Source organism: Phalacrocorax aristotelis, chromosome 9 (genome assembly GCF_949628215.1).
Source record: "Phalacrocorax aristotelis chromosome 9, bGulAri2.1, whole genome shotgun sequence".
In the NCBI taxonomy this organism is placed as follows: domain Eukaryota; kingdom Metazoa; phylum Chordata; class Aves; order Suliformes; family Phalacrocoracidae; genus Phalacrocorax; species Phalacrocorax aristotelis.
In genome coordinates, this window is record NC_134284.1 from 13392110 (window position 1) to 13514005 (window position 121896).

The 121896-nt window shown below is 47.3% G+C and overlaps 4 protein-coding genes across 27 annotated transcripts; 2 read left to right on the plus strand and 2 right to left on the minus strand.

The window, feature by feature from the left end:
* Window positions 1–26037: 26037 nt before the first annotated feature.
* Window positions 26038–37999, plus strand: CIPC (CLOCK interacting pacemaker). Of its 24 annotated transcripts, none has more exons than XM_075103576.1 (6): window positions 26038–26130; window positions 27497–28410; window positions 28536–29202; window positions 30122–30291; window positions 32449–32514; window positions 33569–37999. In XM_075103576.1, exons 3-6 carry the CDS (start codon window positions 29136–29138, stop codon window positions 34442–34444), a joined length of 1179 nt encoding a protein of 392 aa, XP_074959677.1. In that variant the 5' UTR covers window positions 26038–26130; window positions 27497–28410; window positions 28536–29135; the 3' UTR covers window positions 34445–37999. The 24 variants fall into 24 exon arrangements, with proteins under 24 accessions (XP_074959677.1, XP_074959683.1, XP_074959692.1 ...); XM_075103582.1 differs by having other exon boundaries at window positions 27497–27580; window positions 29028–29202; XM_075103574.1 differs by having other exon boundaries at window positions 26045–26130; window positions 27490–28410.
* Window positions 38000–52983: 14984 nt separating this feature from the next.
* Window positions 52984–58212, minus strand: ZDHHC22 (zDHHC palmitoyltransferase 22). Its single transcript, XM_075103596.1, has 2 exons — window positions 57595–58212; window positions 52984–53326 (listed from the first exon to the last, which is right to left on the minus strand). The coding sequence occupies exons 1-2, from the start codon at window positions 58154–58156 to the stop codon at window positions 53061–53063; spliced, it is 828 nt and encodes a 275-aa protein (XP_074959697.1). The 5' UTR covers window positions 58157–58212; the 3' UTR covers window positions 52984–53060.
* An 18754-nt stretch (window positions 58213–76966) lies between these two features.
* TMEM63C (transmembrane protein 63C) lies at window positions 76967–109154 on the plus strand. The gene is made up of 24 exons (XM_075103598.1): window positions 76967–77023; window positions 94326–94439; window positions 94712–94932; window positions 95313–95392; window positions 96514–96601; window positions 98823–98860; window positions 99287–99429; window positions 99736–99787; window positions 100227–100335; window positions 100760–100833; window positions 100939–101019; window positions 101150–101270; window positions 101389–101522; window positions 101748–101870; window positions 102997–103150; window positions 103666–103772; window positions 104605–104691; window positions 105216–105281; window positions 105401–105563; window positions 105780–105885; window positions 106093–106260; window positions 106558–106673; window positions 106832–106903; window positions 106985–109154. The coding sequence occupies exons 3-24, from the start codon at window positions 94735–94737 to the stop codon at window positions 107195–107197; spliced, it is 2493 nt and encodes an 830-aa protein (XP_074959699.1). The 5' UTR covers window positions 76967–77023; window positions 94326–94439; window positions 94712–94734; the 3' UTR covers window positions 107198–109154.
* Window positions 109155–111403: 2249 nt separating this feature from the next.
* On the minus strand, window positions 111404–118177 carry NGB (neuroglobin). Its single transcript, XM_075103612.1, has 4 exons — window positions 117945–118177; window positions 116483–116594; window positions 114818–114937; window positions 111404–113678 (listed from the first exon to the last, which is right to left on the minus strand). The coding sequence occupies exons 1-4, from the start codon at window positions 118049–118051 to the stop codon at window positions 113532–113534; spliced, it is 486 nt and encodes a 161-aa protein (XP_074959713.1). The 5' UTR covers window positions 118052–118177; the 3' UTR covers window positions 111404–113531.
* Between the last annotated feature and the right edge of the window lie 3719 nt (window positions 118178–121896).

Consider the following 121896-nt stretch of genomic DNA (forward strand, 5'->3'; position numbering starts at 1 on the left):
TGCCAAGCATTTAATGATAGCCTAAGGACTAATGAAGATCTGAAGGATAGCAACTTGAAAGGCAATGGTCACAGCCCACCAAGAACATGATGTACTTTCTTGTCTTACTGAGATATAGATGGAAATGATTCAAAGGCCTAAAGACCCAAATCCATCCTGAACGTTGAAAGGATGGATTACTGTCCTCTAATAAAGCATGTAGAATTTCCTTCTACTGAGGTATTTGTCCAAAGCAGAGATTCAAATCCAGTATGGGGGTGTGTGTGTGTCTGTGTTGGAAAAAGAATGTAGAAATTGAAACTCTTCCTCCTGGCAGTGTCTTCTATGATTCACATTTTCGCTGTGGCCAAGTAATACCCTTCAAGGGTTTTTCATTAGCAGAATACCAGGAGCAGAAGGGGACAAGACCTATAGGTTTTGGTTCTGTTTCTAGTCAGAATCACCACCCTTTTCAGCCTTTCAAACCAAAAGACCCAAAGAAAATGCAAGACAAAGAATCATCATAAGAAGAGAAACAAAAACATCTCTCTGCCTTTAGATGTCTCAGTCATATTCATAAATTATATTCAACTTCGGCTTTAACTTTGGATTTCAGGGGAAATTTTGTTGTCTTTTTGAAGGGGGCAGAAGAGGGAGAACAGCAAGAGGTGTGTTGTTTTTTGTGTTCTCCTTTGACTAGGACTGGCAGGCTCTTGTGGTCTTTGCAGGTAGCCAGTTCCTAAAAGAGGACTGCTAACTGCTGTCACTTATAGAACTGAAAAGACTTCCTGCAAAAGCAGTTTGATTCAAGCCTTGAAAACTGGCTGTGAAGTCTGTGGCTTTCGGCTCTTCCAAAACCTTGTCTGCCTTGAGCTGAAGAGATCTGAGTGAGTCCGGTTTCTCAGATAAACAGAAGAGGAATTCTCATTTCTCTATTTAGGTTCCTGTACTAGCCCAATCCCTGAGATATGAATCAGTAATGTCTCCTGAGAAAAACTATCATGCTTAAAGACCGCCAGCAGCACAAAATATCAAAGGAACCTGGAGGAGATGTTTGGACACCTCCTTAGCCTTCCTTGAACAATTCCAGATACTTCTGAACCCAAGAGTCAGCCATGAACCACAGTGAGTCTGTGTCTGGCCATACTACTCAATAACTGGCAGCTACAAGTATTGAGAGAGCCAAATAATAAACCTTTCCTCCAAACATGTTCAATTATTTGAACACTGTCTCTAGGGGCCGATGACACTTCTCTCAGTTTTAGACTTGCAATCTTGCGGCCAAAACCACAACAAGACAGGGTAGGATGCAAGAAATAAATCAAATGCCACCCTTTTCTGGAAATTATTTTTCTGCAGCTATTTGGCAACATTTTTAGGTTTGTGGACCGGAAGGTTGTCAGACTGAACAACTCAAGAGACAGGGAAAGGAACAAGTTTCATCATCGGAATTGTTACACATTCCTGCCCCTCTTCTCCCACCCAGTTTAATATCTATTCTCTCTCTCTCAGGGCTTTTTAAAAATTGTCTCTGAAAAAGCTATATGAATAGTTGGGTGAGGAGGCAGCTCTGGCTATCTATACCACCACATTTAGATGAATCTTTAATGTCTGGAATATGAACTTAAGATTCCTATTAACATTTTCTTCCCCAAAGTAGTGGTGTGCCCAGCTCTCCCACAAATTCTTTTCTGGTCTTTCCTATCTTCCTTATGTTTGCTTTTCTGTCTAATGGAGTTTTGATGCAGGCAGCCACAACAATCCTCAATTTGTACAATGTTTCGTGAGCCAGTGACCAGAAAGCAGTGCCTTAAACAAATCAAAACTAGAGAAGTTTTTAAGTGTCTAAGAGGAATGCTGGACCTGCCACATCCCAGAAGTCATTCTGTATGCTATGACACAAATGAAAGTTACACTTACCCTCTGTGGTATTTTTTCTTTCCCACATATCTCCCTTTTTTTAATTTCTAAAGCAAATCAATGAACCAACCAACCCAGAACTGGCACCCAGCACCAGCAGTTCAATGCCACCTAGCTAATTCTCTCTACTCCTCCACTTTTTTTTTTTAATAGCAGGGACACTTAATAGCACCTTTTAAGGCTTTGTATGGAACAATCAAATTTAAGTTTACAAACCTGGTGGACAAAATAAAGATCTTGCTTATCTTCTTTTTTTCCCCACGTCAAAAAACTTTCCCCCCTTTTTCAGTGTCTAAGGAAAAATAAAAAGGTTTTAAGTGATCACTTGCAAGGGGAGTATACTTGAATATAAGTGCACTTACAAGGCATGCCACAAGCCACCCTGAAAACTTCTGAAAAAGTATTCCCCAGAAAGAGGGTGGTGCCTGAATTTCTGTACACTGACAGATATAGAAACAATGTTTCTTGCCAGAGGGGTGGGTGATTGATGACTAGAACCTTAGCCGGTGCTAGAGAATGCCTGCAAGAACATCAAAGTCAGAAGGCGAACTCTAGAGCTATCTAAACTATCAGCAATGGCTTCAAAGGTATTCTCTTTCTTAAACATTATTTTTATTAAGTGGATTTTCAAAAGAATAATATGAAACCAACTCCTTGACTCTGAGAGGTTTATGACAGCAAGATGGGGTCTATAGAGTTCAGAAATTCGGTGACATAAAGCTGTCTTTGAACTTTGACTTCCCTTACACAAAAGCCTCATTTTCCTGGACTCTCATTTAGTCCAGCGAAAATGCTTCCTAAGGACCTTGAGGCATCAGTAACTGTTTGATTATTTGACATTTCCTTCATAAGCACCTCCAAAGATGACAACTGATGTCCAGGCAAGCTTAAGCAGCACATTGCTATAGATGAATGATCCAGTCAGCCTAGATGCAAGAAGCCTTCATCCTTGAGATAGCATTGAAAGCTGTTGACTAAAGAGATCCATTTACTGTTGGAGCACCTTCTCTTCCTTTCTTTGCTCATATCGCAGGAGTTGCTGTCCTTCACTTCATCTGACAAACTAAATTTTTACCCACTGGAACTCACTTAACAGTTCTGTGTCAGGGATAACACACATAAACCCCTTCCTGGTTCACTCTGCATCTAAATTCTCCCACTGTGTGAAAACAGGAAAGTAGCTCCTACATGCTGCTTGAGCTAACAGCTGTGACTTGTTAGACTACTAGAAAGAAGAGATGAAAACTCTCCTTTTAGTAGGGGAGGCTATAAAATAAGAAAGCAGGGGTAGAAGGGAGAAGGAGGTACATTCCTCCCATGGAAGAGAGGAAGAAAGTAAAAAAAGCCTACAAGCCAAAGAAGCTACCATGGTTTCCCTACAGCTTTTTTCTAGCCTTGTTTTATAAGAATCCCTCCTTTAAAAGATTAAATTAAAAGAAGCCATATTGGCCACACCTACATAATCTTTTAGGAGATGGTCTAGTTTTTTAGGTTTTACTGGAAAGGCTTGAAAGGTTAAGTTCTCAGGTTAAGAACTGTGTCCCTCTCGGACCCCTTAGGGAAAAGCTTTCAACACCATACCCCATAACTGCATGTTTCTCAATGGCATAAAGGCAATTTCCATGCCCTGGGATGACAAACACTGGGACTGGATCTGCCATATTGGGCAAGGTCCAAGGAGCCTAAAAATGTCCCAAATTTGATAACCTGACAAAAAAAACCCTCTTTAATCTCTTTAAAATAAATTTTGTGATTTAAGATGTTTAAAAATAACTTAAAATTTCACAAATTTCTTTCTTAAATAAGAAAGATATTTGTTCTGAATACCAATCTCTAGTGCAGCTACTTGAAAATAAAGTCCCTGATAAATTCATTGGTTTAACTGCACTTGGTTTGTAAATTCAATACCCTTCCCAGCAGCTTTTATAAATAGGTACAACATCTACCTCTATGCAAATATTTAAAACATCATTGTAACTTATTTCAGATTTTTAAAAGTAGACTGAATATTTAATTGGCAGTTCAGCTACTTCAAGAACTCTGCAAAAGATTAAAAATGGATAGTAAGCAATATTTTTTTTTCATTAGAATCTCTTACATGTCTTTTTAAAATACCTTGCATTTGGGCTGCATTTTTTCTTTTCTGTAGGTAAAAATATTCATTTGTCTTGAATTACCATGTGAACTACTTCACTAAATGCTTTCCTTTACTATTTGTCTGTTGTGGGGTTTTACCGTTACAATCCTTTTTAAGGTAGGGAATACTTTTATTCTTTATCTCATATTTCATAGTAAAGAAGCATAAATACCAGTCATAATAATAACAACATAAGATGATAAATGTTAATGTCTCAGCACAATGTGTCTTAGAAACTGCTCTCTGCAAGACAGCATGATGATGATTATAAATTTAAATGCGTCCAGACTCTCAAAGGCAGAAAAGCACAAAACAGTACTACACAGCAGTTCAGGGAGTGATGAAGTATATCACGTCCAGTTCAAACTTTAGAGGGAACGTAGTCAGTCAGCTGGAAACTAATCACAAAGCTGTAGTTAGCACCTCAATTCTTGAGAAAGACACCACCCATCTTTAATAAAATCAACCAACAAAGAACTCGGGTTTATACTTCATCAATGCAATGGTACTTTCTGAATCATCATTCTAGCATCAATATCATGCATCAGTTCAATCTGGGAACACAGAACGGAGGACAATACAGGCAACCAACAGGGACCACAAGAACATGCACACTTTCCATCTTCCAGAAGTCACTCCCCACTACCTTTCAATAATACAAAGGTAATCTCATTACTCAAAACCTACAGTATCAAGGAAATCTGAATGCCTTAGGCCCTTATGATGACAAGGGGGTTGTTAGGTGAAATGAACTCCAGTGACCCTAAAGAGAATGACTTTACAAACTACATGGAAAGGTACCCTCCACCCCCACCCCACAGCCCCAAGAAGATCCTTGCCAACTTGATCAGTAAAAAAAATCTTTTTCTGACCTTAAATCAGTGCACCAAATCTGAAATCCCATCAAAGTTGTGCCAAATCTCATCAGAGAAAGATGAGAGAGTAAAAAACATTCCAAAAGTGAAATTACACTACCAAAAACGAGAGAAGACAAAAAGAAACTTTTTCTTCTCCTCTTCGGACAGTGACTGAAAACTCTGAAGCATGTGATACATTAATTAAATGCAACAATTAAATAAAAAGATTACTACTGAAAGCTCCTGATCCAGCAAGAGATGAAGTACCTCATCTAATGAGCGGGTCTTAGTTGGCCCAGTCTTCTGTCCTTGCACATATGAGCCATAGAAAGCCTTGGATCCCTACCAAAACATGTCATTGAAAACACAGTCAGTTTGCTTTCATGGACATGCCTAGTATCTACAGGACAAAAACCATGCCAGCACTTAGCCTTTCCTTTTATCTGTGCCATTGTATCTCATTACCGACTCCCTGGCTTCACTCTCTTCCACTTACTAGTTTTACAGTAAACGAAACACGTGGCACCAAATGCTTCCTGACACAACTGTACCTGGAAAGCAAATCTTCCTTTAGTGGTCTTATGAGAATGACAGCAAACCAAATGCAGAAAGCCTCATTTCACAAGGTTTACTTTCCAACTTCATGACCAACCCTAGTCTGCCTTAATTTATCAAGCTTCACCTTGTAAGCCATTCAGATTTCTTGCACCCATTACTCTGTCTGGAAAACAGTTGGAGAAGTTCATCTCTCTGATGGCTAGAGAACTTCTTTTAACTTCCTGTCTAAATGTTTTATTGATTAATTCGTATCCATTTGCTCTTATCTTTTAACTTTAATTGTTCTTCTCCCTATTTGCTATTTACCCTGGAATGTATTTCTAGAAAGTAATCATATCCTCTCTGAATCTTCATCTAGGTCAGCCTAACCAAGCCATGTTCTTTTAATCTCCTCTCAAAAGACTTTTTTACCCTTCCATTAATGGTCCTTGGAGACCTCTTCTGTGTTTATTCCAGTTTAAATTCACCTTTTTTCCAGTACAGATGGTCAGACTGATACCCGTAATCCACGAGATCTTAACAGTATTTTGTCCTAATCATATCAATATTTTCCAATACCCTCAGAAAATGTGTTTTTGACATTTACAGTGGTCTTCTTCATGGCTGAAAAATACTATCAGTATGTTTATCTTAATAAACACAGAGGTCTAACTTTCCGCATCACTGCTGACTAATGAGCCTCCAGCTCACAGCACAAGGTCCCTAAATGCATGACTTTGCAGTATTAAATATTTTCTCATTGTGATAATTCCTATTGACAGTCATCTCATTCTTCCTGTCTTATAGGCAGATTCTCCTTAATATTAGTAATAGCCCTAAACTCTGTTATCTGCAAATTTCACGAGCACAAACTGGGTTTTGCCCTAAGGTCGCTAATGTGATATATTAAACAGAATAGGTACCAAGATGAATCTTTGAAAAATACCATAAACTGCCCATATTTTTATCACCTCTCTTTCAAAATACCTCACTACAAGTCTTTAGCCAGTTTCTAATTCCAATTCTGTCCTCTCCTGCTTAAATAATGATTTCCATGAACACTGTCAAATGTTTTGCTTAAATCCAGATGTATTAGGTCCATTGCATTGCCATTTTTAAAGAAATCCCTTACTTTATCAAAGAAAGATGAGGTTTGTCTTACACAATCTACTTTTGATAAAACCATCTCACATTTTACCCCATTCTCCATTTACCTCTGTTTACATGATCTTGATCACTCCTTCCTTTCAAACTTTTTCTAAGACCTTGCACAACATCAAGGTCAAAACAACGATCTTGTAGCTTTTCCCTCTCTTTTTAAAAACAAATAATTTTTGATACTTGACAATCTCATGGTACCATCCCAGAATTGAAAGATTAATTGAAAATCTTTGCTAGCAGAGTTGCAATTTCATGTGCCAGTTCTTTCTGGCACATAATATAAGTTTCCTGTTTTCTCAGTGTAAGAAGTCTATACTTTGTGTATTGTTCCACACTGGCGAAAGCAATTTCTATTACCCTATCATTATTTCCATTGGGTATACTATCCTTGTCCTCTGAATGTCATTGTCCTTATTCTCCATCTAATTCTCAAATTATGAAGACCACACTTCTTCCTTATAAAACCTCTTCTCATATTTAAATACAGTAGGTCACCAAAATAACAGAAGTACATGTCTTATATTAGTGCTATGGTTAATGTGATACAAGAAATGGACTACATGGTACAAAACAGTATGGAGGAAACTCCATGAACATTGTTTGGCTCAGTGATATTTAAAGAATATCACTGAAATCAAGAAAAGATTCACAACAAGGTATAATTCCCACTGGTACCTCCTACTACAGGCACCAAGGTTGTTGCAGGTTTTCCCTTCAGTGTGAAGAAAAAGCTATTACATTGATTTCATTCCTTATGACATGAAAGGAGGATAAGAAGAAAGGTGCTGCAGAGGGAAATGAAGAACAGCTAAGTTCTATGCAATGAAATTGTATCAAACAAAAAAGGGCATACTTCGTAAAATGCAAGTTTATAGTCTGTAAATAGAAGAACATACAGATTCAATGGCTTGCTATATTTGCTTCTTATTATTCTGTAGTGCTTTCTTTCTATTATTCCTATTCCATGTGAGAAGCCCATTTAAGTTCTTCCTGAGGTAGCATATGGCAGAAAAAGCCATCCCTATGCAGCTGAGAACAAGGAGCAATCACTAAAATTAAGTTCTTATTCTCATTTTATTCAGAGTTATGACATTTCCTCTATCTGCCTTTTCAGCTCACAGAAATATGAAATAAAATAGAGTTCTCACAGTTCTTCAATCATAGTTTTCAATCATCCCTGACACTGGAGAACCATGTAAAAAAATTACAGAAATGCCATCTCTTTCTTTTCATTCCAGGATCTCTACACTCCTATCAAGCTCTGCTCGGCCAGCCTAGTATGCTTGGACAAACAAGGTAACTGATCAACCTGGCAATTAGTTAAACATAATAGCCTTTAAGATTTGTCCCAGTCTAATCTATGACAGGACAAAGTAAATGAAGAATTGGGTCTAAATAATTCTTTTGAAAGCAGAAACAATCCCTAAAACAGATACTTTTCTTCCACAATAATTTTAAAGCACTCTACAGCCTTCTCAGAGAGATCTGCCTTTAACATACTCTTTTCCTATTTGGCTGCCATGGCCTCTTTCTCATTCCTCTTCGATCTCACTGATCCCATTAAAGGATCACAGATGTTGCAGAGACAAGCATTCACAAGCTGGTAAACGCCAGCAGGACTTTTATTCATGCATATTCATTAGAATAAGTTTATAATTGCATGATCACATAATATTTCCACAGTACTATTCCACTGCTCTACCCAGACAGTGCCTTTTACCCTCTTTTGTACCTTATCCATTTTCTACATGACTTCCAACATCTAAGAACATGTAATTGGACTATTTCATAATGCACAGATAAAATAGTTTGGAGTCAAGTTTGCCCAGGAAGCCTACACTCTGCTATTCCATTTTCTGAATTCATTTAGAACTTTAAAATTCTTTTGAGATATTTTTGTAAGTAAAAGGCAATTTTCCTATAAATTCATAGGTCAGAAAAGACTTTAAAATCCTTTAGTTGGATCTCTGGCATATCACAGTCTATTAAATTTTACTCTGTACTAAGGCTTCTAACTTATTTTTCACTAATGCACGTAAAAAACAGTCCTGTTTTGATTTGAAGGTTATTAATATTTCTTTAGAGAAACTTTCAAACCTTCATCTTAGGAGATGAAGAATCTCCATCTTCCTCTCTAGCTTATTCCATCAGTGCTAAAAAATTTTAGTTTTGTTTCTAATGTGCTATTGTACTATGCCTATCTCCCCTAAAATGATAAGGCTTTTAGAATGTGCAATTTTCTCCACAGGAAAGTATTTATACATTGTCATCAAATAACTTCTGAATATTTTCTCTCTCTCTCTCTTTTTTTTTTTTTAAATGAACTAAACAGACCAGGATCTTCAGTTTTTGAACTACAAAGCAACTCTCCAGAATTATTTCTGTGGCTCTGTATCCCCTCAAAGTGCTCACTGTTCTTTTTAAAATGCAAGCCTCAGAAACTTATTCAAGATTCCAGTGCCAATTCCATATCCAAAATTCAAATGACCTCTCAAGTGGTCCACTTCCTATTCAAATAACCTGTTTTTGCCAAATCATTACAGTGCAGACACATGTTGAGTCATTCGTCCTCTGTGACCTTGAAATCTTTTCAGAATCACTGTTTTCCAGGAAACTGTTTTCCTCTTCCTATAGACCAACAGACAACTTGTTTTCTGTCCCTAAATACATGATCTTGCTTTTGGCAGTGTTAAAATATAATGTTCTTTGAATGGGCATAACTTAATCTAACATTCCAAGTGGTCCTATAAGACTGCCCTGGCTTCATTCAGTATTTACTATTTCTCCGAATTTTGTATTATCCACAAGCCTTACAAAATACATTTAGTAGAATTTATTTTTTTTAAATAATGGGGAAAATACTAAATAGCATTAGACTTCCACAGCCTACCGATAGCATTAGTATCAATCCCTGTGCAAGGGAAGCTCCATTCATGGTTACTCCCTATTGACAACTAATTTTTTGCGTTCCAAGTTCTTCAGCCAGAGCACCATATGCCCTGTTGACACTGTAGAGGGTTCATTCTTGAATTAGAATGGGGTTTTTCAGTACCAATTCAACTGCCTTATAAGGATATGTATGTATTTCTTCTATAAATTAGTAAACATATAAATGTCATACAGACTTCTTTGATTTTCTGTAAATCTACTTTGACTGGCATTCACTATATTTCCGTTCTTTATTTCTTTTTTTTAAATAAACCCTTAATAACTTTCCATTGAATTGGCATGGATTGATGTCAGGCTAACAGATATATAATTACTTGGGTCAGTCTGCTTACTTTCTAGAATGTTAGCACAACCTTATTACTCTTCCAGTTCCATGGAATAAATAATTAATTAAGGGTGAATGCAACTTCCATCACATGGACCTATGTTGATCTCTATAATAGTAGGGGTCTAATCTTTAAATTCATAGCACACACCACTGTCAGAATCAGACTGCACTAACAAAATCACCAGTAATAATGGTAAACCGCAATATAGGTCAGAGGGTAGAGGGTAGGGGTAGAGGGGAGGCACTTTGCTAGTAGACTTCAGAAATATTTTATGATAGCAAAAGAACACTGAGATTCAGATTTAATTATATGTTCTGTTACTTCAAGAATTTCTTTTCCTCCCTTTTTGTTTACCCATCCTAGCGTGTGCTGTTCTTCTCATGTCTTGATAGATATTGTACCCCTATCTGAGCCATGACTATCCTTTTCTACTCATTCCTTTGTATGCCACATAGCTTGCTTTCTCTCTCCTCCACGCCCACTTTTAGCAAGAAACAGCAGCTTTAAGATGCAAGGAAAAAGGTCTTACCGCTTTCCTCTCTGGTGGCATGGAACTCCAGAAGAACGATGCCTGGAAAAGTCATGGTCCATGCTACTCTTTGCAGAGATATTTTGGAAATGGACCATTTTTACTCCCTTTAGAAAGGAGACCCATCAGGGGGAAAGAAGATCAGTAGAGACAGAGAATGCTCAGTGGATTTGGCTGCCAGACTCTGACAAGCCATTCTGGAATATTTAAAAACAGTGGTTTTCAGAGATTTACAATCCAACCAAATTAATCTGAATCACCATAGAGGCATACTAAGCTTGCTGAACAGAACTGTATATATTTGGCAAAACTGACATCTTTCAGAATTTTAGTATCTATCCACCCTGATTCTACTCCCAAATTTTACTAGTCTGACATAAGTTGCGACATAACTTCTTCCCATATATGTCGCGTACAAAGCCTGTAGGTGTTAAAAGGAAGAAAAGGTGTAGAGCCCACCTACCACATTTCTGCTATTTTGTAATTTAGACCAAAATACAGCCAATCATATTAAAAAGCCAATACAACCAATCATATTAAGAATCAGTGATGCTGGCTAAATAACATTCTAATTATAAAAAACCCAATAACAATCAAAGAACATCTTTTCTCCCTGTGTGGTTCTAGCTGTTAATTAGACATGCCATTTTTTTCACTGTGACCATGACACCAGTACACTTGTATGTCCATAAACTTTCTATTCCTCAAAACACAATGTAATAGCTTTTGTAAATGCAGCATCTCTGTAAAACAAAACCAGTAGAGTCTGCTGTGTTTTGACCACAGCTCACTTTCGGCCCAACACAAATTTGAAAGCCTCTGCTATTTCTGATAAAAGTATAGAGACTTTTAAGATCTGACTTCCTTTGGCAAAAAGGTGACATAATACTGCTTGGATGGTGTAAAATGGATTTACAGGTGTGTTTAGGTCACTTTATGCAATGCAAGCCATCATCTCACTCTAAATGAAAATCAGGTCAACAATTTTCCACAGAGTTCTTCCGAACGCTGTTGGGAAAGTGCAGCACCAATCCTCTTCTTTTAATCAAGCAAACATGAGACCAATGGTTGCAGGCCATATGATGGTGTCAGATGCTACATTATTTCTCAACTATATTTTCAATGTATATTGAACACCTACCATACAAATGTTTAAAGTGATTTTTAATGTACATAGCTTTATTCTCTTTATTTCCATCATTAGAACAAATGAAAAGATCCCTTTTATGCTTTTTTTTTTAACTAGTAGGCAACATCTATGCCAACCTGGACACAATATTCTTTGCTTTTCTTCTCAGACACAAGATTGATAGCATTAAGTAGGAACTAATTATTCTCAATGGATACTTGTATCCATTATTGGATCATTTCTCATGTGCAATGAACCACCTGCTTTAACGTCAAAGTTGATTCTTTTAGTTGTTTCTTTAATTTTTTTCTTCTGTCTCTTCACTTGCAGTAGCTAATATGAAACCACAAATTTAAATCTGTCTGAATGAATAGTATTCAGGGCAAAGTGCTTCAATCACTTTTAAATTGCTCATTTTGTGCTACACTGAAGGTGATGTTTTTAGAAGAAGAGAAGGTTGCAACTCTCTATCAAGTTCGAGCCTTTGCCTTCATTTCTTTCTTTTCTTCCTTTTTTTTTTTTAAGGTGCAGTTGCCAATTGATCTGTCATATTGTGGTTTTCAAAGATGAACTGAGAATGCTCTGAAAGGAGGTTGCTGTTGAAGAGCTGCTGGAAGACCCAGAGTAGGGAATTACATTTTCATTGTGGCTAACTTTCAATGACAGTGGAGATGGCTCACTTGGAAAATCATCAAACCCATGTTTTCTCTTCCACTTCAACAGACAAAGTTTCATTCATTTGATGTGGAGACTCTGAAGAAACTAATTTTCTTTTTGAAATAAGTGTGAATTATTTTTATCTTGTGATTTAACAACTCTTGACAATGCTTACATTTCACTTCAGAAGAATTAGCTGGTTTTGTAGCTTCAGTCTTTCCAATAATTTTTTTCCACTAAGTCTTTTAGTATTCCCTTTCTCAACCCAGGTTAATATACACGGAAGTTTAGCAATAACTACTTCTAAATTACCTATTTGTTGTATTAATAAAAAGCTTTCCCATTTACTAAAATTACCTTAAAAATAACGACTTCTTGAATTTAACACTGTAAAAAATGAAAATAAGATGTGCTAATCATGTTCTCCAATGATTTCTCTTGCATTAATTTCTAGCATATCAAATCCATCCTTGATTACATGATACTCTCACCTATTTTCTCCTTCACAATATCTAACGTTTAGCTCTGTCCCTGTTCTCCTGTGACTAAGAATATCACACATTCTCTGTAAGGCTTCCAGTTCTGTAACTATGCTAATGCTTACTACAAAGAAAAAGTATTTTATAGTTTTATAATATACACTTAACAAAAATTTCATGTACAAAAAGAGAGACAGGAATAAAAGTGAAACAAGACCTAACTTTTAGAAAAGTATATTATTTGGGAGTTTCTTTTCTAGAAAAGAATCCTGATTTTTTCAAGTTGCTGGAGGTCTGGAATTAGTTTTCTATTAAACAGTTCAACATACGCTGTGCTGTGACTTACCACCATGTTACTAGGCTGTAAGAATAATGCTCCAACTTCTCATTTTGTAAGGCTCTGTGATCTCCTTTGATGAGAAGATGCTTTACACAGAAACTGCAATTTTTACCTGAACTATGTATCTGAACTTCAGATATGACAAGTTTGTTAGGTGGAGCCAAAAATTTCTTACTAAATTAGAAGCCAATTTGAAGCTCCCAATGCAGTATTTTAAAAAGCTTGTGGAGAAAAAACATGGGAAAAGGAAAAATGAAGATGGATTACTGCTGATGGTGACTTACAGTGAAAACATGCAAGTTATTATTGGTTTAAATATCTACTACATATAAATCTGATGGTTTCTGCCCTAACTCAACATGGTACGTAACAGTTACAGAGAAAAATCCTCCCAACATTTGTATTATACAAATTGCAATACCTATTTCTTCTTTACAAAATTTTATTGCAGTGAATATTGGTGAAAAGTGCTTGGTTGCCATCACTGTTGTCTGAAGTGTTTGACATATACACAAGACTGGGGCAGCCAAGGTTGATGAAGGACAAACTTCTGACAAAAGATGCCACTGGAAAGGACCACCAAAGCTCATCCCATCTATCTACTGTCCTAATGCTGGACAGAAATATCAGTAACATTTCTGAGCACAGGTAGTCTGAACATAAAGAACTACAGTAATATAGATTTGACACCAGTTCTTCACAACATATGACAGTGCTTCATGATTCCTATTTATTCCTCCCAGTATCTAACCTGAATTTCTATAGCTGCATTTTCAACCTCTTATTTCTTGTCCTATCCATGCTGAAAATGGAGAAAAATTATTCCCTTTCTTTCTGGGATAGCCCAGAAGATGTATCTGAAGACACATTTCACCTCAGATTTTTTCCTTTAGACCAAACACCACCAGCTCTTTAAATGTTACTCATAAATCATAATCACTCTCATTGCTCTCTTGTAGACTCACTCCAGTTAGCCCACCACCTTTGTGAAGTGTAGTGCTAAACACTAACTACAATAATCTAGGTAAGACCATACTGATGGTGAGTACCATAATTTCCTATATCTTACAGGCTACATTTCTGGTTTTGCATACAAGGGAGACCTACTCTATCTCCCAGATAATTTTCTAAAGGACTAGCCAGTTATTTCCTATTCCAAGCTGTTAAAGCTGCTTAATTCCACCTAAATATTCTATGATTCTATGATTCTCATTTCTCCATATTGAACTGCATCCAATTTTCCAGACTGCTTCTCCAACTGGCCAAGACCACTTTGAATTTGAATTCTGTCCTCCAACTTGCTGTGGTCAGCGTACTGCCATCTGTAAGCATAATAAACATACTCTGTCTTCCACCCCCAAGCCACTACTGAAAATACCAAATAGTAGGAGACACAGGAGAGATGTTTGTTCAACCCAGTTGATACATCAATCCAATCTGACAGTGGTGATTACTTTTGCTATTTTGCTACTATTACTATTGTTAACTATTGTCTGAGTATGCTTTCTGAATAATTCTGCACTAATCTTACCATCATGGTGTTCATATCAGGTTTTCCTGCTTTGCTTATAAAAATGTGGTGTATATCTATGACATGTAAAGATGGTCAGAAACCCCACTGAAGTTATGATACACACACCTATTATTGCTCTTCTGTTCACAGCCCTCTTAGACCAAAGCAGAAGCAAAACAGATTGGATTGACATGGGCTGCTCTCAACAGATCAGTTCTGTCTGTTAGCCATTTCTTCATTGACTTCCAGATGTTTACACATAACTCATTTGATTATTTATTCATTATTTGTTCTACTATTTTTTTTTATGAACTGATGTTAAATTGACTGATGTAAAATTCCCTGGCTCCTTCCTTTTTACTCTTTAAGCACTACGTTTGTCCTTTTTCAATCTCCTAGAGCCTTAGCAAGCATCTCCAGTTTATCAGAGAAGCCTGCTGACAGCTTTAAATAGTTTTGGCCAGTGCTCTAAATAAGCTAGGGTCCATTTTATTAGGCTGTAAGATCATGCTCCTTTGCTTTTCATAATAATTGTATTAGCCACATGATTATAAGTAGACTTCTTTAGTGAATACTGAAACAAAAAAAGGCATTAAATGTTTTGGTCTAAGACATCTTAGATGACTAGTTTTCTCTCTCCACTGAGTATTGAATAGTTTCTCAGTCTTTCTCTTATTCCTTACAGAATTCAAGTAGAAACTCAATAGTCATAAACTGTAATGTTCTTTATAAAAATGTATTTTTAAGCTGGTCACTTATAAAAGGTTTCTTGTTCCTCTTAATTATAACTTCTTCTGTGCCTTGTTCTTTTTGATTTCTGTCCCCACACACTTATGCATTCCTTTATACTAATCCTAGTAATCTCACATAATTTTCATTTCCTGTATGACTCTTTCCCGTGTTTGAGGTCAATGTATATGATTTAACCAGATGACTTCTTGCTATATACTTGCTATTCTTTCCTTGCATTGGGATCATTAAATCCTGAATAGCATGTTTCTCATCAGGAAGTGCTTAATTCCTTTATTCCCTTAAAATTCTCTTCCATGACATGTGATCTTCCAGTATCCTGAGTTTGTTGAAGTCTGCTTTCTTGAAATCCTCTTTTTCTATTTTGCTGTTCTCCCTCCATTCCTTCAAAAGAATCATGGATACTTTCATTTCATGTTCACAGAAGTTCTCTTCCACTCTCATGTTCTCATCCACATCCTATTTAGCACAAGGCTGCTGTAGACTGTATTCTAGCCTCTCTAGTTGCTTCCTCTACTTTCTGTACCAAGGTTGTCACAAAAGAAGTATATATTTTGGTCTCTTTCTGTCAGCTGTTACATTTCTTTCCAGCTGAAGTCCACGTAAGCTTTTTTGCCTGTTTTTATGAAGTTCTATGCCTTAGAGGATTTGGCTAGTTTCTCAAAGAAAACAAAACCACCCCAAAAGAGTGCCACCCCCACAAAAGAGCCCAAACTGAACACAAGCCTTATGCAGCAGATATTTCTGGCTTGGGATTTCAACAGAAATCTCCCTAATCTCATAACAGGTGTATGTGTCCTCTTTCTGGACAAGCCACCATGTGTGCCCTTATACTCATATTTTAGTCATATGAGCCATTCTATGCCATTCGTGTTGGAGTTTTGTATCAAGACTTCCAGCTTTTCTGTTCCTCTTCATATACTTGATTTCTATTTTTGAAGAGACATTTCTAGATGTGAAAGGACAGCAGATAATTTGGGCTTCATATTGCCTGCTTAGCCTCCCATCAAGGGAGAAATTTAACACCCATTCTTATGGAACTGTTCATATTCATATTTTACAATGAAAACACAAAACTCTTCCCGATGTGCATTCACCACTAGAGTTTTTTTCTGGTCACCCTCAGTATGCGATGTGGTTTTTGCTGCTATATACCATGAGAGGAAGGAATGGCACCTATAGTCCAGATTTAGTAGCATTTGCTATTTACAGAAGATAAACAGGAGGAATATTTTGCCTTAAAGCCAGAAAACGAGTTAGAAATCTCAAGTTATTTTCTTACTCTGCTACTTATGTGGGTATTGGGTTTACCAAGAGGAACATGTACTTTTCATGTGCTTTAAATAAAGTACAGCTATAATCCTAGTGAAAACATGAGATTATAGCATGAATCCACATTAACTGCTTGAAGTAAAGGTTAAAACCTCTTTTTTTCTGGTGATGACACCACCCTGGTGTGTGAACTTTGGCAACTCATTTATATGTCCTTTAATTTTTGGTTCCCCAGCTGTAAACTGACTATGACAATAATTATCTTATTCATAAGTCAGGAGTTTGTCTTAAAGAGTATTTATAAACCCATAAGATCCCCAGATGATAAGTGCTACAGAAAGCAAAGGTTTATTATTAATATTGCCCACTTGGAGTGATGCTTGTATCATAGTGATAACTTTATCCCTAAAACCACTAGAATAAGATTTAAAAGCTTACAGAAAATGCTGAAATGAGGCAAATTTTCTCTCATCTCTGTAAAGCATCTTGCTGCACTGAGAGCTCCAGCACACATCTGTCATCTGGAGGCCAAGCAGGCCTTCCACGATTCCAGGAAATCAATTCCAAAGATTGTACATTGTCAGTTGCTTGTGCACTGGAGGCCATCCAGGCAGCAGATTAAATTGTATGAGAAAATTGTAGCAGGCTCTAGACTGCACGTAATGGAGACCCCCAATGACCTTTCTGAGGACTTGGGAAACATGCATTGAAATTACCAACAGGCCCTTTTGTAGCACCAAAACTGCATACTGAACTTCTCTTACTCATCACACAGGGTCATTCACAACTGAGCTATTTCTGAAAATGTAATCACCATCTTTTCTTCTAGTAGAAAATGTACAGGGATACCAGAGCTCCATTACTTATATTGAAAAAAAAAAAAAAAAAAAAAAAGGTTGGTATTTGTGAAAGCCTCAGTCTTTAGCAGTATTTAATGGGGCTACTGTTCTTGAATCTTTCACCCCTGAGAGATTTCAGCAGAATACCCAAAACACTGGCCAAGATGATGGCTGATGCAGAAGGCTGGTTTAGATGTGTAACAATTTCAGTTTTGTGGTTTTATTCAGACTCTGTTGACTACCCCCTGGTTTTTGGTTTCATTGTTTCTAGAGTACCCTTGACACGGCCAGGCTTCAAACTGCTAATGTGACCCTTTCAGTGCTGCTCACTTGGGGGTTCAGGCTATAGCCAGTAACTCTCCTTGTCATGAACAGGAACGCTACGTGTAGACAAAGAACATAATCCCTTCTGAAAATAAAGTTTTGCTATACTAACGGAGGATGAGCTACATGAAATCTGTTTATTACTTCTGATCAACAGTTTCAGAAACTGAGGAGTTACACCCCTGACCTCTACTTTCCCTCTTATCAGTGGCAAGGTAGGCTGGTCATTTTATCTCATTCCTTAATATTATACCTACTCTTTAGGAAAGCTGCATGGCTTAACATTATTTGCCCCCCATTTTTAAAAATTTAAATCTATTAGAAAAGATTTACAGGGCTTTTTAAGCTGGTGGAATGAGTACATTTGTTGGTTTGGAGGGGGGTTGTAGCTTTTTGAATAGCCCCCTTACATTTGCTATGACAGATAAACATGTTTTTTCCTTTGCTAAAAGATCATATGGTGTCATATCCCAAGATGCCCATAACTTAGGGTTTTGTATTTATCTCCAAAGCGGCTCCTAGGGCATCAGACTGAGTTCTTAGTCTGACAGTAAGGCTCTACAACCTCTATAGGCACATGATCAGAGAGGGAAATGATGAACAGGAACAGCCTTTACCATTCTCATGGCCTTTTTCACTCTGCCACAGACTTCCTATATGACCGTGACCAACTTTTTAAATTTCCTAATTCCCCATGTGCTATTCTGGGGTAATAAATCCCCATGCCAGAAGCATCTGAGAATAAATTTATTGCTAAATATCTTTTATGCTAAGATTTCTAAGCAATATACTCTCTCAAAGAAAATTATGTTTCTGCTAAAGGAGCAATTGCTCTACTGACTATAAACCAACCTTTTTTATATTTTTAACTTTGCTTTATCAGAGATCTTAGTCTGATCCACCTGTAAGTTGTACCTTCTGCATTCATTTACACACCAGTATTTTTCTGCCACTTATATTTGATATTTTCACATGCATTTTGATCCGCCATAGATTACTACTTTTAGTGATAGGCACTGTAGAATTAGACCTCCTATGTTCTGGGGACAAAGGTATGGAGCAGCAATCCTTGCACACACACAGAAAGAAAACCTATGGCTGAATGAATGAAGAAGAGAATGAAAGGCATATGAACATGAAGAGGAGACTTTCAAAGACTGATTTAGCCACAGGCCTTTTCATGTCAAATATCTGGTGCATCCAAGCTGTAAAAAGTAAAGCAGGAATTTCTAGGATCAGTTTCACCCCTTTGACTCATCCCCTTCCTTTGCCCATTTGCTCTCGACAGGTCCAAAATGTGCAACAGGAAACCAAGCAAAAACAATACAAGAAAAACACGTTTTAATTTTAGCCGCACAGCTGCCTCTGGGTTCTTTAAATACACTCCCCTCTAAGTGCTTCCATACACCAAGCTATCCAAGTGCTCTAGACAGGCTGAGTCTCAACTGCAAACTCATTCCACAACTAATCTCTCTCTGGCATTCTTACAGCAATGAAACCAAGCTGGTCAAATGCCCAGTTGGGGCAAACTGGGTCCCTGTCAAAGTGCCCTCTGTTACATGGCTTGAAGTGATGAGCTACAGCCTCCCAAGTTCTTTGGGCAGCGACAAGTTTTCAGGTAGGCATTAAAAACGACCTCTTTTTCCTTAACCTCTCCCTCTGCACATTAATACACAGTGTAAGAAACCAAAAATATCTTTTGAAGTCGTGCCTGTGAGTGACACTGTGCCCTAGTATAATGTGACGGGTGACCTATTCTCCTTGTGCCAGGCTGCATGTAGTCTTGCTCTCTGGAAAACTATCTGGGGAACTTAAGGACTACCAGGATAAAAATGGGAAATCTAAAAGCTCAGTCACATACTCAGTTCTTCGTCTTGGGTTGTTTTTTCCCTTTGGCTTTTGAAGGTGAAATACAAACCACTTCTGAATTCCAAAGGTTTTTTACCGCCATCATGTGGAGAATTTCCTAAAAAACTGGAAAACCGTGTTCCCTGACTGGATATGAATTTTTCTGCTCTTGGCAAAACTGAAAAAATCTAATTCAGTCTTACATCTACACAGGGCTAGTCCTGGAGCCACAAATGCCGCAAACATCTGCTAAATATTGTACCATCCTTAGTATATTTTGCTTTTGCCCTACTGAAGCAGTGTATTTGTTGGCAGAACAGAGCTGGTCAGGAGTGTGACAGCCTGGGTACGCCTGCCAGTTCTGATATCTCATTACAGGTTTCTTTCTCTGGTCTGCAGGAACACACATTTAGTATCAATGCTATTTCTTTCCATGCAGAAATGATACAAAGGAAAACAATATTACTGCAGGGTACCACAAATCCAATTATATAAATTATCTTAGGATCAGAAATATACGTTTTTCAAGCATTACTCTTTCCACTATGCAATCCTCTATTTTATCTGACCACCATAACAATAGCACTTGAGAAATTTCATAAAAATATTAAAACTCTTCCAGAAGGTTGGAAATGTAGAGAGCTATACTCATTTTAATAAAAGCAGGAGAGCATTTCTACCTTCCAGGAAATTCTAAGATTTCAAATGTTTTGACCAAAACCAATAACTATATTTCAATTAAAAAAAAGGCAAAATGGAACATTACCAAATTTTATTTCTTTTTTTATTTCTTTTTTGTTTTGTATTATACTGATTAACATTGTATTTACTACTGTAAAAGTAAAAATAAAATATTTAGGTAATTTTTCAGTGAACGTTTAAGCAATATTGGCACATTTTCCTTAAAGGTTTTACTTTTGTTAAGTCAATACAATCTATAAGTCAGTTACTGTCAGAACATTTCCAAGAAGCTCTGTTTATTTTCCCGAAGGCATGCAAACAAGTGGCCACATTTTCAAGACTGTTGAGGGCCCAGTAGCTCCTCCTGAATTCAGCACAACAGAAGTCAGCCCTGCATGTGGGTTAGGAATCCAACTGGTATCTTCTGTCCATTCTGTTATCTCACTTGAAATGATTACTGGTTTTTAGTTTATCCCTGACCAGAGGCTTGCAAACATAGTAATTATGGACCTCAGCAAGGCTGAAAAATGACTCAAGAACGAAAGCATGTTCTAGATGATTCCAACATCTTCCTATACAACAAGACCTCTTTAGAAAAGCTGCTACACTTGCTAAGTTTAGAAAGTTGGTCTGAAGATCTGTGAAGTACCATCATGAAGGCACTGCCTTCTTCTAGTCTTACACAGATCTGTTCAGATTTGGCCACACTATACATAGGCCACTGGAAAAATTAGCACTCAGCAGCTTTTTCTTGATCTGCTCCTATAAGCTCTCACAATTCCTGTAGCCTTGGACACAAACCGTTCCATGTTTCACTGTAGTAGTCTGTGCAGTGTAGATTTCTAAGTTAAAGGTAAAATGGATCCCGCTACTGTCCCCTAGCAGAGGGGAACATACCTTGCCCTGTGAACCATAAGCCAGTCCTATATTTGTCTTCCAAATGGCTCTAGTAATTCTGAATGTTTCACAATCATATTATTAAGCAAAGCCTCAACCACTACTAAGCAAACCCATGCACAACAGATTAATTCAGACATCTAACATAACAGGCCTACAGGGAAAGCAACTAAGTCACAGTGGCATCTGAGCTTCTCGGAAAGCCTATGTCCAGCCTATATCCTTGGCTCACCTATCTGCACTATAAGGCACAGCACATGGCTCTATCAATGTTACCACATCATATGATCTCTCTACTGACTAGTTCGTAGAAAATTTAATTCTTCTATGTGCAACTAATATGGCTAGTCTTTAATCCTCTGTAGCAGAGGTCTGTACTGAAGGTTCAAGGTTCAAATTCTATTCTGCATGAGGTGCATTCATTATCCTTGCACATAAAGTAATGAATTCTTGCCTTTTCATTTACTTGTAAAATTACAGGAAATAGCAGGCCAAAATTCATATCAAAATAATACTCTCAAGTATAGTCATGTCAAATATAGTTCCCATCAATTAGGAAAATACAGACCTGAGATCACCAGTGCAGCCTTAATTCTGCTACATTATGTATTTATGTTATCAGTTTATCTTTAATTACCTACGACACCTTAGGTTGCTTCAACCAAACAAGGTGTTCACTCGACTGGGTAAATGGTACTGGGAATAAATCACGTAGAGAATTAGGCTGTTGTTTGTAGTATCCCTATCTCATATCTGTTACCCTTGGTATATAAATAAAATTGTTTTAGAGCAAGATTTGGGACTACTTATTGTAATTTTATGTAAATCAGATAAAGTCCTTTGCATCCTGAAAGAAAAAAGTCCACAGGTGGTCCTTGATTGGACAAGCTTGACCTTCCCTATAATTCAGAGACACACGACACCCAGTGGTTATTAGGAATAACACAGGAATGCAGAAGCCACGTAGAATGTGAAGATACTACCATTCTCAGGTACACAAAATTAAGATGCAACTAGAAAAATGAAGACACTGGACAAGTTACAATTCATATTAAGGAGTCAGGAGAGATGGCTTTAACAGACTCAACACTTATGACACAAAACCTCCTAAAGCAACCACCAACATCTGAAATACAAAACCAAATAATTTTTGATCTCCAGGAAAACATGACATCTATCCTACTTTGAAGCAAACAGTAGCTCTTTCATAACAGTGTAAATCCTGTAGATTTCTCCATCAGAAAAGAACAATATCATGATGAGATTTCCCTGACAGCATTGCACCGATCAAGTAAAGCCTTCCTTCTACACCCTGTAGCTTTCCACACACTGGAGGCTATACTAAAGACAGACAGAGAAGACAGCAACTGCGTGGGGGAAGTGAGGGAGTACAAAAGGGCTTGCTGCCCTCCAAAGTACCCTGGATTGCTGAAATGGTCTGATGCTGCACAGACTAAAAGCAGTCACTGGGGCTGCTCTTTTGCATAGTTTCTCCAAATCCTCAGTTGGCCCAAGAGTCTAGGAGTTGCAAAGGGGGTATTAAACCCACTTTTGTTCTCCTTCAACATAATATAGTATGGAAGAGTGTAAAGAGCTTAAAGGTGCTTTATTCTTGATATGCCATATCTGCTTATCATCTGTTATTGTTTAATTATCGTCATTCTGCCTTCCCTTATTTGGAGACATTTATGGTGTAGATGAAGTTGCAGATGGATACAAGAATCTGAAAGATGTGTACCTTGAAAAGGAAACACAGCTAGATAAAGTTGAAATGTAGAAGATAAACAAGCAATAGCTAAAATACCTTCATTAGAGAAAAATCTTATTAACTCAACTGTTGGGTGAAATTTGAAGACCTGCAATAGACTTCAGGTCAGAGCAGGTGATCACACAAAATCTCTTTCATGCTCTGATATTTGTTAAATAAGATGTTAATTATTAAGAAAACCCACATGTGGAATGTCTTTTCAAACAGATTTGGAGTTCTAATATTGTTTTAATGTCCAACAACATAACTAAAAAATATAAAAGGAACCACATTTGAGATTTAGTGCCCCTCTGCTGAAAGGTGAAGAAAATACTTTATCCACATATATTCATTCTTTCATTAAGACCAAGGAAAACTTAGAGGCATCATTTGAACAATTTTCTTCTATTAATGTCTTAAAATTATAGAAATAAATAATAGAATTAACAAAGATATCTGTATGAAAATATCATAGAAGTTAGACCTTGGTTCAATAAAGTGAGATGTATATAGCTATTTATTTGCACACTAACCTAATGCAATACAGTACCTACTAAATTGTATTTTGTCTGTGATAACCACAGAAATCAGTGAGTATATGAAGAAAAAAGATGGAGTACACAGTGTTTTCAGACAAACACCTAATCTCTCCTATTCAATGGATTATGAAACCACATTCTTCTTCTGACCTGGCTATGCTTTACTTCCGAATTTTGCCAAATATTTCCTTCTACTGCTGTGTTAGGACAGAAGATTCTTTGTTCCATAAGCATTTATGAAGTCCATGCATCAACACCTTTATTAATTGTTCAGTAACCACACATGACCTATTATTTAATGGACTCATTGGATAAATACTTGCTTTTGTCCCTCTTAAGCCATGAAAGATGATTTCTGCAACTTTTCCTGGAAGAAGGGATTCAACACTTTTTTTTATTTTAATAAAAATGTTGGAACACCTAAACTAAGTAAACATGCAGTCATACTTCACCCATCTTCCTTTCACTCTTCTCCTGTTGTATAACTAAAATAAACAGGGAAGTGAAGAAAAAGCTATTACTCATTTGCCAAAATGCTCACCTTGAGGATAAACAAACCACAATACAACATACCAAAAAAGGAAAACATCCTGTTGCTGCTAACAGTAATCACTGAAAGCACACAGTAAATGAGACTTTGTATCAATGAAGAATCAAATTAAAGAAAAAGAGAAAGGACAGTGACAAAAACATCATTAAAACCACAAAAAAGGCATATTTTGGAACAAGAATAATTCAGGGGATAATGCTCAATATAAACCTAAGGTTTAATTCAACTGAATTTGGGAAGAATTCAGGTGATAAGATTTAATTTATTTAAAACAGAGGTTTATCTTGACTATCGAAGAAAACTTCTCTATTAAGAGTACAGTATTTCAGTTCTCCTACCTGCTGCCCCTTGGATGAAGGCCTGGTATCACACAGTCCAAATCTGTCCTGAATCACCTGAACCGAACAGCAGGTTGGTTGTCCCAAATACAGATTGCTCACTCTCTGATGAGCTGTTTTCAGTGAGCACCTACACGGACTCAGTATCCTGAGAAATGTGGTCTCTGTGGATATCAGTAAGGGTTGTTTCTGGGGATAAGGAAACCAGGACCATGCCTGAGCAAATATCATGATGCAACAGCATTCTTAGCATGCTTTTCGTCAGAACCCAAACCTCCTAAACAGTAAGAGATCCAAATCCACTGTTGAGAGATCACACATCTCACAGTACTGTTTAGATGTAACTCAGAGCCAACCCTGGTTATTTCAATACTCAAAAACACATCCTAGGAATATGTGTCACTAACATTCTCTCATAGAACTTCAGATCTGTAGGACTTGAATCCATTCTGTGTCACATTTTGGAAACGACAGAGTCATTTGACATAATCCTGGACATTTTTGTTTTGCATTTGACAGGTTATTTATGAGACTACACTGAAATTAAAGGTCCTTCTCTTTTCCATTCAGGAATTTATTATATCATGTTGATCTTTTTAATCAGCATGTTTCAGGTTCCTTAAAAAGACCACGATAACAATGACAGTATTTCTTCCATCCGTTTCCGTTCAGGGAATTCATTGTCTTTGCTCAGCTCTTCCACACAGCCTATTCAGTTTTCTCTAATGAAATGGCTTTCATGTCCAAACGCAAAATACTCTGACAGATTTCTAGGTGCTGGTAGTGTTCATGCAGTCCTCAGAACAAGAATAGCTATTCCAGTTGTATTAATTGACCTAGAGGATTCACTTCCTCCTAATTTGCCTTTGGTTTATAGGCAGTTTGTGGACGGCAAATCCACACATTTCTTTCACTATCTCATGTTTACCAACCACGTAGAAAAATAAGGGTCCCCTCTACTCTTCTTTTGCTTGTGACAGCTCCTCTTTTTGCCACGTTTTCCCTCTTTTGAGGGTTTAAAGCTTTTGGACCTCTTTGGTGCTGCTTTCCTCATTTTGTAACTGGCTGTCAGTGTTTATATCTTTGCTGTCATCTCTCATTCTTGGAGCAAGAGAGGTTCTAGAAAAGTCTAAACTCCTGCGTAGAGATGAACTGTACTTTTTTGCACAATATTTGGGTAAGCCCAGCAGCATCCTGAACGCCTGGCTCTGATCACCCCAATTCCCTCAGGCGGCCAGGCCAGGCAATAAACAGCTTCAAGCCTTCACACACTTGCCTGGCCACGTAGCACAAGGCCAAAAGGACGTACCCATACCATTTTTCAGTGACGATGCCCCCTTCTGCCACGTCTCTGACAGTCGTGGTGGGACGGAGTCTGGAAAGGTCTTATAAAACCAAGATGCTGGCAGGCCCTTCTCCCTGACAGACCCCGTGTGTGCCTATGGCCGCTCGTGCATCTCCAGCTGCCTGCTCCCCTCTCATGCCAATCCCGCCCGCCCCCGAGGGCCGTGGTACGGACTCCCATATTGATCCTGCCCCTGCTGCTCCCCAGAGACCACTGCCCTCCCCCCTCCGTCCCCCGTGAGGCGCGCAGGCCGGGGGAACCCCGCCCCCGCCCCGCCAAGCGCGAGGACGGACAGCAGTCGCCGCACGCGCGGCGCACGCGCGCTGCAACGAGCCCGCCGCAACCAGCCCACCGGCAGCACCGGTGTGCGCATGTGCGCCAAAGGGGGCAAGGCGGGCCCAGGGCATGGGGAGGTCCGCACGCTACTGTGGGCTGTCGCGCATGCGCGCCCGGCGGGCTGGGAGCCGTGGCGGCCCGCGCCCAGGTGAGGGGCGGCCCGGCCCAGCTCGGCGGCGGCCGCCGCCGCGAAAGACAGGTGGCAGCTGTGGGGCTTTGGGGAGTCCCGGCCGTCGCCGGGCCTCGCCTCGCCTCGCCTCGGCCCGGCCCGGCCTACGCGGGGGCCTCTCATCAGGCTAGGCCCGCTGCGGGGGCACCCCGCCCGGGCGGGCCCTGCGCTGCTCTGCTGCGGGCTTCCCGCCGCTCGGGCCTGGGCTCTGGGCTAAGCGCCGGTAGGGCGCCCGGGTGAGGCCAGCTCCCGCCGGTGCGGCGGCAGGGAGGGAGGCAGGGAGGGAGGGAGGGCCGGCCCTGGGCTGACCCGGCGCTTCCCGCCGGTGCGCGGCGGAGCACCTGCCTGCTGGGCCGGGCGGGTCCTGGCCCGCGGGTGGGCAGGAAGGGTCCCGCCTCCGCGACTCGAGAGAGTGGCGCTTCTGGTTTTCTTCGGTTACGGTTTTGTGGTTGTTGTTACTGGCTTGTTTTTTTTCCATAAGGGAAGAGAAGATGTGCCAGCCCTTCCCAAAGCTTCCCTTGATGCAAGGCTAGTGGATGGCGTGTCTCCTGTTTCTAGCTCTGCTTTTTTGGAGATTAGCATCAATATGTATCACTTTCTTAAAAAATGGGAAGGGCTAGGGTATGAAAGCGTGGATTGGGACTTAAACCTCACTTTCCATTCCAGGGATAGTATCTAGGTTGCTCTTATATATTTATGTTTGCTCCATACCTGTTTGCAGATTGGCAGGTGTGACTGAAGTTGGAAAGTAAAAATGATGCAAGTAGCTACTGGAGAAATTCTCTTCTGCTGACGATTATTCTGTCTTTCTTGTAGTTATGCAGACAGTCACCCTACCATCTCAGCGCTGTTATCTAACATGCAAATTTAAATCCCGGAGGTGCCAAGGCTCAAGATCTTGGAGCAGATTTCTAACACCCAGTTGTCAGGACCTTAAGAAGAAACTTTTATTTCAGGGTGTTTTATTCCAGAATATCTGCTGCAATGTCATTTAAAGTAGCTTGCACTGGATACTGCTATTAATGGACTGCTGGCCTGACTATGATGCAGACTCCCGAGTTCCTGTATGTGTAACTTAAATATACCACTCTAACATGAGACACAACTTCAAAGAGTTGCTTTATAGGAAAATGATTTCTACAAATAATATTAGATGTAATTTCTGCATTTCATTCTGTCATTTTTCTGTTAGCTAAACTCTCAGCTACCATCTTTAAGAGAAGGAGAAACTTTGCTCTGTCATAGAGTCTGTCTGCCCTCAGGAAGCAGCTGAAGGTTTTGACAAATATGTAGTATGGGAGGCCATGATGTAACTATAAATTTTTCTCATTTTCATAGCTTTTAGTTTCAGCCTTCCAGTGTTCTCATTCTGGGTGTGGGAAGAAGAGGGCATTTCTAAGGCCATGTCTCCCCTAGGAGTGCATTGCAGGTATAGTATGCATTGTGCTTTTAGCAGTATGGATTTCTTTGGCCGCGGCATGTTGTCTGATCACTTACTTTACTTCTTTTCTCTGATGACTTACTTTACTCTTGAGAGTGAAACAGACTGTATTAACAAAACCACAGCTTTGCAGATTCAGCTGTGTTTGTTTTGTGGGCTTCGCCCAGCACAGCTGACTTGTTTTGGGATTCAGTGTCTGGGATAGCTAAAGTTTTGTAAGATAAACATGGCCTGAGTAACTTTTAATTCTTGAAAAAAATGCTGTTTATGAATAGCCTTTAGCTTTTAGTTTGTCTTGCTCTTTTTTTTTTTTTTTTGCATGGAGAAACATGTCTAATACATTAGTTCTCTATCTACATTTCACTCTTTGAATAATTTGAGATGTTTCTATTCTGAAAGTCTGCAATTAGCTCACTGGCAGTGTAAAAAGAGATCCACAGCTATCCCACTTGAATTAGAGGGGCATTGATTTAATTACAGATAACAACCATACACTTTGTATCTTTGTAGAATTGGGCATTATTTTTAGCAGATCAAGAAATCATGTTCTTACTTTCCAAGTTTTTTGTGTACAGTAAGGAACTACTACCTTGTCTGACAAAATTCATAACAGAGTTAGAAATTACTTATGCATTCTGCTCTCCAGAAGAATCTACTGTGTACTTTACTCAGTAATTTTCAGTATGAAATAATTCTACTTCAGTTATTTTAGTAAGATTGGCTGACCTGTGCTCTGTACTCTAACTTGCTCAGCTACTGAAGAAAGGAGCTGCATGAGATGGGTGCGTTCTTCCCCTTCAACTGCATCCATGTCTTCGGTACTTCTAAAATACCTTTGATTCATTGATGAAATTCACATCAGTAGTAAAAAATAAATTTAACAAAGTGAAATATCTCTACTATATTTCTGCTTAAATTCATTTTTTTCCTTCCTATGCCTTAGATTTTTTTGTCATCTTTTAACTTACTCTAAAGGACTCAACAGCCATGCCTAGGATGACACTGTTCTCTTGTAGTTGGTGCAGGGGATTGAAAGGTTGGATCATGGAATCCTTCCTGAAACTTAAAAAATCAGCCTAAGGCAGATGGAAACCTGTAGTCCAGAAGATTCTACAAAGTAATGTGTCATTTGATGCAAAGAATTGTTGCCTATGTTTTCTACTCTGTAATGCATTATTAAATGTGCATACTTTAGAGGGTTTTGGAAGGAATAAACAATGGTTTTATTGGGAAGCCTTTGCTAACCTAAATATGCGATAAACAGCAAATGTGAAGCTGCGAGTTTGATAGAACTCTATAGATTGCTTAACAGATGCAGCAAACCAGATGCAGATAACCAGATTTCCATGATGACAAACATGGCCTTCTTTGTCTTATACTAGTGGAACTTTCTTTAGATTCAGAGAAAGTCCCTTTTTCTTAACTATTTTTGCAGTGCCTCAATGGAAAAGGTGTTAAAAACTGCCTGTTGCACTATGGAAGCATGGAGACAAGATAGTCGTCTATTGAGACCCTCAAGGAACTATTGGGCAAAGTGACGGAAATGAAGAGCTTGAACCGTCACTTCAGCATGGCGGCAGCTGAATCTGACAAGGACTCTGGATATTCAGGTTTAGAAAACCACTGCATTATGGGTTTTTTTGTGTGTGTTACATTGCTCAGACTTTGCTTTTACTGGTGATGTTTGACAGATCTAACTCTAGCCCCTTACAGTTTGTTTATCATTACCTGGGAGGGCCTTTGTATGCAAGACAGGTTGCATCTCCAGTCATCCTACCATCAAACTTTTTTGGAGTGGACCTTTATGTAGTTATAAAGTTCACCCTGTGAATTTGAATGGCATGGGAATTTAAAATGTGCCTAATAAAGAAATTAATGGAAGAATCTCAGGCTTCAGAGTGTAGTAGTGAGGATGGCAAAGTTACTTTTTGTTCTTTGCAGTGCTGAGTGAACTGTTGGATTATGCTGTATAATGTCTCTTAAAATTTGACCGTATTGTCAGTAGAGCCTGATAAACCAGATAGTAATTGCTATAAAATCAGTAAAATATAGACAGAGTGTGCCATTTTAATACTCAACAAAACTGTGTAAAAATTGCCTTTAAAATAAATGCTTTTGTGAGAGATACCTGTCTTACTAGGTTTGTAGATAGAAAATTTTAAGACACAAAATGGCTGCAGCACAGACTATGGCTGTGGCAGTGCTGGAGCCCATAGTTCTCTCCTGTACGAGCTTTTAGAGCAGTCTTCATGATAGTGTGTAGTCCCTTGGAGATGAAGTACAAAAGAACAAAAAGTAGTAGATTTTTTTGGGAGACAATATCTGCATGAGAACTGGCCTGAAATATAAAGCCTGTTAATAAAGGCTATTCGACAGCTGTCACAGCAGGTCTAATTTTATTGGTATTCCATATCTAAACTTAATTGTTCTTTGTGGCTTCATTGAAAGGAAGCAGAATAGTAGAACTGAAATGAGGTAGCAGGTATGCTGCATGTGAAACAATTAACAGCTCAATTCTACATCTGGCAGATGGAAGTTCGGAGTGCCTGAGTGCTATGGAGCAGACTGACTCAGAGGACGTGCTGAATGCGTTGTGTTGGAATGCAGAGGATAGGCCTTGGCAATGCCCTGTGACCACAAGCAACTCCTTTCCTGCGCTTTCTCCTATGGTCGTAATGAAAAATGTGTTAGTTAAGCAGGTAGGGAAGAAATAATATATTGAAAAATATGGCATGTCCTTAAATTGTTTTGGTTTTTAAAAATACTTTTCCTTTCAAAATGATTTTTCAAAGTTGTTGCAGTCCAGAAAGTAACTGGTAACTTGAAAAGTTCTGTTGTGACAGCCTGTTCTTTTGAGGTGCAGCTAGAATCACTGAGATGGAAAAAATGTGAAATGGAGTAGCTCTGCTACATCTACTAAACCTCTCTGTCTCAAACGCATCCCCCAAAAACAGATCTTAGACTGTTATGTAAATAGCACCAAAGATCAAACCAAAAAAGTGATTCTCCTTTTGAAAACTGTTTTCTTTTTCACTTAATTGAGACAGTAAGGTGGGATGATAGGTTTGCTTCCTAGTTCTTACGTCCAAGAAGTGCTTTATATGCAATGGGAAGCACTAACCCAGAATATTATAAATTAAAAAATTAAATCCATATCTGTGGTTAGCTGTGTTACCTGAACAGTTGTTTCTCTTAATTGCATGTGATGACTCACATGGCAACAGTTGTGTTCCCTATTTGTCCTCCAATATCTTGTTATATGTTGGTCCTCCAGCACATCTGTGAGACTTCTTTTACCTTGTAGCAGATGAGAGCTCCAAGTTCAAAGTATTGCCATATTATTAGACCTCTTGCTATGTGCTTATGTTTTCTGAGCAGAGCAGTTCTTCAGCATTTTTGATTAGAATACTTCTGAGAATACAGTGAGAAGGGCAAAAAAGAATACAGATTCTTATTCTTTTTCTGTTGGATCTGTTATGACAACAAGCAAAACCTATTAAATTGAAATATTGTGTGTCAATGCTAACACAGGTGTGGGTTTCTGTTAGTATTTAGCAGATTACGGATTTGAGGTGGAGATGGTTCTGATCTCTGAGCATTGTGCTTTATCTTGACAAGAAACAGTTTTCTTCTATAGTCACGTTCCTAGATGTGTAGACAAAATACTGTCTAAACAAATGCTGAAGTTTTCATGTAGTAGGGAGCAGGCAAGCTTCACCAAAGGTTGATAGCCTTTGGCCCAGAGCTCAAAAACTAAACACTGATTGCAGTAGTAGTCTAGTGTTAAACTCCAGGTTGTGTTGCAAACAGTTAGGAGAAATAGCTAATAATAAGCATATATATATTAAAAAACCCCAAACTAGTAGTGTAGCAAAAAGGGAACTTGGAGAGGAAGCATTGAAGGTAGATAATTACTGGACTCAGTTGTCTTGAGCAGTGCATCATAACATCTAAGTCTAATTATGTATGGTTAAGGACAAAAATGGTTACTGCAATAAACAAAAGCAACAAGTCTAGGTCATAATAATAATGAAGGATCTTTCTGCCTCTTTCCATTGTGCCTGGTTATCTCAGATAGTCATGCTGTTCATCTTTTTAAAATGGTCTGTTCAGCACAGTGCTTGGTTGGGCTCTCTGGCCCCCCCCCCCCCCCCCCCCAAAAAAAAAGCAGCATCCAGTTACTGCTGTTCATTTGTTCTAGTTTCCATTTCAATCAGCATCATCCTTCTGTCTTAGAACCATTGTGATCCTGTGCGGTGATGGTTACCTGCTGTCCCAATTTCAAAGTGTAAACAGCTAGCAATAATGGTATTGAAAAAATGAAGCAGGGGTTAATTCTCTGAAACGCAGTGCTGCTTGTAAGTCTTGTAGAAGTCCCTAATAAGTAGGAAGGCTTTTTAGACAAGTGACATTGATCCATGCAGGGTGTTAGCTTTCATTTAAAAACAAAACAAAAAACCCCAAACCAACAACACTTTGCAGAATTAGTAAAATAAACTTGCCCTCTACTGAAAATGAGATTTTGTGTAGGAGAACAAGAGCAGAACACAACATGAGTGGAAAGGAAAAGAAAGTAGGTAACAGAGATAGGGGAAAAACAAGAAAAAGATAAACAGTTACCACAGCTCTTTTGGCCTCAATGATTTTGGGCTCTGCAGTGCTAGATACTGTACAACTGTGCAGTAAATGACAACTTCTGACCCCAAGACCTTGCTTCTTAAGGCTGCATGTTATATCCTGTGTGTATATAGCCATGGTATTCATACACTTCCTCACTCTAACATTTCCAGATACTTTTCTTTTGAATGTGTTTGTTCTTTCCTCTGTGGTAAGGTAGTAATATTTATTTTTTACAGGTGGTTGTTCTGTACCCCTATTCCATAAACATCTTGTTCACTGAACCAAAGAAATTCTGTGTCAGAGTAGGTAATTGAATCTCATTTCCAAGTCTTGGTGTCCTAATCAGTAATACCTGCTTTGACAAGTTCAAGTCCTCTGCTGGGGTAATGAATTTAAGCAAAGGATGTTAGGATTTGCCAGTTAAAATCTTACGAGGCTGGAGGAAAGGAGATGGACTTCAGATGACTGAGTATAGTACCAAAAATAATTAAATATATTTGTGTTAGCTAAAAAAGCAGACATGCTTTTTGGCCAGAAGATCTCATGAAGATCCATACTAATGTGTTGTAAAAATTGATGTATTCCCCTGTATTACAGGGTGTGGCTTGTGGGAGGGAGTAAAAACTTGGGCATTTTGCTTGAAATATAATGCTTTTAACGCTTATTGGTGTGCACCTTTTCGCCAGAGTTGTGGAGTTAAATTGCTCTGGCCTTAAACAGGCTTTTTCCTTGTATTGGTTGATATTTGGCATTTTTTTTCTACTTCATGGTTTTAAATTTATTGAAACTGTGTATTGTACTTAAGATTGCAAGACTTACTGAACAGCTGCCGTCTATTTTAAATAACCATTTCAAAAGCTTGCTATAAGAACAGAATTGACAAGATTACAGTTGCTGCCATTCAACAAAGAGGGAGTCTGAATTTTTCCTAAATGTCTATGCAGTCGTTCTTTGGCTCTTTTAAAATATTTCATAATGATAATGCTTAATTATTTTTCAACCTTTTTGTATGCTTGTTCAACCCCAAGCCTGGGTTGAACTTTTACGCGAGCGTGGTACAATATACGCACTGTAACTGTCATTTAGGAGAGCATGTATAAATTCAGATTGAACTGGTTTTAAATGTATCTGCTGTTCCATAGCACAAGGATTATGGTTACAGCTTTGATTCTAGTGCTATGCTCTGTTGTCAGAAAAAGAGAAGGATGAGTTTGGAAAACTATTCAGAACATATTAATTGAACAGTGTATATCAAATATGGAGAAATGGCACAGTCCACCTGTTTCATTTAAGGTTTTTTGATCCTCTTCTACAATGTTGTTGTGACTTCTTTTTTTACCTGTTTGTGCTTCTCAGGGTAGTTCATCGCAGCTCCAGTCTTGGACTGTGCAGCCATCCTTTGAAGTGATTCCAGCTCAGCCACAGCTAGTGTTTCTTCGTCCATCAATCCCACCTCCCATTAACCCTCACCCTGCTGGGAAAAAGAGAAATGACTCCACTAATTACCTGCCCATCCTGAATTCTTATCCCAAAATAGCACCACAACCCTGCAAAAGAGATCACTCCTTTGATCTAGAAGAACGTCAAGAAACCAGTTGCCATAAACGACTCTGTACGGAAGCACCCAAAATGGAGACTTCTCCTGTATCAAGGAGCACAGGTTTGCCTACTAGTCCTTTTGCCCACCTACCAGTTAACTTTAAGACCCCTCAGGATTCTAACCAGCAAAGTTCAACTCTGGTGACAAGTGGAAAACTGCCAGCTCTTCCTGGTTTCCATTGTGTTTCCAGTGACACTCAGAAAGTGCCAGGTTTGACTCCCCTTTTGCCTTTTGGAACTCTGCAGGCAACAAAGTGCACCCCTCATGAGACAGAGAGTGCAGCACAGACTACAACGCAGTCTGCAGTGTGGAGCCCCCCATTGATACCAGAAGAGATTTGCACTACCCCTGAGCTGCTCTTGCAGCAGCAAAGCAAGTGCAGACGCTTTCAGAATACACTTGTCGTGCTACGCAGGTCAGGATTGCTGGAGATCACTTTAAAAACCAAGGAGCTTATTCATCAGAACCAAGTGACTCAGGCTGAGCTGGACCGGCTGAAGCACCAAACACAGCTTTTCATAGAGGCAATAAAGAACAATGCTCCACAGTCATGGGCAGAGCTAGAAGCATCTCTAATAGGATCTGACAAAGCTGATAGCAACCTTGAAGACTCCACTTATCCCAACATGTAGTAAAAAGGTACATAGCTGTTAGTCAAGTTATTTCTGTGCCTCCTATTTCCCATCACAAGCTTTTACTTGAGCATTTTCCAAGTCCAAGACTTGCGAAGTGGCATGCCATTAACAACTTGTCTTCAGAGCCGGTTGTGGGACTGGAGTAGCATGGTGGGGTCTTGAAAGAATGGGTACTTACCACTTTGGTGTGATCTTGAACTTTATGCTAACTCTGTGTACTTCCTTGGACTCAAGAAGCTTGGATGTGCTCTGCTGGCACGTTACTATTCTTGTGGTGAAAAGAGAGTCATTTGCAGTATTCTGCAAGCAAGCATCTTCCTATTCCCATCTTCAGATAGTCAGTTCTGAGAATGGAACAGCAGAACAGGTCCCAATACTGGGCCATTAACAACTGCAAGTAGATGAAGGGAGTTGGTGTGGGTAGAGGAAACTAACGTTGGGGTGGTATCTTTAGGCTGTCACTGTCCTTTGTTGTACCAGAGAGTCTTGCTTTGGGGTTTTAACACATTTAAAGTAGTGGAGATCTGTTTGTGCTGAAGCAGCATTCTGTATTCACTGCAGTCTTTGGTCAAAGTTCTGAGTGTCTTAAGACCCAAGTGAAATGACGTGTTTTGATGAGAATATGTTTGCCTTTGATCTGTACAGTTGAGTGAATGAAAATCAGAAGGCATGCACTGGAAGTGTTTGTTCCAAAGCCATATTTATTAATGGCTAACAAGTGTACAAGGCCAAGTGGCTTTGGATCTTCTTGGTAGCTAACTGATTAAATGTTGTTGTTAAAGACTGCAGTGACTTTTTTTAAAACAGTACAAGGAAGGTATTAATTCACCAGGATTAATTTGGCAAGACTATTTGCATATTATTTGATATATATATCTTTAGTTTACAAGCCTACACTTTTTTTTTTCTGTGAAATCAGATTGCTAAGTATTAAAAAAAAAAAAAAGAGGTGAAAGGAAAAGGAGCATAATGGCCTGTGGCGAAACAAGTCCTCCTTCCACCCCCCTTCCCTCTTTTTTCATTTAGAGAAACCAGATTAATGTACCTGGAGAAGGGGGCTGGAGGGAGAGAGAGATGTCAGCTGGGATAATCTCCCTAAAAATTTTATCTATCTGAGTTTGAACTTAAAAAAAAACAAAACCCAAACAAAACCCCCCAAAAAACCCAACCAACACATTTTTCCTCCACATAGATTTATATGATTCCTAGCCTGCTTGCTTTGAGATATAGCTAACAACACTGTGTGCATAAGACATTAGGCCTTACTAGTAGAGGTCCACAGTAGTCATGTTACAAAAGCTGTTCTACAGATACTGATTTCATTTCAGTTTATCTATGTCGCTCCCTCCAATCTGAGGGATTTTTTTCAGAGGTGGTCTGTGTAGAAATCTGAGTGGCTTTGTCTAAGAACGGTAAGGAATCTGGATTATTTATGGTATGTTCCTTTCCGCATGACTGTTTTTTAAAAAAATTGCGCAGTCTAGATGACTGGGATTTTTGACACTTTGATCAGTTCTGTCGTCTGTTTCAGATTCTTAAAGAAACTTGAAAGTAGAGTGGATGGCTGGCTAATTTGTGACTAGACCGCTTCATTTTCTGATGCCTCGGGGAATCAGTATTGCAGAAGACTGGAGAATGCTTTTGTAGTCTTCCTCAAATACGTGCATTAGAGAAATTGTAAGGGGCTTCCCTCTTGCAAAGGGTTTCCCCCTTTTTAGACTGATGAAAAGAAATGCAGTACATGCCTCACAAAGAGGAGAAATGTGAGTCATTTGTACTAGCCAGAGGCCTAGAGTGAAATTCTGTGGCAGGATTTGCCCTAGTGGCGCTGTAGCAAATTAATAGCCATGCCTTTCATGGTATCCTGCCCACCTGCTGAAGACTAGTGCAGCACATGGGAACTGATTAAAAGAAAAGTGTTCATAGACTATGTTCTGTCATGTATTTTTTTAAAATAACCTGCTGTAATTGTGCATACTAGGATGTCTCATAACTCGCAGCACAGCAATATTGAAAGCTGGCCAGCAACATCACAAGGCAGGAGGCCAGCATAGTACTATGTAATAATGTAGAACATGTCTGATTTAGCTCTTTTGGAATCAGTTGTGATATCTGCACTGAATGACATTCAGCATGATAGATGTGGTAGTACCTTGGGCCGTTTGTGCAAGAGTCCCAAAAGATAAGCTTGTTTCTTCTGAGCTCCTTCCAGGAAGGAGAAGAGGCAGTATGAGGCAGTTCCATTAAGCTGATACCTTTAATAGGCCTAGAGGTGAAGTGCGAGAAAATGCATAGGATATCTTTCCTACTTTTCCTAAAATTCTCTATTCTACCCATCAAATAGAGAGGAGAATTTGAGGTTCAGAATATATATATATTTTTAGGAAGCGTTTGTCCTAGAAAACAAGATGAAGGAATTCAGAAGAAAAGTCGTCCTCCAATCCTAGCTGAGACAAGAAAAAGTGAGTCTACCAGTGACCTCTTCTCCAACCTACTTCTACTGGTCTGATAGAGAAAAAGGAAGGAAAAATTGACCCTGCAGGGTAATACCCTCTGACTTGAGACTCTTGCTGATAGAAACTTCTCATAGTAGATACAGTATCACATGTATTTTTTTCCCTGACAGCACTCAGGTGGGCTGAAGTGAGTGTGCTTATAGTTGATGGGCCTTTCAGGTGGTGTAATTTGTATAAATATACATTCAATAAATCTGTGAATAAAGTCCAGCAGCTGGTTAGAAATTGCCTGCTGGGCATCAGTCCAGACTTAAATGCTGAACTAGAAAAATCTGCTCATACTATTATGTGTACATCTGGGGCCCCTTAGGAAATATCCCTAGATAACTGCAAATCTTGGTGCAACATCTATAAAAGAAGGATGTTGAAGGCCCCTAGTGATAGATATGTCATCAAGTATCATTCTGTTTGGTTTCTCTTAGCTGCCTTTATTCTTAGAAGCCCTGATGAACTTTTAAACAATAAGGGCTTTCCTTTCTTGGTTGGAATTTAATAAAATAGGTTAGCTTGGAACTGTGTTGAAAAAATTAGTTGACTACATCATGACCAGAATAGGTCTTGATTCTGAGCAGGATCTGAAAGTGGTCCAGTAGATTTGAGCAGAAACATTAGCCTCTCTGATTGGAAACCTGTAAGCAATGAACTTACAAATTTGTTGACATTTGAAGCAGCGAGACTCTGCATTGACAAGTTAGCCGAAGACAGCTATCGCAGTCTAAAAAGTCCATCAGATGGCCTACTGGGGCTTCAGTTGCTGCTGACAACTAGCAGGCAGGGTAGCTTGATGGGTCAGACAGACTGCTGGTTTTCTATTAAGTTTTAATAAATGTTGGTATTTTTGATTACTTTTACTATGTATTTTTGAAATTCTTCTGCTCTAGTTGGAATGTAAACATTTTTCTGTATTTTTGAAGTCCGTTGCCAGCTCTGAATACAGTAGCCTAAGAACTCAGTTATAGATCATGACCTTTTTGCTAAAACTTTACAGAAAAAGACTGTGAAATATGAATGAAATAAAGTATATACTTGAAAAGTTTGTGGGTTATCTTAATGCTGTTAAACTGCAGAGTCCTTGGTTCCAAAGCTCCACAACAGTATATTGCCTGTGTGGGAAAGTGCAGATCCAAAAGTGATACTATGCTGCATCTCTCTGAAGAGAGTCATGTGAGCTTCAACAGTATGTATGAATTAAAGGGTCTCTGGGAGGAGCATGAGTAAAAGTGGGCTGTACAGAATACTAAAAATACATTGTCGTGGGTGACCATTGCCATAGATCTGTCATGAACAACCTGGAAGGATTTTTCCATCTCTGAACTGTTATCTCGATGTGATGACTGTACATTATGTTCACCGTCTGTGCAGGGTGAACTCCTACACTGATCTTAATCTTGTCAGCTCGGTATGCAGAAGTTCTAAATTGTGAAATGAGGATCTTGGCTACTGAAAGCATTACATGAGTGAAAAATTTTACTCTCTCTTGAGGAACGTTCTTCAACTAAATCTGTATACCAGCTTTTCAGTAAAATACATTTTTCAAAATGTAACCATCTTTATATGGTCTCTTCTTTTTTCAAAGGTGACTCTTACAGTGAGAACTAGGCAGTTATTCCCAGAACATCCAGCAACCATGTGGCATGAGATCCTCTCCAGAAAAGGCAATAACTTGAATCTCATTACTTTACATCCAAAAAGGAGTGCCACCAATTGAAGTAACTTTATTCCCCGAGGCTAGAAACTCAGTGTTTGGCAATTTTGTATTCACAGAAGGTATGGGTACAATTCAAGCAGGAAATTTTCAGGTCTCTTCTGGCTAGCTAGACTTCTTTACATGGTGAAGTCTGTCTGCAGGGTGTCAGGCCTGGTCACCTTTATTTCCCTGAGGCTAAAAAAAGTGAATTGCTTCTTTTGGGTGCACTACATCTGCCTTGTTTTTCTTTCTTGTGTTACACACCCTCAAAGGAGCAGTACGCCCTGCAGGCTTGGGCTGAGGAATCTCCTGGCATGCAAAATTTCTGGCATCCACTAGGTTGAACATAGCTTGCTGTTACTGCTTTTGTTCTCGTAATTCCTGGGACAGAAGTGTGGGGTCCCTGCGTGCATAATTTTACACTCTTGCTGTATCTAGGTGATGCTTCCTCTCAGGCCCTGTGTAATGCAGCCCTATAGCCCCCAACTGTATTGTGTGGTCCAGAGTGCCCAAAATACATGAGCCTTCTCTTCCCTTTTTTACATCTGTACCTCCTTTGAGGTATGTCCATCAGACAGGCTGAATTGTTCCAGTGTAATCTGATTCAGAAAGCAGAAGGAAACACCATGTGTTCAGTCTGCTCTCTTGTAGAGCAGTTTTCAAGACTTCTTCAAATTCTTGCTTGAACTAAAGCGTGTTTTTAGAGGAAGCATCCTGCTTTAATTTGAAAGTTCCTAGTGATGAAGAATCCACCCAAATTGTTCAAAATGTGGTTACTTACTGTTAAAAATGTGCCTCTCATATTGAGCCTGAATTTGTCGTGTTTCAGTATCCAGCTGTCAGATCTTTTGCCTTTTGTCTGCTAAACTGAAGTGCGTGCTGTGACATTGTCGTAGGCATTTACAAACTGAACAAGTCATTCTTCAGCTTGCTTTCTTAAAGTAACTGATTAAGCTCTCAGATCTTTTGAATCCTGTATTAATCTGTGGCACTCTTTGGATCCTTTAAAATTATTTAAATGCATTTTAAATTGGGACGCTAGTATCAATAGCAAAACAGGACTACTAAAAGAGTTGTTCTGTATTAACCCTCTCTGCTGCTTCTCTCCTTCATTTTTGTAGCAGCCTTAGCCATGGCATCAGATTGGAAGACTAAATCATCCTTGGACGAGTTGCTTCTGTGGAAGGTGAATGCCTGTCCTTTAAGTATGTTTGCATGCTCTTTTGAATGCAGTTTGCAGCCAGAAAGAAAACAAACGTTTTAATAAGTGACCAATTGCATTCATTAGTTACCTTTGCTTCTCTGCCTCGAAACTCTTTCACCTTTGGATTTTAAAAGAAATTTAATGTTGTACTCCAATTATTAAAAATAATATTAAATAATGTTATGGTCAAGAACCAATTTTATGCTGTTTTCAAAATAAGAGTAGAAGGTAGTGTTTAATAGATCTCTATACAATTCAGAAACCATAGTTGTAATGCATTTCAAACCATCCGGTTAATTTTGTATAATTCTGGCATCAGTCTGTGTCATGTGGCACACTGTTCAATGCCCCTCAGAAGTATAAATATATCCATGTTGGCTTTGTCCTCAACTAATTTTTAATTCTAGTTCATCAAAATAAAGACTGAGTTTTATTTGACCGGATCTATTTCTTATAAACTTCATTAATTTCAATTGTTTTTGCTTTCTGTGACCTTGATTAATCAAAATTTATGGATTATTCCATTATTTTCTCTCAGTTGGCCAGCCTATGTTCATTCAGATCAGGCTACCTACCTACTGTAAAGCTGATGCTGTATTAGTTCTTCCATCCCCTCAGTCCTCTGAAATCCTTCCTACTGGTCTGAAATTCACTGAAATAGTATTGATAGATCAGAGAGCTTCTTGATTAGCTCCTGTTAAATTTCAAACACAACTTATTCAGACTTGCTGACTTTAAAATGTTTGATAACCATTGTTTAAAATGCCCTGAACTACTTTTTGAAGTGGAAATCAATCTGCTGTCATGATATGAAAGGAGTACATCTGGCTTTTTACTAATTGCTCAACAGAAATTTTTGTGAAATGCTTTTGCCATTCTGCACTGCAGCAATATAATTTCCATCTTGAAATGGAGCGCTGCCAGCATAAAGATTTCTTCTGCATCTCGTAATTTTAAGAAATGGAGGAAGTGGGCTTTCCAGGGCCAAAAGGGGAGTTTCAACTACTTCTTCATTGTTTTCCTCTTGTTCTTATTGCGATTAAATTAATTGAGTTCGTTTAATGGAACTGGAATGCCTCTTACCATGCCCACTTAGGCAATCTTACCTTTTTCCCATACCAGTAGTAAGGGGTTTTTTAGGCCACGTATATTTACTAGGACTAAGAAATCCAATAACAGACAGAAAACCAATCCTTATTGTTTTTTAATAGAGAGGACTGCTTGAAAAAATTATGTGTTTTCAATGGAAAACTTCTGTGTTTCTGTTGGAAATGAAAATGTATTTTGACTGGAAGCTTAGGGTTTTGCTGCATTAGTCATAGTATTAATTTTTCAGTGAATCTCAAGCACTACGGAAATAGCCTGGACTGTGGGAATGGGGGAAGATGTTATTTCCCTTTACCCTCATCCCCTTCTCCTGGATTGTTTTGGGTTGCCTGCAAGGGAAACAGGACCCCAACTTTGATGAGTGGTTCTGTCACCTCATGCTGAAGAAGCAGAAGTCTGCATAGACAGCCAAAACTGCTCAGTCGTCTGCGATGGAGGAGGAGACTAATAGAGAGGTCCTGAGTAAGTGAGGATGAAACAGTGTCTCCTGAGAAAATTGTTAGCTCGATGAATACAAATACCATTTTCTCACCATATCCCTAAAAATGCTAATTAAAAAAAATTTGTTTGGTACAAAACAACGCTGTGCCAGATAGGCCTTGTTCTACATTTGCCAGAGGCAGAGTTCAATGCAATAACTGTTTTGTGAGATGAGCAGTATTTAGTGTGGGAAGTGTGAAATATGAGTAGACAGTAGGAAAGCTGTTTTACCTAGAGTGTTAACAATGCCTATTGTTTTGTATTCTTGCTAAGTATTGTCCCTGTGCAAATGATAATGCTATACATGTTCAAACATGCTCAGAAGTCAGAATGGGACGGTCTTCATCAAAAAGGAAATGGCTCTCGCTGTTCAACATCCTATTGCTGACCATGCTTGCAGCATTCTTACATGATAATGCTTTCCGAGAACAATCTGAAAGTGGGTTGCTGACATCAGTTGTGTGAGAAACAGCCAGAAAAAATTCTGAAATATTTGTTTCCACGCTAATTGTGCAAGGAAGGCAAGTCAGAGCTTGAAGATTATCATCTGAATACTGAAACGCCTCCAGATGAATATTGGGAGCTGCAGCCAGCCCAAACTGGAGCAGAGCAGAGCAGGGCAGAGCACTAGGGGTCTGTTGCTGTAGTGCTTGTGGTCGGCAGTGGCGGCGTTTGGTAGAGACTGTTGCAGTCAGAGAGGCAGTGCAGTTCAGAGTGAGGTGTTGGTGCACGGATACCCCGATGGTCCTGACTAGTTTCTAGCGGTTCAAAGTCAAGCTGGGCAGTCTGGACGTGTACCTCATGGCCAAAGCCAAAGCATCTATTTCTTTGAAAAGTTATGATGCAAACATAAAACTTGCCTGCACATTAGAATTGCTATCCTGTTCATTTTTTCTGCAGCCAAACTTAAAACAATGATGTGAGGTGAAGCAGAATAATGCGCTGCTTTTGCCTGATCCTGGAGCCAGCAAAATTGTGGGAAGCATTATTGCAGTTTCTAAGGCTTGCTTTTTTTCATATTCCACTGCTTCTCCAGCACCTAAACACCTGCCAGTCTGAGACACTACGGCCATCTGATATAAAAGGGGTTAGTTTATCAGTGAGCTTAAGCTGGGTGAATAGAAGCAGATAAATGCCAATAAAATACAAATCCTGAATTCCTGGGAGTGAGATTACTCCCCAGTATCGCTTTTCCTGTTCCATGTCGTTATAACGTCTGTTTATCCATGGGTGAACACCTTAGACAAGTACTCGCATGCTTGCTTCACCTCATTGTTCTGGCATTTGATTCAGTAACAACCAAGCACAGGGTAGCCCTGCAAAGATTCACTGTTACCTCTTAAAAAATAATGATGACAACAGTAACAGGTCACTGCCTGCATTTCACATTAGTATGGGGAAAGGAGGAAAACACCCCATTGTTCTCCACAGCTTAGCTTAACTCTGAGCATGCTTTCGTAAATTCTTTATCACACCCTGTTCTGATGCAAGATCAGTCCTTAGCACACCATTTTTCAGTAAATGGACAACAGCATCCATTTTAGGCCCCTTAAGATATAAATGTTACCAAAACCATCTCTGTTTTCCTGAAATTGTTTCTCTTTGGGATAAAAACAAACATAGCAGCACTCAATTCTTCTTGTCTCTTCGTGGACATTTCCATGGCCCCCAAGCTTCAGGTCAGAAGCTGAGCACACATAACAGCATGAAATTGATATTCAGAATTATGTTCACGCTTAATGTCCAACAAGTACCATTAGCACTGACATGTCTAACGCATGCTTTGGGACTTTCTCCTTTTTTTGAGGTTTGCCCTGGTCTCTTTCTTATTAAGTCAAGAAAGACCTTGACATAGATGTAATATTTATGACATGTAATATCAGCTCTCAGTCTTGTTTTAGTGATTGCTATTGATGTTCATTATTTTCTTAGCATGACAAAATGTTTGTTTTAAATCATACACTGTTCTCAATACACTGTAATTTTCCATTCCTTTTCCACAGTCTAAACAGTCACACCAGGTAGAAGATAAAATAAGAAAACTTTGAGTGAGAAACTGGTTGCCATATGGCTGACGCCTAAAATCTCAGCAATTTGAGGGGAAGAAAGTGGAAAAAGATTAAGTAAATTCCACAAAATTAATGCCATAAGTAGGTGGCAGCTGTTAGTAAAGGAGAACAAAGGCAGAAAGGAAAATAATACTGAACAGCAATCTTATGAAGGGTTTTTCTCACAGATGTGTGAATAGAGATTTTAAGGTAACCATCCACACAGAGTGTCCTAACCTATTTTCCAGATTTCTTTTTAAAAACCTGAATGCTATTTTTAACCACAAAAATTATTTTTTCCCATTTGGTCTAGATGTATAAGCTGAAGTGTATCTTGATGGTGGAGATGAACTCACTGCTTTCATTGAGTGCTTCCTCTTCTCCTCTCCTCTTTCCTCTGGCCAAAAAGTATGCTGTAGCCTTAAGTTCATGGCTTTAATCCTGGAAATCACACCCAGGTCAAAAGCACTTGGTACCGATATTGCTACTGCTGCATGAAATAATTCAAACAGTAACATATGGTTGGAACTGAGATGGCCCCAGGCTCTGTTCCTTGTCTGACCTTGGAGAAGGCACTTTGATCTTGTCAGCTGTAAAATGAGAAAAGCAATACTTGTTCCCTAAAGTGGTTTAAGCTTCTTGTATAAGAATCACAATATTGGCATTTATTGCAAGTCATGGCTGTGGGCTGTCATGGTTCTGGTGCTGGATGTTCTAAAGGCTGAGCATCTATGTGGTTATACTAACGTACATTTTGTTTCATGTTAATAAATGAAACTATATACTCTGGGTTAATTTCCCCTAGTGTAATTCCACAAGTGAGTATAGAGACTGATTCCATATGGTGTGGAAAACTGGAAGGAAGGAAGAAATATACAGGACTAAAATCTTTACTTCTATGCCTATCCAGGCAAATTTTTGTAAATATCTCAAAGTTGATAAGGCTAGGGGAATGGAGAGAGTGTTAGCTGGTTGTGTTGCAGACACAAAAAAACCCTTTTGTGGTGTAAGCAGACATCTGTCTTGCCCCACTCATGTATTAATTTATGCCCATGCATATCATTTTCCTCCCCAGCATGTAAACCTCTTCATGTAACTGTAGTAATGCAACATGTGAAACTGGGGTAAAAAGCCGGGAGGCTTATTGGATGTTATATTTTCCTATCTAAAAAGTTAGAATATTTAAAATCAGAAAAATACTCTCAATGCAGTCCTGGAAGGCATTGAGTACTGCAGCCTAACCAACAGAACTGAGAAACGTGTGAGTAAAATGAAGAGTGTGAGTAGTGCAGCTGTAGTTATGGGACTGTCTATGCTTGAAGCTAAGAATGTGCCTGAAGCTAAGAACGTGCCTGAAGCTAAGAATATGCTCCGATCTTTTTTCCCAGACTGAGTTACAGTGCTCTGCAACTAGTAGGACTGAGTATTTTCATTATTGTCTCTTCATCCATGGAGCTTCTGTCCTGCTTGCTTATGTGTGTTTACATAGTTTGCACAATTTTGTGGGAGAGACACTGGGATTTGTCAAAGCCCAAGGTGAAAAAGATCAGGACATAGGATTTATAAGGACTGACTTTCCAGACAGTGTAAAGGTTTATAATTCTCTTAGATGGCTTGTAATCTGTAGTAGTGCATTAATAAGTAGAAGTTCTGTATGCCTTGAAGAAACTTCAGGGGCACAGTCTTGCTATATAACCCAAGTGATTGAGTATTCCTCTCAAAATTCACAATTGTTAAAAGACCTGACATGTGGCTAGTTAACTGCAGAAAGGATTACATTCTCTGATGTAGTGCTGGAGACTTCTGACCACCTGAGTAATGCTTCTAATGCCGTAGGGACTTCCTAGGCAGAGTGAAAGATCCATAGAGCCTCTTAACACTTTAACTTAAATGTAAACCTTAATTTTAGGCTTTTGCTGGGAATTTAATCTCCCAATTCTTCCACGTAAATCTTTTCTATATGACCTGGAAAACACTCCAGTCTGGGAGCCAGAAACTGGGTCTTACAGTTTGATTTGAAATTTCAGCTTTCTTCCTGGCATGAAAAATATTATGAGTTTTTTTGAGCTTTGTTTCCACAGGCTTGAAAAAGAGATTTTAGATCTCCATTAACTGTATGGCTGATAACTGAGAACTTTGTTGTTACCCTTTGCTTTCTGCAGGCAGTCCCTTTATTTCCTTGTGCCTTCTTTCATAGCTTCATAACCACAAATTGGCTTATTTCCTCGTATGGTTAGTGACAATGTAAGCATTAGGGAAGACAGCTAAAGCACTTATAAAATTGCAGTCTAGTGCATACTAGTTTAGAGGCATGGATATGTGGGTCCAAAACATTTTTTTATACCCTATAATGTGGCTTGAAAAGAAAGAGAAGAATTCTTTGCCCTGAGAATAACACTTCCAAAATCTCCATCAAGTTTTGTTTAGTGCAATAAACTGCTTGATTAATCAAAATTTTCTCAGGCGAATTCATCTCACTGAGTGTTACAGGTATCTCCTGGAGAAGAAAGTTCTAGTATCAATACATGCTACTGGGAGGACCTATGGTGGTCTTCAGTACTATATAAACCTCTCTCATTTAATTTAGCACTGGATGTTTTGGGAGACAGCCTTGAATATCAAACTCAGTGAAAATGATAAAGAATTGACACTTGAAGGTTGTCAGTAGAGGGACAGGGTCTCTAAGTCTTGAAGGAAATTGTGTTGCTCAAAACATTGAACTTAGCATTGATTGTTTGGAAGTTCTTAGCTAGTGAAACACTTTCTCCTTTAGGTAATACTATTTTGAAGTTTTTTCTAAGCCGCTTTCCTAGCATCTGGACTTTCTGGACCTGCTTGACCTTGGCAGTTCATGTTTAGCCCTACACAGATTGCTTTTGTTGTACTGGTCAACAGTTTCCTTTCAGCAGTCATAAACCGTTAGGAGTCCTGGCTGATGATGCTGGATCTGTCCCTTGTTTTTCTGTCACTCACCATGAAGCTTATCTATAGTCTCAAGCAGTTGTGCATGATAACATCATTCCTTGATAACAGCCCCTGTGACAAGGCTGCATTCAGCAATTGCTTGTTAACTTCCAGGGCAACTCTCATGTGGGTCCACTGTGTCAACCCCATTACCCAGTGAACATATCCTAAGGGTATAGTGACGGCAAACCAATCTGTTGTATTTTCAGCAGTCTGATGATACATAAGTGTGGTGGTTTGATCCTGGCTGAACACCAGGTGCCCACCAAAGCTGCTCTGTCACTCCCCTCCTCAGCTGGACAGGGGAGAAAAAATATAACAAAAGGCTCATTGGTTGAGGTAAGAATAGGGAGAGATCACTCACCAATTGCCATCAGGGGTGAAACACACTTGACTTGGGAAAAAATTAATTTAATTTATTACCAGCCAAACCAGAGTAGCATAATGAGAAATAAAAACTAAATCTTAAAGCACCTTTCTCCACCCCTCCCTTCTTCCCAGGCTTAACTTTGCTCCCAAATTCTCTGCCTCCTCCCTTCCAGTGATGCAGGGGGACAGGGATTGGGGGTTGTGGTCAGTTCATCACACGTTGTCTCTGCCGCTCCTTCCTCCTCAGGGGGAGGACCCTTCACACCCTTCCCCTGCTCCAGCGTGGGGGCCCTCTCACAGGAGACAGTCCTCCATGAATTTCTCCAAAGTGAGTCCTTCCCACAGGCTGCAGTTCTTCACGAACTGCTCCAGCGTGGGTCCCTTTCACGGGGTGCAGCCCTTCAGGAACAGACTGCTCCAGCGTGGGTCCCCCCCAGGGTCACAAGTCCTGCCAGCAAACCTGACCCAGTGTGGGCTCCTCTCTCCATGGGTCCACAGCTCCTGCCAGGAGCCTGCTCCATCCTGGGCTTCCCACGGGGTCACAGCCTCCTTTGAGCACCCACCTGCTCTGGTGTGGGGCCCTCCATGGGCTGCAGGTGGATATCTGCTCCACCATGGACCTCCATGGGCTGCAGGGGGACAGCCTGCCGCACCATGGTCTTCACCATGGGCTGCAGGGGAATCTGCTCTGGTGCCTGAAGCCTGTCTTCCCCCTCCTTCTTCGCTGCCCTTGGTGTCTGCAGGGCTGTTGCTCTCACATATTCTCACTCCTCTCTCTGGCTGCAGTTGCTGTTGCACAGCAACTTTTTCCCCTTTCTAAGTATGTTATCCCAGATGTGCTGCCACCATCGCTGATGGGCTCGGCCTTGGCCAGCGGCAGGTCCATCTTGGAGTTGGCTGGCATTGGCTCTCTCAGATGCAGGGGAAGCTTCTAGCAGCTTCTCACAAAATCCACCCCTGTAGCCCTCTGACTACCAGACCTTGCCACACAAATCCAATACAATAGGTTCATGTCTTCACCTCTTCTTATCCAACACAAGCAGCTGAAAGACTGACCTGACATCTAATGGAAATTTTTCAGTCAGGCATGATAATAACATGAATCTGGGAATCATTCGTGGTAAAGAGAGGCTGAGCAAAAGAGCTGAAACATGCCAGAGGCTGTGTATTCCCTTAAGCTGGTGGATATAAAGTAATCACAGCAACCCAAGTTGATAACTATTCAAGATCAAGGTACGTTAACAGCAGTGTTTAGAAAATCAGTAGCAGGCAAATGACACTTTCCCACACCCCTTGATCAACAAGGTGAGCCTTCTTTTTCACATGCAGAGCTTGCTATTGCCATCCACTGCTTTGTCTCTTTTGAAGTAAGCTGATCAACATGCTCCATTTATTTTTAATTGATAGCAATTCTGGAACTACTATTAAGGTGTCTGCCAACATGTTAAATGAGACACTGTGCAAACAGTACATGACACTAGTACTTGAGAACTTGCATTTTTAATTTGTCAACTTCCAGGGAGACTAGAAGATGGTGGCTCCAAAAGTCTTAAGGGACATGGAACTGGCCTGCCTGTGCTCTGACATCACTTGCCAGCTAGATTCAGTAGGACAAACAATGGTAAAGCCTCTTTGGTGTAATGAAGACAAGGCTGCTGGCTGGACAGCTCTGTAAGAGGACTGAAGCACTAATTGGTCCATATTTGCTGACTTTTGGTGTAATCTCCAAGGACTCTTTATTCCGCTGGATTTCTGGAAATGAGCTGGAAAAGCAGAGAACCTGCATGTGGACATGTGGTTATCAGAGAACATCTTACTGTTCCTTAATTTAAGTTGTCTGACATTGTGTTTCCATTGATCTAAATACCTAGCAGGGCACAGAGATTCCACATATGTTTTAAATTTCCTTCTCCCTTTATTTACTTATATTGAACAAGTAGGCCATTGCTTTACTCCAGCCATGGCAGTTCTGGCTAGTCTTTAAATAACTCAGAGAGAACTGCATAGACTCTGATGTTGCTGCTTATGACTTCTACCCATGCAGCCCCTGCCTGTAACATCATTTGCTGTCCAAGAGAGAAAAACCCTTTTGGCTCTGCTGGGGCTTTGAGGATTCTTGTGCAGAAAGTGGTTAGCAATGAGTCTTCTCAGTCTGGGCTTTCTTTGTGTCCATTCAGTCAACAATCAATGAAGATAACTTGAATTCTGTTGTCATACCTGCTATCGCATGATGGCTCTCAGTGCATCATCCCAATAAATGTCAAATGACCTCATCTCTCACTTGGGCCACTTTCTCTGATTGCTCTCTTCTGACTGTTTTAAAGATAGGTGCCCTAAGCTCTGACTTCAGCTTTTCTCTCTCTCAGTCCAGGACTGCTCGTCCTCCCCCAGCTATCTTCTTACAGTTCATGAGTCTCCTCATTCATTTATTCTGCCTGCTTGCAAGTATTTTTAGACTGTGATAATCTCTCGAGTTGCCTATTTCTTAAACAAGATAAATGGTGTTTCACATCATCTTTTCTCATATGTTCCCTGTGTCTTATTACTTGAGACTCTTCATATTTTACCTCTGTATCCTCTGAGGATATTCAATGAAGACCTTTTGCAGGCAGGCCTTGAGGGCTGCCCAGTAAGTAGTGTAGTATGAAGAGGAAAGCCATTTACTTCTTATTTTGTATGAGATTCTCACTATACATAAGAACAAACTTCTTCCAGCTTACTTCACAGCTGCATCCCCTAATTTGCTCTTTACTGTCATTGCAAAGACTTCTGAGAGGTGGCACCATTTTTTCAGGTAGCCACACTTAAAAGGAGACAAGCCATGAAGCAAAGGTCTATGGCTTCTTTGCAAGGTCTTAAGCAATAGGGAGATTTTACTTCAGCCACTAGCATTATCAGAGAAGAAATGATGCTTGTCTGATTTTTCCAAAGCCAGAGAAGCACTAAGTGTTTTATTTTTAAAACCTTTATAAGTATTTAGACATTGTCACAAGAAATCATGTTCCAAAATATATTTGCTATTGCAGCTCCCATTTAATAAAATGCAAATAATAAGTAATGGCTCTCTGAGCACAGAAAATTAGAAGCTTTTATTATTTATCCTTATAAAACTTTAGAGCCGTTGAACAGATTTAGAATTTGTGACATTGCCATTGAGCTCAGCCTTCATTTACTAAATCATAGCTAAGAGCAAAGGTTCTCTTCACAGTTGTTGAGCCCTGTTACATCTTCTTGCCAAGGATTTCTGTAAGTGGATGCACAGGCATGACAAGGAAGGGACATCAGGACAGCTGGATAGTCAAAGAGCAACTCTCAACTGTTCCTGCAGAAGCACTACTCTACACCAAACACACACTTGGGAATGAGCAGGCAAATAAGACAATATACAGGGTCAGTCTAATGTTACGTATTTAGAGCTCTTTTCATCCCAGAGGATCATAACTGTAAAGGCTGTATGCACCTGAAGGTCCCACCACTACTGCTGAAATCCAGTAATTTGCTGCGAAGGAACCATTTAGCTGTGTAGAATGGTGATGCAGAGATTTACAGCCAGGAACACAGGTGTCTGACAGAAAGAATAATTTTGGGGAGCTGTGCCGCAGTTACTCAGACTGGGATCTCTCCGTGCTTCAGCAAGGACCAAGGCTTGTCAGGGAGGGCAGACAGCTGTGACCCTGACACAGGGCCCAGGCATGATTCAGCTCTGGTGCAAAGAGGGAACAGGCTTCCTGGGCAGCTAATCCTGTTGTTCTGCTTGGGGGCTGTCCTTGCAGAGTGGCCCACCAAAACTCTGAGTTGATTGTGCCCTTCTCAGCGTGCGGCCCCCAAGAGCTTACAGCCTGAGGCAGTGCAGCAGCAGGCACCGAGTGCTACCAAGCTACTTGAGACTGCAGTGTCAATCAAAGGCCAAAAGCAGAGGGTGACGGTGTCAAACTGTAATTTCTGCTGATGTGAGGAAGCTTCTGGCTGAAACATTGGGATCTTATTGCCTTTAGAAATATATGAAAAAGAATTTGGATCAACTGGTCTGTGGAATAAGAATAATGCTGGGAATCCTTCCAAGGCAAGGTATATGGCACGAGGTGCTGGCTCTGGTTCCAGAGACAAGGTGACTGTCTGCTCACCTTGGTGCCGTTGTACCAGTAAGGAGTAATTTATGTCGAGATGCTGTTTGTGGGCGAGGATAATAGCTTGATTTTCCTGTAGCTTTCAGTTGAGGTTGATTGTGTAATTTATAAATAGAAATTAGAATGGGTCTGCAAGTTGGTTATTAGATGCATTTTTATATTGGTCATTGCATTAAAGTAGGAAAGGTGAAAGGACTTGTCCAAAATCATATGATGAATTATTGGCAAAGCCAATAAACAAAATAACTTTTTCCTTTAATACATCCATATGCATGCTGTAGCAAATGTACAGAGGCAGCTAATGAACTGTCAAAAAGCACAATACAGCTCATGTAAAAAATCAGAACACTTTTTATTGTTCACTGTTGGTGAAAATACAGCATATTACACATGGAAACAGCAGTGCATTCATGCGAACACACGAAGTGTGAAAGGACATATATTCTACCTGTTTTAATTATCCAGCTAAGGGTTTTTCCAGTATATTTTTATGGTTACTCTGCTCATCACAATAGGCTTTGTTTGTTATTGATCCGAATGTGTATACAAGTGTGAAGCGGTGAAGGACAGTTACAAAGCCTGTAGGAATGAGTACCTCTATTCTGGCTCATGAGAAACACAAGGATGAAAGCATGTGCATTCCCCTACCTGGGATGCACCGACAGCATGTCTGAGGGAGAAATGACATTCTTCACAGCTTGTCAGCATACTCCCCAGCCTATTAAAGGGAAGCAATGGATTCCTATCCAGCCTGCATAAGCTAAGGCAGTTTGCCAAAACAGGTGCTTCCTGTTGCAGCTGCTAGGGAATCCAGTGCTATGATCCTGGTAGAGATGTCATGGTATCCTTTCTTAAGGCACCTATTAGCATAGGATCTCAGCACTGATCTCATGGGCTGTTGCTGCAGCTAGAAAACAACTGACACATTAGGCTGATTAATCCCTGTAGTAATTCCATTAACCTCCTTAATGGAGTTATAACATGGATGAATTTACCCCTCTGCAGCAATGCAAGAGGGAATTGCCCTGGAAAGCCTATAAACACTATGTGGCAGGGATGTCTGAGGTAAACATTTTTTTGTTTGTTTTAGTGCAAAGTGAAGCATCCTGACCAGCTGGAAAACCTCCCTGTCTTCTGGGATTTTGAACTCTTCACATCACTAAGGGTGCAGGCGCCCCCAGCGAGAGGGTGATGCATCAGGGCTCAAACACATCAGCAGGGCTCTTGGCACCCTTCTGACAGCTCGCTCTGTCTGTCCACAGTTCCCTCTCTCTGGCATGCATAGCCTGCCTCGTCACACAGCTTCTCAAACACAGCCTTTTCATTCACCTCTGCAGTTTCCTCTCCTTGTGCCTCTGTCTGATCATGATTTATCTGCTTGCTGCTCCCTGTCAGAAGGGCAGATTTGCCTGGACTGTGTTATTGGGCAAATGACTGCTAAAAATAAGGAGCAGAGCTACAGTCCTGACATATCATTGCATAGGGAGCAGATCAAGAACAGAAATGAGAAATTCTGAATTTCTCTTTGTTTTTTTCCTGATTTTCTAGCCCGTGGAGAGGAGGTTTACCTGCTCCATTAGCCATGTGCATAGCCTGCTCCTAGGGCAGCTTGATTGCATTGCAGTTCTGTCATTAAAGTCTTCTCAGTACTGTGAAGTTACCTCAAGTATATAAGAGCCAAAAAGGCACCCTGCAAACCCCTCCCACGGAACAGGAACAGTTTTTGCAATCTACCACAACAGCCCAGGCTCTCTGAAATCTCCTACTGTGGTTCGTTATGACTATGTAGGGTAGCTAATGGGGCTGGGGGCTGGAGGAGTCAGGCAGGAAGCCACAGGAGGGTCCGACTAATTTTTCTGCTAGTTCAAAGACTGTTGCCACGTACGCAGGTGCAGTGATGTGACTACTAAGCTGCAGTATCTCTTCATCTACATGGTTTGTGATCTCCTTGTTAATATGCTAAATTTATTCTGTTTGATAGCCAGCCCTTTCCTCCCACGGGGGCTGCAATCCCAAGATGGAGTAGCCCAGCTCTTTAGTGATCCAGGACACAGTGGGAGAGAACAGGGGAGGTGGTGTGTGCATGGGATGTACACACACGCCTGGGGTTTTTATTTCTCTTTCTGCCTACGGTAGTCACTTCCCACGTTCAGCACAGGGATGAGAAGTCCTAGCAGCCACCTCTTGCCAAAGACCTCTTGCAGGTTCTCCCTCCAGGGCCGGGCTCTTACCACCATCCCTTTCCGCACCTGGTACCGTGTCTGCCCACGCAGGATCAGCAGCATCTGGTGGCAGCAGAAGCCAGCGCAGGCCAGTCCGATCCCAAGCCAGAGGTAGAGCATGAGGATGACAAACATCTCAGAGCTAAGGAGAGCTCCTGCAGACCAAGAGCCAGGGGGAGGGAGGACAATAAAAGAAAGAGTTTAGACACACCTCACACACCAGTGTAGCACTCAGCCCTGAGAAACAACAAGCCGCCTAGCCACAAGTGGGGAGTTAGGAGCAAGACAGGCTGGTTGCTCTAACTCTGTAGAATTGTTTCCTTTGTAGCAACTGATGCAATGGACTGTGCTGGGGAAATATGAAAATGGTAAAGGGCTCCATACACTTCTCCCTTTTTGCTGTTAATGTGAGGGTCTAGATTACAGGGGCAAATTCAGCCAGAATTGAAACACATCTGTAAGACTGCAGCACTATTTTGAAAATGGTTAATTTATTTAAGTATCTACCTGCTCATAACAGTGAATCTAAGGTTTCTAGGTTCATTTTGAAAAGAAATGTGGGTTCTGCAGCACATAGATGCTTCCAGAAGTCTTACTGTGTGCATTAATACTAGGCAGAAAGATTTGGGATCTCTCTTGCTCTCTCTCATCACTATAAATACATGTTAAAAAAAGAAAAATAAATCAGTAATAGCTTTCCTACCATTGAACAAAGGCAGTTTTCATATGAATGCAAGAAACAGAAACAGAAAACTTTCCAAAATACAATCCAAATTCCTTTTTTAAAACTGCTGCTCCAATACTCAAAATACTTTGTAGGTCTGAAGCTCCTAATTCAACAGTTTTTGTAGTATATATTTATACTGAATGTATTTAAACAAAAATATTCTGTGGGCCCTTTCCTCTACAATGATTTTAGAACTCCTTCTGGAAAATATTAGTATAATAGCAGGTATCACTGAGTGACCTTTCAGCGAGTAGGCAGATATAAACCCATTAAAATAATACTTTCTCTGTGTGCATATGAATGCGTCACAGATATTTTGTGTATATTGGTATATTATTAAACACCCATATTTACACACAGGCGCACAAAGAAAATTAAATGTGTGTCAGTACTGGTATAAATAGCTGATATCCTCTCACTGGTTCCTGCAAGGTTTAAAAATGAAAAAGCTCTCATGCTCCCATCCCTCTGGAAGACCATGAGGCAGACAGACTCGCGCAGGTGAAAGCTCTGGTTGTTCTAAGGCCCTGCAAGAGCAACCCTGCCAGAGCAGGGATTGCATGGACAGTAGAGATGTGCTGCCTAAAACAAGTACGTGGCTGCTTCAGGTTTTAAGTTCAATACAAGGGCGGCTGGATAAGCATCTCTTGTTTCTCTTATACGGAAGGCCGGATTAGACGGTGTCATCTGGTTTTGCAATCTGTGAATCCCAGCTTCTCCACGTGGCAGTGCTGTAAGTGAGAGATGGGGGCTGATCTGTGACATTCATGTCAAGCTTTGGGCTCAGCCAGCAGGCCCCTCTGAGGATGATTTGTAAGGACACTGACTACAGCCTCTAGCTTTCAGAGATTGTCCTCACTTGAAAAAGGCGCAGGAGTCATTCAGTTTTCTTCCTAAATGCAATGTCATCTTTCCCTGCTCATTAGAACCCATTCAGCTCAGTGGTCTTCATATGCAATACAACAAGGGAAGAACAAGCCCCTTAGGATGATGACAAATCCTCATACCAATTCTGTCAGATTAACTTAATCTATCAGGTAGGAAGCCCAGAGCCAATATGCGCTTCTCTGCCTCTCTTTTGCTGGACCAGAGCATGACAGACAGATGTCTGTTCTTTCCTACAGCTGATATTCAGATGGGATATGGAGAAAGACAGGTATTTTCTTTAGAGCCTTTGCAAGGTGGCTGTAAAGTAATTTCATTGAGCTACTGAAATTCACCATCAAGAAAGTAATTACCGTTGTTTCCCCTTGCAAATATTAAGCATCTCTGAGCTGTGCTTTCTGGATACATTTTTTTTTTAACCTTTTCTTCAGGTTACCTACATAACACATTTTCTGTAATTTCTTTTGTGGATCCAACTGACCTGTGTTTACAAAAGTACTCTCCATTTGTCCCTCACCACCACAGTCCATTTTAGTCTCATATTCACTTTTGCACTAACTGACCCAGTGTGATCTCAAGCTTATTGCCATACATTAGCTATGCCAGAAAAGCTGAATCACAGGCTGAAATTATAGACTCTGGGTCAGATCCTGAAATCCATGCCTGAGCACAGTCTGGGCAGAATGAGCCAACTGAAAATTTTCCCAGCATGAAAGCAGGAAACACTCTAGTTGACATAAGACCAGCACATTCACCCTTCACCCTCCAGTACTCCTCCTCCAGTGTAGAGGGCATGCTGGAGGAAAAGAAAGGTAAAGTTTTTCCCTGCTATAGCAATGCTCTGTTTGGCTTCTACAACAACCCCTAAGAAATAGTTATGTTAGCTGAAAAATTTTGGGTGGACTACCCTTCTAGGTAACTATTCCAGGCTGTGTTTTTCTTTCCTGAACTGGAGGTTAAATGTGCTGGTAGAAACTCCGTAGGCCCTTCCTCCCAGGTAATCAAGACACCACACACCCGTATATTGCTGTGTGAGGCAGCAGTTCTCACCCTGGCTGAGCTATAAGTCCAATGGGAGCTGCTGCCTCTCAGGATGTTCTGGCTTCCAGCTCTCAGCCCTGCACCCATTCCTGTTGTGTCCCACTCAAACACTGCCCACATGCTGTCTTTGGCACTGCAGTTGCTGACACCAGAGCTGGGGCACTTCAGTGGCTCTTCAGACATATGCCAGGGCCCAGCTCAGTGCAGATGAGCCCTCAGAGACAGAGAGAGAGAACTAATTCCTTGATAATCTCCTCCCACATCCCCGCTCCCCCTCCCAGGCTGCTGTGCCGAGCAGAGCTTAGGCACAGGGGAAAATTGTTCCCAGTGTTTTTAATGCTAGTGAGGCTCGTGCAACATTATTTACAAAAATTCTTCTGCTTGGAAAAATGACTCCATAAAAATGTCATGGCAGGATTTCATGTTTATTGTCTCTCAGTATTTACCATGACAAATCTGCTAATTTGCCAAGTAGAGAGATATTTGTTTTCCGATGGCAACCCTGCAAACCCAGCCTGGAATCCAAAAAGCAAGCTGGGGCCTCTCTGGCTCCTGTATCCCCAGCAGCGGAGGCTCCATGCTCAGATCATAATCAACACTTCTGGTGACAGTGCACAACCAAAACAGACTCCAGGCCCTTCTTACTGAGCTCAGCTGAATCTGCAAAGCTAAATGTATGGGATACCTATTTTAGCCTAACGAAAGCTGATCTAAGTATGCGAGGCATGAGCTGCATAGGGGAGGAAATGGCATTTTTCTGCAGTCGCTTTCAGGGCAGAGTAATAGTCTAGGCTGTCTGCATAGTCCCTTCTCTGAGATCAGGTTTTATCTACCTCCTGGGTTTGGACAGAGAAAAGGTTGAGGTTGGAGAGTTTGAGGGCGCATTGAAAGGTGAAGAGGCATGGCTGGAAGAGCAGAGGAAGAGTTATGGGAGCAGAATCAAGAGGGGGAAGGGAAAGGGTTGTAGAGATTTATGGAAAGTCAAGGAGAGAGGGGAAAGGGGGAGAAGCAGAATGAAGGGTAAGGGGTGGGGACAAGGAGAAAGAGATATCTGCCTTTGGTGTGGAGCTGTTGCAAAGAGTAGGCACGGAGAATTTTCCCTGGTTCTCTGTGGACTTCTATCCCAGACTGGAGTCACAAGAGAGGTGGCTAATCATGTCACATTAACTCCTCTCTTGGTTTCTGTTGTCTGAACCCCAATTCTTCAGTGCTGGAAGGATGGCAAGTTCTCTGTAATTTTGTCTGCCAGGAGGCAGGAGGTGGGTGAGACTGGAGGGGTGAGTGGACGTAGATGAAGAGAATGAGAATATCTCCACTGGGGTATAGGGAACCTGCAGACTTGGAGGATACAAAAACCTACAGACCCCCCACCTCTGCCTGTAGGACAGGCAAAAGATCCCCCTCACCTGCAATACAACCACTGAAATCCCTCTCCTCTGTCTAATGGCAAGACACTCCCTGCACAATAGATAGCCCTATTCTGTGTCTGGCAAGCTGGTTATGGGGCGCTTTCCAGAGCCTAATGCACTAGGAATAGGTCTGTGGCTATACCCTGGAGTGGGTCCCAGCCTCAGGTGAAGTGAAGTCATTTGCAAAGGCTGTCTCTAGCCTCTAAAGAGGGCTTTACTGAACACAGCCAATTGTCCCTCTTGCCCATTTCCCCACCACCGCTCCCCACACATAGCTATCTGAGGAAGATCATGTCCCCCCCACCCTGGGAGCCCTGGAGGAGTTGAAGACACTCCTCACCTCTGAGGAAGGAGGCCTTACCTGAGAAGAATTGGCTGATGGAGTGAGGCAGAAGGGTGAGGAAGGCCAGCGGGTTCACAAAGGACATGGAGAGTGCAGCAGAAATGTAAGCCATGCCTGCCACTAGGGAGTCGAGGCAAGCCAGAGAGGTGTAGAGGCAGAACATTATGAAGTTTCGCATGTTCCTCCTCCCGATGCAGTTCCCTGTGAAGAAACAGTGGTGGTCATGCCTCTGGGTGACTCTGGCACACAGTCTACAGAAGTGAGTGCTGGGCAAGGCTGAGCCAGGGGACCTGCTTCCATCCAGCCAGTCTGCCACCACTTCGTCTCCTTCGCCCAAGTTTAAGCCCTTGCCCAAGTCCTCGGGGGAGCTCTGGATCACAAGGATGTAGTTGCCCAGGGCATTAGCTGAGAGGAAGAGGAAGAGGGCCCCATGCAGCAGAGCAGGAGAGAGAAGTGGGGTAGTGGAAGGGTCTCTGAACATGCTGGGGATGAAGAGAAAGATCTGGAGGACGAAGGTCACTAGGGAGATGCACAAGAAGTAGGCTGGAGCGACAACATTGAGCAACCTGAGAACTAGCATTGCGGATTACGTTCCTGCAGGGGAGAGCAAGGAGAGAAGGAACATCACCGCTCCGGCTCCACACTTCATCCTTCCATTTCCTGCCGGGTGCCGGCCCCGCTGCCTCCGGGAAATGCCCTCCGGGGGCCGCCTTCCCTCGCCGCCGCCCCACGGCCCCGGCCGGGCCGGGGCAAAGGGACAGCCCGTGGGCAGCTACCGCTCCCTGGCGCCCGGAGAAGGCACCCGGCCCCGGCGCCTCCGGGGAACTTGCAGCAGCGATGCCCCGGAGGGGCTGCGGAGGCTGGAGGGGAGAGCCGGCTCCCGCGGTGTGCCGCGATGTGGGCACCGCTCCGCTAGCCGAGCAGAGTCCCTCTGCTAGGCAGGGTCAGTTTTGGTATTGCATGAGAGGAAAAAAGGTGGTGCTGGAAGAAGGGGGAGTGAATTGAGGGGGGGGGGGGGAGGAGAAGGGGAGGGGGGAGAGGTTGCTCTAATCCACTGCAATACGGATCAAATCCAATGCTCTAATTTATCCTTTAAAGCCACGGATCTACAGATTACCTCTGTGACCGCTGCCCTGCTCTGCACGAAATTAGAAAATTCACAAAACAGCTGGTCAAGTGCTGTCCGGATGCAACCTGCGGCGCTGGGCTACCGGGCCGGGGCGGCCCCGCAGCCTCAACCGCGGCTCCGGCCGGGCACGGCGTATCCCCCCGCCCGGCGGGCGGGCACCCCCGCCACCGGGGCTCAGCCTGCGTCGCCATGGCACGGGAAAGCCCGGGGGGACCAAACACAGCGGGGAGCTAGCTGGGTGGCGGTGTGGGTACCCCCGGCACCCCAAGGACCCCCCTGGCCGGCAGCCCCAAGGGCTCCCCAGCGCCGCGGTGTCTTCAGAGCCCCGGCGGCCCAGGGAGGGGTCGGGGCCGCCTCGGCCCGGCGGCGCTGGGGACAGCAGGCCGCCACCGTGCAGCCCCCCTCTCCCCGGGTGCGGCGGGTGCCGCCCGGTACCGGCGTGTCTGGCGCCGGCGGGGCCGCCGCTACAGCCCTGCGCGGCGGCTGCCCCCGGCCATGCAGAGACCCCCGCGGCAGCCGGTCCGGAGCACAGCCCCGCGTCCGCCCTCCTTTCCCCCTCCCCTCCTGCCCTTCTCCTGTCCCGCCTGGTTCGGCCTTGTCCCTGCCCTGTCCCCCAATCCATTCCTGCCCCGTGTCTGCCTCTCTCCGTGTCCTGTCCTGCCTCTCCCTCTCCCTGTGCTGTTCAGCCCTTGTCCTTTCTTCTTCCTCTCCCTCCCTCTTTCTCCCTCCCCGGTCCTGGTCTTCTCCGATCCTCTCCGTCCCCCGACTCTGTCCGTGTCCGGTCGCTCCCCCGCCCGTGTCCTTGTCCCCGTCCCCGCCCGTGTCCCTGGCCCGGCCCGGCAGCGCCGGAGCTGTCCCTTCAGCACTACCGCCACCTCGGGTCCGTCCCTCCGAGCACCACCCGGGGCCCCGGCGGGGAGAAGGGTGCGCGGGAGAGCGGGGGGGGGGGGGGGGGGTGGGCGGCGCGGATGAGAAGGGACGTCCTGCCTGCTCCAGCCCGCAGAGCATCCTTCCTTCCCGCAATGTGGGTGAGGGAGGCAAGGTGAGGCTTCAGCGTGTCTCCCTGCCACCTCAAAGCTGCCCCTGTTGGAACAAGCACCTGAGGCAAGGGGAGATCTGGGGGAGAGCCCCTGCAGGCTCAAAGTGTCCCTGGGTTTTCAGGGCACCTTTGCACAACAGCAGGTAGCTAGGAAAGGCTTTGAGCTGGGCAGGTGCTGCCTGGGCAGTATTACATGCTGGTAGAAGCTTTGCAGACATGTATTTGCCCTCTGACAGCTGCACACCCTCAGCCCCACTCTGCCCACCCACACAGTCCTTGTACTGTCTACACAGGCGCTGCGCACAGCCTCTCACTCTCCTACACCTACGTGCTGTGCCCTCCCAGCTCTGATGAAAAGCATCCCTGTCTTGCTCTGCAGACGAGCCACCCATGACAGGAGAAGGGGAGAGAAAAGGGCTGTTGGGCTATAGCTTAGCCCCTGGAGACAGTCAAACTCTGTGCTGGTCACAAGTCAAAGAAAGGTGAGTTTAACCTAATCTTAGGTCCTAGGCTTACTGGTCAACTCCTCAGCACAGCCAGTGACAGGCTCTGCTTCGCCAAGAGAGACTCTCCCTTTGCCTGCAGGTGCAGAGCAAAAGTCAAGTGTGTTTCTTGTCTCAGCTTCTGGGCAGAGAGGCCTGGAGGAGCGAGTGGCTGTGTTTGCCTCCTGCACATGCACTAGCATGGAGGGTGGTGACAGCAACCAAGTGTTCAAGGGTTCTTTATCAGAAATAACTTTTTTCTCCCAGATAACTTCCATGATTCAACATTTCTGAAAAAAACAGTGGCAATAATAAAAGCAAGTGCCAACCAAGCCTGTAGGCACCGGATCTGCAGTGATGAACAACTAAGAGACACCTTTGGCAGAACCGGAGGGAAAGCTGCTCAGAACCGATCAAGCTTTCACTCCCACCTCCCTCATTCTCCTGTCACGACTACTGAGACTAAAAATCCTCCAATATTCCCTCAACTCATCAATCTAAAATAGACTGAGCCTTGCAATAGAGATACGTGACCCAGCCTGGATTTTATCTTTAAATAATCAGACAGTGTTTTCTCCATATTTTAACAACTTACATCAAAATAATTTTAAAAAAAAATTACACAGAAACCTTTTCATGTCATGAAATACTCCTAGACTGAAGGGACTGCATCTCATGAAAGACATTAACCTGCCTGCATAGGAAGCAGCATAAGCTGTGGCCAAAGGGGGATGAGGGGGGGATGAGGGGGGATGAGGGAGGGAGGGAGGGAAGGAGGGAAAGAAGGGAGGGAGGGAGGGAGGGAGGGAGGAAGGAAGGAAGGAAGGAAGGAAGGAAGGAAGGAAGGAAGGAAGGAAGGAAGGAAGGAAGGAAGGAAGGAAGGAAGGAAGGAAGGAAGGAAGGAAGGAAGGAAGGAAGGAAGGAAGGAAGGAAGGAGTAGTAAAGAGAGGGGAGGAGAGGAGAACAAAGGGAAAGGGAAAGGGAAAGGGAAGGGGAAGGGGAAGGGGAAGGGGAGGGAAGGGAAGGGAAGGGAAGGGAAGGGAAGGGAAGGGAAGGGAAGGGAAGGGAAGGGAAGAACTGTTTTCCATTGGAATGGGAGAATTGTGAAGCATATTATTCCCCACATTCTCATTAAAATGCTCCTGCAAATTGATGCTTATGAGTTGTCACTGTCAAAATACTGGCTTCATATTTTAGAATATAGAAAAAAAATCCTCCTTCAGCACTGTTGTGTTGATATGATGCGCTCTTGGCAGGATGGGGGAGAAGTTGTCTGGGGATGAATTTGCCTATGCACGTGCATGTGTATAGAAGAGGGATATGGGTAAATAAGGAGATTAGCACAGGGAGTAAGTGAATAATGAGAACAGTAGTTAATTTGGAGCTAGAATTAAAATGTAACAATACTTACAGCAGGAATTTTATTTTCTCCTTCTGTAAAATCAACATAATGAAAGAACTTGGATGTATGGCACTCAGAAATAGTATCTCCCTTTTCCTTCTCTGGGGGCTAGAGTTTCCCTGGGCAGAGTCTGGTTATGACCCAGGAGATGGAGTACTTCCCCACCCTGGTTTTCAACCACAGGTAGATTACTTCACCCATGTGTCAGGATTTTCCTGTCTTTTGAATAGGGTAGGGATTAAGCTACATGCCATCCTCTGGAAGATCTTGACAGCTGGGCATGAGGAACACCTGTAAGGGCAACTTATTGTTGTTATTACCTACTGCGCAGACATCCTCCAGAAATCAGCACAGCATACTGCAGTCAGTTCCTCTCTCTCACCCCAGTCTTGATGTCACTGAGTCTCACCACTCCGCTCTCCCTTGCTGGCCAGCTGTGTGGAGGGGCTTTCTCTGGTATGGTCCCTTTCCCAATATATCCCTTTAGCAAATGGGGTGGGAAGCCACTGGCATAATGTATACAGTTGTCAGCCAGCTGGTGTTTTCTTCTTCAAGTTCCATAACTCAGGCTACACTTGATGGTGACTGGAAAAGGACAGTCTTGATAGCTTGTTCCCCAGATCTCCTAGTTCCTTGTGCTCAGACATTTTAAGCAGAGTAAAATAAGGTTCCAGTCAATGCCATGCTCTGATACAGCCTGCTCAACATCTTTCAAGGTCTCACTTTAAATTGCATCCCAAATTATGTATCATTTCTTCCAACTCAAAATGTGCATTGCCTCAGACACCCCCATTAGTTTAGCATTCAAGATACAGTCTGATGGTGATTTTTCTCTGAAATGAGTGAGTTAATCTCTGCTATTTGCTGTGTTAGTTTGGAAGAAATGAATGCTCTCTGTGGTAAACCTGGTGCTGCTTGCCTTAAATTACCACTTAAATACAAGCCTTATGAAGTTTTTGTGGGGGGTTTGTTTTGGTTTGTTTGGGGTTTTTTTTTTCTTACTTAGCTAGCTTTCAAAATTTGAATGCCCACAATGTCTGGATAGGTGTACTGTTTGGTTAGGTAAAGTTGAATGGCCACAGAAAGTAGTAGGTGAGGCCTGATGTCTTCAATTTAGCAAAGAAAGATATATAGCATGGCTGACAGCACAGCTGCATGCGTTTATGCTGACCAGCTCCAAATCTGCCAAGGTGGAGGCATGAACACTGAGAAGAAAAGGGAGCTCAGTCCTTTCCTCATTCAGCTCTGGGTTATACTACTGAGGTTGTCAGGATGGACCTGATCTTCCTGAAACAGAAATCTAGTACTAAGCTCCTAGTCATAGTGAGAAATTACATTCAGAGGGTGACTCAACCATCTTTCCCAGTTCCTCCATATCCTTGCCCCAGGTATGCCTGTCCCTTGGAGACAAGAGTCTGGTCAAGTCCCAAAGATCTCTGGTGATGGAAAGTCTCCATTGCCTCCAGGGCAATCCATTCAGTTCATCGTTATCCTTTCAGAATACATCCTCATGCCTAATGTGACACTCCCTTGCAGCAGTCTAAGGCCTTAGCCCTTATCCCATGCCCAGTGGACACAGAGAAAGATTAATCTTTTCCTCTCTGCAGTCTTTTATGTACTTGAAAGTGGCTACCATGTCTTCTCTAAGTGAAGCCACCCTATTCCCTCAATCTTTCCTCTTGGTTTGTGTTTTGGAAACCTCTGAAAGAAAGACTGAAGGGCCTGGGGTATTGTATCTGTTGTGCAAGTACCTGAATGCTGAGAGGCACCCAGCACCGAGGTCAGGCAGATTGACAGCATAGTTTTAGGTAGCCAGATTTTAATTATTTTGACATAGATCACCAGTTGTGTTGCATCAGTTGTGCTGGGGGTTTCAGTGAGGAAGACACTTATTAACAAGACGGTAACCAAATGTTTGCCAGATGGTCATGACTTTAGCACACTGTCAAGCACGAGCTGTATCTGAATTTATGACTTAAGCTACTGAACCTCTTTTTCAGCTTCTATCTGATCAATCTTCACCTGCCCTCCCCTTCTCCTTCTTTCAAGGATAGTGTTGAGAAAGAGAGGGGGTTCATACAGCCATACCACCTTCCCCAGTGTGCCAAGCCTTCCCCAGGCTGATATAGCTGCTGTTTTCTCATTACAAACCTCCCAGCTTATTATTCACTGTAAAACTAAGCTAGAAGGTAATGCTTGGTGTAATGCAGGGACACATCATGATTCAGATAGTGGCATACATTGAAAACTTATTCAGACAGTAAATGAGTAAATAATGTGCCACCTAACAACATATCCATGGCTTGCTGTGTCTTTGTATTTGAAATACATTTTCAGGTCAATAAGCCATGTGACTGAAGAATCAAAATGGAACTAATGGGGAAAAAAATGCACCTAGAACCCCACTCTTCAAAAGGGCTTGTTTTCCACCTTTCCCCATGATGATGTTCTTTCCAGCAATTCAGAAAAGAGAGTGAGAGGTTTATTGACAAAGGGTCAATTGCCTCCAAATGAAGAATTAGTTGTTGAGTAGACTGTAAAAGGTGTTTTATATCTATCAAACAAAATCGACCTTCTGAAAGTCTGAATAAAAACCCATCACACAAACCGGGCTGTTGTCATTTCTGCCAGAAAGTCCAATACTCAGGCGGCCCCAGTAGGATGAGCACTAGGGTATATTTAGACAAGGAAAAAACTGTTTGTTTTCTAAGATGTATCTTCAGGATCTTCTAATTCACAGTATTTTTTTTAAACAGGACTTGATGCCTAGGGTACAAGGAAGGCCATCCTTCAAAACATTAGCTGATTTGCTTTTCTATGCTCTGCCTGAGTTGCTACTGGCTACCTGGGACTGCCTCTCCTCCTGCAAACAAGAAGCTGCCACAAGGGCTACATTCCTCTGATGTTGGCAGTGACTAACAGGGGGAGTCCTACAACTGCCGGATACCAGCTGTTTACAGGCGCTGAGCAAGGAATACAGAGCGCTCACCACAAAAATCAGAGCAATCACTGAACTTGCCTCATACTGCATGAAAGTTCTTACACGTGTCTCCATCCTTCCTAGCCTTTTTCCCTCATTCTTGGAATCATTTTAACATCTAAACATCTTTTGGGGAGCAGAGGAGAAAGACTAAGCAGCTAGCATGGTTCCAAGGAGCTGGGACATTGCATTGTTGATGATGCTCTGGGCTGTTCTAGCTGGCCTATGCCACAAAGCACCAGGCCTGTTTAAAACAAGCCCTGCTGTGTTAGGAAAGCTGTTGCAAAAATCAACATTTGACTCGTTTGCTGCTTGCTGGTGGTGTTGGGAAACAAACTTTAGCAGTCAATTAAAGTTCAGTATGTTAGAGTGTGCCAGCAGGAATAGAAAATTTTGGTGATAGATGGGAAGGGAGTGTTGCAGGAGGAAAGCCACTTGTGGGCTTGAACTCAGGCCAGGGATGTTGTCCCTGGCTGTGGTACACCCATTCCTCCATCCCCCTGGCCCTGCAGGTACCCCTGAGCCCTGTCCCCACAATGGTGTGGGGAGTGTCCCCCTAAGGGACCCAATATGCTTCGCTTCAAGTGCCTATGACTGCCCCCTTCATCAAACCCTGCCCACAATACTTGCTCAGCACCAGAGGAATGGCTGAACACTATGGTAAAAACCCTATAGAAAAAAGCTTGGGCAGTGAAAAGAAAAGGAAGGACAAGAGAAGGGGGAAGTACTGCAGGCATTTCTTCCTGCAAAGCTCTGAGCATCCTCTGCAGGTGTCTGGCTGCTCTTGAATTCCCATCATCCCCAGCAAGCTTCAGTGTCAGGCATTATACCCTGACAGCAAGGTATCACCCTGGGACTTCATGGGAATCTTTTCCTTGCTTTCAAGGTCCTTTGGCTAGCAGCAAAAGTGCACAATAGAATGTCTCTGTTTCAGCTGACTGATTTGAACCTCTTGAGCCAGAAAGCTCAAGCCAAGTGAGCAGTCCCATCACCCCTAGGTGAACACCACAGTGAGGAAAAGTATTGGACCAAGGTTCCTTTTGTTCTGCATCATTTCCAGGCAGGACACTGCAGGAGCAGAGAATTAAGATAATAAATATAAATAGTGTTTATTAGATGGGAGGATTAAAACCCAAAGCAACATGCATGAATATGTGAGGGTGGTCATCTGAAGCAATCTGCTGTCAGCAGGAACAGCTACTGCTCCAGAAGTTGCGCACTGCCCTTTTTCAAAGGGGTGGTATCTTCCTCCCCACCCCCAGCCAGTTGCCTGACCCTCATCTGCCGTGCTCTGCTGCTGTTGAGAATTGTGTCAAATTTATGTTGGGTACATCAAGGAACAAGAGCCCTGGTCTCCCTTTCTGCTTGTGAAGTGTCATGCACACCTAGGGAATCCTATAAATAATAAATAACAATAACACATGCACATATTCATAACCAAGCCACTGTTTACATAGTGAATATTCAGCACCCACCAGATGGTTCTTCTTTCACTGCCTCCAGAATGGAAATGACCAGTTACTAAAGATAAAATATTCCTTCCCTTTTGCTGCTTCCCTAGGGCTCCTACTTGTTGTTCTCTTGCAGAACTGCTGCTCCCTAGAGAAGGAAGCCTTTCAGCCTTGGAAACAGTGAAATCAGATCTGAAATATGAAATGTTTCAGCAGGAGCTGCAGATAAATGAACACAGTGTTAAATCAATTCCAGAAAATAGACTTGGATTAATCCTCCTGCTTGCCGCAGCAGTGCTCTGGGAGAAGCGATCTCTCTCCCCACCATCACATGGCTGCTGCCCCTGCCATCTAGATGCTCCTCCTGTGGGTCTCTAAAAGCAGTTCCTAAATTACTTAGGCTCTGCAAAAATGCTAGCTATCAACTAGTGCACTAGATGCACTGCACACAACCACTACCCCAGCCACACTGCAGGTGGCAATGATTTTAACTGACTACTTGTTTGTTACACAGAGGGCCAGATTCTGCCTGCTTCATTTCCACCCACCCCAGTGGGTGCAGTTTCCATTTATGATTCCTCACATAAAATGCACTAACAACACTGGGAGCACAGACCAGGCCTCCAGCCACCCAATGCCAAGTTAAACACCACCTTGCTTCTTGCCCTTCTCTGTCCCCATGTGCCATACACAGAGTTGCCTAGCTCCATTGAAGGACCCTGTCCCCTCCCCTCCCCTCCCATCGCCTCTCCTCCCCTCCACTCCATGCCCATCCCATCCCATCCCGTTGGGTACCTTGGTATGAAAGACACTGGGCTCAAACTCTGGCAGATTTAGGAGGAGCTAGAGCCCAGGTACTTCACTTTCTGAGCACAAGTTTAAGGCCCAGATTTGGTGCAGAAGAAGGGCTAGTCAGGTGCCCACATGGAGGGGATTCCCACACTGATCGCTGAGTGGGTTGAGGTGCTTTCTGTGCAACCCTGAGCTAGACAACTGCTCAGCCCCATCACCAGCCATGGCATCCGCTGGGCAGCTCTCTGTCCTTACCGGTGGTGAACAGAATCTTTTCCTGGAACAGTTCTGGCTTGCTTTAACAGAAGAAATTCAAAGCCCTGTTCAAGAAGAGGATGAGAGGGCAGAATCAGGTCCTCCCCCGAGCAGGCTGGAGGCAGGCTGTTCACCTGTTTCCAGCCCCCCTGTATGACCTGGAATGCCAGGGGAGGCACCTCTGTCTTTGTGCTGGGGGGGTGGAGGTATCCCTACAGTTGTTGGGAGCAAACACCAGGCCCTGGAGGCCAATACCCCTTCTGAGCTGGGTGGGGCTGAAGCATAAACCTTGGTCCGGTAATATAATCTCCCTCTATGAACCAAGGAAAAGTAATTGAGATGCTACTTCTTTTTCTTGGCTGAAGGAAAAGAAAGCCATGATTTGATCATGGGTAACCATTTGCCAGATTCCAGGAACCATGTGATGTAGTTGGTATCAAACAAATGAGGCCCTTAGCACTGCTTTGAGTAAGCCCAAGGTTAGAGTGATGGCACTATATCAAGGGCAACCACACGTCAGGCTGCCTGAAGAAAGGGCATGCTCCTGTTAGATGGTAAATTTCCTTATCCTCAAGCTTCTGGGCATCTCCAAATGCCCTGGTCCATGGCCTACAGAGCCAGTGTGATGTTTGCTGTGGGAATGGCACCTTTGGCCTTACTCTCCCTCCTCCTTGCAGGGGCAGTGGCTGAGTGAGGAAAAACCCAACAGAATACTGCAGTGGAGAAGCAGTGGACCTCTGCAGTGGAGGACCACAAAGGATGACTACGGAGGACCTCAGTGTAGATAGCAAGGAGTTATGGGAGGAAACAGAAAAATGGGGAATAAATGTGAGGGAGAAGTAACACAGCAGCGAGACTTGGACTTTCTCCAGACTTGTCTTCACTTTCTTCTCTCAGATTCCTGTCTGGTGGGTTTGGGGTAAACACAGCCAGTACCCAGGTTTCCAAAACACCTGCCAGAAGCTGGGATCTGTTCACTCACAGCTGGGGAAAGGGGGCTGCCCCACAAACCTGGAGGGGGCCAGCAGGCAGGCTGCACCCTGGGAGTGGAGGGAGCAGTGGCTGCACACTGGGGAGCATGATCACTTTGGGGGTTCTGAGGGGACCGGGGCAGGACCCCTGGGGAGGGCTTGGGCAGGAAGGAACCTAACATGGTGTGAGGGGCAGGACTGAAAGGAACTGGGAAACAGGAGCAGAAGAGGTGGAGATGTGGGGGTAGAGGGGATTTTGGCGTGATGTGAAAGCCGGGAAGGACAAGGGTGGTTGGGGTCAGGAAGAGCCAGCAGAGCAGCTGGGGTGAGCGCTGGGGTGGGAGAAGCTCTGTGCCGGAGGCACTGGCTTCCCAAGCACCCTCCCAACCCCGGCACTTCTCGTCGGACCTCCCTGGGCACCCAGCTGCCGCTCCCCGGCCGGGTCCCCGGGGCTGCCGCTGACCCCTTCCCGGCCCCTTTGCAGCCGAGGATGAGCTGCAGGTCCGCGTGTGAGGCGTGAGCCTGTCACCTCCTGAGGAGCGGTCCCCGGGGGTGGGCTGGCATATGGGGACAGCAGAGCATCCCCCTTCCCGCCCCTCCCCGGCGCCGGGGATGCCCGGGAGAGCCGGCAGGTGGTGCTGGGAGCCCGCCGGGAGCGGCGGAGGGAGGGGCCGGAGAGACGGAGGAAGGGAGGAAGGGCAGCGCAGCCCTCCCCGCAGCCTCACCCCGAAAAGCGCCGCCGAGCCGCTTCCAAAGGCCGCTCGTGCCCGGGTAGCCGTAATGCCCCGGGCAGGTCCTCCCCGGCCGGCTGCAGTCGCCTGCGGGTCGCGGAGAGGGGCCAGGCTTTCAGCTTTCGTCGGGCAACTCCCAGTGCAGACACAGACAAGCAGGGTCTTCATCAGAGAAGTGTAGCCCCTTCCTACGCTCACCTTTGTCAGAGGCATTTGAAGGCAGCGGAGCAATGACCAAGGTAAAGGGAAGCAGCAATCCCACCCTCCCTGCCGGGGTGGGATTGAGTCAAGTCCCCAAAAGCCTTTATCATCTCACCCATGGGGAAGGAGTAGCAAATGAAGGGTCTGCACAGACACAAAATCAGCACGGGCCAACAAACTTGCTCCAGCACAGCTGACTTTTCCTACGGCATGTCCAAGAAGACAACCTGGAGGTTCAGCTGGCTCCAGCCTGCCCATAAAGTATGCCCCTGTTGAGCTCCACGCCCATTTCTTATCAAAATGCCATCTTGTCAGAGGCTAATACAAACTGGACAAAGTATTAGGAACTGCATGTGGGGAATTAATCAGTTGAGCAAGAGGTGTAGGTCAGTGGGTATAAGCCAGGCCTGTACCACATGTGGTACCAGGTGTCGTGGTGCTGTATTTTCAGGCCACTGGGTTGCAGAGCTCAGGGAGTGCCTGGCCCACAGCCCTGTGCTCACCTCTGAGACGCTGCCCTGCCTGGGATGGTCAGGAGGCAGCGGCCAGCAATGAGCATAGAGTGTACGTCCTACAGCAGGCAGCTCTTCTGAGCCCAACTCTCCATCTCTTGTGGCCCACAAAGGCAGTAGGGGGGCAGATGGCATGGGGTGGAGAGAGTTTTTGGTGGAGGCTGAAGATATGGAAGGAGTAGGAGTGGGAGCCCTTCAGTCAGATGGGGCAGTGTGGAGGTACTGCAGAGGGTGTGCTGGGGACACAAGTGTCCAGCTTACACATGCCTTCCCTGGGTCACCCACAATATGGGGCTGCCACCATTGTGATTTGGGAGCCAAGCAGCTCAAGGACATTTCTGGATGTGGGATGGGAGCCAATCATCACAACCCAAGAGAGACTTCTGCCCTGCCTCCCTCTCCAGCTCTGCCAGGGAACCTCCAGCCCTGCAGCTGGGATTTCCCTTGGAAAGGCAGCATTTGCTTCCCCAGCAGGATCCACCTGCAGAGCGGCATCCCCCACCCACAACTCCCCAAGTCACCACTAATTAGGACTGTAATCCTCACTGCAGGAGAGGATTACATCAGATGTGAATCTTAGCCGCTGCAGTGATTCATGCTCTCTTGCAACATGGCTAAACAAGCTTTTGCTTGGGAGGTCCAGTGCTTTCTCCTTGTTTGTTACACCACATTACTTTGGTCACCATCAGAGAGCAAAAGAGCTGCTGCATCTGCCTTTTCTCAATGTGCCAGAGCTCTCCTTGGGGCTCTTGGAGGTCTGCTGAAGCAGTGGCAGAGCTGCCAGTTGCTGAGCTACCTGGGAAGGTAGATGAGGCACCAGAAACAGGGCTGAAATCACCACTGACCATCAGTGTTTCAGGACTCTGCTTTTGTCATGGGGTAGCATTATTAGCCATCAGCAGCATGTCATTCACTCACATTTCCCTTCTAGTTTCAGTTCAGTTGAGCTTTCCCAGCTCCTCCCTGGTGTAACTCCAGCCTGATAAAGCCCATATTGCCTCTACCTGAGCGAGGGCTTCATTTCAGTGCATGTGGAAAGGAGGGGAGGGAGAAAGGAGGTGCAAAGATCAAGATGAATGAAATTCAAGGTGATAAATTATGCATGCAGTAAAACCATAGGTAAAGCCAGCAGCACGAGCAGGGAAATTAATAAATAATTATTTGCTGATGACTAGTCTCAAATGTTGACTGCATGTTCCAGGCTGAGAAGTGGGTGACAGTAGCTGGTGAGTGGGTCAGAAGAGCCACGAGGGAACATGTGCTCTTCACACAACATGTAGCTTACCCCAGGGAACACCTTGCTGCAAGGCTTTATGGGGGCCCACATTTTATATGGCTTCTGAATCTCTTTCAGGAATGATGTATTTGCTGATGCAGGAAGCCTTGTGCTGGTGAGTGGGAGAGGACACTGCAGGAGCATCAGCCTCCTGCTCTGTTCTTATGCTGTTCTCAAGGTGTTTGCTACTGGCCGCTTCCAGAAACAAAATGCTAGTCTACACAAATCCCTTTTCTGACCTAGGATAGCCCTTCCTTTTTCTTCCCTTTTGTCTTTTTTTTTTTTTTTTCATTCTGACGCTATTCTGTACTTGGAGAAAAGGCTGACGAGTTAGTTAGCAGAGATGTTTTTGTTGAATATTTTGTAAATGAGACAGCCTGTTTAGAGTTAATGACTTTCATAAGGGACCACGCCACCGTGCATTAGCTAGCTGTGCTGCTGGCAACTGTTCTAGCCAGGGAGAACATCAGTGGATTATGTTTGCTCCCGGGGAGGCCAGGCATGTGGGCAGACACACAGCTTGCACACAGAGCCCTGTGTTTGGCCAGAATGGTAATATGGTTCATTACATGATGTGCATCTTCCTCACTGGCTCTCCCAGCTCAGCCTCTCAGTTTACATCCTCCCTCCATAATCCACTGACATTCTCATTAAAACTACCATCACTTTTCCCCCAGTATCTCCACAATCAATCTTTCATTGCTTGAAGCATCACTGCAAATGCCATTTCCTGCTTCAGAAGGTCAAGTGCTCAGCCTGGATCTTCTTCTCGTCTGTCAGGAATTACCGGTTGCACCTCCTGATGCAGTGGGGTCATTGCCCTGAGATGTGCAGGAAAGATTTGACTCTGATCCATGACCTCCATGTCAAGCTCCATATAACCATGTATTTATTTTGTTTCTCTTTCACACACACGTGCATAAGAGAGGGACATGTATTTTCCACAGAGTGAATGGACACATGATCCTATCTGTGTGCATCTCCAGAGCCACAAGCAAGCAACATAGCACACCCTGGGTTTCAGAGAGACATGGGACCAGGTCGGAGCACCAGTTGCTGACAGGGTAGGTGGGCAGTGGGCCTGACCTCTGCGGAAGCACAAAACTAGCTATTTGCAGAGTAATGCAAGGATGTTTGATGTACAAAAGCTGGCTTGGCGTCCCCAGGTGCAAGCCTGCGCGTTTAGAAGACGACCTCCAGTAGGTCCTTCTTCAAGGGGGTGAGCAAAGGACCCCATGTTGCAGAAGGCAGGATCTGGGCAGGGAAAAGTGGGGGAACATTTGGCTAGTGGCAGGATGCCAGGGTGAAGAGAGGAAAGCCCTGAGCAAGAAGCTACACCAGTTGCTTGCAGTGATACAAGAGTGGGTGGGAGCACCCCCAGAGGCACCGCTGGAGGCAGCAGTGGCTGACAGCCAGGGGGGCTGGGGATGGTATTCATTGAGATGAGCAGTTGGGTTTAAGCTGCATCAGTGTCTTGGACAACTTGAGTGGCCTGCGCTGAGGTCTCAGCCATGGTGCCTTTTGGAGCGGGGCTGGCAGTGGCAGGGCAGCTCCACAGCAACACCTCACTTCCCCAGGCTAGCCAAAAAACTGAGATCTGGAGGCACAGAGAAATCCCGTGCCTGCGAGCGCTGAGCCACACAGTCCCACCCGACTGGCACTGGGAAGAGCCAATTAGCGTATTTTAATGTAACTGATTAGTGCCTGGTCACGCAGCCTGGGTGGTGGGTGATGTTTGAAGCAGATTTGAAATTACAAGCATGCAGACACCAAGCCACAAGGGAGCCGGCATGGGGGAGAGACAATTTCCCAGCTTAGCAGCTGTGGCCCCAGTTTCTCTGCTATTCCCAATGGCAAGCTGCCTTTAAAGAGCCCTGCAAAGGTCCAGGGCGAGCACTTGAAAATTAAGAAATTAACTTTTTTAATTACTGGAATTGAGGTGGCTGGTGTGATGGTGGCTCAGCCTCTGCTGCAGCTCTTCCAGCCTCTCCTTTTGCAAATCGCAAGTCCCATGGTCTCCTGTGTGAAGGGAGAAGCATCTTGCATGGAGCCAGGGGTCCCCAGCAGGCAGACCCCAGTGAAGGGCACAGAACCCTCCCCTGCCCAGGGGATTGTGGGTCTGTCATAGGTGGCTCTGCCCTGGATTTCAGGGGGTGTATATGGGAGGTCCTGCCCTACTTTTGGGCTCAGGGAGTGGGCTGCAGGGCAGCCCAGAGACACCTGGGCAGGCTGCGGATGGGGCTGGCACTGCCTCAACCCAGGATGGTGCCCACAGCTCCCTGATGCTCTGGGGACCCAGCAACGGTGCCCACTGAAAGAACCTGCTGCCTACAGGAGCCCTGTTTCCTTAGTTACGGCAGGCAGGAGGTATTTTGGGAAGGAGGCAGGCAGCGCTGGGAAAGGCAGGCCAGCCTCTGGAGAAGGCGGCTAATGCTGCCCTGGGGAGCAGCCTCTCTCCTGCCACCGTCCCCAGGTCTGCATGAGGCAGGGTGGTTCACCAATGCTTCCCCTACGTGGTGACTAAACTGCCTGGATTTTGTTTTCTGGGTGTTCACTCAGGGCCCTGGAGTCCAGCTGAAAGAAATGGTAAGCACCCACAGCTGGGACTGAAGTTAGCACAGAAGGGCTGCAGTGCTGTGTAGTGCCAACAGCAGGAGAAACCGCCCAGCATAGCTGAGTAAACGCAACTTTATCCTCCTCAGGTGTGAGTTTCCATCCCTACCCAGGGAATAATCCCCTACTTGTCCCAGGGATGAAAAGAAATTAATTCCTGCTTTTGAAGCATGCACATAACGTAATGATGAGGAAAAAATCCTCCAAGGAAACAAGTAATTCTGGCCTGGAAGCAGTTTGCAGGTAAGAAAGTCTGGGGCTGCATCCAGGGCTTCGCTATGCCAGCACTGGCTATTTTGTGCCTTTGCTCACTCCCAGCCCTGCTCCCCAGGTGCCTTGTCCAGGCCTGCCCGCACCACACAGTCCTGTGAAGCCCCATGCTGGTCCCCATCCCTGCACTAGGGAGGTGAGGGCTCTCTTTGATGGTTGCCTGCAGGCAAGCTCTGGCCAAGGGCTCATGGGCTGTGCTCCCCAGCTGGCTCATCCTGGTGGGGAGCAGCTGGCATGGGGACATCCCGGCAGCACCATGCTGTGCCAGGCTGGGTTGCCAGCCAGGGGCACAGACACAGTCTGGTAGGCTCAAGGAGCAGCGAGCAGGGATTAAAGGGTATTTTCATTCCTGCACCCTTCAAGTCTGCCCCTGGCCTGGGCAAACTGCAGCTTTCCAGGGACATACACCAGCTCCATGGGGGTATTCGAAGGCACATCACTGCCGTTTGGCTCTGAAGCTTGGAGGCACTGGAGCTGCCCAAGGAGAAAGCACCTGCCTTTCTTGAAACATGGGCAAAATTTTCTTTTTCTCCAGATGTCATTCTCAGGAACAGTTGCATCATCTTGCCTGAAATGTGTCTAGACAAACTCAGCCTGAGTCCCTGAGCCTGCCTGGAGAAATTCAGCTTAAATATTAAAGCCGTAAGGAACGGAAAAAGAAGAATTACAATTGGGAGCATCACACAGGCAGCAGGACGCAGTGCTACATCTCCAACTGCGAAGCAGCTCCCTGTGCCTTATCCTCTCGCTGCCTTCAGCTGCAGCTCCACGTCTCTCTCACACTGCTGCAGGGTTATAAGCAGCATGGGAAGGAGGTAACGGGCTCCTCCACATGCAGAGCTGGAGGCTGCGCCACACGCTGCTTGTGCTTCCCAGGCATGTAGAGGGACTTCAGAACCATGGGATACCTGAGCCCTTGTGAGACTGTATCTGTAAGGCTCTTCTTGGGACAAAGACATGGCTACTGAAGCCCAATACATAACAGAAAATGAAGGAGTTTTTCTCCTTGTTTGGACTCCTCTGTGTTTCCCTCTTGTTTCTATTCTATTCTATTCTATTCTATTCTATTCTATTCTATTCTATTCTATTCTATTCTATTCTATTCTATTCCAGCTAGGCACAATCTGGGCCAGACTCTGGAAGAAACAAGTATCTCCAAGGAATGGCTTATGCACAGGGTAGGTTTGCCCAGCTTTGTGTGATCCCTGATGTCTTGGTGGGCCAAGGGAGGGGGAGTGGTTGTTCATTCCTTCGGGTCTAGGTCAGCTCACCAGCAGCAAGGTTGCCAGCTCTGCTCAGAAGTCAAGATTTTCCAGCAGCATTTGCCAGTTTAAGTGATGGAGCATATTGGTTTCCAGTTCAGTAGGTCAGAGAAGCCATGACTTATGAAAAACACAGTCTGCACTTGCTGAGAAATAGGGTATTGAATATTGGGGACCCAGTGGCAGATCACAATCACACAACATTTTAGAAAATGCCCCAGATTTGTTTCTCCCACAAGCCCCTGGTGCTCAGCATTTGCAGAGCATATGTTGTACTAAGCCAGCACAGACCTCTCTGCTCTCTCCTGAGGCACAGTGTCATCTGCTGCAAGACAGCAGTCAAGGTCTGTAAGCCTCGGGGTTGCTGTAGGACGGACACTGGCTTGTCTGGAGTGAGGGGGCAAGCTTCATGACTTCTCCACATCATATAAATTGCTGGGGCTGAAGGAGTTGGCAGTGAAAGAGATCTGGAAATCTTTTTTGTTGTTGTTCAGCTATTCCCTAAAGTGTTAGGCATGTGTTGTTTGGGCTATGGTAGCTCCCAGAAGTCACCAGTCAGGGACAAAGATCTCATTTATAGTAAGGTTTTCTCAAACAGCATCGTGCTGTAGCCCACCTGTGCTCTGCACCATGCTCCAACAGAGCAGAAATCAGCTGAGTGCTATCTCAGCCTTGGGGAGCCTGAAAAAAAAAAAGGGAAGACACTATGGGAGACACCTGGTTTTCACCCCTTATTTCCTCATGGTCTGTGAGCTGTGCCAGCCTATTTCCACGTGCAGTATAAAGCGAGGTTCTTGGCTGGCAGCTCATTACATGTTTTGGTTCCCTGACACTTGTCCTGGTGACTTTCATGGCTGTGCTTGTCAGACTGGAAGGTGCTTTAAAGAGCAGGGGCTCAGCCACTGGATTGTGCTTCTTCAGCCTGAAAGAGATGAAATGAACCCAAACGAGCCGTCAGAGGATGCTGCAGAGCAACACTTTACTCAGCATCTGCAGAGCCACAGATGTGGGACCCCAGGCCTCCCATATGAGGCAGTAGCAATGAAGCCAGGGATGTCAGGGGGACTTCCCTGTGGCGACATCCTGGTGGCTGTTCCCTGCTAGCCCAGTTGCAGGTGTGTCCCTGATCATCGGTTGGGAGCACTGGCAGCTGAGCAAGACACCCAGTACTGTACCCCTGGGTGTGCTGCTGGCCATTTCTCCAGCACGGGCTGTGCCATCTGTATCTTCATGGGTTGGTGAGGTGGGGAACAGGGTGGGATGCTCAAGGAAAAGCAGGCTCTAAAAGCCCCTTTGCACTTCGGTGGCTCAGATCCCTGTCCCACCTGCCGGTCACTCCTGATGGCAGGGAGGCACAGCTGCTCAGCAGAAATAAGACCCCTAGGAAGTTTCTTAGCCACCAGCCCTGCCAAGCAACCGAGCGATGCTGCACGGACGGGAGAGTTTTGCAAATGCTGATGAGGTCTAAAATACTCTCACCCACCTGCCCCTGCCGCCGTGTTGGCGGGCTGACCCGGCGGCCCCTTCCCCTCTCCCCCCGCGGCACACGCCTGGCAGCCGCCCCGCGGAGCCCGAGCGCCGCAGAAGCTGCTCGGGGAGGCTGATGCGGCGGGCACAGCCTCAGACCCAGAAATAGCCCGAGAGGCGCGGACCCCGCGCCCAGGCGCTCAGCCGGCAGCTCCCCGCCCGCTCCCGCACCGAGATCCGCAGCCGCCGCCTCGCCCCCTCCTCCCGCAGGGACGCGGCGGGGCGCACGGCAGGTAGGCAGCGCGGCGGGGGGCTGCCCGCCCCCGCTCCGGGGCAGGAGGCGGCTCCCCCCGCGGGGACCGGAGCTCCGGCCCGGCGCCCGGCAGCGCAGGCCCCTACGCCCGAGCACCGGTGCTGCGGTGGGGAGCAGCCCGGGGACCGCGGCCTCGCCGCCGCAGCGCGCAGGGAGGGCGGGCGGGGGGGCGGAGCGGCGGTGGCCCCGGCCCCTTCCCCTGCCAGTGCCGGTACCGGGGCCGGTGCCGGGGCCGGGCGGCGCGGGGCGGGGGGCCTGGAGGGGAGCGGGACCGGAGCCGGGACCGAGGCCACCCCAGCAGGTCAGTCCGGGGCAGGAGGCGGCGGGGCGGGGTCCGCGGTCCGGTTGCGGGGCTCAAGCGGCGCCCGCTGCGGCAGCGGGCGGGGGGCTCCAGCGGGGGGGAGATGGGGGGGTCTCCGCGGTTGCAGGACGGGGCGGGGGAGGGGGGGCGTCCTGCCGGTGGGTGATTGGGGTGGGGAGCAAACCGCGCCATGCGTGGGGCTAATCCCGGCCACCCCCCTAGCGACCCCCGTGCTTAGCTGCGACACCCGGGTGGTCCTGGTTTTGGGATTGCGCGGGGGGATGCTCAGGGCAACTTGTGCGACCCCCTGGGCGGCTATGCCAGCACCGCCGTGGGCAGCACCCGGGAATAGCTCCTGAGGGCGACTCTGTGCCTCCAGGATATAGGGATGGGTTTGCTTTCTTGTCACAGGAGATTTTGGGGTACTTAGCTCTGTTTAGACGCTGTTTTCCTGCCCTCATTCTGGACTACGTACCAGAGTGGCTTTAAGGAATGCTTGTCTCTACCTGCCTGATGGGCGACTGAGGCCCAGTGAGGTGCCGGGGCTTTGCTGGGCTGCTGGAGTTAGTCAGCGGCAGAAGCACAGAGCAAGCCCCAGCCCCTCAGTGTCCTTTCCCAGTGCCCGCGCTCTGGCCTGTGCTGCTGCCCTCTGATGCGAGATAAAATGTCATCCCACCGCTGTGTCATGCTGTGGCTTGTGCTCAGTCCCCACGTCATACTGGCCACAGAGTCCTCCTTCTGGGAGCCACACCTGACAGTGTTAGAAATGCTTTGTGCTGGCAGGGGAGAAGAAAGGGAATTTCTCCCCATTTTTCTCTCCAGTTTGTGAGAGATTGATGACTCTGGAAGAAAGGGCTGTTGGGTCAGAATGATCTAACGCTCTGGCCAAGCCGCTCTCCCCCCAGTTTATGACTTAATCCAGATTTGTCCACTGATCAAGGCCCTGCCTTCTCCCTCGCTTGTTTCCCCATCCTCTCTAGCTGCAGCAGTGCTGCACAGTGGATTTGCAATGGAGAAACCTCCTGAACAGAACTGATGTTATCCAGGGGAAGGAGAGAGAGACCTTTGGCTGGCTGGTGGATGTTATTTCTGCGTGAACATCTTTTTCCTTTTAACTGTTTAGCCACCATCTCCAGCACTGATCTGCACTCCTGCCCTCTCCCCTTTCAGAGAGTTCAGGGGGAAGTAGACGGAGAACAAGGAGGTGAGGGGAAAGCTGGGTGGGCAAAAGAGGTAGGAGAAAGCACCTTGCCACATGTTGGGGTTTTACAGTGCCGTGTGACAGGTCAGGCTGCCTGTCTGAACAGCGGAGAGAAGGCAAAACGTGCCCTTTGGAATAAAAGGTGCTGTTGAAGTGGCTTGCGGTATTTGTTCAGAGGCGAGGGGTGGGGAAGTGTGTAAAAAGCAGAAGGCAGAAAGACTGGCCCTGAGACCAGACCTGAACCCTGGCTTCACTGCCTTCTCTGCTACCCTGCAAAGTGGTGGTCAGGGCTGGGCAGCAGATGGAGAGGAAGGCAGAAGCAGATTTTTCAGGAAGTATTTGTCTTAGGTAGCCTGGCAAACAGCCATTGGCAAGCAAATAAGTAATAAATAATAGCAGGGAGGCAGTCGGCACCCCTGCAGCCTCTGACTCCATAGCACATGTGGGCTTCTCCTGCTTCTCTGTAAGCTTAAACCTCTGCCTTCTTCCCATGGCAGCATCCTGGCTCCTGTCTTCTTGCATCTGAATGCCTTTCAGCTTTTTTTTTTTTTTTTTTTTTCCACTTGAATCCTTCTGTAGCTCTTTGCTCTTCAAAGCTTTCCTTGAGGTTAACTAGTTCACCCCTGGTTTGGTGATAAGGGTAAGCATAAGGTGGTCCTGCAAACAGGGACAGAACTAGCGGTGCTTGTTGGGCATGCTGGTCAAGGGGTGTGCATAGGCCCTTGCAGGTAAATAGTCTCCTTCTTCCATGCAGGCACTTCTGGCCTAAGGGAAAGTAAGGCAGATTTCATCACTGCTTCAGAGCCTACATCTGCAGAGTTGTAAAAGGAGGAGTGTCACTGCTTTAAAATATTACTCTCAGGAAACACTCCTGTCTTAACAGACTGTGAGAGCTTTCCCAAAGCAGCAAGGAGAGGGAGAAGTGTTTCTAACACCCACAAGGGAATTCAATTGATATTAAACTAATCAGTCACCTAAACTCTCAGGCAAACATCAGTGTGCTGTGCAAATACTTACTCCTCCGTGAGGCCTATAAACACCAAAGCCCTCTACCATTATTGTTTATGCATCTGGTGGAACAGCTCTTCTTACCTACTTTAATTGCTGTAAATATATTTCACGTACTTAGCCCTAGGTTTGAAGAAAAAGTTACACTGGATGCACTGTGCTCAGAGCAAAAGCGGGTTTGCTTTGAGATTATTTCAGAAGCAGCTCCAGTCACAATTTCCTTCAGCTATGGCTTGATTGTATTCAGTCCCTAACCAGCTATCAGATCCCTCAACGATGAGAGGAGCTTTTGAGGATCCCACTTGGCTTCTACCGCCCTTTAAGATGTCTAAACAACTTTTAAAAGCTGGCTTGAAGTTATTGCTTCAAATGTAGCTGGACTGGTAATTAGACTGTGATCACAGCTTGTTATTAGGTGGGGACAATGGCAGCAGTTTGCTCACACCATTACAACAACAGCTGTGCACTGGGCCCTTCCCATCACCCAGGCTGCTATTGTTGCTGGTTAATGGGTGAGACTAGGCATGGCAGGTCCCAGGCCCTCTCTGCAGGGGCAGGGGGAGGTGGGGTGAAGTAGCCTGGCAGGGGGAATGGGCTCCCCTCTCCCAGCCCTGCCCCAGTCCCTGTATCATCCTCACCGCTCTGGCGGTTCAGCCGCCGCTCAGCTCGAGCTCACACCTTCTCACCACATTCACTTTTTATGACTTACCTTGGTGGTTACAAGCCCCAACACCGTCCAGCCTTGCCTGTCCTGGTACAGCCCTCTCTCACTGGATGGCTGTGTTGGTGTAAGAGCTGTAGCCTTGCTAAGAGTTGGAGAGAAAACCTCTTTGGCTGAGAAATTGCCTTCCTAATTGAAATTACTATAATGTTTCCCAGCCTCTGGGGAGCATGAACACCACTGTATTGGAAGCATTTCAACACCAGGATCAGTTGTGTAGTTCCCAGCAGAGTACCCATGAGAAGCTGTGGGTACCATTTTGACCAAGGAGGCCCTTCTATGCTGCCGTAGTCTGATATCAGATAAAGATGTGTTTAAAATGGAGTACCAGAGCAGAGAAGCTCAGTGCTCCTGTTCAGATGGAGCATGTGAAAGCTTTGGGTGACCTGAGTCCCCTACCCCCAGCACCAACATCTTGTGTCTTGTCATTTGCAGATTGTGAGTGAGCCAAGAGGAAGGTAGGGTCTGTACGAGCCAAGCTCCACTGCACCCCTAAGTGCTAAAAGGCAGGTTGTGAGAAGTGGAAAAATATGTTGCCATGTAGAGTTCCTCCTAACAGAGAAAGGAAGGGGCCCTGGCCCTGCTCTACTGGGGAGTACTTTATTGTTAGCTGGGTAGGGGGCAGCTGGGGCGGGAGGTGATGGAGATTGAGACAATGAGCCCCTTGATGTCTTGTGTTTGATGTGGTAGGGGAGATGGAAATTCAGAGAAGGTAGAGGTGGGGGAGTTAGGGAAAACCTCAGGTTTGGAAGGATAGCTGGGGAGCAGCTCCCAGCTGTGGCCCAAAGTGAGCCTGTGGTACCCTGAGATGAGGCTTGGGGACCCTGTGTTGGCCAAGCCAAGGTGACCCCACCGGAGGACTCTCCTTGGTGTGCTACCCATGCAGCAAGATGACCCACGCTAGGATGGCACGCCAGGGAAGTGGCACAGGCTGAGGTCCTGAGATGTCACATGAGGGCTGGCAAGCTGAGAGGTGACTCTTGCAGCTTGGAAGTGGGTGACCCTAGGCCACGTGGCACCAGTACATCTAGGATCACAGCTGGTGCTGGGACAGCCCCCAGTGGCCTGGGGCTTGGGACCCAGCTGGCTGGAGGACCTGGTTGCTACAGCAGGTTGGAATGGTCTTCTCAGTATGGCTCTGGTTTGGAGCAGAGTCCATCCTTGGAGATACCCAAAACCTGCCTGGACATGGCCCTGAGCAACCTCCTCTAGCTGACCCTGCTTTGAGAAGGGAGGCTGGAGTAGATGACCTCCCTTCAGCCTCAACACTTCTGTGATTATTTGACCTATCTCCTGACAAATTCAGTCACCATAGGATAATCCCCAAGGCAGCATTAGAGAAATGACCAGAAGTTTGGAGGTTTGCCTAGCTCCCCTGAGCCCACAAGCAGAGGTCTGGAGGTCACTACACCAGTAAGCGACTCCCAGGGTTTGCAGGCTCCAGGCTGGGGACATGCACTATTCCTTGTTTTTCTGGGCTGCTTTTCTCAGGGAGAGGTCACAGATGGCAGAACTTCATGTCTGGGAAGTAAAATGGCAAAAATGGCAGAAAAACAAACCAAACTTTGTAGATTTCAGAATAAGTTTGATCTGCACCTTGTTTGGCTTTTGACCTGCTGCTGAGTAGGAGGGATGGACTTAGTTTTAATCTTGCTGTGTTTGTACGCTTCTGCTCTTTTCATAAGGACAAGTTGATTCTCAGTGATGAGTATGTTCTGGTACTTAGGGCTGAGCAGGAGGCTGCACCATGCTTAAGTGAGTGGGTTTACAGTGTAACATACAGTTATTTAGACTCTTAATGTCTATATTTCTCGCATTAGCAAATGGTGAGTGACACGTGTCTTTACTAGGTATCACTTCATTATTTATTATAATTTTGGTCCAGCTGTATTTCAGTGGAAAATGAAATACAATTCAAAATGCATTTTAAAAATGTTTTCTAGTTGGTTAAATAAAACTGCTTAAAATGTATGGGTCCACAAAAGAAAAAGAATACATTTATGAGAGCATTATTTGTATATGTAATGAATTTAACAATACTATATCACTATACTATACTGTATTACTATAATACTGTATTATAGGAACAGAATTTTATTATAGGAGACATAAAATATAACCAGTGATATAATCTGATTATTTCTGGCTTTTAAGAATTCAGAACTGGTAGAGATTATCCTCTCACGCTTCATCTTCGTTGGGCTTGGAGAGGGAACCAGGCTCTCCTGCATTAAGGTGTAGTAATTTTCTGAGCTTTGACTAAACTAATCAGTGTACTAAATGAATTGAAACTTTTTTCCCCTCTTCTTTCAAAAAGGCTGCTTCAGAGCCACTTTTGCAGTTCATCAGACTTTATCTCCAGGTGCTCAGCCACCGAGTGGAACTGGCAGCAAGGACATGCTGCATGAATTTTTACTGACTTATTTTTCACTGATGAGAGTGATCTGAGGTCTTAGCATGTAGGTTGTTAGTACTTTAATTTTTAAATTGGCTGTCTTTTAATTTAAAAACTTTTCAGTTCAGACAAAATATGACTACTTTTAAGTCAGGTATATGTTTCCAAAAGTCATAATTCTTTTATTTGTTCTGGTTCCAAGTCCTTGTTATTACTTTTTCCCTTCATATTACACTACTGCTAATCAGCTGGTTTCATTGGATTCTTCTGTTGGGAGGTTTTCACCAAGTTTAATTTTCTCTCTTCTGAGTTTTTAATTTCTTGTGTTTTCTTCCATGAAATTTCATCAAATTATTCCTTGTTCAGAAACAACAAAAAAAAAAACAACCCAACAAAGTGAATACTGGTAATAATAATAGCTGCAGTGGCTGCCACCTCCTGAGAATGGCACATTTTAAAGACACTCAGGTTAGTTCGGTCATTGCAGGGAAATCAGGGGATGGATGTTTCTGCAAATACAATCCTCTGATATGCTGCACACTGGGCTGGATAAACCTGCTCTGAGTGGGGTTTGGCTGCCTGTGCAGAGCTTTGCTCACCCTCCTGGGGCTGCGGTCAGCATGGGGATGTCCGGATGAGCCATAGCCTCCACAGCACCTGCAGCTGCACAGCTTTTTGTCTCTAGTAGCTTCAGGTGCGGTGCTGGCACTGGTGAAGCAGAGGGGTGTTTCAGGCCCCTGGCTTCTTTCCTTCTGATGCCTTGTCCCTTTCCCAGCCCAACTGCTGTACATGTCCAGATGTTACACTTCCTTCTTTGCCTGAAGGGAAAGAAACCATTTCTTGTGTTTTCCTTTGTCACATCCGTCACTCCCAATGGCCCTTGCACTGGCCGTGGGTAGCTGCTGGCTGGTGGGCATGGCCAGGGCAGGGCAGGAGGGCAGTGCGGTGGGTGTGCACAGTGCAGCCTGTGGCACTGGCACAGCAGAAGCTGCATGCTGTCTGTGTCACCCCCTTGTGCTGGGCCACTCACCTGCTGTAGGTGTGTGTTGGAGGAGATCCTGAACTCCAGTCCTTGCTATGCATCTTGTCCCTGCTCCCACTGGCTTGGGATGCACCAGTGTGCCCATCCCAGAAGTCCTGTGATTTCCCTCTTATCGCTGGTACTCCAGGGCCATTTGAATCCCCAGGTCCTCACCATGGAGGAGACAAGAGCAGGCTGGAGGGTGTGATGGGCTGTCTGCTCCTTTTTGCGTGGTTCTGCTCCGCCCTGCAGCAGGTATGTGGCTGGGGCTGTGCTCAGGTGTCCTGGGCAAGGGAAATTCCCCAGGGACATGGGAGTGACGGGGATGAGCTGTCTTGTCAGCATGTGTGAGCACCCGTTGCACTGGGAGGAGGCTGGAACAGTTGGTGCTTTGCAGAGCTGCACGTCTGCAGCTCCATGTGTGCCTGCGAGATTGCCTCCCTTCCCAGCTGCAGCAGCAGCAGCTTTCTTCTGATCTCCCCTGAAGGCTGCGTGGGCTTCTGAGGCATCTGGGTGTGTGTCCCAGCGACCAGGGGAGACTGACTGCGTGCTCTCTCTGCTGACCCAGTGAGAAGCAGCACCAGGCTGGCCCTGTGCAGGGGCAGGATTTGGTGGGAGGGCAGGCAGCTGGCCCACGGCCCGGGCAAAGGCAGCGCAATCTGGTGTTTAGACTGTGAGACAGGTTCAGTCTCTTCCCTCCTCCTTTTCAAGGACTAAATTTGCTTGCACACCAGGGGATAGGTGGTGATTTGATGGGTCTCCTATGAATGCATCCCCAGGGGACAGAGGTGTCTGGGCCAGGCTTTGGGGAGCACCTTCTCTCCTTGTCCTCCCATTGCGGGCCCCTGTGGTCACCATCAAAGGTTTCTTCTTACCTTTGATGCACTATTGACTCAAACCTGTATGCTGAGAGCTAATCCCTTTGGCATGGCTGGATGCAGTTAGCCCAGCTGCTGCCGGGCTGTCCTTGCTTGTGCAACCCTCCAGTGCTGGAGCTTTCACTGAGCTGCCAGCTCCCACGCTCCCAGGGCAGTGTGATTCATCCTGGTCATCTGTTGTTATCCAGATCTGCTCAGAGGCTTGGCAGAGGTGGGAAGAAAGCCTTATTGGGGCCAGGATTGGTGAGCAGTGTGCTCGTGGGTTCCTGCTGCAGCCCAAACCTCGCTCTGCTCCTGGCACCAAGCACAGACGATAGAAATGTTCTAGCTCTGCAGATGCTCTAAATCATATTTTTTGTGTGTGTGTGTGCATGTATATATATATATAGTGTTCTAACCCACTGCTCTCAGCAAGAAGCTTTTGTGCTTGCAGAGAGGGGAGCTGGGCAGGGCAGGGCAGGAGTGTTTCTTTGCTCCTGCAGCAGAATTGGCTGAGGGGGACGTTGTGGCTGCTTGAAGCTGGGGAGAAGCAAAGGGGGGGAGGCTGGCAGCAGCTGGGTACCAAGGCCTCCCCCAGTGTGTGTGGGAGGAGGTGTGCAGGTGGCCTGAGGACAAGGGAATCAACGGGACAAGCATGACGCTGCCCCCATACTGGCCCCTGGGAGGCTGTGGGATGAAGGTGCTCGGTGGCAGGGTGCCCTCAGGTCCCTGTCAGGCAGCAATGGACTAGAATGGAGCAGACCTGGACCCCTGCTAGCCTGCCACACACCCGTGCTTGCCCCATAACACACAGCGGACTTGTGGGTATCAGCCATGAGGGAGGGGTTCTGGCTGGAGCTCAGCAGCTGAGAGCAACCACGTAGAGGACTTGAAGTGCACCCGCTTTCTCCACCAGCTTGGCGGTGAGGTCCCTGCTATCTCCAAGCACACATGTCATCCTGGCCAGGGAGGACACTGGGTGCAAAGCCATCAGAGTTGCCTGGTCCAAGGAGTGCAGTATTGGGCTGCTCCCCAGCCGGCGTTCCCCTCATTGCACAGCCCAAGCATGCTTGCGTGCATGTGTGTGCAACACATGGTCCTCTCCTTGCCTCTGCCCTGGGGTGAGGCTCCTTCCGCTTGCTGGGGACGGCTGTCGCTGTGCTGGAAAGGGTTGTGCTGGCCACTCCTGTGGCTGGCAGTCTCTCTGTAGCAGGTGGCTTTATAAACAGCAGCAGATAAACCTCCCACTTTCCTCTCAACCTCCCACAGCTCCTGGCTCCCCAAACAGCAGAGGGGACTTGGGGAGGAAGGAGCTGCTCCCCTGCCTTTTTCCCTATCACCAGGGACCACAGTGCTCCTGGCACACTGTGGCACTGTGAAAGATGCATGTAACCTGCAGTGACAGCCTCAGCCTGGCCCCTGACCATGACACAGCTGTTCCTGGTTTCCATATAGCTTTCCATGAGGGAGTGTTTTTCCCAGCAGAGGTGGCACTTTCTTTCTCACAGGCCTTAAAATCCTTCTCTCTTTGAGCATGGTTACCTGGGTGGAGGAAGAAACAATCTGCCTCTAAATGCACAACATCCCATCACTATCACAGCCTTGCTGAGAGGTGCCTTCCTCTGCCTTCAGTGCCAAACGGGTGCTGCTCCTGCCGGGCTGGCTGCATGTGGGCACAGCATGCTGTGGTCCTGGAGCTGGCAGGAGATAAACAACTGGGGGCACCCTTTGCCCAGGACCTTCCTTAGGGCCAGCTGCTGCCATGGCCCTCAGTCAGGCCACAGGGGCTGGGAGTTGTCCTCATCTGTTGCTCTGAGACTGCAAGCAGGTTTCAGCATCCCAGCTCAGAGCTGGTGGTGCTGGGAGCTCTCCACTCTTTTCCTGAAATACTGTTTTCCTGAGTGCACATGAGTGTGCATGGGTGTGTATGTTAACTGAGAGCCCTGGAATGACTCCCTGTCCCTTTCCTACCTGCGAGCAACCTCTGTCCCCTGCAGTCAGCCCTGGCTTTTTCATAGAATCATTAAAAGGTCTGGGTTGGAAGGGACCTTTAAAGGTCATCTAGTCCAACCCCCCTGCAACGAGCAGGGACATCTTCAACTAGATCAGGTTGCTCAGAGCCCCATTCAGCACAACCTTGAATGTTTTCAGGGATGGTGCATCTAGCACCTCTCTCAGCAACCTGTGCCAGTGTTTCACCACCTTCATCACAAAAAATTTCTTCCTTATATCTAGTCTGAGTGTACCTTCTTTTAGTTTAAAGCCCTTGTCCCTTGTCCTATCACTACAGGCCCTATTAAAAAGTCTGTCCCCATCTTTCTTATAAGCCCCCTTTCCTGGCTCTCGGCTCCCAGCCATTGCCCACCAGCAGCCTGGGGGCTCCCAGCTCCATGCTTGGGCTGGGCCTAGTCTGGGCAATCCTTTGTGCTGAAGAGCATTGATATAAGCGTTATCACAGGACAAGGGTGCACAACGCAGAATGAAGGATGGGCCCCTTCCCTGGGGAGCTTGCAGCCCAATTAGCTCATGTTTGCTCCGTGCTTTGCGTACATGAAGTGCAGTGTGAGGGGCTAAGCATGCTGTGTGCACAGCAGGATATTGAAATATAAAAAAAAACCAGGTTAAGAGCCAGCCTGCAGTGGCAGCGAAGCGAAATGTGGTGAAAAGGGCTGGGGGTGGAACAAATAAACTCTGCTCCACTACTTCATTCCGAATCACCATGTGCAGGCTCCAGCAGCCTCTGGCTTGCACATGTGTGGAGGGGGCGCTGGAGAAGAGCTGCTCTGTGCATGGTGTCTCCCACGCGCTGGCCCAAACAAACCTCCCTGGCAGTAGGTCTCACTGTAAGCACCATTTGCTCTCAGTTGCCTGAGGTTTGACTTTATTCTCATGCCAAGGAGCACTGCAGCAAGTCAGTGCTGCCCTGCCTGGTCTGCAGCATCCCTCCGGGAGAAGGGGCTTGTGCAGGTGGCTGCCACAAATGTTGTCCTGTGGAGAGCCCCGCTGGAAGTGTGGAGTGCCCTGCTGGGACACCTTCTTGTTCAAAAACCTCATACATGGAGGTTCGTCTGTCCAAGCACCAAAATGCAGCCACCCCTGGGTCTGCAGAGCAGTGCTGGGGAAGAAGGGGAGAGCATGGAGCTGGGGGCAATGCAGCAGCTACCGTAGGAGGATGTGGCAGGGGAGGGTTTTGCTCTCAAATGCTGTGTTGGTTTAAGGTGAGTCTCAGGTCTTTTCGCTTGGGCCAACGTGACCCTGCACAGGGTTTCCTGAAGGTGGTGGCAACCTGCCACTCCTGAGAGCAGAAAAACTTCTTTGGCTCCCCAACATACGGTCACACTCTCTCCCTCCTGGTGGGTCACGTAGTTTAGGCAGTCAGTGTTGGCGGGGCAGTTCAGGAGCGGTGGGTGATGAGCAGGGAGTACATGCATTTTCTGTCGCAGGAACAGATGTCTCTTCCTGCATCCTGCTGCCTATGTGATCCCTGGCTGTGGGTCCCTGCGCCTCCATGCTGTCCCTTTCTGCAGGAGGCTCCCAGGGGGCCAGGGGACACACATGAAGCATTCAGAGATGGGATGGGGGGCACCACAGGGGTACTCATCGCCAGGTTTGCATCCTCAGGGCCTGGCAGTGAGCCTGGTGGGTGTTTGTGCCCATCGAGGGGAAAACAGTGCCAGAGCTTATGGGCAGGGAAGGTGATATCTATTTATGCCCTCTTTAAGCAGGTTTATTTTACTCAGCCATGCTCTCGTGCTTGATTTCACATTGATCCCACTTGCTCCCACACTCATATCCCTCCATTCATGCACCTGGGTGCATGTGCCCAGGGTCACTTGTGGGTGATATAGGGACAAGGGACACTGGCTGTTGAGTCCTCCTGACCCCTCTGAGCAATCATGTCTTGATTGGCAATGACAAAGCTGGTCTTTGAGCAGGTGTTTTATACCCATTAGGAGTCATCTGTTGCTGCAGGGTGGTCCTTTGCCTCCAAAGCTAACTGACCCCAGTCTCTGTGGCTCACTGGCCAGGTTGCCACTCATGGTGTGGTCCTCCTTGTTTGGAAGATGCTTCTTGTTTCCAGCAGGCTAATGAGATGGGTTGGTGTATGTCATGTGTGAGGCAGCTGCCATCCTACTGGTGATGGAATGGGGGGTCTTCTGCTGGTGGGTTGTTTGTGCCGTAGCCTTAGCAGGGTGTGGGAACAGCATTCACACCAGTGTCAGTGTTTGTGCTACCGATCTCTCCACACCCAGTGCCTTGGCTCCCCGGTGGGGTCTGGCTCCACTCTCTGTGGGTCTGTGTGACACAGCCCCAGGGAGGTCAGATGCTATCACAACGGGGCCAGTCTCCTGTGCAGGCATCTGCCCTGAAGATGCTGAAGGTGGTGTGAAGAGCCTTGCCTAGGCATGCTGCTGCCCTGTGCCCATTCACCCCCACGGGCCACTGACAGCCTACCCCCTCTTTGCTTTTTGGACCTGGAGGCTGTGACTGTAAGAGAGAAGGGCAAAGGGAGAGCCTGGGAGGAATGCCTTGGACCCACCTGGGGTTTTGGAGGGCTGTGTCTGTAGTCCCATCCCTTCTGTGCTTGTCCTCCTCAGGGATGGATGTGGCCCGTGCTGAGCCTTTTCTCCCATGCACTGAGCTACAGGGACAGAGAGGTCACCATGCTCTTTAGTGCCAAAACTGCCTCTGCTGGGGTGTGTGCTGAGCTCAGCGCAGGATGTTGATAAGCCTCTTCCCAACCCGAGTTTGTTAGTTGTGCTGAGTCAGTGGCAGTGACTTGGGTTTCCTGGCCGCCCTCGTCATTGCAGTCCTGCAAGGTCGATCAGGCTGGTGCAGTCCCACAAGGTGGGATGCCAGAGGCTCACCTTTCTGGGCCTGGGCACACCAGGGCATGAACCTGATCTTCCTGTGACGACGGTCCTCATTTCCCCTCCCAAAGCTTAGCGACATCTCCTTGCAAAGGAAGAAGGATGCAGAGGAAGCCAGGTAGCGGGGATGCTTCCTTTCTAGGAGACATGGTCTGGCTCCTCAGCCTGTTTTTTCTGCTGGCTTTGTGTGGCCATGGGCAGCTCCATCAGTAACCCTGCACCTCAGCTGCCCATCCACCAGCCAAAATAAGTAATGCCCTCCCTGCTGGAGCAGGACATTGAAGCTGGGTGAATACGGACATGCCGAGAAGTCTGGATTAGTCATCTGAGCACTCCCAAGACTTTGTTTTGGTGTTTTGCTACTCCAGCTGTCTGTGAATCCTATAGCAAATGAATTTGCTGGCAGGGTGCTTCAAGGGAGAGACAAATTTTGAAAAATTGCATTCGCATAAAAGAAATACCTTATTTTCAATTGGAAATCTGATTCTCTGGTTTAGTGCCCACCCAACCAGAGAGAAGCATATGCTGCTGTATCAACAAAACAAACACGGAACTGAATATTCAAGACAAACCTTACACACTGGAAATGCTTCATAGAAATTATCCAGCAAATAACTTTCAATGGCAAATCTCATACATTCACTGTCTATTCACAGCCACTACAAAGAGGAGAAAGAAGGATTGCCTTTATCTAGTACTCTGCATGTTTTCTGACCTTATTTTACCATCCTCCCTCTAAGTAAGACCTAGACTGGGTAGACCATATATTGTGATTTCTGCCTCTATGCTGTTGCTTCATTTTCCTACCTGCAACCCTGCCCGCTCCTGTGTATCCTGACTTGCCCATCGCTACTCCAGGACAGTGACTGCTCTGAGGGATGCCTGTCTGTGGCTAGCATCTGGAGGCACTGCCTCACACACAGCTAACAGGAAGCTCTCCCAACACCTTCTGGAGACAAAGGCACTGACCCAGCTCTGTTATTCACAACAATATTTCCTCCTCTGGCTGTTAAAGACTGGGAAAAGCACAATGACAGTGGTATAGCTGGCAAAGCTGTGGGGTTCATTTGGACCTCTAAGATATGATCATGGAGTGCTGTCACCAGAGTATTGCAAAATACTGAATTATCTTATACATTTGATGTGAAATTTAGCTTAGGTGTTTTAACAGTGACTTTAAGACTGACTTACAGTGTCCGTGTGATTTCTCACTCTGTATACCAACTAAAGTATCTCCTCCAGTTGGAAGGAGGTTGAACATGTCCTACAGGTCTGAGTTCAGGCTGTTCCTGGAGCACGTGAGCAGAAATCTCTCCATTTCTGCTGCATGTGCTGTTCCTAGAACATTTACATGATTTACTTTTAGCTGGTTGTTCCCGATGGTTATTTTAATGGTAGTGCTGCAGCTATATAATTTGCATAAGCTTTTCTAAAAGCAGCACCATAAAAGGTGAGATTAACTGGAACAAACAGTCTAGAAAAGTACCGGCTAGGGTATTTGGAGGTGGTTTTCCATGGGTATCTGGGGGTGAAGGGATCAGGGAAAAGGCAGGAGAATGAGCTTGAGATCAGCTTCTTAGGAGCTGTGGCACACTGCAAGGACAGTGTTACAGGACTGAGCATGACGTGATGGCTCCTTCGGGCATCAGAGTTGGAGGCACCTAAGAGAGAGGGGACAGAGCTGGACCAGTGGCTTCAGGATTCTTTTGCTCCTGAAATTTCTCTGTGCAGTGCTGGGTGGAGAGACAGGAACCAGTTTGGCTGGGTGGGTGAAGGCTTGTGTTTGGGAGGTTTGTGGACAGGAGAGCTTGGAGCAAGAGGTGTTGGCACCATCTTCAGGAGGAAGCCATTGCTTTTGGCCACCAGAGGCAAAATATCTGCTACTGGGGGAAAGGGGCAGCAACAAGGACTTGATAGGGAAAGGCAACCCATACTGATGCCTGTGGCAATCCTCCTCATCCCGCCATCCTGTGGCAGGATGTTCCTCCTACAGCATGAACACAGTGCTTAGAAACAAGCTGCAGGATCTTACCTCTCAGTAGTGGAGTGGTGGTAGCAGAGAAAGGGCTCAGAGGTTGCTAACAGTCTCCTTGTTATTCGCTGAAGTCAGAGAAACACTCTCCTTGTTAACAAAAAGGCAGTGCATTATTTAGCAGCTGAAAATGCCAGATGGCAATGGTTCTGCTGCTTACAGGAGGCAGGGAGGGATGAAGACATGGACATGTGGAGAACAGATTGAGAGCATCTCTATAGAAAAGGGCTGACCCTGGCTGGAGGCCCCGGTGGTTTCACAGAAGCCTGATGATGAGCAGGAGGCAGGCGGGCAGGGGCAAATGGCTGCTGCTTGTCACCATGGCCCACTCGTTTCCCACAGGATTCTGCTTGTTGGAGTTCCTTCTTCAGGGATTGTTATTCCAATGGGACCATGCTGGGTCTTAAAGTGTGGGACTCCCAACCCCAGCTGGGAGGCAAGCCATGACTGAGGGTACTACAGGGAGGCTTTGCCAGCCCATCCCTCACTTCACACCTGGCTGTAGGGGTGGTACTTCAGCCCCAAGTCTACTGGAATGCCCTTTGGAGCAGTATCGGCATCTCTCAGGTGACCTGGCAGTTCTTTTTGGCACCACACTAATGGTCGACCATCCCAGGTTGGGCTATGATGTCTCCAGTTGTTTTTGGCACCACACTAATGGTCAACCATCCCAAGTTGGGCTATGATGCTTCCAGACACTGTGGACTGGCCAGATCAATACGTATATGGCTAGGGATCTCCAAGGAGAACTGAAGATGCTGTAGGCAGCATGTGAAGATCTGTAGTGTATACTGAAGCCCATGCCCTAGGTGACACTGTACCACATGCACAGTAGGAGGGACTGCCAGGGGTCTGCATGTCCTGGGGATCTTGATGCCTGTAGTTCAGCGGCTTCTGACATCCCTTCAAGGCACCTGTGCAGTTTAGCCAGATGCCAGCATAACCCTGGAATGGGGTGAGCCTCAGGCTCTGCTGGGCTCATAGCCTTGGTCCAGGCATCCCAGCCACTCTTTGGCTTCTAGTGGAGATTTTTCTTTGGGCTGTAATTCAGGCTTCAGAAGTGAAGAAAATAGCAAGTCACCATTACTCTGTGTCTAATTTGGAAACTGCAGGCAAGACTGGTTCTTAAGCTCTTCAACCCTCTCAAGAGCTCGGGTTGAGAATCCCTTGGGAATCCCTGATGTCCACCTTATTGCATCTATAAGGCTGTCACAGCATTTTTGGTTTCCTTTTGTCAACTCTGTGTTTGAAAGCCTCCCTCTTCCTCAGTCTTTCCTTTCCCCAGGTGAGAAGGTCAAAGACAGTCAGTGTCTCAGGCGTGAAATCTATGTCACTTCTGCCCCAGCACCCCCATCCTACCTGCTCTGCTCAGCCACGGAGTGGAAGTATCTGGGCTCCTCAGTAGCTTTGGGACAGGAGTAATCTCCTCAAGCAGGAAGCTGCACGGTCTGAGAGAGGCAGTCTGAGGCTACAGGAGTGCACATAAAACCACATGCTGCTGTAGTCTCCCATCTGTCACACCAACACAGCAGAAGTAAATGTTTCCCAACAAAAGCAAAGCCATATAGAGCTCAGGACGATCTCCTTTCTAAGCTGAGGCATTTTGTGCATGCTCTCTCTGTGTTCTCTAAGGACCTCTCAATCAGGTTTCCTTCAGCGTTGAAGTAGAGTTGATCCTGTTTGGTATTGATGGGAAAAAAACCCACCATGAACACTTCGCATTTTCAGGTCCCTGGAGGTGCTGGCTGTCTTTGCATCCTCCTCCATTGCTTAATCAAACTGTGGCTCCTGCTCCTCTTCTGTCCTATTCATGTGGGCTGTGAGCATCCTGCAGCGAGGATCAGCTGTGGCTGGGTGACTGCTGGGGCTGTGGCAGGGTCCCAGTTGTGGCCGGAATATAGATAAAAAGGAGGGAGATGAATGAATGCCCAATGGCTTCAATATAAAGCTCACAGGAGTACATGTTAATGGGTGTGGTGAGGTTTCACATGGCCTTTGCACAGGCCACTGTGCTCAGCATGTCTGTGGGGTAAGGCACTCATGTGACTCCTTATAAACTTCGGGCAGGCCAGAAGGTGTTCTTGTCAGGAGCACAAGACCCTGAGAATAGGGACATAGAATAACTGAGGTTGGGAGGGACCCCCTGGAGCTCAGCTGATAAAAGCCCCTGCTCAGGATCAGGCCAACTTCAAAATTATGTTTGGTTGCCTAAGGCCTCCAAAAACAAAGTTTCCTTGTCCATCTGTTCCCCTCCACCCCAGTAACCTCAGTTTTCCCCTAAGCAGGGCCTTCAGCCCTCTGGGTTAATCTACCTAAAAAGTACTAGACATCCTACCTGGGAGCCTTTTTGGAACAGACATTAGGGAGCAAACTAGGCTGCCATTTTGAAAACTCCCCAACAACCTGTTAAGTGACCATCCTGAGAACACCCTGAAGACGCCCCCGCTGTCCCAGGGTACCTCTTACCCAGGAGACGTGGTTGGTCTTACCACAGTGAGGTCTGTCCTCTGCTGAAGGCCACACAGGTCTCTGGCCTGGGAGCAGCTGGCTGAAGGTGCTGGTGGGGGCTCTAAGGCACAGAGACATAGCAGGCATGCAAGGAAGAGAGACGGTGTTGTCCCCATCCCCTGTTTGTTAGCATTTGCTGTGCTGGTTCCTTCTTCTCCTGTAGTTCTAGTGAGTGCAATGGCTATGCAGCACTGTCCTGGCATGCAGGTCTGTGGCACACCCGTGAGCGACAGCCATGCTGGCTCATGCTGGCTGCTGTAGGGTGCTTGTTGCCAGGGTTCCCGGGCACTGCAGATTTGGAGAGGATCCTCTCCAACTTAAAGCATGGTGATAGGAAAGGTTTTGGAAGTATGCCACAGTCTTGGCCATTAATGGCCTTTAAGTGTTTCCTACCAGTGAGTGCTGTAGCCTGCACTATCAGCACCTGAGGAAATGGGGGAAACCTTGGCATTTAGGGTTTTGAGAAGCTGATTCTTCTGAAGACTTCAAGATATCTTGGAAGGATCAGTCCTGCTCTGGTGCAAAGACAGAAGGGAGGTCCAACAAAGCCTGAGTCACACAGACTGTGATGCTGGAGGAGAAGGGAGGGCTGGGGGATGATCCACGTGCAGTAGATATCTGGCTGCGGGGAGCAAAGAAAGCACAGCCCCAGCAGCCCAGTTAACATCATCATTGCTCTTATTCTCAGAAACTCAAGGAAATGCTTCAGCTCCTCATTCCTGCCTGTTACCGCACCAGGGTGACTATGACTCAACCCAGCTTCCAGGACTGAGGGGCAGAGGTGGTGAGAGACCTGTCTCAGGTATGATGGAGACAAGCAAATAGCATGGGGTTTAATGGGGTGGGAAAAGGGTATGAAGTAGCTGTGAGATTTCTTCAGCAACACCCCATGCCCTGTGTCCCACAGCTCCTCCCTGGGAGAGACTGGGACTGGGAAAGCTCCAAGGCGACCAGCCAGTCCTCTCTCCTCCCTGCCCATAGTGAGCTCCTCAGACCTCACTGGAGGACCTGGAAGAGCCACAGCCCCTTTTCAAGCAAAGGCTTCTCCATCCACATCCTGCCCCTGTGTTGCAGGGTGAGGCCTCACAACGGCACCAATGGAGAGTGTGTACTCGGTGGAACCAGCACCTGATGGTGCCAGCCCCACCTCGCTGGACGTGCTCAGCTTCGTGGATGCCCTGGTGAACAGCACAGAGGAGCAATGCTTCAGTGTGCGCTCCCGCAGCACCGTCCTGGAAGGGCTGCCATTCGGCGGCGTGCCTACCGTGCTTGCCATCAACTTCATCCTCTGGCTGGTGAGCAGGCCAGGAGGGTGCCATGTCCACAGGCACCACAGTCACCAGCTGGGGTGTCAGCGACTGGCTGTGACTATGAGTGTGTGTGTTAACAGGTGTGCTGACAGCCACATGTGTGCACATGCCAGTGTGCCCGGCTGTTTGGGGGAATAGGTGTGAGTACAGGCGACCAAGAGCTTTGCCCACATCATGGTGGGCAGCAGGTGGCACTTGGGCAGCAGGGGTGAGATCATGGAGCAGGAGCAGTTTGGCTTGAGGCAAGAGTTTTGCATGAGCTTGGGCTCATGAGTGGGAAAACAGAAAGGAGACATGTGAGGAGACCCCATGGGGTGAGACCCTGCAGCAAAACCCTTCACCTCACCTCTTGTCTCTTCTTCCAGTTTCTCCTCCTGGTCTTCTCCTGCCTTCGGAAAGCAGCTTGGGATTATGGGCGCCTGGCACTGCTGATGGACAATGATAGGTGAGCAGGACACAAGGCCACTGTGGGTGACAGTCCCAGAGGGCTGGCAGTAGGGCTGATGCTGTGGGGTGGCCCATGGAGAAGCTCAGCAAGTGTTCCTTGTCCCTCCTTCCCACTAGGAATGGCCTGGCTGCCTTTGCCCATGGAGGCACAGGCGCCATCTGCTTCAGGGAGAGAGAAAGCCCAAGCCAGCTTTGATTCACTCTTGCAGGCACCATCTGGTGATGGTGCTCTTGGTGCCAGGGAGGACACCATCCTAGGAAAGACAGAGGCCCAAGAGCTGCTTTCGGGTGGGGACTGAGACATCACCTCTCCCCCTGCCGCTCTCTCAGGATGAGCAGAGCTGGCCAGTGGAGGAGGCAGAGGGAGACGTGCAACAATAACTCTGTTCCTCATGTCAGCAGGACAGCTCGCCTGACCCATCCTTTGGGCTAAGTACAAAATCCCCCGCAAAATACCAGTGCCCTGGTGAAAGCACAGCCTGGACCAGATTTCCAGGCGGGCTGTGATGCCCACAACTGTCTGGCTGCCAGAGCATGGTTCACCCCAGGCAGCAGAGCATCTTCCTTTGTGCAGACAGTACACACAGGAAGGGTCTCTGCAAGGCTGGGCAGCCTACGGGAGGAAGTGTTGTAAAAGCCCCTGTCCTGCCTTCTTCCCTTCCAAGCTCCTCCTGGGCTCAGGTTCTGGAGTGAGTCTGTCAATGGATGGGCAATGTTTCCCTTCGCTGGGGAGATCAAAAGGGCAATCAAGACTTAAAATTCAAGTACTGATTACATTCCTTTTACTGTAATGCCATTTGAGAGCTGAAACCAGTGGAATATAAAAATCTGGTTCAGCAGGCTCTCATCCTGGAGCTAAAGCCAATTCTTCACCAGCCAGCCTGCTGTGGGCCAGGGCCACAGAGAAGCCATGGGGACTCACCAGTGCAGAGGCAGTGAGTGCAGCCCCTGCCCTGAGCACAGCGGCAGTTTCTGGTCCAGCCCCAGTGCAGGATACGGGGAGGGGGGAGGCATTTCCCAGGCTGCTCTTCTAGGAGAAGCTTCTCTGAGGGTGCTCATCCTCTCCCATCTGCTGCTTCTCTCCTGCGTCACCCCTCCACTGCTCCCCTAACTGCAAAGTTTGACGTCACTTTTCTACGGAGAGCAGAGTGAGAAGGAGAAGTCCCCATCGGAGAGCAGCCCCCTGGACATCGACAACAAGGACGTGGTGAGTTCTGGCAGCCATGGCAGCAGGAGCCCAGGCTAGCCGTGTCCTGGTCTATCCTGCCCTGCTCTTCCTGGGAAATGGAGGTCAGAAGTTAAGTGGAAGAAATTAAATCCTCCAGTGCAGGGTTTCCTGCTTAACACCCTTTAGCAAGGGGGAATTCCTGGGAAAGCTGGAGGGTTTCTTTGTCCTGGCTTGGTTTGAGGCATCTACCTTGAACAGCAGCTTGGAGAGGCTGCTGCTGCCAGGCAGAGCATCTCCCGGCTGCATGGCCATCCCTGCCAGCTGCAGGGACCTGGACGGATGCATGGCCAAAGCCTTGCTCTGCACACCTCCACCGCTGCTGGCATGGTGGGCTGCGGGGGATTTGAAGCCGTCTTTTGTTTCTCTCTACCATGCCAGGCACAAACAGGTTTTGCTGGAAATGAGCACAGACCGACATGGTTTTTCTGTCTGTTTCTTTCTTTCTTTTTGGCAACAAATGCTCAAAAATCAGTCACTGATGTGACTATGAAAAAATGACAGAACTTCTTAAAAAAACCTAGGCAGGAAGGGTAAGGAAGCAAAATCCTTACAGGTTTTTTTAGGGGTTTTTTTAGGAGTTTTTAGGAGGTTTTTTTTTAGGAGGCCTCTTTAAAGGCTCAGTACTGGATGCTCTGGGCAACTGTATATTGCTTATCAAAAAATAAGAAAGACCACAGGGAATGCCAGCACAGCTAAAGAGCAGATTAAGGGAGATTATTAGATGTAAGAAGACATTCTTTTAAAAGTCAAGCTGTTCCCAGATAAGGAAAACCTAAACTCTGCCAGGTTAGATGTAAAATACGCTAAGAGGTGGGGGAAGAGAAGTTTGAGGAGAAATTTGTAGAGAGCATAAAAGCAGGTACTGGATATTTCTTCACGTCAGGAACAGGAAACCTGCCAGTTTGTAGGGGTTTGTAGGGCCAACAGGTGGTGAAGATAGAAAATGCTTGCTGGAGAAGGCGAGAATGTGGCAGGAGAGCTAAATAAAATTTTTTTACTGTATCCAGTGAGGAGGAGCTCGACAAAATTCCTGCCTGGGAGCCCTTCTTTGCAGGGAAGCAGCAGAACACGCCTCCAACAGCAGGGTTGAGAATGAGATTGCAATAAAAGCAGCCTGACAAATTCCTGTTACCATCACAAATTCCCAGGAGCAGGTGTGGGACTTCTCACTCACCCCAAGACAAATAGCCAAGCTATGGACTGCAGCATGCAACCTCCCTCCTGCCTGTGGGCATCCTAGAGAGCTGAGAATCAGCTGATAATGCTGTTTTTTCAGGAAGGTTTCTGGAAAACCCAAGAAATTACAGCTCAGGGAGCTTGGGGTCTGCACAGACAACCTCGCAGACATGGTTCCCCAGAGCAGAGCCCCGGAGCGGGGCATAGGAGGGGAGTCAGCCTAGCTGTGCTAAGGGGGTGTCCAGCCCCCACGGAGCCATCAGGCATGCAGGGATGCTTGCACCTTCAAAGCCTCCTGCTGCGGTTGATCAGATGAAGCTGAGCTGTGGGGTGGGAGGGAAGGTCCTGGCTTGGGTAAAGCTGGAGAATAGAGAGGAGTAAGCTGCCAGCTGTCATGGGGCAGGGTAAGGGAATCCCACAGGGGGCTGTCTGGCATCCCTCCCATCCAAGGGCAGCTTAAACCCTCTGGAAAGGAGGTGAAAAGGAGGGGCCCGATGGCCAGTTGTTATTAGGTACAGCCATGACAGGGAAGACTGCAGAGGGACTTTGAGCTTGCATAAACTCCAGCATTGGTAAAATGGAAAATAATGCACAGGGGGAGAAAAACTCTAATATTGGATATGCAGTGACAGGGAGTGAACTATTACACAAGATCTTGGCATTGTCATATATTGCTCTACAGCAGTGCTGGTTCAGCACTCAGTAGTGGTCAAAAAAGCACATTGCATGTTAGGGACTGTCAGGGAAGGAGCAGAGGAGGGAGCTGCTGGAAGCCAGGAGCCTGTGTTGCAGAGATGCCCTGTGCTCCCTGCTCCTCCCGAGGCAGCTGCCTTTGGTAACTGCTGCAGACAAGCTGCTGGGCTGAGCATTGCCAAGCGCCCTGGCACTGCCTCTGTTTGCTCAGCACCCCACTCCAGGCACGGCACTGTCTCTGCACATATCCCCAGTGTGTGCCGTGTCCTGGCACGTCGCTGGGGAGGGGGGCTGGTCACCCCTGGCTCATGCCAACTCTCTTCTCTTCCAGGGTTTCTGCTCCTGGCTCATTTCTATCTACCAGATGAAGTAAGTGTGTGTCCTTGGCATTTCAGCCGTGCCCCACCACTGCCCACCCCTGGGGAGCCAGTGCCTATAGGTGGTCATGCATCACCCAGAGCTGCTGGGACCTGTGGCTGAGGAGAGCCATCCTAAAACATTGCCCTGAGAGAGAAAGCAGAGGGCTCACCTCTGTGTTCCCTCCTGGCCTGGCCCCTGGCTCCTGTCCCAAAGGAAAGGGCTTCAACCTCTTCTGGTAGGAGCTGGTCACGTAGTGGGATGGCAGCCTGAGGGCTACTTGCATCCCTCATTCCCTCTGTGTCCAAATCCCACATGCCACAGGCAGGATGCCATGAGTTGGTGTGCGCTACGTGAGGCCGGAGCAGCCAGTGTCCCCGGGGTGGGAGGTGGTGGGGAGGCACCACCAGCACTCACCCCCACCTGCCTTTCCTCCAGGGACGAGGAGATTCAGAGCAAGTGTGGGATCGATGCCACCACCTACCTCTCCTTCCAGCGGCACCTCCTGGTCCTGCTGATGCTGGTCTGTGTGCTCTCTGTGGCCGTCATCCTGCCCGTCAACTTCTCAGGGGACCTCCTGGGTAGGTGTTTCCCCAGCTGCAGGATGGCTAAGGAGCATGGCACAAGCTTCCCCATCCTCGGGCTGAACACCCTGCCCTGGGGACAGAAGGACCCCTCCACCAGGAGCCCCCATGTGAGCAGGAACCCACCATCAGCTGTGGGACAGAGGAACACAAGAGGCAGGGAGCTTCAGGGCAGTGGGGGCTTGGCGGGGACCTGTGAGATAGAAAAGGAGGGAGCAAAGACCAGAGCTACTAACCCTGCAAGCATGGACAAACACACACTGCACTGGGTTCCTGTATCTTCCCACTTCTCTTTCCCTGCAGGACACAATCCCACCCACTTTGGCAGGACAACCATCGCCAACATCCCAACGCAGTACGTGGCTCCCATGTCCGGCGGGGCTGTTGATGCTGCTGCTGCAGTGGACACTGCTGGGAGTGCCCAGGCACAGTGCTCGCCATGGTCTCAGAACATGGATGTGTCCACATAAGCAGCATGCTGCTCACGGTAGCCCCTGTGACTGACTGCATGACACATGAGCACCATCGTGGTGGGCAGCCTGCTGGCACTACTTGCTGCACCCAACTACTGCCGGCATAGGTGCTCTCAAGGGTTCTGGGCAGCCTCATTTCTGCAGTATCTTGGCTAACACCCTGGACGCTGCCCCTCTTGTCCCTGGGGTGGGAGTCTGGCAGTTGGCTTGGGGAGGTCCCACTGGGCGGTTGGGGTGGCTGTGAGTGAGGCGCTGAGCACCAGGCTGGTCTGAGTGCCATGCGCCTGCTGCAGTGCTCACTGATCCCTTCCCCTCCTCCAGGGACCATCTCCTGTGGCTGCACAGTATCTTTGCCCTCATCTATTTCATCCTCACCATCCTCTGCATGGCTCACCACTCCGTCCACCTTGAATACAGAGAGAATGAGAAGGTCAGCAACCACCCTTCCTCCAGCCCTGCCTTGTTCCACACTAATGGACAACTTTTTGCTTTGCAGAAAGGATGGTCCCAGTAAGTAGGGAGAGCTTTAGAAACAGCCTGGGACTGGGCAGGCAGGGAAAGATAAGGCTCCAGCTTCTGGAGGAAGCCTGGCAGCCCAGAGGCAAACCTCTCTCTCCTCCTGCCTTGTCTCTTGAGACTGAAGCTCTGCTGTGTCTATCTGTCTGGGAGGTGGCAGCCTCTGGCTGTGCCCTGGGATCTGGGAGCAGGCATTGAGGAGGTCTGTGCTGACCAGCCTCTGGGGTGGCAGTCGGTGCCCCGGCTCGCCTCTGCCTTCCTTGCGGCTGGGCAAGCAGGGTGGCAGCGAAACGGCCCAGAGACCCCACTCACCCCCTCTTCCCCTTCTCCTCCCCCAGGTCGCCTGGACACTGATGGTTACCAACATCCCAAAGGAGATCACAGACACTTCCCTTATCATCAAGCATTTCCAGTGAGTAGCAGTGTGCCGCAGCCTTGCCAAGGCAGCTGGCAGGCAGGTGGCAGGGGCTGTCCCCATCCCCTGGCTCCTGGTGCCACCATGTCCCTGTGCCTGCAGTGAGGCTTATCCCAGCTGCACCGTCACCAATGTCCAGTTCTGCTTTGATGTGCGCAAGCTGATGAAGCTGGATGCAGAGAGGTGAGTACGTGCAGGTCCCTGTTGCCTCTGCGGGTGGGTGTACTGCTCCTGCCCAGCATGTTGAGAGACCAGGTCTATAGGTCTTTCTGTGGCACCCGAATGACTCTTGTCCCTTTCGGCTTCTCGGCAGGCGCAAGGCAATGAAGGGACGGCTTTACTTCACTACCAAGGCACAGAAAGAGGGGAAGATCATGATCAAAACCCACCCCTGTGCCCGCATCTTCTGCTGCCGCTTCTGTGGCTTTGAGCAGGTAGGTGGGTGCGGGCAGGGCTGCAGGCAGCGCATCCCCACTGTGGACAGGGCAGAGCATGGCAGCTCGCCCATGCCGCAGCCCAACAAGCACAGCAGAGCCCTGGCTGCTCCTGCAGGTGGATGCTGAGCAGTACTATGGGGAGCTGGAGGAGAAGCTCACGGATGAGTTCAATGCTGAGCGCAACCGCATCGCGCTCAAGCGACTCGACATGGCCTTTGTCACCTTCCAGGATGAGCGGATGACAGCTGTGTGAGTGCCACTTGGACATGCCAGCCCAGGCACGTCCCCTGGCCTGGTGGCCACTGCCGTTGGGGCACCTTGGTGGCTCCTCTGGCCAAAGCCAGGCGCTGGGTCTCTCTCCACTGTGCCTCTGCCACCTGTGGAGATGGCCGCCTTGTTTAGGCCTCATGGGAAGTGTGGGGGGGGTCCTGAGTCCTGAGTCCAGACCAGACTCCTGGTTCCCTCCTCCTGCAGGATTTTGAAGGACTACAGCCACATCCGGTGCCGCAAGTACCCCCAGCAGTCCTCTGTCACCACCGTGGTCAAGTCACACCACTGGGGAGTTCGCTATGCCCCTGCACCTGGAGATATTATCTGGTGAACCTCCATGGTGGGAGACGGAGGGAGGGCAAGCAGCTGGGGGGAACCCATACCCGTAGCTATAGTGAGCCCATACCCATAGTTTATAGGGCACCCACACACATAGACATAGGGAACCCATATAGCTGTAGGGAACCTGCGCCCATACCCATAGAGTGCCTTCTCAGGGTGTCAGGGGCTGACAGTCCCTCCTGTGGCCATAGCAAAAGTCATCAGGGTGACTGGGGTGATGACCCTGTGAGTGGCAGGGCTTGACGAGGCAAGGTTTGGGGTGATTGCCAGGCTCTGATTTCTGCAGCCTGCCTCCAGAGCCTGGTGGCACGGACTACCCCACTGCAGTCATAGTCTGGTGCTGGGGCTCTGCAGGTGTCAGCACAGCAGCACAGGGAGAGGGAAGAGGTTGAACACAGAGCAGGGGCTGCCAGGATGGTTGGTGTGGGCGGTGGGAGGCAGAGCTTTGGGGACCCAGGCTAGGAGACCCAGGACATGTGGCTTTTCCTTTTCACCATTTCCGAGTGTCATGGTTTAGCCCCAGTTAACAACTAAATGCCACACAGCCGCTCGCTCACTCCCCCCACCCCTGTGGGATGGGGGAGAGAATCAGAAGGGCCAAAGTAAGAAAACTCGTGGGTTGAGATAAGAACAGTTTAATAATGAAAATATAATAATAATAATATAATGAAAACGAAAATAACGAGAGAGAGAGAGAGAGAGAGGTGAAACAGGAAAAAAACCCAAACAATAGGTGATGCAACCGCTCACCACTCGCTGACTGATGACTCCGGTCCCTGAGCTGCAATCGCTGCTTTTCCCAGCCAACTCCCCCCAGTTAATATACTGGGCATGATGTTGTATGATGTGGAATATCCCTTCGGTCAGTTTGGATCAGCTAACTTGGCTGTGCCTCCTCCCCTCCTGGCTTCTTGTGCACCCAGCAGAGTATGAGAGGCTGGAAAAGTCCTTGACTAGTATAAGCACTACCTAGCAACAACTAAAACATCAGTGTGTTGTCAATATTATTCTCATACTAAGTCCAAAACACAGCACTATGACAGCTACAGTGAAGAAATTTAACTCTGTCCCAGCTAAAACCATGACACCGAGTCATGCTTTCCTCTCACAGGGAGAATTTATCAGTCCGTGGCACATCTTGGTGGGTAAGATTCATCCTCCTTAATATCTGCCTCTTCGTCCTTCTCTTCTTCCTCACCACGCCAGCCATCATCGTCAACACCATGGACATGTTCAACGTCACACAGCCTGTGGAGAGCCTCAAGGTAGTCCCTGGGGCCCTGTGCCAGCTTTCCCAAAGGGTCTCCATTTCCAGGTTTGTCTGTGACAGGGGGAGGGAACCCGCTCTACACTGTCCCAAAAAGACAAGCCATCACTGCGATGAGCGTTGATGGGAGGCAAGAAGTGGTCATGCCCATGCTTGCTATCCATCCCCTTCTTGATGTGTTTCAAGTGGCAGAGCCATGGGGCACCTGTGCAAATCTAAGCTTTAGTGCTGGTGTCCATGGGGGAGGGCAGCTTGGTGTCTATGCAAGACGAGAGGGGTGGGAAGAGCTCCGGGAGATGTTAGGAGCTGCCAGCAGCACATCTTCCTGCATATTGCCTGCTGTTGGGCAGGCACTGGGGCTCGGAGCATGCCCATGGAGCTCTTATTTCCCGACATAAACACCCCTGCCCATTGCACACACCATTCTGCACCAGGAGGTCTAGGGAGCTGCCTCCAGCATGAGTGAGCTCTGGCAGGCTCCTGAGGGGGTGTCTGGCATCTATCCTCCTGCAGAACCCCATCATCACCCAGTTCTTCCCCACGCTGCTGCTCTGGGCCTTTTCCGTCTTCCTGCCCTTCCTCGTCTACTACTCAGCATTCTTCGAGTCGCACTGGACAAGGTATGGGACTGACACCCACACTCCCCCAGGGTGTGGTAGATGGGAGGAACCTCAGGAGGGCTCATGGGACCTGACCTGCAGGGAGGCAGGCAGTGGAGCAGCAGACCCCCCCTAGAGGCCCATGGGTGTTGCCCTCCCATGGAAAGGGTCCCAAGGCCATACCCGAATGCACCCATTTCCTTGCCATAGCCCTGGATTGCTTGAGGCTGCTGACAAAGGCAGGTAGAGCTGGTTTTAAGGTGGGTCTGAAGAAGTTTGTGAAAGGGATGGTGTGATGGTGGACTGGCAGCAGCAGGGCCATGGCACTGACTTGGGCAGCACATCCCAGCCATGCTCCCAGCCCTCCAAGGTGGAGGCACAGGTTCAGGATGCTCGAAGCCTCCTAGCAGAGTAAGCTCTGCCCAGTTCCTACGACGTGGTCTCTTTGTCTTGACCCTCCACTGGTCCCAACCGCTGTGCTTGGTCTGCTGAGTCCTGCAAGAGCTTTGTCACTACCTCCCTTCTTTCTCCCAGGGGAAATGGGGGCTTCTGAACCCATTGTAGTCACCCAGCTGCCTCTTGGGTGTCTACACCAGCAGGGATGGTAGGAGACAGCAGGGGTGAAGGAGGTTGAGAGGCTGAGAGGACAAGAGCTTTCACTACAGCATATTCCTCATGGTGACTACCCCAGCCTGGGAGAGGCCCCAGTAGATGCACAGATCAAAACGCACATGGTTTTCTGGGGCTGGGAGTAGCTCCTTGGTGAAGAGTGAGACCCAGCCCAGCCTCTATCCCACTGGCTGCTCTGCCTCGGAAAAGCACAAGATTCTTCACTTGTCTCCCCTCTCCACAGGTCAAGTGAAAATCAGCTCACCATGCACAAGTGCTTCTTCTTCCTGGTGTTCATGGTCATCATCCTGCCCTCACTGGGACTGAGCAGGTACAGACCACACTGCCTTACCGCTCTCCCTGCTTCCAGGCAGCCAGGATCAGACCCAGGCCCCTCACCAGCCACAAGCCAGCCCCAAAGGGCTAAGGGCCCACTGCTGCCGAAACACAGCTGTCTCTGGGAGGAAAACACTCACTCTTTAGCTGGGCTGAGCTGCTCCCAGTTGGTCATGGACTGAAAGCTTCCCTGCGGAGGAGGAGGGGAGCGGAGTAGCTTTCCAGGCTGCCATGGCAGCACCTGAGGGTGCTGGTGGTGCCCTGCTTGGGGTCAGCCCTTCAGCAGACCCTGAAAGGACCAGGTCAGGTATCTCCATAGCCCCATCTATGGCAATCCTGATCATCCGGGAGGCAAGCACCCATGGTGGTGCCATGTGGCATAAGGAGCTGCTCTGGGAGTGTAGGATCCAGAGGGTCTTACCCACCTGAGGCAGGGGAAAGCACATGCCTGCTGAGTGCCCTCCATGGTGCTCTGTGGCTCCCTCTCTTTCTGAGCTGCTCCTCTTGTTTCCTCTCCAGCCTGGACCTTTTTTTCCGCTGGCTCTTTGACACCCACTTTCTGGACGAGGCCAATATCAAGTTCCAGTGAGTAGCAGGGAGATCCCGAACCTCCCTGGTGTGGGGGAGCGCCCAACACCAGCTCCCCAGCAGCTCTTCTGGCCGCCTGCCTGAGCATCCTCTCACACCCTGCATCTCTGGGGCAGGTGTGTTTTCCTCCCGGACAATGGCGCTTTCTTCGTCAACTATGTGGTCACCTCCAGCCTGATTGGGACAGCCATGGAGCTGCTGCGCATCCCAGGCCTCCTTGTCTACACTGCCCGCCTCTGCTTTGCCAAGTCTGAGCCTGAGCGGCTCCATGTCAAGCGGGTATGTGGCTCCAGTCACCTCTGAGCCTACATGACTACCGGCACAGCAGGGACACACTCGCTAGAAACTCAGGCTGTCCCAGTCCTATGGGGAGGCTTGTGGGGCCTTCTTCAGGCCTCGTAGGGGCTAATGGTGGGAGGCAATCATGTGGGCCAGGGTGCAAAGGCAAGTGCAGCCTTTGCAGAGGCAGTAATGACACTGCTGGTTTTGCCCCAGAGCCAAGCCTACCAGTTCCAGTTTGGACTGGAGTACGCCTGGACCTGCTGCATCTTCTCTGTCGTCATGACCTACAGCATCACCTGCCCCATCATCGTCCCCTTCGGTGAGTATGATCCCATGCCCATGGTCCCCCTGCCCCTGTTCATGCCAAGAGCAGCCTGTTCCAGCCACCAGCAGTGGCGTGGGAGCACAAGCTTCCCACATGGTACAGGGAGGCATCCTTGGACATCGTCCCCCGGGGCCTGCCCTGCTGCCCTGCAATCTGGCTGCCCTGTTGTCCTCCCCCCAAATGGCCCTCTCCTCCTACTAGGGTTGCTCTACATGCTGCTTAAGCACATGGTTGACCGGTACAACATTTACTACGTGTACATCCCCACCAAGCTGAACCAGCGCCTCCACGTTGCTGCCATCAGCCAGGTTGTGGTGGCCCCCATCCTCTGCATGTTCTGGCTGCTCTTCTTCTCCATCCTGCGCCTTGGTAGGGAGAGCTTGGGGCTGACCCTGCCGTTGCTGAGGGTCACATCTGATGCTTGGGGGGATGAGCCACTGGTGTCACCCCTGAGTTAGGCATGGCATGGAGGGTGGGAAAGGGAATGGGAAGGGGAAAGATAAAAGGTATGGTGGAGCCCTGGCAGATGTGGGAGGTGTCAGCTAGTGTTCTGGGAAGGGCGTTGAGAGCTTGTAAGACCCAAAGCAGGCACCAGCCTGGGGCTCAGCTGGACATGCAGCAGGTCCTTGAAGGATCATGTGCTGCCCCAGTGTCTCTGTGCCCTAGGTCCCACCCGACCTGTCACCCTCTTCACCTTTGTGGTCCTCCTCTCCTGCATTGTCTTCTCCTTCTTTGGCCTCTGCTTGAAGAAGCTGCAGCCGCGGAAACCCGCCAGCTACCAGGTGAGCACAGGCAGCACTTCCCTCACGACACTGTGTCCCCTCATTGCCTCTCTGGGGCACATTTGCCTTGGGGAGTCTGAGGTGGTGCCTGGCTGCCCCTCCAGCTTTGGCTGGAGGACCCCAAAATTGTCATTTCCTCCTGGCCTCCCTCTCCCCAGATGTCCGACCAGTCTGAGAGCACCTTCAACGACATGGAGCGGAGCAGTGTTTCCTCCACCCCCAACTCCAATGTGAGTACCCCTCCCCAGCCCCGCTGTGGCCACCCCCTGTTGCTCCCCTGGGCCCTGACTCCCCACTGCCCCCCGGGGCAGCTCTTTGTGGCCACCGTCCTGCAGGAGCCTGAGCTGAGTCTGACGCCGGCAGCCTCCCCGGCTCACCAGTCCTATGGCACCATGGGCAACCACTTGGAGCCAGCAGAGGATGGGGAGGATGGGGGGCTGCAGAGCTTCGAGACAGAGCTGGAGACAGTGGAGGGCGAGTACAGGAGCGGTCACATGATGGAGAGCCAGGCCCGCTACCAGTGAGCATCCCTGCTACCGGGGCAAGGGCCAGCCGTGCCGAGAGTGGAGGATGTGCTGGGTGGCAGGAAGGCGTCTTCCCAGCACTGGTGGGGGCCACCTCGCTGACAAGGTGGGGGGATGACAGGACTGATGTGAGGGGGAGACCCCATTGCATGGGACGTGGCGGGAGGCTCTGCCAGTCCCTCCTGCTGCCTGGACTGGCTCAGGCCCCACCCCCCCAAACCCTCCCTGTCCCCACCTGCCTCGTCCAGCCCGTTGTGTAGAAGAGGGAGTGCAGCGGTGTGGGGAAACGGTCTCTCTGAGAGGCCATGCTTTTGGGGGTCAGGAGGGAGGCCCTGGCCCCTCTGTGAGGGGGTAAGTAGCCCAGACAGCTCAGATGAATGTGCTTCCTGCCACACTGTCCTGCAGGTCTTCAGTGGCAGGGGATGGCCACCCCTAACCCTTGCTTTCCACCCTGCCCACCCATTGCCTGTGGTGGCCATGCTGCGGCCTCCCCGATGCCAGCCATGCCTGCACTTGCCCACCCCTGCTGCCACCTCCACGCTTTGCCCATTAAAGCAAGGCCTGCTGAGATGCGTGTGCTTTGGTGGAGGAGGAGGAGGCAAGTGCCTGGGACTCCCCCACATATGCGTGAGCACCAGTGACCCTATGCAGAGGCAGGCATTAAAATGCAAGCCCAGGTCTTCCCCATCCTCCCACCCCATACCTCCACTGCCACTGCATCATGCCTGTGCCCTTGGGTCCTAGGTGCGGTCAAGGGCCAAGTGTATTTAATGGCAGTGAGGGCAGCGCCTTGTCATCATACTCCCCCACCCCCAGCAGCATCCTCCTCATGCTCATGCTCTCCCTGGGACTGGCCAGGCATGGGCCCCCACATGGCTCTATCCTGTTGCAACAGAAATGGGGGGGCTGGCAGGACCCTGGCCTCTAGGTCCCGGTCCACCACATCCTGCCCTTGCCCACAAGCTGCAGCCATGGGATGCTCCCCCAGCAGTTCCACCACCTCTTGAGTGTGAGTCCTGCTGTAGTCGGTGTAAATGTGCTAGCTCCTGCCTGGGCAGCATCGCTGGGGTTTTCCAGCTCATCTGCAGGAGCTGTGGAGGCCCCTAAGGACAAGGGCAAATCCTCACCCTGCTCAGCCCCTCTCCCACCAGGCTAGCCTGCCTGGGCATTTTGCCTCCTCGCTCAGCCCTGCTTTGGCCTTGGGGTTGATTTTCCTGCTCCTGATTTTCCTGTTGGCTTCAGAGCAGTTCTAGCCACCATCCCAGGGCTGTGCAGGGGGGGAAGGGATGACAGTGCAGCTCTGCCGGCACCGGGGCTGCTGGCATGAGGAATTCTGCTGCGCAAAGACAGATGCTTGGAGATGGCACCGCTCAGCATTACTGGTGCCACTTGCGGGGAGGGGGGAGGGCATGGTGTGACAGTTCTGGGGAGAGGGGAAGGGTGGTTAAAAGGCAGCAGACCAGCAGTGAGCTGTGGGTCTCTGTTGGACTCAAGTGGGCCCTGGGACATCCCCGTGGGGCTGGTGGGTTTCAGCTCAGCCAGCTGGCAGCTCTGTGGCCCCCATCCCACGCACGCGCCTGCATGCTGGGACAATGGCTGCAGCACACAAGGCACTGAGCGGTTGCCTTGGGGGAGCCTTGACCTCAACTGCTCCCTCCCAACCCCAAAAAAGACCCTGGGGGGGCTTGTGGCTTTCTGCCCAGGTGCCCCTGGGGCTGCTTGCAGCTCAGGTGCTGCCCTCACTGCCTGCTCTGAGGGCAGCCCTGGCCAGAGCTGGGGGGATACTGGTGGCCTCTCTCTAGGTGGAAGCAAGTGCCTGCAAGTGGCACCGCATCCTTGGGACCTCGGGCTGCTGGTCCGATTGCCCTTGGCTGCCCCGCTGTAGGAATGTGCCAGAGGTCTGTACCTTCTTGTGATTTATTGCTATGATCGTGCCTTGAATAAAATGACTTCACCCAGCTGCTGCCTGGCGTCATCACTCGGTCACATCCTGCCTTGTGCCAGGAAAGGGAAGACCTTCACTGCTGGATCCTGTGAAAGTACCCCAACCCCTTTCCCCAACTGCAGGCTGCTTTTGACCCATTCTGGGGATGTCTTGCAGAGGCTTCAGTAGCGAGAACACTGCTTGGACACCTCTGCATCTCCAGGCATTTTGCCACCCACCATGGTCCCCACAAAAGCAAACCCCAGGGAGTGGGCAGAGGAGCAAAGGTGCAGGAACAGGGTGAGCACCCCGCCATATCCCTTCAGAAAGGCTGGCACAGCCCTTGGCACCAACCCCAACATTGGGGATGGGGTGCAGCCCTGGGATGGGCATGTGCCTCCCCTGCCCATCCTCTGTCAGCACTCACCCCACAGGCAGGGCTGGCTCAGGATACCACCAAAGGGGCACACACTGCCTGGAGGGAGCAGGAAGGTGGCCTGGAGCTCCTCTGGGACTACAGCATGGAGCAGGGGCAGTGGAGGGGCAGATGTTCCCAAAGCTGAAGTTCCCACCAGCAAGTCCTAGGTAAGGGGGCAAACAATATTTTGGGAGCCCTTCCTCTACATTTTGAGCAGACAGTGCTCTTTTGATCCCCTCCTCCCTCCGAAAACACAGTCTTTATACCCACACTTGTATGATTTGCCTCTGGTTTCAGCAGTTCCCTCCTGCCCACCCCTCCAAAGCTCCCCTGGATGAGCCCTGCCTGGCCAGCCTGGTGTACGGCATGGGGCAGAGGGCATGGGGAGTGCTTTCCTTTAAAGGGGTGAAAAAACTGGAAAAATCAAAAAACCCACTCCCCTCATCACACACCCCCACAGGGACCCCCCAATGGTTTGTAATTAGTGGTAAATGGGGCTAAATGCACAGCCTTGCTGGCGCCAGGGAGCTGAGGTGGGAGCTCTGCTTGTGAGCTATGGCTGTAATGGGCCCCCCAGCTCGCCGCTCTCCTGGCCCTCGTGCTGGGGAAGCTCATCACAGCCTAACGAGGTTGTGTAAGCCCCGTCATGCTGCGCCTCCTTCACTCCAGCTCTCAGAAACCCGCTCACCTGATTACAGCCTGCACATACAAAAGTCCCTCGCAGCTGGGGCCAAGCAATTGCATGGTGTCTCCCGCTGCGCTGGCCAGCAGCAGGCAGTGACAGGAGCATCCCCACCAGGCAGCAGCCAAGGCAAAGGGGGGAGGTTTGTGGGAGCTATGATAAACCTCCACACTGGTGCAGGGCATCCAAGATGTGGGTGCTGCTGGGGGGTGCCATGCTGGCCCTTTCCTGCAGCACTAGAGTTGGGTTGCCACTGCCAGCCCTGAGGCTGGCAGCTGTGCTCCAGGCCAGGAAGAGCTAGACAATTTATTTTAGCAATGACTCACGTGGAGGATATCTTTGCGTTCCCATCACTGCTGCTCTCCTTGCCCTTTGCAGCCTGTTGCCCTGCAGAACAAGCCCCATCCTAAAAGTTGCCCAAGGCAGAGCAGCACAGCTTTCCCAGGATGCTCACCATGCTCCCCTGTGGCAGGACTGGGACTTCCAGCCCTCAGGAGATGCTATTACAGACCCAGAGCTGGCTCCCCCACTCTAGGGACCATCCTTCTTCAGTGCCAGGTGCACAGCTCGGTGGCTTTCCAGCCCTGGCAATGTCAAAGCTAGAACATGCCCCAGGAAAGAGGAGACAGGACCTCCTGCATCCCCGCCAGCTGCTCCCCAGGGCAGGGCTGCTGGGGAAGCTCCGCAGTCCAGCTGGCAGGGTGGATGCTGCATGGAGCCAGGTGAGACTTCACTATGAGGCTGTGCCCTGCTGCTGCAGGCAACCAGCAGTAGATGACCAGCAGCAGGTGAGCTGATGCTATCTCAAAGAACAAAAGCAACAGCTGAACAACAGAAAAGGGATTTTTAGGGTGGTTGCTTAAAACTCTAATCCCATTAGAGATTGTAAAATTTGAAGGGTATGAGCAACCAGCAGCAGGACACCTTTGCTAGCCCCTCTGCCACCCACCCATTCAATTACAGCGCACGATAGCTCCCAACAGACATTTAGTGCTGGGTGCCTTCTCCTGTCAGTTGGCTGGACTCCACAAGCACTCCTGAGTGCTCCTAGTAACCAGTATCTTCAAAGCTAGAGTCAACAAGAAACCAGTAAACCCTAAACCCCTCTGTCATCCTTTTTTTTTTTTTTTTTTCTGCTTGCTTGGACCTTTTATATTCAAATAAAAAGGCAGCAAAGAGGGCTGAGACTCACTGTTGTTCTTTATTAAACAGAACAGCTGGGTATAAGAGGCACGCAGACTAGTTCACTTCTCTTGGGAGTTACACAAAACATGGTACAGAAGAAGAGATGTCAAGGAGCTGGGAAAGCTAGAAGGAGCAGGGATGTTTTGTGGCAGTAACACCAACACCCCACCCATCACACAGCTACCTACTTGTCACACAGAGCCTAAAGGTCCCCCCCCGTAATGCCAAAGACTGATGCCCCAGAAGAGGGTTGCAAAGAGGACATCCCCATTCCCAAACCCTCCTGCCCTGTACCATGCTGTCACAGCTAGTGTGTTCCCCCAGCCCTCACTGCACGGCGTGAGAATGGGGAGGACCTCACCTGACCCAGTCAACAGAGAGAGCCATGGACCAGGACGCACAACACCACCATGCTGTAGGACTGCAGGAGCAAAGCCTGGTACCATGAGGAGGACAGTGAGCATCCTTTCCTAGGGATGTTCACTGTTCCACAACTCCCCTCAGCTCCCCTCCCAAACACAGCTGGAGGGCTCCTTGCTTGCTGGGAGCCCATGGTCAGCAGGGAAGCAGAGCCCTGTCTCACAGGGCACCCCATCATCCCCTCCATGGCATGGGGCTGGGAGACCTCAGCTGCACCTACAAGGAGCAGACAGCCCTCTCCTGTCCCAGGGTAGAAGATGTCTGAGTATAGGACGAACATGTCTCTAGAACAGGACCATCTCAGCCCTCAGCACCAGGCTCCTTCTGCCCTGAAGGAGCAGCAAAAAAGGGCACTGCCTATAACTAAATACTTGCTCCATGTCCTTGCCCTGGGGCTAGTGATGGCTCAAAACATAGTTCTGCCTGTCCCACAGCGATTTTCCCACAGAGATGAACTCTTCTTCAAAGTGCTCACGTTCAGCTCCCCCAAAGCCCTTGGGTGCTGCCTCAGACATTTCCTGCTATTTCTTCTGGCAGATGCCATCTTCTCACTCCTGTCTGACACAGCACTGCTGCACACACCTAACTGGGTGCCTTGGTCTGCTCTGAAGTAGCTGTTTCTCTAGTATGGGTGGGAGGGATTACTAAAGGGTGAGAACCTCTGCAGATGGGCACTGTGTGCTGCTGGGAAGCGCTCCAGGTCCTGACAGCATCAGCAGAGAAATTCCAGCCATGCTTCCTCTGGCCAAGAGCCAGAATGATTTCTGGAAGCTGTTGCCATGACATGATTACAACCTTAATTTTTATTTTAAGACATCTTTTCCATATATTTACTTTATTCTCCTTAACACAAAGCAGTAAAGAGCCACCACTGCTGCATTTCAGCTGGCTCTGAGGTTAAACCAACCAGCCAAACCAACACAAAGCCTTTCAGCTGGCAGCCCAGACCTGCTAAAAGCAGCCTCACCTCAGGATTAACATGACCCCACTGCTTGAAGCGTCTCTAGGAAACACACTGAGTTGTGGCCAAGCTGACACAAGGAAAAGCCATGGATTCCATCCAAGGGAGAGGCAAGGCAGAAGAGAGCACCAGGATTAACCATCTGGTAGTGACATATTGGTGAAGGGTGAGGGGGCAGAGCTCCCTGCAAGGTTTGGAGAGGATGGCCACATAGCACAGCCAGCTCCCACCTCTGCTGCCCCTGCCCCTGGAAGAGGCCAAATCCACCACTGTCACAGCTGAACCAGGTACAGCAGTACAGGACAAGCGAGCAGTGCCAGACCTGGCAGGTCGTGAGCACAGCAAATAGGATTTTGGGCAAATAGGCCTAAGAGGCCTACACTAACTGTCATCTAACTAGGGTGGGGAGAAAGAGGAGGAAGATGAGCCAGCTGAAAACCAGAATCATGCGCACTGGTGCTCCAGCTAGCCCAAAGGAACTTGGGGCAAGGTGGTGTACCTGTGCTGTGGCACTCCTAGGCTTTGCTGTAGAGATGTACCCTGCTAGCCCTTAGCAAACGCAGAGATGTGGTCATGTTGAAGCAAGGCGGAATCACTGGGAGAGCCCTGAAGCACGCGTGGCTGTAGGAGATAGCGATGGGCTGGTGCACAAAGACAGAGGTGGAGAGAGGCAGAGAGCATGGCATGAGCACTCGCTCTGCCTAGGACCACTGTGTGGTCAGGGATGGGGATGGCTGGCAGGATCTAGTCCCCTTCTGGGAGGGTCTCCCAGCCGCGTTGCATAGCTTTCACCACAGCACCATAGAGTTTGCTCCAAGCATCCCGCACATCTGGGCTGAAGGCAGTGCCAAGGCATTTCTCCAGCATATACAGCAAGGACTCACCAACAGTCTGCAAACCAAACAGGGAGACGTCAAGCTCAGCACCGAGGGATGACACACAGCCCCTTCTCTCGCTTCACTGCCTTTTTGGACTTCTTCCATTACACAGCAGCTGCTCTTCCTCCACCTGCAGGGCCAGGCCGCCCTGTCCCTGGCTGCTCAGAGGGGGCCCAGAGCCAGCCCATGCCATCCCCTTCCCCATGCTAGCCCCCACCTGACACCCCTCACCCTGGGTTAGCGGGGAGCAAAGGCTGACACTCTGCATGTAACACCAGGGGAGAGGTACACGTCCATCCTCCATGGCTCCCGCATGCAGGTAGCCAGCCCCATCCCCTGTCCTGGCATAGCAGTGGATCAGAAGAGCTAAGCAATGCCCTGATGCCAGAAGTGGGCCAGACCCCAGGCTGGATGCTCAGGGCCTGCCTCGCTGCCTCTCAGGCCTCTGCACAGGGCACTGGTCCTCACAGAGCTGCAAGCAACCCCATCCAGGAGCACCCACACAGTGGGTGGAGGGCTGGTGGGGATCACTACCCCAAGCAAAGGCGTCCCTGCTCCCTCTGAAGAGGACCAAAGCTAGCAGTATCATGAGGGAGCCATGTGTTGGTTAGAAACATTTCCTTCAACCTTCCCTTCCCTGCTGCTTAATCCAGTATTTCTGTCCATGCTTGATGGCAGGAGAGGAGTAAGCAAAGGTTTACTATGGAGAATGCTCCTGTCTTACTGCCACAGAGGAAACAGGAGCTGAGGTGCAGTTCTGACACAGAGAGAGGCAGATGCTCCCTTTCCCAGCTGCAGTGAGGTTTGCCCATGCAGAAATCCAGGGCCTGGGGCAAAGGCTGAGCCTGCAGCCCTGTGTCACAGGAGAGACTGCAGTGCCCCAAACCATGGTTCCTCTTCAGACAGGGGAAAAGCCTTGCTCCCTTATGTCCTTTCTCCCTCAGCTTACTGGGGGAGGGCAGAAAATGAGGGGAGCTCAAAGGTTTTCCTGATCAAGCTGACGACACTATGCAGGTAGCAGCAGCTCGGGGGCTGCCCTGAGCCACCAGCTTTCTCTCCAGCCAGCTGAATGCAGCAGGTGGGCGCAGGGGGACAGGGACAACTGAGGGCTGCACAAGCACAGATGCAGCGGGATGAGAGAGGATGCCTCACCGAGAAAGACTCGACCTTCACACCAATTGCCTGGTGCTTCTTGCCAAGGTTACAGAGGTACTCCTCCAGGCAGGACAAGTTCTCCAGGTGGCTCACAGCAGCATCAATTACCAGCATCACCTGCAGGAGTACAGAGGCAGAACAGCATTAATAGCAAGGCTCTGCTGCCCTCCCAGAGGAACAAAAGTCTGACCCCTCTACTTCACCATTCTCAGCCTGACCACCTCCCAGTCCAGCAGATGCCGTCTGAGTTTTGCTCTACTATGATGCCTGTGTTACATTAGTGAGGCCTGCTGGCAGCAGCACACACGTCCTCCCATGGGACACTGCCAGAGGTGCCACAGCAAGCAGCACTGCTGAACTCCCTGTTCCAGAGTGGGTAAACAGCCCTATATGAGAGCAGTTACCGCCTAAGATCTAACGCAGAGGCAGTCATTACAGCTCTCAGGACACCGGGACAACTGCAGGGGAGCCCTAGAAGCTGCCAGGACTAGAGTTTCCAAATACAAGTTGACAAGATGGTGCAACTGTGAAAAAGGCAACTCAATTTCTAAGATCAGCCAAGGTATTTTGAGGAGATGATGTAGATAGTACAACCAAAAGACCTGGTCTGGTAAAGCATGTACCACCATGGTCTCCCAGGAGCACAAACAGTCAAATAAAAACAGGACAGAGAAGGGTTAATGAGGGATGAAGGGAACAGACACATCAAATTAGAAGAAGAGATTAAAGCCAGGGCATGGTTAGTTTGGCAAAGCCAAGAGGTGATAGAACTGTGCTCTATAATTTCAACAGGGAAATTATCTCCAACAAGAGCAAAGAGCTATTCCAGCTCAAGGCAATAATAGCAGAAGTAAAAATGGACTTAACTTTGCCAATAATCAGAGGCTGGAAAATAACAAAACGCTTGCATCTATCAGAGGAGCACAGCCCTGAAACAGTCTGTTACGAGGAATAAAGACAGGCAAGTGAGGCACCAAACTGGTTTAAAGATGGAGCCAGACAGTTTATGAAGGCATCTGCAAGCCAAGGCTGTGCTCTGCCCTGGCGTTGCCACCCTTCAGGGCTCAGCAAAGGGTCTCTTCTGCACCAGGTGTAATTTCGTCCATGCAGGAGCTCCTCCAGACGACTTCAGCATTGCTCCTCTCCCTATTTTTGGGGGAGGCAAACGCATATCGCAGCACTCCCCCAGAGGCTATCCAAGAGATGCTGTGGGCCTTCTGGCTCTGCAGCTGCACCAACAGCCTCTCACAGTAGGAGGTCTACAGGAGCCTGGCCCACTGACCAGCTCTGTGCCACCTCCCGGTCAGTATGTGGCCAAGCAGAGGCTTGTCTGGCCAGAAGTGAGCTCACCAAGTCACTTCCATGTTAGAAGTGGGCTTCCAACTTTGACAAGAGGCAATCCACTCTCAGATGAGAACAAGGAAGTCGGCATAGTGCTTCTTACCCACCACAACCCACATCCTCATCCCCTCCCCACTGTTGCAAGGCACTTTGTCTTGGCAATAGCACCTTCTGTTAGCACAAGTAACCCTGCAGTTACCACCTCAAGAGGAGACTTCCTATTCGTTCCCCAGTCAGACACCCCACAGCCCCAAGCCATTGCTTAAGGGCTTCCTCCTCCATGGAGGCTGTGCTCCGGCCATGTCACAGCCCCTCTCTCACCTTCCTGATGTGATCCAGGAATTCAGGGGCAGAGAGGCACTCCTGAGGGCTGGTAAACTGCTTGCAGTTGTACTGGAAAAAGGGCAACAGGTCAGGGTCCAAGTCAAACAACCTGCAAAAGCAAGAGAAACCTCCATCTTCTCACTTCCTCAGCTTTATTTAGAGCCCTGCTCACCCCAGGAACAACCCACAGCCCCCACTCTGCCTCTCTTCCCACCTACTGATCCCTCCCCACCTGTAAAGGACCCACAGGTTCTTAAAAGTCTTAGTTTGGGGCAATCCAGGTTACTTATAGTCAAAAAAGTCTCTATTTCCCTAGCCCACAGCCCCAGCTCTCAGATACGGCACCTGAGGACCAGTTCCAGCACACTCGATTTCCTCCCAGCCTGGCCCTTCTCCCCAAAGTCTTGGTTGGTGTCTTGACTCTTCCCATTCCCACTTAATGATCCCCTTGAGCCCAAAGCTCCCAAATCCAGGGAAGGCCTGCAAGCTCCAGCAGCCGGCTTCCATACTTGAGCAAGGGGGGTGTGTACAAACTCAGCTCATAGCCCACTCTCCCACACCATCAACAGCTCCCATTTTTCCCCCCTTATCCCCCCTGCCAGTGCATGCCAAGCACTTATGGGTCTCAGTAGCAGCCACACAGGCTGATGCTGTCCATAGAGGCCACAGGGAATTCTCCCCATCCTGCACATTAAACTGCTGCATCCCCCTCCCCTCCACTAAAACGCCCCAACACTGTCGTTGCTGCTTGCAGCCCTGCTCTGCCAGGTTTGCCTCCCGCCTGCTACACCTTGCTCCAGAAGATGGTCATCAACTCTCCGACCATCCTTTTCAAATGACTTTTCATAGATTTTTCCTTTACCGTAATCGAGACATTAATCTGCTTAGGAGAGGCAAGGGGCTGGGGTCCAGCCGCTGCCCCCGCCACACCATTTCCTCTGTCCCGAGAGCGAATCCCTCCCCAGCGGCCAGGGCCGTGCCCGGGGCCGCGCCGCGCCGTGCGGGGGCAGTTCGGGTCCCCTCGATGCGCTCCCCAGAGCCGGGCGGACACGCAGCTCTTCAAGCAGCAGAAGTACCGGTGACAGGGCGGGGGATCAGTGGGCAGGGAGGCACGAAACCTGCCCGCTGCCTCTCTCCCTCACCCTCCATCTTCCCGTAAAAAAGTTCGCACTCGCGGAGGGCGGGAAAGGCTGGGAAGCGGCGCGGAGCGGGCGGCCTTCCCCACGCCGCTGCCCCACGGCAGCCGCGGCTTCAGCCCCCCGCGGCTCTCCCCGGGCCGCCGGCCCCGGGGCGGGGGGAGGGAGGGGGGGAAGGAGGGGTGGGGGAGGGAAGGTAGGCGGCTGGGAGCCACCGGCGAGCGAAGGGAAGCGATCCTCTCCAAGAAGCGGAGCCCGTCCGTCGACCCCCCGGGTCGGTCCGGGGCGCCGCCGGCCGCCCCCGTCCCTGCCGCCCCGCTCACCTGGTGAAGAGGACGAGGCCGTGCTGCACCGGGCTGCCGCTCACCCGCCGCCAGCTCTCCCGGATCAGCGCTCGCTGCCCGCCAGACAGCAGCATCCCGCTCTCCATGGCCGGGGCGGAGGGGCCGCCGAGCGGCAGCCGCCCGCCCCTCGCTCACCTGGGGGGGCCGCCCCCGCGCCCCCCGCCCGCGCAGCGCCCGCTGCCCCCTGCAGGCTGCCGGCACCCCAGCTGCCCCCTGCCCTCTCCTCCACCCGGGGCTTCTCCCCACCGCCTCCTGGTAAGGAAGAGCTCACTTTGGGTTTCACACTCAGGGAAAGGATGGAAAAAAAAAAAAAAAAAAAATTAAAATCCCCAACCACCCCCGCAGGACTCGCAGCCGCAGGGCAGAGTAGAAAGTTCAGCTCATTCATGGTTGACATTTTCCAATGGGCCCGATTTTACAAGTGCAGCAGCACGGCAGAGCAGAGCGAGGGAGGGGACCACCGGGACCCAGCCGGGCTGGCTCGCCGATCAAGCGTAACTTTGCTCAGCGATGCTCCAGCACTACAGCATCCTCCTGCTTTTGGCTGCTTCCACTGAGACTCAGGATGCCCCACAGCCACCTGCTATCTCCATGGGCAGATGCAGTCTAGACCCTGGTTTAATTTAAGGCTAATTAAGCCAGCTGAACCAGGCAAAGTTGTTTATAACAGATCAGAAAGACATGTCATCTTTGTGAAACATCTTCAGGACACCCAGCTTCTCTTTACTGTTCAGACAAAGGGAAACACTGCTTTTAATTTGGCCCCAGGAGTTAGGCAGCATGGAGGAAACAAAAAGAGAAGGGGCAAGTGAGGTCTCAAGCAGCGCAACAGAAGGCAGGAGAGCCAGAGCAGTCATGGAAGTAATGTTTTTTTCAGAAGGATGCGAGCAACACAAAAGCACAAATATTACTGAAACCATCAGAGTCTGCTCTGAAATCACAATTGTGCTGATCTTATTACAAGTTCTGGTTCTATCCATCAGACTTACTTCTTGTAATCAGGAGAGAAGACAGCAGCCTCTGACCCAACCCAGGAGCACACTGACTCAGGGTAGGCAGAAAGCAGGCTTTTCTCATTGGAGTACTGAAAATAATCTGTGGAAGGAGACAAGTTCAAAGGCACAATGCTACTTCATCAGCCCCAGCCCCAGATTGTCTCCCAGGAGCCTTTCTCCTAAAGAGCTGGAGTGACAGCACTGACTGCAGTGACAGTAGGAAGCCACCTGAGACATCTCTGCAAGTGCCGGAATAAATTATCTGTTTTCTCAGGCTTTTGAGACCCCGCACTCTCAGTGCAGACCAGACAAGATGCTGTATAGGAAAAGCTCCATATACATTAGAGGAAGCTGGAGAACCCAGTCCTCTTGAAGAGTCCAACAAACGTAGAAAGAAATTGAGCTGTCAGGTGGACTAGGGAGTCTTGCAAATGCTTTAGATGTCTGGCTACTGAGACCTGATGTTCAAAGTTTGCTGTGTTTTGAAGGCCATTGCTAGAAAGACTTAATATCAAAGGTTCCCAAGTCCTGGAAAAATGCAAATGGTTTCTGTTAAGTCATGGCTTCTGTTAAAGATACAGCATTTTACCTTTCATGATAACTAAGAAAAGCCTGAAAAGCATATAATCTGTAGGCATCTATAGTCTTAGAGAACAGGGAATAAATAGAAAGCATTCAATAATAAAGAAAAGTCATGAGCTGCGAGGCCATCTCATGGCTGGGGGGGTCGGAACATGCGACCTGCCAGCCCACAGTGCTTCCTGCTGCTGGCCACCATCTTCTGGTCCACAGCAAGCGCCCACTAAAAACAGCATCTTAGCTGTATGGTTGTAAAGAAAACATTAACACTGGGGACTGATGATAAATCAGTGTGATGATAACTGCTGAAGCTGCAAGAAGTCTGAAGGAGCAGCTAGCAGAGCAGAGGGAAACACTGGGTTAACCTGAGGAGGGCAGTAAACGCAAGCCCAGCAGTGCAAACGCAAACAGTAACCTTTAGCTGTCTTGCAGCTCATCAAGCACACCAGTAAAGAGCGTGAAGTGCCATCCTATATGTATCTGCACAAGCTACTCTGACATTTCAGCCTGTTGTCACAACTCACAGGCGTGGAGCTTCACCAGAGCCTGGCTGGACAGTCCAGCCTGACCCTGCTAACAAGAAGGGGGAGCAGAACAGGCAGGCAGCGCCGTGCTGCCAGGGCACTGGAGAGCAGAGAGTCCTCCCTAGAGCACGGGATGCCAAGGAGCAGAGTTGAAGCACGTATATGCAGTCAGAGCAGCAACCGAGGCTGAATATTTGCCTAGCAACATTTTTAATATATTCAAAGCTGGCTGATAGAGGAGGAAGAGAAGCACCACAAAAACAAGTTACTGTAGTTAAGAGTGATCAGCCTCTATGCTTACTTGGGATATGGGACACCTTTCCTTGGGTCCGTGCAGGCACCATACCAGCTATCACATCCCAGAGCAACAGTGAAATTCAGGTTCAGCCGTTGTTCCTGATGGCAAGGGTATCTCAGACGATAGGAATGAAGCCATGATAACAAGGGAAAATGGTGGCTCTTGTCCAAAGTCTTCCCCCCCACCTTCCCTCTGTGCTGCAGATGGTGGCTGCATGCTGAGCGCTTGCAGACAAGGCACAAGTGTCAGAACAGACCAGACATAACGGCAGCAATGAGTGCACTGCGTGTGACATGTCTTCTCCTTCCGTGGAACATACGGGTGCCCCAGCTGATGAAAGAGGCAATGGGCTGCCCATATCACAGACCACCTGTTGGCACCCAAACCCGATGGTGGTATGACACTCAACAGAGCCTAAGAACCAAAGAGAGTTGATTCCTTCCTTGGCCCCCAGCACCAGCTCCTTCTGGGCAGGGTACAGGCACATTCAGGAGCAGTTTTCCCCACCTTCCCTGCCCCTCTGAACAGTCAATCCATCCCTTTGCTGCTTTCTGGCACTGGTACATGCTCTCTCCCTTAATAAAACCAGCAGTTTTTCCCTTGTGACAGCATAGATCTTCCAGCACAGGAGGAGGGAGCTGTGAGGAGGGACTTAAGGTGAGAGACAGGGAGAGCCCAGGGGTAAGAAATATCCGAACCACCGTTCACATGACTTAATTGAGCGAGGTCTTGGGAGACACTGTGCTCTTCCCTGCGTGCAAGGCAGCTTCTCCCTTGCAGCTATATGGCTGTCAGAGGAGTTCCTCCTGCTGGCACAGCACTGACATGCTGGCAACACAAGTGAAGTCCAGAGGGGATTTAAAGTACAAGGAAAAACGAACAAGAAAACATCCCTTCTCATTCAAGTGTTTTGTGAGCCTTCAAGCATGAGGAAGCCCCAGGATGCATCAAGAGGTCCAGCACTTCAAACATTTCCATGGTCTGAGGGTTTTCTGCAATGGTTCCCAGCTCCCTTGGCTCCCTCTACCTAGCCTGGCAGCTCAGCTCTTTTCTGAGATGCTTTTGGGTTTCTACAAGACTGCTCCTGGAGCTGTCGTGAGTGAAGAGCCACCAGGTTAGCAGCACAGACTTCTCCAAAATCATCTTTAGGCTACTTGGAGAAAGGGGAGGCAGATTTCTGGAGAAACTCACTGACCTGCAGAAAAAAAATCAATAAATCCTTTTTTGTGCTTTGGAAGAAGAAAAATTTATATAATGTTTTAAATTTCCGGTGTGTCTCATCACTGTATTCTACAGTCCATTCAAGTTATGGTACCAACACTCATAACTCCCCTTGCTAAGCGTTGGCTTTACTTATTCTGTGCCTCAGTTTACCTACAGGGAAAGAAACTCACCCAATCTTGTAAAACTGTGTGACAGAACTGGGAACAAACTTGTAAATGCCTGTCGCCAACCCTGCACTCAGGGTTCAGGATGCTTGGAAAACAGACCTCCCTCCCAAAGGAAAACCACATCAGCCTGGCCCAGGGATGGCT

Bases quoted from the DNA above. Each gene is read 5' to 3' on its own strand.
- CIPC (XM_075103576.1), top strand. From the start codon at position 29,136: ATGAAGAGCTTGAACCGTCACTTCAGCATGGCGGCAGCTGAATCTGAC. The intron at 29,203-30,121 runs GTTTAGAAAACC...TACATCTGGCAG, and splicing joins CAAGGACTCTGGATATTCAG to ATGGAAGTTCGGAGTGCCTG. The intron at 30,292-32,448 runs GTAGGGAAGAAA...TATTTTTTACAG, and splicing joins AAAATGTGTTAGTTAAGCAG to GTGGTTGTTCTGTACCCCTA.
- ZDHHC22 (XM_075103596.1), bottom strand. From the start codon at position 58,156: ATGCTAGTTCTCAGGTTGCTCAATGTTGTCGCTCCAGCCTACTTCTTG. The intron at 53,327-57,594 runs GTAAGGCCTCCT...CTTGGTCTGCAG, and splicing joins CATCAGCCAATTCTTCTCAG to GAGCTCTCCTTAGCTCTGAG.
- TMEM63C (XM_075103598.1), top strand. From the start codon at position 94,735: ATGGAGAGTGTGTACTCGGTGGAACCAGCACCTGATGGTGCCAGCCCC. The intron at 103,773-104,604 runs GTATGGGACTGA...CCCTCTCCACAG, and splicing joins TTCGAGTCGCACTGGACAAG to GTCAAGTGAAAATCAGCTCA. The intron at 105,282-105,400 runs GTGAGTAGCAGG...TCTCTGGGGCAG, and splicing joins GAGGCCAATATCAAGTTCCA to GTGTGTTTTCCTCCCGGACA.
- NGB (XM_075103612.1), bottom strand. From the start codon at position 118,051: ATGGAGAGCGGGATGCTGCTGTCTGGCGGGCAGCGAGCGCTGATCCGG. The intron at 114,938-116,482 runs GTGAGAGAGGGG...GTACTCCTGCAG, and splicing joins TCCTGGATCACATCAGGAAG to GTGATGCTGGTAATTGATGC. The intron at 113,679-114,817 runs GTGAGGCATCCT...TTTGGTTTGCAG, and splicing joins TGAAGGTCGAGTCTTTCTCG to ACTGTTGGTGAGTCCTTGCT.